Consider the following 139897-nt stretch of genomic DNA (forward strand, 5'->3'; position numbering starts at 1 on the left):
GACTCAATGCTTACGTAATGTGATGCATACCCTGGTATGCCTCTAGATACTGCTGTAACATACTGGTTGTTTAACTGATGAAGTAAATGATGTCGATGGAACATATAAAGAATAGGAATGCTTACTAGAGTAATATTACATATAGAATACATTAATGCTGTTTCTAAGATATCAATGCACAATTGCATGATGTCAGAATTAGATGATCAATTTTCTGGATGCCAACCACTGAGTGCTGTTCCAATACTAGGACACTGAAGAAGAATGTCTGGGATGATTCATACTTCCAAGCCCCCATTATCTTCTAAAAGATCCTTTTGTTTCTCAAATAAGCAAAAAGAATAAAATTGGATGAAATGAAAGGTAAAACACTGGGACAGATTAAATTAGTAGTATTCGCAGATATACCCTGGTAATCAGCAAAAAAGCAACACATATTTAAGTTATCATATAAGCATACTAGCATGAAAGGCTTCATCTTCAACAAGAAAATACAAATAATTGCACAACTATGAACCAGAACCCATAACACTGTCACTGCTCCATTTCCAACTGAAGTCTACAGTTGAGTTTCTTCATCCTTAAAATCTATCAATAAAAAAAATGTAGAAGTGCAATATTGAAATACATAACCATCCAGGATATACTGGAAAAGCCATCTCTGAAGTTATCCTCAGGAAAAGACTAAAATAGTTTTATTCTCCTGACCTAACTAATAAGCGTAAGACTCACCGGGCTGCAAACTCCTGAAGATCGAAACAGCAATTGGAAGAATACCAACTAGAGCAATCTGAAGCTGTTCTGAGGTGCTTGTCCTGACTGTGATCTGCCCGCTCAGCTTGTTGTTCAACCCAACACGAACCGCCATCTTTGAATTCCTTCCAACGGAGAACTGAGACTGCAAGTTTGCTCCCAAAGCCAAGTCACCGCGCCATCTCATCAGGGATAATCCCAAGGTCGAAAGTGCTTGGCCGATTGGATGATCCTTATCCCGGAGGTGTGCCTCCAAATTGGCTCCGTATGCTGGTTCACCTTGTGCCCGAATACCACCAGTGCTTGCAACAAGACTCACCCTCTTCCCAAGAGAAAGATGATCCTCAATCTTCACTCCAGTTGCTACAGTTTCCCCCAAGAAAGTAACAGACATTCCTGCAGCAGTCTTATTCTTCTTCAAGTTCCTGAATTTGGTCTCACCACGAAGGACGTAAGCAAGCTGCTTCCCAACAGTCTGGATGTCAAAGCCAGCAAGTGTGGAACCATTCTCCCCATGCTTGGCTGAAATTGAGGAATCCAAATGGATGCTAAATTCCTTCTTATCCTTGGTAACTTGAACAGATATTGCAGCAGGAAATTTGCCAGTAAGTGCAAGGCTCTCTTCAAGGCTGACACCATCATAGCCAGAGTCATGATCCCAACCATGTGTATCCAAAACAGGTCTAGCCAAAAGTTGTGATGTTGGCTCCAAGAAGCGGTATCGGTAAGTAGGACTATCACAGTCAAATGAAGGTGGCAATACCATATCAGGTAACGGGACCGGCACAGCTGCAGGAACATTATCCTGATCATAATCTTCAGGCAAATCACCATAACCAAAAGCATCCTGACCACCCTTCCCTCTCTTCTTCAATTCCTTTAATCTTCTAAGCTCCTCCTTCCACTGTTTCTTTTGCAGAAGCTTGACTCGGTAATCATACTCGTCAAAATAGGCCCTCTTTTGTTCCTTAGTGAGCTTTGCAATCTGAGATTTCCTCAGAGGTTTAAAGGGTGGAAGCTGATCATATTCATCTTCTTCTTCATCATGATCAGCATCTGACAAGTCATTCAAGTCAATATCAGAATCTCCGTTCTCACCACCCAGATCAGTGGGTAGCTTTGGGTGTGCTCTAGACTGCAAGAGCGAAGATAACAAGTAGGGAAGTGGTGGTGAACGAAACCGAAATCCAAATAGCTTTCCTGGAGAAGGATCTTGAAGCTTCAAAAGAGAATTAGCTTCAGAGAGTATCTTTGAAGAGTAACACAGCAGCAGCATCTGAGATCTCCAACTTACGCCATTGGGTAGCACCCTTTGCCCATCCCTGTTAGTTCTACAAGATGGGTGGTTCTCGACAAGGGCCACTGGATTCATTAGACGCATATCCCCTGCTGCTTGCCGGATGGACTGCTGAACAACATGCGACCTCTGAGCTATGAACACCTCGTAGCTCAAGGGAGAACCGTTGGGCCCTTCTGGTGGAGCAGAAGCTGCATGTGTGAGAGCAACGATGGCATTAAACCATATGGACGAGCCAAAAGTACTAGTAATGGTTCTCAACAAGGGCAAATCATTAAGATCTCGTGTTTGGGCATCCACACGGTCTACATATAAAACAATATCAGGTGGACATTTCTTTGTATACTTTTTTAAGGATGAAAGGATCCTCCTGTTTGATGACTGGTCCATGACAGAAGCTCTGAGACCGGGAGTGTCTATAACACGAATTTTAACCCCATCAACAATTCCAACAATCTCCTTGACAAAAGATGTTGCTGGCTCAAACGCATTGGTTTGGGATTTTTTTTCACCAAATATAGAATTTATGGTTGCACTCTTGCCAACTCCAGTCTTCCCGAGGACCAGAATGTTACAAGAGAAGTCCAGACCCTCCTTTCCCTCAGCTTCAAGCTGCGAGGCCTTCTTTCTTGCATTCTCAAAGCTAAAGGCTCGATTGGTTTGCCTTCCATGTTTGATACCCTCAGCAAGGTTTAGACGGTAAAGCACTTGGGCAGCCACCGTGTCCTCTGGAGAATGTCCCAGCCTCTGCACGAGGCGGAGGAATTTCACCTTTATCAGCTCAACCCTCTCATGCAACTTCTTCTCTTCTTCAGTTATGACATTGTCAGGCTCTGGTGCTACTGCCAGTTCAGAAGGATTGGAAAGATTTGGTCCAGAAGAGCGGGGAGGAGCAGGTCTGAGAGATGCAGCCGAGGGCCCCAAACCTGCTGGTCTGCTAACGGAGAAGATCCTACCACCATCTTGAGAAGTAATAGTGATGCTCCCATCTGGTGAAGAACCAGTAGCTGCTTTACTAAGTGCAGCTAAGGCAGCAGAGTCGAAAATTTCCTTCCCATCACCCTCCTCATCACTATCCACCTCATCAGAATCCGAAGCAACTGGCCCATCAATGTTACCTGGATAATTCCTTGAAGTGCCAAAACCAGAGCGGGCATTATTGCTTGAAGAACCTTCCTCCAACTCTTTTATGATTTGTTTGGCAGTTTCGGAGCTTTCCAGGAGTGCAACCCTTGCAGGTCCATCAGAAACCATGCCTTCCTCTTCTTCCTCGGCTTCATTCTGTTCCATGTCTTCATTGTCATCCGCTGCTTGAGATCCATCAATACTAGGTTTCAATTCTTCGTCCAAAACAGAACTTGGCAATATACTTTCACCAGTTATTTTATGGTCATTCCCATCTGCCACCACACCTAAAGCTTTCAAGATTTGTCCATCTGCCTCCCTGCTTATAGAACCCTCAGCAAGGATAGGCAATGATTTCACCAGCTGAGATGATACAGAATCACCACCATCTGTAGTCAACTCTGCCCCAAGCTCATTGGGCTTTGACTCCAGATTATTTGCAGCTTGTTTTATTTCAGCAATCGCCTTCTCCTCTCCAGTTTGCTGGTTCAGATAAGAATTTCTATCAATAAGCCCAACATCATTCTCATCATTGAGCTTAGCATCAGAGTCCTCAGCTACCTTGGACTCCACAAGTTCAGAGCTTTCATCCAAGACCTCACCTTTCCTAATCTCTCCAACAGCAGAAATAGCATCACTACCATGCCCATCATCAAGAATCTCTACAAAACAATTAGCTATCTTTGAATTCACAGCAACAGAGCCCCCAATGAAATTCTCAGTCTTCTCTTCCCCACCAACACTAACATTGGATTCAGATGACTCATTCTCTACGGGTTTAGTAGGAGCTACACTTACCGATTGAAGATTCTGATCAGGATCAATACTACCAACAGTGCCAGCTTTTACCTCCTTGAGAGCATCCGGTTCGGCTGCTTTGTGCTTCGATTTTTCGTTCATACCGGCACTATCGACCGCTCCATCTTTCTCAACCTCAGCAGCATCAGGCTCCGCCTCCGCAGACTTTGAGTCCACTACTTCCTTGATAGAAGCTATCAAGTTATCTCTTTCATCTTGGGTAACATGAAATCCGTTCTCCTCGATTCCATCCACAGTGGATTCAGCTGCAACGTCTTCATCCCTGATTGAATTCTCCTCCACACCCAAAATTCCGTCTCCAGAACCCTCCTCCGGATTAGAGTTTTCACCAGAAACCTCTTTCACGATCTCGGACTGAATTCCACCTTCCCTGGCCTCAGAAACCCGAGTCTTCTGCAATTGCTCGCCCCCGTCTCCATCCAAAGCCACGCCTTTATCCACCAAGCTAGAATTTTGATCCGAACCAAGAACTCTAGCGGCGCCGGAGGATCCATCCCCATCTCGTTCACCCCCGAACCCTTCCTCGAACGCCTCGCCCTCGTTGCTCGTCAAAGGCGCTCCTTTTTCCGTGCCCAGGGACGAATCCGAGCGCACCTCGTCGGTGTCGGAGGCGGTCTCGAAGTCCTCATCCTCGACGGCGTCTCCGGCGAGCGAGGGCTTGTTCTCTTTCTGCTTCTGGTTCTCCTCGGAGGAGAAGGAAGCACCAGCGCCGATTGGAAGGGAATCCGTGAGAGAGCTCGGCGCCGAAGGCAGCGACGATGGGGTCCCCTGGGCCTGTGCGGTAGAAAGAGAGGGAGAGGCCGCGGAGGCCATGGTAGATAAGGAAGGGGGTGAGAACCACGCAAGAGGAGTGCAAGGGAAGGTGATGAGGCACAGAGCTGGATTTATTCTACGTTGTGGGTTTTGTTTAGGGTTTTATTTATCAATTTATATAAATAACCTCAGAGAGGCAGATGTTTTCGAGGTAGATTTGGTTTTTATCTCCAGAGAAATGATAGGAACTCTTGTGGGCTCTAAATTTAATAATAAAATATTTAAATTTAAAATCTATATTATTAATTATGGTATATCTTAACTAAGAAAGTTAAAAGTTAAAAAATTACATATTTGCTAATTTCTAATATACCCGTAACATTGGTGGAAAAATAAACAGTAAATATGATATGATATCATGTTTTATTATATCAAAGCATTAAAATCTAGTAATTTCAATATATATATACATATACATATATATATATATATATATATATATATATATATATATATATATATATATACATATACATATATATATATATATATATATATACATATATATATATAGATAGATACATACATACATACATACATATATATACACACACACACGCACGCACATCATGATCAATAAATTAGATTCTTAAAATTTAAATGATTTCTCATATATTTTAGTATAACACAATGGAAACTATTTATTTTTTATCCACATGATGCATGAATTAGAAGACATTAAACATTCGATATTTAGTTTTTATATATTTTTTGTGATATAAGTTATGATCAACAATGCTGATTTTTAGTTTAAATACTATATCATTGATTTTTAGACTTGAGAGGAGTATCCTCGCCTCTTGAGAGAACGTTAGTCCATTTCTATTAACAGATTTTATTAGTCTTTGGGTTTATAATTATGTATTTTTCTCTTTCTAAGACTCCAAAATCTTAGAGCGCAAATGTACTACTATATATTTTAAAAGTTTTTTGAAATTCCTTTATATATATATATATATATATATATATATATATATATATATATATATATATATATATATATATATATATATATATATATATATATATATATATATATATATATATCTAGCATATTGTTTTTAATTCATAGTATAACGTGTTTTAACTTTTTTAAAAGAAAAATCTAAAGAGTGTTGTTTTTAGAATTAAAAATTAGAAAATTATATTAATTTTATATAATTTAATGATTGTTGTTGTTGTCATCCTTGTTATCATTGTTGTTATAGTTTTCGTTGTTGTCATCATTGTCATCGTCATTGCTATCGTTGCTATTAAAGGAGTGGGATGCTAGAGATGTTAATGTTAGTTTAGGACTATAGACAACGAAATAAGCATTATGTGCAACAAAAAGGTAATTATTGTGATCTATCAATCAAAATACAAAAGTCAATATAAAGTGGGCTCTTGATTTTCTATACCTTACTCTTATTACATCTCTTTTCTTGACAATAGTTGTATACTTTAGTTACTAAAAGTTAACTAATATTTCATTTTTCTTATTTTCTAATTTGTTAAATTAAAGTTAGGAGATGTTTGTTGATTTAAGTTGACTCATCTTACTTAACTTGAATTTTAGTTGTTGCTATATATATAATGATTGACTAGTATGGATTTATAGTGTAAAGTATGATTCTCTCCACATCGTATGCCTCACTATTAATAAGTTTAATAATGTATTGAATTTAAATATAAACTTCATGGTCTGTCTATATCTATTTAAGGAAAGTGAATTTTGTGCAACCTAGGTTTTAGCATGATACTACAATCCATAAATAAATTTGTCAACAACTTGTTAGTTTTTTGAAAATATTCATCTTTTTTTATGAAGAGTTACTAGCTCTTAGTAACTTTTTTTTTTTTTTGATACAATAGCGACTCACACTAGATGCATGTGAGTACATCCAGAAAAATTAGAAAGAAGAAGTTGACGGAGAGGGGAAGGAACAGACTCGAGACTCTCCCAGAGGAACTCTCCTGAATGGGGCGAAGTATAGGAAGCAACCCAATCCATAGCACTGTTTGCCTTCCACGAGCCTGTAGATATCTCGAAGCAGTGAGTGCCGGTCCACATGGTTGTGCTAGCCCTCAATCCAGTCAATCACCGTAGTTGAGTCACCTTCAAGATAGATATTGTCTGCACCGAAAACTAATCTAGCATGGGTGATGCCCTCTCACATAGCTCTCAAGTCTGCACTGATGACAGACTCGTCGAAAATATGCCAACCTCCAGCTGCAACAAGTCTGGAGTCATGATCTCTAACCACAAAGTCCACTTTTTCTCTACCTCCATCCTTAGAAATACTGCCATAAAAATTTGCCTTAAGAAAGTTAAGGGTTGGGGGCTCCCTAGAGACAAGAACGGTCCTGCTTGCTACACAAGCTGAGTGAAAATTCCAGATATCCCTGACCGACCTAGGTAAAGCCACAGCAGTAGTACTTGTGACCTCAGCAACATGAAGTAAAGCTCTGTCCACCTCTATCCTTATGTGCACTCTTTATCCTCGAAGATCCAAGCATTTCTGTCTAGCTATATGTGATAGGCCACAAGGTGCATCTGATACCGTACTCTGCCTTCATTGGGACTCCTTCAGCTGGCCTAGGAAGTTCTCAATTGAGGTCACAACCTGCGGTGAAGCCATAATAGGTTAGATGTTGGTAACCTTTAAAGCTATGTTTGGATGTTGGTTAAAAGATAGATAATATAAAATTATGCGAACTCACTGGCAAAACACCACTCAAAAAGTGGTTGATAAATTTACTCTGTCAAATAGGAAAATAACTTTAACCATCCAAAGCATGCTCTCTTTCTCTCTCTCAATTGTTCTTTTTTTCTCCAACTCTATCCCACTATCCCACGAACCATGTAAGCACCAATCAAATAATGGACGAAGTTAGTTGATCAAGGGAATACCAATGGATAATTTTATTTAAGTGGTGATTAGCTATTCAGTATCCAAACATAGCATAAGGTTGCATTTGGTTCCTAGATATGTAACCGATGATGGTTAAAGTTAAGCAATAGTTGTTACTACTTAACCATGTAAAACAATAATGGTTAAAGTGTTGTTTGGCTGCCGCTCAATTAAGCACACCTTCCTATTAAAATAGCAAAAAAAAGTGTTTAGTTGCAAAAAAACATCATTAAGACTCATTTTTACGCTATATAGGCAATGCTCTTATGCATTGTTTTTGCTTGTTTGAAAATGGCTAAGGATTCACCCATTACATGAATTTCAGGTACATTGTTGCCCAACACAATTGGATATAGCTATAGCTCAATCATGGAGGTCATCATTAGGATTGCGTGGCATATAGATGCAAGATGATTTCAAACATTGGTCCCTACTAAAAATTCTAGCATTATCTCAACTCTGATCCATGAATACATGATGCCCATAAATAAAAAATATGAAACATGAGATACGAAATACAACGCAAATATGGGGAGCTTAGAACAGAACAGGGTGCATCGGCTACTTGACAAGCAGTGTGCCAAGATGTAGCCATCGGATGTCGACATATCATTATAACGAAACCCTGAAGTTAAAATGGGTGCCCAAAGGCCATCCAAGTTGCAACTCAAACCTAGGTAAAGTATTAAAAAGATTTCACAGACCTATACTAATCAACTTAAATTTCATGCATGCCATCAAAAAAATTGGATATTATAACAACAACAAAAAAATTAGTCAATATATTTATTAAAATTGCCATAGCATCAAACAGATCACCACTGCAGATTACCCAAACTCCACATGAGATGATCACTTGGTTTCACAAGACCATGACATCAAGCTAACCACCACATGAAAGAGAGAACAGGGCCAAAAGAAAATCAAGGTTGATATTGAGCAATATCGGTGAGGGATGGACAAGGGTGAAGCCAGAATAGGCTACTAGCCACCACCAACAATGTTCAATCTAGAGATCATAGCAAGTAATTAGATGGAGACCCAAGCCAAGCCTTAAGGTACAGTCCCTAAGGACCCATCAACTTCCAATGAAACATAGAGGATATGATAGCTACAGATGATGATGGACATGGAACTGGCGAGAGAAAAAGGAGAAGAGGAAGCATCAATGACACAAAAAAAGGAAAGCAAACAAAGCTAGATCCTACCAACTAGCATGACCTATGGCATTGTGCTAATTGCGAGAGCAGGTTAGGACAATGGAGACTACACACCACCTCTCGGATTGAGCACTAGGAAGGGAAGAAGGGGCTCATAGGGAGGGGAACTCTAGTCGAGGTAAAAAAGAGGCATGAGAACCGGGGTTTAAAAACACTAGGTGTATTTTAGAAATAAAATTGGAGGACTAGGGAGCTTCATTTGCTGATTGAAGTTACTCCTGCCCCTTAAGTTAACTTTAACCACTACTAAATGGTTAAAATATTTTGACTGACTAAAATTAATTAGCAAAAAGTGAGGTTGTTTTGCTGATTAAGTGGATAATCAAGTTCATTTTCTATAAGAAATATTATACAACATTATTTTTCATTTTTTTGACTTGTCTCATATATTGCAATCAATCTTGGTGAAAAAAGAATGACGACTTTTCTCTTGGTCAATAAAAAGAATAAAAACTTCTTATTTCTTAAAATTATCTAATTAAAATTATTTATCATTTTTATTTTCCTTGGGAATTTTCCAACACATATGAACCTCAATACTGAGATCTTTCAATCCCTAAAATCCAAGAAAAAGAAAACAAGAGATTCATCTTTTTCGTCTATTTGGAATGCACTACCAGAAAACACGCGTATAGTGACGGAGATTCCCGTCACTATACCGTGTTTCCGGTTACTAATATGGAATTTGTGACCGGAGCTCCCGTCACTGACTTCGTTACAAAAACACGCGTCGCTAAATTCTCCGTGACGGCGGCGATTCCCGTCACTAACCTCCGTGACAGAACCGCCGTCACTAAGCCGTTACAAATTCAAGAATTAAATATTTAAGAAATTATGTATTTCCCGTCACTATCCAGTTGCGGAGTTAGTGACGAAGGCAACTTGGTCACTGATTTTGTCACAGAATGCGGTCACAAGTTTGGTCACTAATCTGTCACGACCTTTAGTGACAAATTTAGTCGTCACAGACATGGTCACACATTTTGTCACTACATTTGTCATTAATCCCGTCACTGACCTAGTGATAAGTTTACGGTCACTAATTGGTTACAAACGCGCTGAGCAAAATCAATTTTTATTGACCAAAATCCTGTCACTAAGTTTATGACTGCTCGTCACAATAGTTGGTAAACAATTTAGTAACCAAAATTTGGTCACCGATCACAATCTAATAACCTGGTACATTTGGTACATTGATTGGCACATAATAATAATAACAATAATATCATTAATAGCAAAGGCATTCAACATTACGCAAAAGTCATTTTAAATGTCATTCAAAATTGGCATCAACATGTCCTGAATCCATCAAAATCAAAGTCTAAAAATATGTCATAAAGATCAACAGAGATTTCATTCCTCCTAGGAATGCAAAGACCTATCATCTAAGGCAAAAACAATTATAATGAAGCATGATCAGCAGAACCAGAATCACCATTACTCCCCCGATCTGCATGCCTTGGTCCAAAGCCAATCTCTTCTCTCATCTTTTGAAGAACCTCCTCTTGCCATTTTTTCTTTTCCTGCTCAAGAATACGTAGAAGGTCTTCATGAGTGTACAGCTCTGGAGCTTGACTTGTAGAGGTGGAAGCAGATGATGATTGCCCAATAATTCCAGTGAGATCCTCTAGGGGACTAAAGCTATAGACATGGCCATGAGTTGGGACACCAGTTGCCTCAAACCACAAGTCATAATCACGTGGAGGAGCATCTGAGGTGGAGGCATCACCATATTTTTTGGAGTATTCAGCTGAATACTTTGCCTGCCAGTTGATTTAAAAGAAGAGAAAAACATTATGGTGGATCAAACAAGAGATAAACATGAGCAAGCTCAATAATATTTATGAATCATAAAAAAATTATACTTACCATGACAGCTTCACTTCTCTTATCTACATATCCTCCCATGCCTTGCTTTGTCTTATGCGTCCGATTAAAAGATTCAACTATTGTTGGCTCCCTGCCTAACTTTAATTTCTACAAAAGAGAAAAGAAAAAATTCATTAACATATAATGGGCTAATTTAAGATGACTGAACAATAATATAAAAATTATTATAGAAATCTAATTGAATAAAGATATGTACCAATCGTTCGTCATGATTGACAAATGTGATTGATCCTCCACAGTGTTTAGAGATGCTACCGTTCTTCATGGTGTTTCTATTATTTTTGTTGGCTTCTGATTTCTTCTTCCATTTTGGGGAGATCCAAATATCAATTAGCTTATTCCAATTTTCTCTAGAGATCCAATTAGGGGGTTTATCACGGGCTTTGTTTAAATCTCCTTTTGCTTCCAGAAGCTTTTGGCTTCTGACCTTCCCTAATGAGGTTGTCAATCGTCGCTGACAATGCTTGTTCCAAACTTCATGCACATGATGCAATTGTCCTGGAAGAATTGTGTGTATCTCCTAACAATATATAGATCGCAAGTAATCAGACTTACTATTTGTTAAGGGCAAAAGTTAATGATAAGAAATATAAATTAATTACATCACCTCAAATTTGTTCCACATTCCAACTTTAGCATGTGTAGGGACCTCCCTCCATGACAACCACGGACCATTAAAAAATTGGCGCATGATAGCAACAGCTTTGTGACTGACCTCATAATCAAGAAACCTGCAATTTAAAAAATATTCATTAGAAAATAAATTAAATACTTTAAATGCAACAAACACATAAATTCAAATTAGTGATATAAGAAAGTGATATTTTCATACATTCCTCTTTTGCACCTAACAATCACTTTTCCATTTGCATCAACAGGGGCTTTAAGGGTTGGTTCTGGGCCATTGCTCTGTCTTGGATCAATTCCAAGTTCATCATTCATCTGATCCTCATTCATTATATCCTCATGATTTTGCACTGCACCATTCATTTCTTCATCATTTATTTCTTCATTTGCATCCAACTCTTCAATCATGTCCCCATCAGGAATGTAATCATCATCATCATGACATTCCTCGACACGCTCAGGCAACCTAGGAGGTTGAGGAGGAACTTGAGTAGCAGCCAGTATTAAAGCTGCTTTTCCATTACCTATTGCTTTCCCTTTTTTCTTGGCCATAACTGCACAACAATAAAAAGTTATAGTTATTTCACAATGTAAATGTCAACAAATTCAATCAAAGTAAAGAACAATCAGTAGACCTGTTGCTTTCCCTTTGCTCTTTCTCATGTCTGCACAACTATAATTTATAAGTCTAAAATTAGTTATATTAGCATTCATAAATATGCATGTTGTATTTTAATCTTCCTCAGCCTCATGCTCCTCTTCCTCAGTTTGTTCATCTTCAAAATCTTCTTCTTCATCCTCAAGATCCTCTTCCATTTGGTTAGTTGTCAACTCAATTTCTGCTGCATCAATATCTTCTGCATCTCTATTAACACCAACCAAAATGTCTGGGTCATCAAGCTCATCTGTCATCGAGATTGGGGTAGGAATCCTGTAGTTTTCTTCTTGATAAAAATCAGAAAAATTTTCTTCTGTCCCACTAGGAAGGAACCTACCTCTAGCTTTTGTCTTAATTACTGCCCACCACAATCTTCGATTCTTCTTCTTACCTGGGTAACCAGTATAGAACACCTGATGTGCTTGTTGAGCTAATACAAACGGATCATTGGTTGGAAGTCTTAGTTTGTAATTGATCTCAACGAGGCCATGTTGAGGATGCACTTTCATACCCTTATCTCTGTCATACCAGTCACATTTGAATAACACTACTTTATTACCAATCCCAAAATAGTCTAACTCGATAATGTCAACCAACATCCCATAATAGTCACTCTCAAAGTCATTGTAACTGCTTCCCTTAATGCACACACCACTGTTGAAGGTTCTTTTATCCTTTCCATATTCTTTGGTGTGAAATCTGTACCCATTCACAAAGTAGCCTTTATAACATTTAACTTTATTCCCAGGGCCATATGATAGGTCCTTTAAGCGCCCATCAACATGATTTTTACTGTCATTAACCTAGCATGATAAAAATAATATCGTAAGAATAAATCAAGTGAAAGTCTAATTTATTATTATATTTATGAATTTACAGCTCACATATGATCTAAACCAAGCCGGAAACTCCATTTCGCGTCGTCTTTCCAAATCAATTTGGCTTATATTTGGACAAGATTGCCGGATATAATCATCAAAATACCTACAAGACAAAAGCTATAATCACATATATTGTACTCCATATGCATTTTTAAGCATGATTATAATTAAGTACTTGTGTAACTTACTTTCCAAAAGGTTGAACCTCCACACAATTAAGAAGAACATATAACTCAGCAGCATTAAACTCCTGAGTAGGCAAATGCCTTGCAGAAGGTTTTCCAAAAGGTCGACCTTGATGAGTAAAAATGGATAGACAATCCACGAGATCAAACTCCCCTTCATCTTCATTACGGGGAACTTGATTTAACCTCGTTTGTATAGAAGGCTCAAAATAATGCGAACAGAAAGTTGATATTTCTTCTATGATGTAAGCCTCGACAATAGAACCTTCAATCGATGCTCGATTCTTTACCTTCTGCTTTATATCATGCATAAGCCTATAAATAAGATTAATATGTTAATTTCTCAAATTTAATGGATACAAAGAAACTATATTAATGGATTTACAGAAATTGTTACCTTTCAAAGGGGTACATCCATCTGTACTGCACGGGCCCCCCAACCTTAGCTTCATAAGCTAGATGAACAGGTAAGTGCTCCATTGAGTCAAAAAATGCAGGAGGGAATATCTTCTCAAGTTTGCAGAGAGTTACCACAATATTTTTCTCAAGAACCTCCATATCTTGGACACGCAAAGTTGTGCTGCATAAATCTCTAAAGTAACAGCTTAAAATCCATGAACTTTACATAATCCCAACCCATCAACCCTCAAAATTACAACAATAATCAGTGAAGCAGTCTAAATATATGCAAACCATTGGTAGGGCTAACAAATGTGTCAGAATAAAAATGCATAATATTAAGGAGCTCCTCAAGTACAACATTATTTTTGTCTATTTTAGCAACAGTAAATTCGACACAGTGCCCATATCATGATTTACCCAACCAAGTGATGTGTCCAAGTATCATAATAAAAGCAGCTACTCAGATATATCAAAGTTTCTTTCGTCTATTTTAGCAAAAAAAAAAAAATCCCTCCTCTCTTTCTCTGTCTCCCGTCTCCACCCAAAACAAAACCACTGTCCCCACTCCCCACTCTCCCACTGTTCCGAGCTGTCTCGCTGCCCCACCACCTCTCTCTCTCTCTCTCTCTTTCTCTCTCCGGGCTTGGGCAAAATCTACCGGGATCGAGCTTGAAGAGGAGGAGGAGGAGGAGAAAACTCTTACCGGTGACTGTGAGTCGGTGACCGGAGCCGCGGAGGTTGCCGTCCGGGGGAGAAGGACGCGAAGAGCCGCCGGCCGGTCGTTGAAGAGGCGACGACACCGAGAGGAGGCGGCTATCAGGCTCTCAGCGAGGGAAAAGGGGGGGCGGGGGCGGCGGCGGCGGCGGCTCTCAGCGAGGGAGGGGAGGCCGCGGCGGCGGCTCTCAGCGAGGGGGTGCGGCGGCGGCTCTCAGCGAGGGAGGGCGGCGACGGCTCTCAGCGAGGGAGGGGGGCCGGCGGCGGCGGCTCTCAGCGAGGGAGGGGAGGCAGCGGCGGCTCTCAGCGAGGGAGGGGGGGTGCGGCGGCGGCTCTCAGCGAGGGGGTGCGGCGACGGCTCTCAGCGAGGGAGGGCGGCGACGGCTCTCAGCGAGGGAGGGGGGGCGAGGGAGTGGGGGGGGGGGGGCGGCTGCTCTCAGCGAGGGACGGGAAGGGAAGGGAAGGGAAAGGTTAGGGTTTTGGTATTTAAGTCGGTTTGCAAGCCAAATTGTATATAGGCTGATTTGGGCTAAATCGTGATTTGGGCTAAATCGGTTTGCAAGCCAAATTTCATATCAAATTTTTTTATTATTTATAAGGCTGATTGGATGGGACTTGCAAGGCAAAAATATTTTTGAACTATAAAGTATGGTAAAAAAATTCTATAAAGCAGGAAACTTGCAATAGGGGTGCAAATGGGTCATGGCCGACACCATGAGATTTTAAAATGAGAAGAAGAAATTTGAGTTTTATAGAGAGCGATTGGAATTTGGATTATCGAAGAAATTTGGGCGGAACGGCGGGCACACTTAGTTTCATTTTGGATATTCCTCCTTTTATTTTTTCTTTTAATTTAGGTTTACTCAAAAATAATATTTTTAATATTTTTGGAATTAAAAATTAAATTTGGTGACAGAAATTTTTGTCAATAATCTGTTACTGCCAAAAATAATCTTTTAAAAATTTATAAATACTAGGGTTACTATATTTGTGACGGCTGCATTTGTCACTGTCTGGTTGCAATTTTGGTTATCATATTGCTGACAGATACCCCGTCACTATGATGGTCACTAAGGTTTGGCGCCCATCCTACCCGCGCATTCTATGACCGGTCTGTCACTAAACGGTCACTAAGTTTACACCACGGTGACCAAATTTCTGTCGGTCACTAATCCGTCACAAATAGTAACTGATAACGGTCCGTCACTAATTTTCCGTCACTATACGCGTGTTTTCTGGTAGTGATGGGAGAGAGGAAGTGTGACATACAAGAGGTCATGCAATATGAAGAAGATGATCTATAATGACAGGAGGTCAAACAAAGGTCTTTTTTTTAAAAAAATTTTCAAAAGTAGGAAAGGATAGCTAGCACACCAATTAGTTTGGTAAGCTAAACTAGTCTCCACCTTGAAATGCCCACTGTCCAACTAATATCTTTTGCAGCAAAGATAAGAGATATGATAATTCAAGAATATCCTATAGAAAGATGATGAATATATATATGTACACTAGCCTCTTATAAAACTAATCAAAGTTGACCATCATATCCCCTTTAATCCTAAGCTACATAGATGTAAAGTCTTGACAAGGGTCAGGTAAAGTAGTCCTTAGTTCCTCCTAATACTCCAAAGAAGATGATGATCAATAAAAATGACTGAATTAGTGTCAACATCATGATGGCAGCAAAATATAGTCTTAGCAATCATAAGCAAAATCACCAAGGAAGCAATTTCTAACCTAGATATGTCAACCCTCTAAATTTTCCAAGATGAATAGATTTTGATGAGAAATTTTTTTTTTCAGGATGGAACCTTCTTGCCTCAACTAATATTAATTTGATCATAATTGAGTCAAGTCTCGTTTCAACCCTCCCTAACATATGAGTTACCATGTGATAGATAGATCATTCATGCGACTCAAAGATAAAGTTGTGCATGTTCGAGTTGGGTTAGTTTGAGAAATACTTGAAACCAAACTGATTTAAATTAGTTTCCTAAAATTAAAATCGGAACCGAAACGACCATCTTCAAAAATCCCTTAGAACTAACTCAAAAAATCTGGTTTGGTTTGGTTCGGTTCGATTTATTGGATTGATGTTCAATGAGCTGGGCTAAATAATTAACTAAATCTAAACATAAAAAAATTTATTATATATATAATAAAAAAATAATTTTTTTATTATGTATACATTTGTCAGGTCGGGTAGGTTTAAATCGATTTTCTAAAAACTCAAATCGAAACCAAACCGAATTTTTTCGGTCTAAAACTTTCTCAAATTGAAACCAAACTGAATTAAAAGAGAAAAAAAGGTATAAACCAAATCAAAGAAACCAATTCGATTTAGGTTCGCAATTTCAATTGGTTTTCCGCACACCCCTACTCAAAGAAGATCATAAGATGATTTCACCACAAGACCCCTAACCTTATGGCAACCCACCCTTGACACAATGTCGGCAAATGTTTGCCGACTTCACATAAGAAGTCATGTCTTATTTTGGCATCTTAGTGCAGACTTTAGGGATGTGCAAAAGATCGGCTGAATCGCGAACCTAATTCAAACTAATTTTTTCAGTTGGGTTTATATCATTTTTTTTAAATTTGGTTTGGTTTTAGTTTGAGTAAGTCTTGAACCAAAAAAACTTGATTTGGTTTCGATTTGAGTTTTAATAAAATCGATTCAAACCGATCTGATCCGACCGAATCCGCCCTATGTGTATATATATAAATATATATTATATTCAAATCAATCCAACCCTATCTGACCCATATATGTCTACATGTATACATTTTAATTTTTTATATTTTTATATATAATATAGAATATCAATCCGGTAAATTGAATTAAATCAAACTGAATTTTTTGGATTAGCTTCAAATAATTTTGTAGGTGGTCGGTTCAATTTTTATTTTAATTTAAAAAAATATTTAAAACAATTTGATTTTAGGGTTAGCTCCAAACCGATCCGAATCGGATTCATTGCTCCCCCGTCGGGGACTCCGCGTTGGTATTATTTACAACTTGATTTCTCTCCTATTCAGAAACTAGAAGGGAGAAAAAAAAAAAAGAACAAAAAAATTGAAACGAGATTAAAGCAGCGGTCTTTTCGATCTGAGGAGGAACGAAGAGAGCGAGAGCCCGAACCATGTGGAAATGGCTCAGTATCGGCAAGCAGGAGCGGAGAGGTTCTTGGTCCGGATCCACCACGACCCCGCTGCCGACCTCCGCCTACCCCACCACAAGCCCGCCCGGATCCGCCGCTCCGGCAAGCCCCACCGCCGCCCCTCCGCCGTCACCATCCTCGCCCTGACCCTCGCCCTCGCCCTCTTCGTCGCCCTTCTATCTTCCCGCATCTTCTCCCGTCGAAAAGGTCCCCCCTTTTACCCCAAATCTTCCTCCTCTCTTTGATCTAGTCTCATTGTTTGTTTGAATCTGAGCAGAAACTGGAGGGAAATTGGACGCTGTTGATGATGGTGCTGGCGGGAATGATGTGAAGAGCGATTTGGAATTCCGACCCCGATCCAATCGTTCTTCAGGGTACTCTAAGGAGCTCAAGTTCGGCCACGGCTCCGGCACGAGCGGCCGGGATTCGAGGTATTGGGACCGGGACGACAGGCGCCGGGACCAGGACTACAGTGAGGAGAAGGGCAGTAGTGTTAAAAAAGATCATATCTTGGAGGGGAAAAGGGGTGCAAAAGGGCAGATTTTTGCCAAATATCGTCAGGATAAGCTTGATGAGAAGCGAGATGGAGGAAGATTGTATAATAAGGCAAGGCTGGCCGAGCTGAATTCTTATAAGCAGGAGTATGAGGCCTCCCTGAAGAATAATGGGGATAATGGAGTGAAAGATGTTGATCCTGATGATGAGTATGATGATGGTTTAGATGTGTTGGATGATCATGATGATGTGGAACATGATAACGGGGTTCATCGCGATGATAGTCGTGATGGTCAAATGGTTGGAATCAAGAAAGTTGCATTCTTGGATGCAGGTGAGAAAGGTTCTGCTGAGGTTTTGGGAAGCATTGGTCGTGGGAGTAAGTTGGAACAGGGCCATACATCTAGTTCTGGGAAGAAGTCGGGCTCGAAGAAAAAGCCGAAGCACCGCAAATCTTCTAGTGAGTTTTTATTTTCTTCACTTATGTTTGAGCTCTAATTTCTCATTGTGCCTTGAACTTTAAGTTTTAAGGAAAATGAATTCTTTTAGAACAAAGAAAGAGGGGAAAGGCCAAATCTGCATTCATGCTTTACGAAATACAACTAAGACAATATATGGTAACTTATATTGTTGGCTATACTTCTGTTAACTAGAGGTCCCAGACTAGAGAAAAGGATATCAATGACCAATGGATTGAGCCTGTCACTTTTGCTGACTTGATCTGTTGGAAGCCTGTGTTTTGGAGGGGGTTCACGACATAGTCCTTTTTGCTCTACGCAACAGTCTGTGTAGAGTTCGCATTAATAAGATTACAAGAGGCAATCTTCCTTATGTATTGGGCTGTTAAACTGGTTTCTCACTTCTGATCTGCTTAAATAAGGGTTCTTTTAGGTATCTTGGTTGCAACATGACTCCCATCATGGCAATTAGGTTAACTAAAATAGTAAGCAATCTCATGATTCAACCTGCAACTTATAAGAGATCCTGTATCTGGTTAATCTGTCTCTAAAACAGCTTAATCTATAACTGGAAGCTATGCTGAAGAAAGGATCTAAGATGTAGAGAGAATAGTATACAGCCATCATGTGGGCGTATCATAGAAATGTATCAGTATGTAGGTCCATGCTCCCATTAATAGTCAGTGAGTAATTGGAAATAACCTTGGACCAAATTATCAAAATAAAAAAGAAACAATAATTTCTGATAGAATTGAAAGCATGGAAATCTGTTGTTGCAGATATTTATTGCTATTTCAGATCTTTGAGAAGCTTGTCACTAGGTGATGGAACAATTAAAATAAGGTCACACGGACAACAGAAGCATGCACATGTGAACTAAATTAGTATGTAGGTCACACACAGAAGGGGCGGGAAGAGAGAGAGAGAGAAATCTACCAGTAGTCTCTTGGCCAAAATTTTATCATTTTAAATATACGATGAGCAATCTAAATGAATAATAAACACCATATGTCATGATGATAGCAGAATGAAGATGTTTTAGATTTTGCATCATGGGAAGTTGAAATGGATGGTTCAATTGAAGGATTAAGGTGATTTATTCTAATTTATTTTTTAGAGCTCTCCAATCCCACTGAATTTTGAACCATGTACTTTAAGATGCGTATATCTAGATCGATGGAAGGAGTGGAGTAATATTTAGTTAGACAAATGGCGAGACCTTTAAAAAACCATATCAGAATATATAGGAAATCATATACGGGAAGAAAAGAAAATAAATGAAAAATAATGTGACCAACAAATATCATCCAACTTGTTGCCAAGGAAGAATGGACAACAACATAGATTTCCAATATCTTGATAAATTAGAAAGGGAACATCTGGAAAACATACTCTTTCAAAATCTAATAAGGAAACCTAGTTTTAGTTCCAGTATGTTTTAGTGGTGGACTAGGCATGTGAAGGGTTTAGACCACATATTTGGGCAGTGAAGGGGCTTATTCTGTCAACCTTTTTTATTTTTATAAACTGACATGACCCAAGTGTAGCATTGGGTAATATCTGGGGTTTTTCAAGATCTTTGTTCATCAGACTACTTGTTACATAGTTGACTCTCTTATGGATACTCAATATAGTTCTTAATGAATACTTTATACCTACCTCATTTTTCCTTATTTTGTGAGGCTTTTGTTTCACAGTTATCTTTTGCTATGGGGCCGTCCTATTTTCTATAGCTAAAGCCACAAATTTCTATAATTTTCTTTAACTACCAAGACACACTGTCTATGTAGAAATTGTTACATTAAATGTTTCCTTCTGCATTCTCATCTAGAAACTTTTGGTTATATTTTTATGTTTTATATGCATTGGGGATTATTCTTCTTTTCATAATTTTTTGATGTATCCTTCATCTAAATTTATTTTTGTTCCAGTGACTGAAACTCCATTGCAAAAAATGTCATAACTAATAATATTAATCTCATAATCCACTGGATTGACCCTCTTTCAACAACATTATTTTTCTTTAACTAGAGTTTCCATCTGGGAAATCTTATGATAGTAAACTATTAGCACCATAATGTGTTAAGATTATTAGAAAGAAATCCATATGGTTTTCATGAGTTATTTCTGACTGAACAAGAGAGTGTCATCAAGTAATGTACTTCAAATGTCTATAATTGCCATGTAATAATACAATTTTGAAGCTTCCAATATTGCCCTTTATCTCTGCCTCCTCAATAAATCTTATGAATATTATCTGTGCATCTTCTTATTCTTCTTCTTCCACATGAACTTTATGAAGAAATAAAAGCAGCCCATGCATACATAACCCAATCAAAAAACTAAATCCTATGGATAGCCCATTTAAATATTATCTTCCTCAGTTACTCAACTTGAGTCTTTTCTACTACATGTTTAATGCATATGCAATAATTCCAATGACTAAATAGCATCTGCATTAAATTGTATGAGAGAGAATCAAGCCAACCTCCCTTCTGTAAATTACTTAAAAGAGATGCATCATTTTATAAATGGTGTGAAGCTGCTTAATAATAATACCTCAAAACTGCAAAGCATCCACTAAGCCTGCTATAGAATCCTTTTGGCTACATGCATGTCAATGTATTTATTGTGGGGCTTTGCTAATGTAGAATTTTCACAGTAGAATCTGCTTACAGTGCTTATAGTCTTGCATTTTGTTTTTGTTCCTTTATCAAGGTCTCTGCTTTATTGTGTTTATAGCCTTTAATCTATGGGTGCAAACTTTTGGCACCTTATATAGGTCTGTCTGCAATGAATATTCACTGTTGTTCTTTGTTACTTGGTCCTGTTTTCCTGAAACTTTTTTTCTTGAAATGTCCATCAGGTTCATCTTGTGAGATAAAATTTTTGAATTCTACAGCTCTACTTGTAGAGCCTGTCGAAAACAAGAAATTTGCTAGGTTTTCCTTGCAGTATACTGATGTTGAAGACAGGCCTACTGGATCCGAGAACTGGGAGCCAAGATTTGCTGGCCACCAGACTCTCCAAGAAAGAGAGGAGTCATATTATGCCCATGACCAGAAAATTAACTGTGGCTTTATTAAAGGCCCTGATGGATCACCAAGCACTGGATTTGACCTTGCAGAAGATGATGTGAGATACATGAGCAGTTGTCACATAGCTGTATCTTCTTGCATCTTTGGTAACTCAGATCGTTTAAGAACTCCTTTTGGAAAGATGGTAATTTTTTTAAAAAAAAGATTATAAATTTAAGAGGCATGAAATATCCCATTTATTTATAATTGCCCCCTGCAGTTCTTGTGGCTAGTTCTCTTCTCTTATGTCTATCTGAGTCAGTATAGTCTTTATGAACTTTAGCTTATTTATTGGAGGTATATTTGTTCAGATATTGATTGGATTATTTTTTCCTTTTGAATCATCTACTTTTATGGAACTCTATCGGCAGTCAGTCGATTTGAAATTGGAAAGAAATCATTTTCTTGCCAAATATTATATTTAGTTTCATATATCTTTTGATATTCTGAATGATGCATTTTTTTTCAAATTTTTACACATGAGACTCATTATTTTAGCTTTCACTGTAAAATTAATTCTTTGTTTAATCTGTATGACCTTATTGCTAAATGCTAGTGGTTGGTATAGATTTCTTATTTTTGATAGTGGGCTTTACTACATGAGGTTGAAATATTTTTTCTGGCTGAGGACGGACAACCATAGATTGCAATGATCTGGCCTATATATTATTGGTGGGAACTATCATTAGCACCTGTTTTGCACTTGATAAAACTATACAAGAGTTAGACATTGGATTTCAGACATTGGATTTCTTTTCTAAAATAGCTTTCAGTGCTTAGACCAATCTTCGTGGGATAAGTATGCAGGAACTGGTTTTCTCGTCATATGTGGCACTTGTCTGGGATCTTTCTTCAACGGTCTCCACATTTAAAGTTAACTCGCAAAAATATCTTGTATGCTTTTCTCCTCAAGTGGTTGACTAAAATTTAAACAAATATGTGACATCTTCCCATTATAACGTATGCGGTTTAACCATGTCAAAACCCTAAATACAGATTCTGGGTAAAGTGTCAATTTTTCATTGCTTCAACTCTAAGAGTTAAACTATAATTACATAGAACTTTCTTGTTCAAATTGATGAGTCAGTCAACAAATCCTTGACAATGCACCAATATGATCATTACTGTATTGAACATGACTCACATGTTACCTTTATGATCTGCAATATGTCCTGCACAATCATTTGAATTATTATTCCTAATATTTACATACACTTTCAACTGCAGTTGCAGAAGCTGAGATGTGATCTGCTTAAAACAAATCAGATAAAGCTCAACTGTACTGAAAACTGTTTGAATATCAACATCTGCATGTCTGTATCAGATATGGATATGTATTCATTTTTTGTAAATCTCTTTCCTGTTATGGATATGGATTCAGATGTTGATATGTTATCCAAATACGAACATGCAAATTTGGAAACTGATAAAACAGATATTCAGATGCAGATAGGATATCAACATATATAAAGATGGTTCTTTGAAAAACAAATTAAGTAGTTTATCCTGAAGTCCAGATGAAGCCATCTCCTCTCTCTCTCTCTCTCTTTTAAAAAAAACTTTGCTTCTCTATGTTAGTTTTCTCTTATCTAAGAACAACAGGTGTTATTCTCAAGTATATTACTTTGTTCATATGAAGTTGATGATACTTCAAAGCTGAGTACCATGGATTGTCGTACCACTCGGTATAGGGCGCATCGTACCGTATCGAGCAACAACTGGTACCAAACTCCAGTTTGGATCAGTATAGACCCTATACTGCCATATATCGTCCTGTATTCCATACCGAGGTGTGTACCAACCCGTACCAAGACATATTGACCAGTACTGAGATGTCCCAAAATAAAAAGTGAGAAAAATGATTGGTGAGTTGTTTTAGTATGGATGCATACTTGACCATAACGTACTGAATCAGGAAGGTACCGATATGGTATATGGTACTGAGATTGCATACCTTAGTGGGTACTAGTTAAAGTTTCAAGATGCAATATTCCTATATTAGGTGCAGATTCCTATGCCTTCTTGCCTTTACTCCTATTAATGGCATCTTCATCTTTGATTGTGTAAATGTGGTACCTGCCGACTTGAACAAATTAGGAACTTGATATCTACAATTGAAACAATGATCAAGTTGCAATCATGAAGATTGGCTGCTGCATGTTGAGAACTCTTGTTCTGTCCCTGACTAAAGTAGCTAGATGTACAGCTGATATGAGGCCTGAAAGAAAACATAATATGCTCATATTCGAAGGTTCCAGTAGAGTTGTAATGTAGCAAATGTATATGAAAATTTAGGAGTCTTATGAGTTATAACAGTTTGATTTTCCCCTTTTCTTCATTTTTTTTTTCTTGATAGCATATCACAGTGACTACTTCATATCAAAATTAGGACCAACAATCTTTCATGCGACCTAAGTGAGTCTTGGCACAATGGTAAGGTTGCTCTACTGTGACCTTTGTCTCATGGGTTTACAAAATGGAAACAACCTTTCTTGCACGAGTGGTAAGGCTATGTACAACTGACCCTCCCCAGACCTTGGTGGCAGGAGCCTTGTGCACTAGGCTGCCTTTTGATTCCTTCATATTCACTTAGTCATTCATTCCATTCTCATGTTTTAAAGAAATTACTTGCTTTACCCTAATTACTTCATCCATTTATATAAAAATTTTGTCCACTGTTTTGTCGAGTGATTTATATGATTTCTTTTTGTGATTATATGCATATGCCCCTTCAATAAATCCCTCCTTTAAACAAGCATAAGCAAGGTGCTTGTCGTGCTCATTGTTTAAATGATAGCTGCTATATTTATGCATCAAGTATTAGAGATATGCAGGATTCTTCTTGGAACAAACTTCTTTTACCTTTCTCATGAGTGGCACGTGCAGATGACAACTCTTTGCATGGTCAATCATCATATGAAACACAGGCTTACTTCCTTTTGTTGCTGAATTGAAATTATTAAACTCCTTGCAGATTACGCGTCTATCAAGGAAAAATGTCTGCTTCGTTATGTTTGTGGATGAAGATACAGTGCAGACTTTATTGTCAGAAGGCCAAAATATGGATAATATGGGGTTTATTGGTATGTGGAAGATTATAGTGGTTAAAAACCTACCTTTTGCTGACATGCGGAGAGTTGGGAAGATACCAAAGTTTTTGTCACATCGTCTCTTCCCTTCTGCCAGGTGAGAATGAAGCTATACGACTAGCATGACAAATAATGAAGACTAATGCTTAAGCAAAGTGTGCTTGCATGAGTCTTGGTTTCAAGTTTCTTTTTCAAGTTTTTCTCTCTTTTCTTTCTTTTTTTTTTGGTTGGGGGGGATACTATGTGCTTTAGATGGTTAGTAAATTTGGTTATTGAAATAAAATCCTTTTTTTAGTGTTGAATAAGTCATAATATCTCATATTACTTTTTGGACCTTTAATCTATTTGTGTCTGTTGACCTTTCTATTTCATCTGTGTTTCCATGTTCTGTTAAGATGTTCATATGCGTATTTGTTTGATCGTGATTTAGGTAAAAGCTTTGCTCTTCATTTTACTATCCATATACAACTTCCATTTTCTAATTTTAGGACTTGCAATATCTAAATTCAGGTATTCAATCTGGCTGGACAGCAAATTGCGACTGCAGAGCGATCCTTATCTCATCCTAGAGTATTTCCTTTGGCGGCGAGGTTACGAATATGCCATTTCCAATCACTATGATCGGCATTGCGTTTGGGAGGAGGTGATGCAAAATAAGAAGCTGAACAAGTACAACCATACCATCATTGATCAACAGTTCGAATTCTACCAGTCTGATGGACTGAAAAGATTCGATCCCTCAGATTCCAACAAACTGCTTCCTAGCTGTACAAAATCTTATCTAAACTTCTTTCCATGAATATAATATATGCATGTCGGCATCAATCTGACCATTTCTGCTGTTAATTATGGGCAGATGTCCCAGAAGGATCTTTCATCGTGAGAGCGCACACACCAATGTCAAATTTGTTCTCCTGCCTGTGGTTCAACGAGGTCGACCGCTTTACTCCACGTGACCAGCTGAGTTTTGCTTACACATATCTGAAGCTTAGCAGAATGAATCCTGGGAAACCTTTTCACCTTAATATGTTCAAGGTGCATGGCAAACACTACACCAGCTCAGAAAATATCCAGCTTGTTTATTTTCACTTGTCTTCTTCCGATTCTTCTAATTCTATTACTTACCCGTTAACATATAAAAAGTCAAGCATATCTATTCTCACTAGGCTTGTCTTGTCCTAATTTTTCTAATTCTAAAACTTGCATGCAGGACTGTGAAAGACGATCTATAGCTAAACTTTTCCATCACAGAGCAGAAGAGAAGCGAAATAACCCGGCACAGTCAACGAGATGAGATAGGATTTCCTGAACATTGGTGAAAGAAGAGGAAAGAGTTCGTATGCAAGTTATGTTCACATTCATGCATGTCGCTATGGTTCAGCCAATGCCTGAAGATAATATGGTCATTATCATGGATATGCTGCATGTTGAAGAGTGAAGCTGAGGCTGAAATTCTGCATTTGTTCATTCATCCTTTTCTCCCTTCTCATAATGTCATCCCCTCTTTAGTTAAAGCTCTCTTGCTTTGGGAGGTCGGAAGATCCCGGTTCCTGTGTCATATTTCATTTGATCAAGTAAAATTTTGGCTTGGCCCCATATTTATACCAGTCCTATTCTTGTGGATTTTTGTTTGCATTTTGTGGCAGTTTGTATATTTCCACCTGATATCATTAGCCAGATCATAATGATTTCCATGATCCTGTGGACTTGACTGCTAATCTTGTATCAGTTTAGTGATATTTTTTAAACAGCATTCCTGTTGCTTCTGAAGGCTTTCAATCTGGTCTGGTTTATGGTAGTCTACAATTTTCACTGGAATCCTATGTGCGGATCATTGGCTGTAATATGAACTTTATGTCCTTTTCAGTATCAAATTCCTTCCCTTCCAAGCTAAGAAGGTGCTTTTTACCCATGATGCTTTATTATTGTTGACAAGTCATCCCTCAAATACCTCATACTTTGCTTTCATGGAGTCTCAGAAAAATATATCATATGCTTTGTTGGAACTTCTGCTCTCCATTCATGCCCTAATGAGTTGTCTTAATGGCTGTTTTCCCTATGTTTGCATGCAAAGAAATAATCTCATCATTTCATGATCTTCAATGAAATGGTGGTGCTGTTGCACCGTTTTTCCTCGAAAAATACACAAAAAAACCGATCAAAGCATCATGCCGGTCGTGTTTCAGGAGCTTGGTTCATTGAAAAACCATAAGATGGATAGGTGGTTAAACGTAATTTGGATCCCATTGTGGAGTTTGTGGGAGGGCAAGTATAGAGGCTTTATCAGCCGAGCGGCAGCTAGCAAAGGTTACTGGACTAATATCTACTATCAAATAATACCTTGATCTCTCATTTGGATCATCTTCATCTTGGCCCACTTTCTCCGTGAAATATAGTGGCTTGGCTATTTATTTTTGCATCTAACAATGGACAGCAATTGTTTCAGATTCCAATAGAAGACAGAAGACAAATAAGTTTATAGTAACTACATGAGTTTACATTAGATACATTCGGATCATAATAGGATGGCGACTTTAGATTGTATCGTTTAAACATAAGATTACAGGCAGGAATATTGCTTTCTTTATGCTGAACAACATTTTCATTTTTAGAATAAAACATAAAACCTATAAATATAAATTTGACAATAATGGCTCCAGCTTGTTTAGATATTCATAACTGAGCCAAACCTTTTTCTGCTTTTTTTTTTTTCAGGATAAACATCATACACCCCACTAGAATTAGCTTTCAACACTTTTAGCATCATCACATTACATCAAAACAAACTAACAAGATAAAAAACTATTTGCAAATTTTCGTATGTTTGAGATTTGCAAGTATCTGCTGGTGCAGCAAGAATTAATTCATCCCCCAGACACTGCTCCATCCCTGAAAATCCCCAACATCTCATTTCTCCCTCTGATCACCTCCTCAAACACCTCATCCACCGCAGCATCAAACCTCTCCACTTCCTCACTCAGCCCAGCTGACCTTGTCCTCAGCAGCTCAACACCACCCAAGAACCTCTCTTTGTCCTCAACCCTTCCTGCCACCACCTGGGCTTTCAGACGTCCCACCACCTCATCCACCATCTCATGCTCGACCAAAGCCAATCCAGAGCCACTCCCAGGCCTTGAAGTTCTCTCATGAAATCGCCCGACCAATTGCGTGAGCAACTCCACGCATGGCTTCAGCTGAGGTACCTCATGACTGATGGCTCCATTTCCCATGTCGATGGAAACAGGAGAAACCATGGCTGATACGAGGAGCAATGATAAAACTATCATTGTCGTCTTAGCGGCGAGCATCACAACAGCCATACTCTTCGCCTGTCTATGGTTGCCTCCTGATGAGATTCCACTGCCTAGTCTTAATGTTTCTCTCATTACTCCAACATCCAAAAGATTCCCATGGACTCTCTTGAATCTCTCGAATTCCATGTTGTTGACATCAACCATATTAGATGAATTGTCTTCACCAAGCTTATGGATTGCAAGTTCTACTACCATGCGATACCGATTGATTCCAGAGGCCGCGGACTTCAGTGAGTTGCAGAAATCTAGAAGAGTTGCAGTTTCTTTCATGTATTGATCAAACCAATCCTCCTCAGCCCCATAAGAGATTGGCAGCTTGGATTTCTTAAACAAGACGAGGAGTTCGACCTGCATCTTCTTCAAAAGGCTCATGGCTTCGACGGACCACTTGAGAGACACCGAGTCCCTTGCCAACGACTGCTCCAGCCTTCCGAGATCTCTAGCGAGAGAAGAACAGAAGTCAGAGGCATCCTCGGTCAAAAGAAGATGCTGGCTTCGAGATAGGAAGCATGGAAGAACTGACCTTCCCATGCCTTAAGCTTGGAAGAATACCCTATTCGTATAAGGAGAGGGAGAAGCTTTGGCAATGTCTTGAGACCTACCTTGGCTTCTGAGTACTGGTCATGCTTGGTTTAGGGGCGGTGGAATCTGATACCTTCTATCGTGAAGGACTTCTTATCCTTTACATGGCTGGGGTACTTTTCTTTAGATTTTTCTTTTTTTTCCTTCTCTTTCTACAGATGAAGGGGAAAAGGAAGGGCAGATGGGAAAAGGATGAAGGGAGTACCAACATAATATCACAAAGAATACGTGATGCTTAAGAGTTTGATTGTGAAGTAAGCAGGATGGAAAGAGGAGTCACGCAACAGGCAACCTACTATTTTGTTTCTTGGCTTGACTTGGCTTTCTTGGGCAGCAACAGTATCAAGAACAAGTTGCTGTTAAACTTTTAGACACCATAATTAAGCAACCTCCAATCTATTGAGTATAGACTACCTTCTAAGCATTGACTGACCACACTTGGCAGGTCTAGAAGGAAAACTTATGAGGGGATCAAGGAAACAGAGTTCTAAGTAATCTCAAATGCGATGGTTGACAGACTGACAGTCAGAAAAATCAAAGTCACTTAGCAATGTTTCCCTTGTTAGAAAATAAGTTCCGGTCTAAGGGACCTTCTATGGTTCATGGTTCTAGGAGCACGCCTTTGTCAACGTAAATATGAGTGGAAATCTAGCATCTAAGCACTAGAATTTAGATTAAACAGCAGATGCTTCTACTTGAACAAGATTGCATTGTAGAACTTGCAGATATGGATTCCAAAGCCGTCAAATATGCAAGGTTGGATGGCATGTACTTTGTTTACAGCCTAGGCTTCACCTAAAGCTTCTCTTTGTTTGCTGAGACTTCATAATAACTAGTCTGAAGTTCTCCTTCAGATTGAAAACTAAGACGAGAGCTTCTAAAGAAATGGCATGCACGTCCGCCTCTTCCATGTAGAAGGAACCAATAGAATAGAGCTAATACGTTGGTCAACAAAACAGGCACCTTGAACTTAAAAGGTAAGGGAAAGGAAGTAAGATAACAAGAAAGCCATTAATTAGGCAGAAGGCTGCAGTCTGTTGGCCCTATCTTATGAGAGTTAGTAATGAAGTCTAACAGGCCTTCAGATGACCACAATGATGGTCCAAACACAAGCGAATACGGATCCCATGCACGCATGAGGGCTAAAGCACCGAACCTATCATGCATCTCAATGGATACTCAGTGGCTGGGGTTGCATCAGACCACTAAACGAGCATCAAACCTACTTCAATCCTCTCTGGGTTCAAAACTTGTTCACGGACGCATTTTGCCCAAGAATTATACCGCCTCCTCCAGTTAAAAGAGTAACGTCCAACACCAGGTACAGGTATAAAGAACTCATTTGTTTACCTCATACAAAGCCTCAAATAACGCGTGCAACAACATAGTTGCATAAAAGTTCAGCCATACGACATTTGCCGACTTCACAAAAGAAGCCATATAAGTCAATAACTCAGAGACAAAATATATGCGTGCAACAATACTAGAAGAAACTGTTCGGATGGAGTATAAGAAAACTTTTCTTTTCACAAACATAAAAACAGGAAGTCAAGGTTGGGAATAGGTAGCAGCAGATGCATTAACTCTAAACTGATACAGGAAAATGTCGTTTTTTTCCTTTTCAGAAGTGATGTCTTAGTACTTTGGTTTCATATTGTGATGCCTGTCAGCTAAAAACGTAATTCGAAAACAGAGGATATATGTATCGGAATTTCAGGTATTTGTTCTAGAGAGCGGATCAGAATTCTGTCAGAAGAGATATCACCCCGAAGTTGAACTGGAAAATGACTTCGCCGCCGGTAATAAAAACCCGCTAAGAATGAGTCATCAACTGGCTCATGCATGGTTTATAGCTGCCCAATAAATTTAATCATAATCTATTTTCACCTAAATTACTCATGGATACAAGTTCGCATACATCATATTTCCAGAGTTTTCAGTATTCAAGTCAAGTATTTTTCAGTAACCATACTGCCGCATGCAATTGATTTTCTCCTTCTGCGCAAGGGAGAAAGTAAACAATTACGCAAAATAAATGTCTGCCTGACCATTTATTTAAATTTGCCCCTGGGGGGCCAAACGCACAGCAGGAAGGTAGATGGCCTAATCAACATCATAAGCATGTACTATGTTATAGAAAAGTTAAGCTCAGAGTATGTGAATGCCCAATGAAATTTGAGACAAGATGGAAAAACAAAACTAAGGTTTGCAACTATCAAATGACCGAGAAACTCAGTCGTCAAGATAAAACAAGAAGAACATGGATGGAATATCAAATACTAGTAAATCTTCCTCAGATTGATTTGATAGAAAGTTCTCTAAGATGATCCATGATGTTTGTCTGCCCTGTCACTCGGAGGGCACGCATGCTCTCTTCTGTCCACAGGTGATTGTCATATTTCTGCAGAAGAAAAATGACGGTCAAATATCTGGCAGATAGATATCAACAGCAACAGCGTGACTTGTACACCCAGCAAAAGACACCCGGCTGTGGAAATTCAGCATGGGAGGGAATTTTTAAGAAAAAGTTCTGTTAACTGATATTCACAAAGATTCATAGATTTTTAAAACAACAATGTCACATAGTTTCTAACAAAAGGCAGGTCAAAACTTCTGAAAATAGAAGGTTGTAAATAAAGGAACCAAGACAAAACAATAGAGCTATCACCCGATAAAATAATACAACTACTCAAGCTGTTTGCACAAATTTATGGAATCAGTGACAAGTAAAATCACCACAACATTGGACAAAATGCTTCATGACGTAGACGCAAACTCACAAATGCACAACAGAGCATATTGTCTTTTTTCTATATCTAAAGGATCATGACGTATATGATTGTTCCAGTTCCAATCAAGGACTACATTTTCACTACAATAGAACTTTATCAAGTCTTCCATTGGAACTAATGATCAAAGTAACTGTAACTATTATATGTTCTCCAAGCATTGCAGATTTGAGCCCCCTACATTGGTCTGTCCACCTTGCCCTTCTAAATTTGTTGAATGCATACCAGCATTCACATCAGTATTACAGTAGTCTTCAACCACTTTCGTGCTCTTTATTGCCCAACAATATAATCATCTAACAACATCATCAATTTTACTGGGTTGATTTTGCAGTCTGCTTTAGCAGAACCAACATTTTATTTTTCCCAAAACTACAGATTACTTGCCTAAAGCCACCAGTTTACATTCTACCCAATAAAGAGAAATGAGAGGCTTGAGAACTTTGGGTGACAAGTTACAAGCTGACTTTCTTGAACAAACAAAAGGTTCTTCTTGACATTACACAGTCATCTTAATTTCTTGCATACAGTATCTCCAGCATTTTGCCCCTTATAAAAGAAACCTCTAACACAAACCCTAGAACCTAGTAAAACACAATTTCTTTCTCATCCAACATCAGTGGTGGATAATTCTACATATTATTTGAAGCAATTTTTGGACATAAAGATGATGACAAGACAGGTTCAAGATACGTATCATTCGACATTTTCATTTTGCAGGAATGCATGGCTCGATGTTAAAAGGCAGTTTTTATGAGATAATATAGCCCACTGATTGTCATGTCCTCTATGAAACTGAATTGAATTAAACTTAGGAACATTATTCAGTCTCCTTGCACAAGTTACTACGCGAACCGCTCCCTCTAAAATGCTTAAACCACAACCTTCATCATGGAGAATCTACTCCCCAGTCTGCTTGATACATTATCCTCAAAAGGAGGACCATGGTAACAACACTTCATATAACCCCCTCATTTCAGGCTTATTGTTACTACAGTGACCACACTTGCATACAAGTAATCAAAAGTTAACTTCTGTGATTATTTCATGTAGCAAACAGTACAGGTTCTGACTCACTTATTCCTCATGATTTTCCAAACAACAGAAAGATTCACTAAATCATTTAATGAACCTCTAATGACGCATTCAGAATTTCTTCATCCAAAGTTACCAAGAGGTAGATGACCATGGAACGGCCCGAGTTTCCCTAAACCCAAGGAAAAAAAATCGTATGGGCAGGGCCAGAAATGGGCCTGGATGAGAATGAGGCCCATCAGGCTGGAAGAGGCTTTGGTGCGCACCTAATATAGGCTAGCATCAGGCCTGCCATAAAATTTAAGGCTCCTTTGACATTCAGGCTGTATTTGAGTAAACCCTTGTCCCAGCATTGCCCAAGCCCAAGGCTCAAGTATTTTTCAGATACACGCCCAAAGTTCAAGCATGTTTCAGATAATATATTTATGTATATTCTAATATTCTAAACATATATCAGATTTTGCTGGATGGTCAGGATCACCAATATACAAAAATAAAATAAAATAAATCCTATCAAGGCCCTATCCTCTTTCACATAACTTTAAGCAACTTCGTTTACTAGTTTTCCCTTCTAACTTCCTCCACTTCACCAAGCCCTGGCGTAATACGATCCTGTTCTTCCACAGATTAAGGACTTCGGACTCCTTTCCCTATCCTCCTTCACATAACTTTGACCAACTTTTCTCACTAGTTTTCTTTTATCTGACTTCTTTTCACCAAGCCATGCCCAAAATATTATTTCTGGACCTGGCCAAGGTCAAGCAAAACTTGGACCCAGCACTGCCGTGCACATTTCCAGACCTACAGGAAAATCAGTCTTCCTATAAGATCGTATCGGGAATGATTTTCTTACAGCATGTGGACTATATTGAATCTCATTCTATAGTTTTTAACTTAAACTTTTACTAAATTAATAACATACTGACAGAATTGTATAGCTATTGCGAAACTATCAGAGGAAATGTCCAGGAAGTATGCACCGATGATGTAATTACAGTTCCCAAATAATCTTATGAAATAATCCAAGAAAAAGCATAAAATGTAATTTGGAGTTTCATTAAATTCTAATCTCAACGAACACTAGCAGATACATAGTTCAGGCATTAATAACAACAATCCACAGATTAGAGGTACATTCAGGTTATGTTTCCCTTCATAACGAGGCAAATCAATTCAGAAAATTCAAATTAGATCTCCAAAAGGTACTAAACTGACCCTTCTATGTCATGTTTCTTGATTCTTTGCCTCTAGTGGAGATTTGCACCCAGCCACAACCCTCCATAAATGGAGTTGCCCCCCAGTAACAACAACATTATCATGTCACTCCCACATACTAAAACCATAGACCTATTTATCCGCATTGCAGGTTTCCAATCATTTTGAAGTTACAGGAAGAATCTAGTGGCTGCCTGCAGATATTACCAGTTAATGATACTAGTATAGCATCCACTGGCATATTAAAGAACAGGATTTTCACAAATTAGGAATGCCATTGACATTTTCATGGATGATAAGTTCGCAAAGGTATCATAGTAAACAATATTAAAGGGAGGAATATGAGATGCCACCAGTAACGGAGAGAAAGCTGGAAAGGTCAAGTCAAAAACAGTGGTATGCACATATAAGCAATTAGTACAAAATGTTGATATAAAACAAACCTTGATCATAGCTCATCTTTTAGAGACTCGGATTGGACAGTTGTATCTTTCTGAGTAGTCACATCCCTATTTTTCTGTATGAAATCAATGATGTCCTCTTTTGTCCTACCCCCATCGTATTGCACAAGCTTGCCACTTGCCGAAGAGAAATACATAGTTGGAAAACCCTGAACATTGAACTCCTTCGGGACATCATTTACAGTAGCATCCTAAAAAATAGAGATTAAGGAAAAAAGTCAGAATTTAGACAACAATAAAAGACCTCCATTGTCCACCATTAGAAATAAAAGTGAATGCAACATCATAAAAGGAAGAATTAAAAAGAAAAGGTCAGTCCTATTACAAATTGATGGCAGCATAAAATATACAAAAACAAGTGCAAACAGGTGAGTAAAGGAAGTAAAATAATGGAAAAAAAACTCCTATTATATGAGAGATAGCAAATGCACAACCAAATGAACCTATTAAAAGAAAAGGTCTAATAACACAATTTCAGACATTGGATGTTAGCTGCTCTCTGAAGTGTCAAGCTGGCATAAAGGAGTTGCACACATAAAGAAGTCTCAACAAGGGCCCTATCTTGTAACATGCTAGAGCCAACAGGTCTAGAAGCATGCTTCATTTGACCAAGTTGATTCAAACAAAATGAAACAAAGCTTGATACATGTCGTAGCATCATCATAAAAGTATGGAACTGAACCAGAGTTTCAAACTGGACCATAATCATATCACAATCATCAGATTGCACCTTTATATTAGATTTATATTAGATTTATGCATATTAATCTCTCTCTCTCTCTCTCTCTAACACAAACACTCTAACATTGAAAATATGTAAGGAAACAAGTGAATTATTAAAAAGGTAAAAAAAACCTCCAAAGTGATTAACAAAAAGAGATTATATTCATATACCAAAGGCACATAAGATGTCACCCTAAAGCACCATGTGCATCGAATGCTTCAAGGAGCATTAAGATTAGGGACATTGCATGCATGCGTAAGCTGTGAATAGAACAGCACATTTTTTTACAACTCACTTGCAAAAAGTTGTCATTAGCAATTCACCTAGCATATGTTAACAATCATGATCCTCTATCAACATTTAAATACCTAGCATATGCTAACAGAGATGATCCTCAAGGAACATTCAGATGCGTAATATAAATTGTTTTTTTCTTGCAGCAAGTTTAGTCAATCCAATATAACACCACTCCATACAACCTTTATATTGCTAAACTAAAACATAGGCATCAATGCATGCATGCATGAGCCTAGCTTGTCATAAATATTGCTAAACTAAAACAGAGTAACAAAAGAACAGGGGCAAAAGCCCTACTATTATAACAGTGTATCATGGATGAAAGGAAGCTTACCATCTTTGCAATAATAACCTCATCGTCATTTTGGAACGAGACAGCAACTTCTTCTAAAATAGGTGCTAGTTTCTTGCAATGTCCACACCAAGGTGCATAAAATTCAAGCAGAACTGCAGAACAGAAATGAAAATCAGATCAGCAGATTTAAAGAATATCAGCAAGGGGGTAAAGAAAAGGATGCAAGAAAACACAAAAGAAAAGCATGACTTTGACAAAAAAAATTCATATGACCAGAACACTGCATATTTTCTCTAGCCATCTTAAATGGAATAGAATGTCATGAACCTTAACTATTTATACCGTAACACTACATACAATGGATTGTCTCAATGAATACTATCTTTACTTGATATAAAAAGCTTACTCAACTCTCCTGCAAAAAAGCTACAACAGCACAGCACACAAACACACACACACATGCATGCATACATAAATATAAATATAAATATAATTATATTTACATAACAATTTTTTTTATTGCTAATTAACTAGAACTTTGAAAGCCTTTCCTAACAAAAATCATAGTTAAGGACTTGGATGGAAAGAACAGAAGGGCATTCAACTAAGAGGCTGGGGAACAGCACAGCTGAGGGTTCATCGTCTGGTTTCAGCATTGTAAGGGCTAGTGTAGTTTTTATTTCTTTCACCTCTTTAAGTTTTTTGCAAAATTAAGATTCTCTATTTAGTTGTTCTCTGCTTCGTGCTTCATCACAAACTTGATGACGATATGAGGCTGCCAATTTCTTCCATATACCACCTATGATGTATGCAAGCCCAAAAGAGGAGGGGGCGAGAATACTATGAAATACAAAATCAAGGAAAAAAGAAACCAGAAGAGAATGTTCAACAAAAAATCAGATGATTATAATACAACTAATCATACTTGCAACTATGGGATAAACGGGACAAAAGAACTGCTAATTCCAATTTAACTAATAACCAAGGGATGAATATTTTAAAAAAAGAAATCAATAAAATTACATTTTACTGCATTCAAAAGTTATTAAAATGATCGATTTCTTAAAAACTACAAAAGTACATTTTTAAACAGCTCCAGATCTACTAATGAAAAAGAAACAAGAAAAAGGATGTCTTTGGAAAAGGAAATGGATGCAATGAGCCAACCATGTTTCCCAGACTTGAAAACCACATCATGAAGGCTGTCAGCCACAACCACCTTTACAGGTTCATCATTGACCTCAGGAATTGGCTCTGACTTCGTAAATGGCGACAAGCTACCATCCTGCATGCACACGGTCAACTTAGTAAAGCCAGAAATTGATTGCATAATGTTAAATTCTATGAGTGTGTCCATACTACAGGCACAGTGCACAAATCCTTATAGACAAAATGAGTGTTAAGTATAAACTTCATGTTATCACAGTTACAGAATGATATGGACATTATTGCAACTTGTAAGACAAGCAATGAAACCATTACCAGGTAATCCTTCACCCATGTTGCAATTTGATCAGATTCTACATTTGGTTTGAGATATTTCTGGCCATCATTCTCTTGTACGATGATGAGGGGTGCTTGTTCTTCTTTGAGGCCAAAGAACTAAGTATCCAACCAATTGCACATAAAACTATCAGAAAACCACCAAATTATATGAGCGTAAGGGGAAAAAAAGAGGGGGGAGCGAATATAACCTGGAACGCAGATTGGCTGGCATCAAGATCACCAATCAGAAAGCTTATGTTCTTTCCTTTGTAGAGCTCAGCAACTTCATAGTACTTGGACTTAAAAGCTTCAAAATTCTCGCTGCTGAAATTCAAAAAGAGCATGGCCTATCCACCACCAGATTCCAACAGAAAGAACATGTCACATATGAGGGCTAAAATGGAAGCACGATGTAAGATTACAGCACTAAATTATATCAATTTGCAGGAAGGTAATTATCAAGCATTTGCAGATGGTAAGAGTCAAACATGCACCAGAGTGCATTGACTTAGAACTACCACAAAATCCTGAAATAGCAGGTTGAAAGATTCGATTGTAAATAAAGACTGGATATATTGAGTGCATTCATCACAACCAGTTCACTCGTGTCTGTTGATAAAAATTCAACTTTTGATGCACTGACTACAGTAGAGCTTTACAAAAAAAAAAAAAAAACTGCACAAAATTTGTTGCCACTTCAGCTTTCTATTAAACAAATTTACTTTAGAAAAGAAAATAAGTTCTTACTTTGGCATTAGGACTGTTGAAGAATTTTATGAGAAAGGGATGGTTGCTTGGATCTTTATCAAAAGTAACAACCTTAGGCACACTAGCAACTTCAATGAAATTCTCTAAAGCATCCACATGAAAATCCTGCACAAGATAACAATCAAATAGTTTATCAGAAAAACAGTGAGTCAAAGAAAGATGTTTTGCTCTTAGCAACGAGATAAATCAAAACATAAATATGCATGGTGTATATGCCTGTCAGCATATGCAAACAACTGAAAATTTAAAATTAACAAAGAATCAAAGATACCTGGGAATCAACATAAAGTTCATCAAATGGCTTGAATAGCCTAACTATAGGTCCACTGACTGTTAAATCCCCACGTGGAAGGAGCTTAGCATCCAAAGTATGACCAAAATCATAGTCTGATCGCAGTTTCTCAGCTACCACCATAAAATTTTTAAACTCCTCACGGGAATAATCAGGGAACACCCCCACCTATAATAATGTTTAATAAGATTGCAACTCAGCATGAAACACCACGAGAGATAAAAGAGGCAAGCGCAGGAAACTACAATGAGGATATGGATAACTTACAATAACAGTTTTCTTGTCCCCAATGAGAGTACCAGCATCCTCTGATGATTTTATCTCAGCTGAAGCAGGACCAACTTGTTTCTTCAGATATTCAACTATACCTTCAGCCTCCCTTGGACCTTTATATTCTTGGATGTTCTTTCCTTGATTCCTTACAATCTTAAGCGTGGGATAGCCCGTAACCTCATACTTAGAGGCAAGCTCTTTGTTCTTCTCATCATTGGCATCAACTTTAGCAAGAACAACCGGAGGGTCATGCTTACTCAGTATTGATGCAGCCTTCTCATACTGCAAGTACAATACCCCGCCAAAACATCATTAAGAAATTAGTATGCACAGTCTTAATAAACAACGCATGTGCACATAAATTCTTAGTTCACATGGGTGATTTTCAGATAAACCATTACCTCTGGAGCAAGACTTTTGCAATGTCCACACCTGTCACAATAGGGGTTCAGTATATCACAATCAGTAACAGACATATGTGGTATCTATAGAGAATATCACCTTATCTTCCGTACAAAAAGTACATAGCCTAACAAAATAGAATGTGATCTAAAACTTTGGAGAACCAGTTAAAGTTGTAATCGCATCAGTATTAAATTGTACTCATTGAAGATCAATTGCACTATATTTTTTGATTATTGCTTTGTTAATATTCTGAATTTGATGAAAACATCCCGTAAATAATCCTGCTCCTTGTTTGGGAAAAAAAATCCTAAGAAGGCACTAACATCTCGAGAGTCAAATAGAAGGGCAACTTTGACATAAACTTGAAAATAGTTGGTATTAGATTATAAAAACACTATAATACGTGGTGCCATGGTCTAACCATAAATGAGATGCATGTCAAGGATGCTTTTACCATGGAATATATGAAGTTTAGTCTCAATCTCCTTCTAACAAAGAGGTGAATTGAAAATAAACATATTAAAGGTGGAAGCAGAATAGTTGAACTGCAACACCTTTCAAGTTTGCAATGATGACATGGATAAGGGTTGTCATGCGTCACCTTAAACCAAAAATCCACCTTCTGGTGTAGCTCACAGTTTAGGTTCATGCAATCAAGGAGTGACCCTCCAAAATTTCCAATGAGAAAAGGATAGCTTGATGCGTTCATCTCTAACGCATATGTGAGCCAAAGAGTCCAATGAAGCATAATCCCAATTGAAAAATATTATCTCAAGAATGAATTGTATCATGCCAGTGCCCAAAAATGAAGAAAGGCCATTGGCGTGATAACATGATAACATTTATCTCAAGATCCTAAAGAAATCTACTTCCAAGTAATAATCCACAAAAAATAAAATAAAATAAAAACAGTGCTTCAACTACTCATGAATTGGTAACAAAAACCTTATCTCAATAAAATCATACCAGTTTGAGCATAATAAACCGTCATGGAGAAGGTGGATCTATAGATCATCTTAAAGTTCACTATGGAGCCATAGAACATCTTAAAGTTCACTATGGAGCCATAGAACATCTTAAAGTTCAGAACGAATATGCGCCCACAATAAAAGGCATATAAAGGTTTTTAAAGAAAGAAATATTAACAAAAAAGTTCGAAAATATGACCAAAAGAGACACAAATTCAAGAAAAATCATAATTTTGATATGAGAACTCACCAGAAATCAAAAACAAGAAACTTGGGGTGTAAAGATAGAAAAGGATGGATGAACTCCAACATTAAAACAAAGACATAGAAGCAAATATCGTAAAAACTATTAACAATTCTTTTAATAAAATTAAGTAAAAGAGGAACTTCCATCAAAATTGATAAGAGTCCAAAATCGTTAGCGACAAACCAAGATCCATTCCGATACTCCCTAGGAAAGATCCCTGTCTAATCTGAGGCCGATCCAGACAGGGATCTACCATCCAAACCACAAGAATCGGCTTTGCTAAGAGAAGCTTAGTAGATTAAGATAGAGAAAGAGGGGATTTGGTTACCATGGGGCGTAGAACTCGACGACGACGAAGGGGTATTTGGCGACGGTCTCGGAGAAGTTGGAGGCGTCAAGGGTGAGCACAGCCGACTCCTCGACGGCTTCGGCGCCGACCTCCTCCGATCGTGCCGGCGAGAGGGGCGAGAACACAAGTAACGCCAAAAAGGCAGCGCAGATCGAAACCCTAGAAATCGCCATGGGAGTGAGAGACAAGCACCCAAGAATAGTTCTTCCCAATTCTATCTCACAGGTCACAGGATCGAATTGGGGCTTTGAGAGCCCGACGTGAGAGAGACATTTATAGAACGCAGTGCCACCGGAGGAGGCGGAGAGCAAACGCGCCCGTGCCATGCGTCACGCATGTTGATGGAGGCCGCCATAACACGAAACACAAATTACAACAAATGGATAATCGATACGTGGTCATTTTATCTATATTATATGGTTTAGCCTTTGAGTTGACATACGCGTCCGTCGATTCTTTAGCGGACCCCGAGGATTTTCTTGAGATAGAGATGCGAATCGCTAGATTTTTGCATGTCGAGTTACAGGCACCTGTCAAAGAGCGACCGGCAGAGACCAGAGGGGAAACTACGGAAGCATCGTCCACGTGGAAGCATGAGAAGCGGATTTCTTCGATTGTGTACATCTATCTAGGTCTTCTTAGGATTTTAGTTTTTCCCCTTGACCTTTCCGGCGGGCGCAAGACGGTGGCGGCTCTTTGTTGTGAGATTTGCTACGCGGCCCAGGGAACTATTAAAGGAAGGATCACGTCCGACGTGGCACAATATAATTGGATGATCGACGTGGCCCTTGGATTCTAGGCGGCGTCAGGTTTGCATTGCCACGTCGGTTAAACATCTCGGCGACGGCCCTTGGGCTGTGTAGTTGGAGGAGTCGATGGAAGGAGTCAGAATGTTTGGTGCGCGGCGGATCGTATACAAAAAGTCCGTCTGTTTCCACCCCGTGTGCGAGAAAAGGTCGACTCCTCCGATTATTGTCTGTTTTGAGCTGAACGGCAAATCGAATGTTTGTGGTTTGCCGATTGAGGTGAAGATTGGTGCGTTTTCGTACGAATCGAGGAACTAATTCTCCAACTAGAGTATTGAAATGCAACCCGATATATGTATGTACGCATGTACATACGTAGTATTAGTTCGTATAAATCAATAAAATTAGCAATATCCATCGATATGACATAATTCTATCCAACAATATTATTTAATTTTATTTGTAAAATAAATTTTATAATAAATAAAATTCAAAATCAATATTTGAATCCATCATACGAACCAAGATTTCAATTTACATAATTCTGCTTTTCCCTCTTCTTAATATGGTGGATAGGAAGTGTTTAAATCTCCCTCCTTGATCCACGGTACGCATGCTCCCTATCTCTAGAAAATTTCTTGAAGTTTCAAAACCTTTATCATATTCCTTGATTTTCTTGATTAAGAACATGCACCACCGAGGATTCAGGACTTGGATTTGATGTTCTAGCCTTTCAACTTTCTGGAACAGGTGCCCCAAATAATCTCTGTTCCATTTCAAGAGGAAGTTTTAGTCTTCTCAGCAAATTCAACAGTTCTTTATAGTGCCATGCTCTGCACGCCATCTATCGAACACACAACTTCTCAAATGTGAAAGGGAAGTGTCCGTCGCCCAACTTAGAGCTGGCTGACAGGAGTGTGAAGTGATGGTCCGATCCAATTCCTGTAAGAAGACTGACTCTTGCTCCCGGAAATATGTCGACCCAGTCTACAGCGGTCATTGCCCTGTCATTTGTCAAGTATCTCCCAGAGTCTTGCTTCCCCCATCCTATTGTTACACCTGAGAAACCAAGAAAAATCAATCCAGTGCTCCTCATGAAATTTTTGAAACTCCCTACTTTCTTTCTACTATTTGCCCCCCTGTTTATCTGAACCGTCAGCAATCACATTAAAGTCTTCAATGATCATCATGGGCAGGCAGGCCTATGGCAAGTCTTCAAGAACCATATTTGGCATAGTTTCTCCCTCTTGGCCAAAAGTACTCACGTAGATCACCTTAATGATCCATTAATTTACTTCGAGTTATCAGTGGATATGCTACCAAAAGCCTCTTGCTTCTCGGCAGAGGTAAAGTCTATTGATTTTAGTTCCTTGTTCCATGTTACAAAAGTTCTGCCTAAGAGGCCATCCAAAGGTATAGAAAAGCAATTCCACCTGTCATCTATATATCTGTCTACTTTGCTTAAGGATTCGCCCGAGATTCTTCTCTCCAAATTACGGCATAAGTTTGGCTCATGCTTTCTAATGGGTCGTTTGCAATTGTTGATGATTTTAAGATAATATAATCATTGCAAGTGCGGTTGTTGGCTTCGATCGATGACTCTGTGAATTTGTTGGCTGGTTCTGCCACTTCCTCGGCTCTGCTTAGGCTTGGACAGTTCTCTTGGATTCCTCCCAAGGGATCCATACTTGATGGGCCGATCGTCGGTTCTCGCGCTGTTGGAATATTTTCCGGGTCCAAGCCAAGCAGCTGGATACTCCCTTCTTCATGTTACGGGATTTATGCCTTCCATGCACCATGCCGGTTCCAGCGCTGCTCCCCTCGACGATAAGCTCTTTGGGCTCCGGCCTCTATGGGCTGTGGCTTCATCTCGAGTTTGCTCATGGATGGTGGCCCTCTTTCTTTCGTCTCTTTTGGTTTCATGGCGTTCCTCCATGGTGGATTGCCACCATGCCTTCCATGTCTTAGTGGGCTGATTCATCACACTCCTACTCCATGCAAGGAGTACTGCAAAATGCGAGCACCCCATGCACACCTCCAGAAACTCTCTCTCAGTATACATCATCCATCACCTTTGGCGACAGCTGCTCGTTAATTTCCTGCACGCATGTTATGCAACCATTTGCCAGCACCCCTGCATGTCCTACTTCATCATCACCAGCTGCCCCTCTTGACCCGTTCCTTTGCCTAGGTCTGCTTTGCTGCTCCCCAACGGAGGGCTCCTTTGTTTTTTTCATCTCCCGCGGTGCTGTTGGGACTCTAGAAACTACCATCTAAGCTCTACAGCAAAGTTCGTTATTTCAGTATTCGACTCCGTACCGGTGCCACACTAGCACAGTGTCAGTACATAATTCTTTTGGTATATATACCGAGTGCTGGTACGCCATTTATATCAGATACCGGTACTGAACTGATATAGTACAGTATATCTCGTACCGTCCGATTTGAGCCGATACGACGTACCAAGATCCATAGAACTTTAATTGCTCGATACGACTGCAATTCTACCAAGGTCCTCAGTTGTTGGTTCAAACTTCTGGCTTGGATCATGCTGACATTTCTCCTCGATACGACCGCAATTCTACCATAGAGGAAGACATGTTCATATTGAAACACTTGCCACAATATGAAAATAAAAGCTATCTACTGCTTCCTTCCTTTTTCCACCGTATCAGTGGTCAGGTCAACCCAAATGTAGGCTTTAGCATTTTCCTCCCTTGATCGCCTCCTCCGTGCAGTTGTCAATGAACTATGACGCGCTAGTCGTCGCGGTCTGTCCCTCCCATGGTTTCATGGGGAGGTTTGGAAATTGGAGCCACAGGGTTTCCTTTGTACCGAATCAACTCTACCACTAAAAGTTGGGTCTCTAGTGCTCAATTGCCGGGACTTGCCCGGCAACAACCCACACACCTTTAGACTTGCACAATCTCTATCTTCTTCTTTTTCAAATTTGAATAATGTATGCCCAGCTGCAAGCGGAATGACCTTGGAATTCTTTGGATATGGCCATCTCGATTTGTACTCTTTAATGAGGAAGCTTGACCGAAGGCCTTTATACCCAGTAGCTTCCCGATGAGGGAGTTAACCCATCTCCTAGTTGGTCCATGTAATTTTGCATCGGAGAATACAACTGCTTCTGTGAACTTTTCCTAGAGTCGTGCAATCTCTGACTCGATGACCTTCTGTGATGCCTTTTCCCTTGTAATACACCGGCCCAGGACGCACCATGGTCCTCGTTTTATCCTCTTTCTCGGCTATAGGGTTGGGAATGGGCCCGGGCTGCCTCAATTGGGCTGGGCAGACTTCGGGCCAGACTTCAGGCTAGGCCTGAAAAAGTTTAGGCTCAACTAGGCTTGAATGTCAAGGCCATTTATTTTTCAGCCGAGCCTGGGTATGCCATCAGCCAAGCTCGGGCCCGGCCTAAATCCGAGCTCGAGCCCAAACAAAGCCCAAAATAGAGCCCAAATTCCGACCCAAATCAATTTATTTTTATATATTATTATTTAGAGAGAATAATGAGGAAATAAAGGACAAATAAATATGGGTTAGCTAAGAATAATATATCATGTATCATTTATATGTGTTATAGGAGAGAGCCCAATTTTTAACTAGCTCATTTACTTATAAACCAATATTATAAAATATAAATTTCAATCAGGTTCGGGTCGAATCAATTTTTGGCTTTTGGGAGGGGGGAGGGGGAGAGTGGGGTAAATCGGTAAAATTATACAATTGTACAAATAAGAAAATAAAATATTCAAAAATTAAGAATTCTATAATTGGCTATAACCTAGTTTTGGTATAATTGGCTATATAAGATGCAATCCAATCTACTGCACGGTTAGCTTCTCTATAGACATGTAATACTTCAAAAGAAACAAAGTATGTATCATCCACCAACAATCATATAAAAGAGGATGGAAGCGGGTATAGGTAGAAGGTGAATATGAAAACTATCTAATAACTATTACAGAGTCCCTTTTAAATAAATTTGTGAAGCTCTTAATATCTGCATTACATGAGACAATCCTTTCCATACAGCACACAGTTCTACCATTAGAACTATCGTATCAAAAATTCTGACTCCACCTGCAGCTAAAAGAATGCCGCCAAGACTCTTGACCAAGAAGCCTGCTCCACCAAAAATGCACACTACTATCAAAGTTGATCCTAAAGAAATAAGGAGTGGCAACTTCCAAAAGAAAAGAAATTGTATGAGAGGATGCGGAACCTACAATAAAAGAGCCAGAGATCATCCCTATTGTCGTTGAACCCTCTAAAGTAGGCCTGTAGATGAACTCTTAAGCATGAGTGGAAGCTCTAAAAAATATCATTACGGCACTCTGTCTCCTCATTTGAAAAATATATTCACCCCGGCTACCCAAGTATAATAAGCAATATAGCACATCAAAACAGCTTCATGTCTTTTACCACTACTGGAAGTTCACTCTCTAATAATGTGAAGGAATTCATCAATGGACAATGCAGGCATAGCATATGAACCCTAAAAAGGTGCTAGTCTCCATACATATGACACCATTCTGCATTGTAATAGAATATGAATGATTGATTTCTCAATATCTTGGCATAAATCATAATGGTTAGGAATACGAAATCTATAATAATATAAAATCTTTCCATATGAAAATCGATGTCAAACAATTTTCCTTATAAATAAAGCAATTATGTCGGTGACTCCAAATTTCGCATAACAACATCCTCCATCGTTGACTCTGTCATTACCGAAGAATCCATCTGGAGTTGACCGGCGAAGACCCAGCTCCCATTCTACCTCGCTGCTATGCTTTGGTTTTACTGCAGCTCATCTTTTGGAAATTATTATGAAACCCAGGCCCTCATAGGATTTAAAGCTAATAATTTTATGGGTATTTTGCATAGATACCCTTCTAAATATCAAATTTTACATTAATATCTTTCCAAAATTAATATTTGCATGTATACCCTTGTAAAATTTTGTTATTGTACAAATATCCGTAATATAACAGTTGTTCTAATGGTATTAAGAAAAATTATATTTATATTAATTAAAAATAAAATAAATTTTAAAATTATGCTATTGTCTCTATCTTTTTCTTCTATCAGGATCACGATCTATTTGCATGTCTACTTATTAAGAATATTTTAATTATTTTAATTTGAAACCATTAATTTTTTAACTTCGTTAAATAGCATGGGTATATATGCAAAAACAAAATAAAAAAAAAGTAGATGGCAAAATAAATTTGTACGGGGATATATATGTAAATATTAGTTTTTAAAAATATCTTCACACAAAATTTGATATTTAAAAGGGCATAGAAAAATTTAATTTTATTGGGCCGGATCGGCAGAACCCCTGATTGCTACCTTTGGGTTCTGTCATGATTTTTGGGTCAAAAAGGACTCTGAGCCGGCACTCTTAACGCGCCCGACCCACTGCAACGCTGTGGAAACGAGAACAAAACCCATTGAGCGAACTCGTCCCCAGAACACTCTCGCCTTCTTTAGGCCTGCCCTCTTCTCCTCTCCAAAAATACTCCCCAAAATTTTTTTAGGTCACCTCCGAGAACTTCCACTCTTCTTCGTCTTCTTCTCAGTAATTCTTGAACAAAGATTCGATTTTGATTTCCAGTGTCTCGTCGAGGGAGAGAAGAGGATGGTTTTTGGGCAGGTGGTCATCGGACCCCCGGGGTCCGGGAAGACCACTTACTGCAACGGCATGTCACAGTTCCTCAAACTCATCGGCAGGTATTCGATAGCGTAAAAATCTTATCTTGTTGATTAATTTCTGGGGATTGGCCAGTTAAACTACTACTTTATCTGCGGATTTGATTAGTTTCTTGAAATATTAGTTAAGGCTCGTTACTCTTCATGCATATAAAGTTTGGGGGCAATAATAGTAAATTCTTGTAAGGATAGCTGCTGACTTAGGATGCTCGATATTCATGGAGGGTACAAGGTTAGCATCAAATTTTAGTCGTTTGGTTTGGCAAACCATGATTTGCTGTGTATTTTTTTTTATCGTTTTTTCCTTTAAAAAAAAATAATAATTTTTATCCCTCAAGATGAAAGGTATTGCCATGCGAACTCAAATGTATATTGAATTCGGCCACTTTTTCATGCCCAGTGTTTTCTCTATTTGTTTCAGTGTATATGGCGAATGATATTGATGTAGTAATTTGGCATCCTGAAGACAGGCATCCTTATGTGGAATCACTTCTCCAGCTCTTATTTTGTAATGACATGTTTCATAGCAAATATAAGCCTCCATCATCCAAGTTTAGGAGAAGCTATCGATGTCTTTGTGAAGAACAATTGCACTTACAAAGTTGTAGAGCTAAAGAGGGGAGGGTACGAGGGAAGTTTTGACAAGAAATAGTTAGAAGGGATTAAAAACTATTTCCATCCCAGATGACTTAGCCTTGGATGAGATCCAAAGATTAATTGATTTCCATGACCCATAACAAATGACATATCATCATAACCGAATTGGTCACTGTCCATCGTGCTGCATTCTTTGATATGATAGAAGTTTTTTTTTTGGGTATTTGGTGCTCAATGTTCGCCATGTAATGTCAGTAGCCCTATCCCTGCAGGAAAGTTGCTGTTATCAATTTGGATCCAGCAAATGATGCATTGCCGTATCCTTTCCGCCTTTAAATTTTGTTGCATTCAACTTCTATCTAATATATGATGTTGCAAAAAGCAAGTCTTCGTTTAACGAATGCCTGGTGGCTTTTCTTAACAATATATTTAGATATGAATGCACTGTAAATATTGAAGATCTTATAAAACTTAGTGATGTTATGACAGAACATTCTCTTGGTCCAAATGGAGGTAAAAATCTGATGGATTGCTTTCTACTCTAACACAGATAACACAGTTACATCTTCTATACAAGCTATCTACTGATGCATGATTTGTCCATATCATGCTTGATATATAGATAACGTGTTCCTTATATGTTTAACGGTCTGTTTGATTAGGTCTTGTTTATTGCATGGACTACCTGGAGAAAAATATTGACTGGCTAGAGTCCAAATTGAAGCCTCTCCTTAATGGTGAGTATCATAAGGTCTTTTATCACAACCCATTGATTCTCTGTTCTTTCGCAGGATATTTTATGTGGTAAGGCTTTGATGGTTGGCAAGTTTCTCGTTTGGTATGATGAGTTGAGTGCTTATATTGTCATTCCTTTTCCTTTATTATTTCTCTGGTGAGAGTTAAATTTTTGAAAGTGTGTTGCATCATCAAGTACTTCTATCTATCAAATGTAAACATCAAAATTCGTCATCGTTTTTCGAATAAAAAAGTTGTTCCTAAAAATGTTATACAACATGAAATGTGTGCAACATGCAAATCCAGTGACCTAACACTGTCTAGCAAGACTGTTCTCCATGCTGTACATATTTGAAGGCCAACAACAGCAATCCTTAAAATTCGTTTGAAAACAAAGACAAGTTTCTGTGCTTCTATATCTGTAGTCCATGTAATGATGTATAAAACCTACCATCTGAATTTCTTACTGTCTTGGAAAATGCTTGTGGCGCTCTTGTCAAGGTCCCTTCAAGTACTTGTTAAATTTCTCCTTTTGATGTGAACATAGTAATGAGTCAAGAATTACAGTGCCTCTATCTTCTCTCACCATTTTTTCTGATTTCAAATACATACAACTTACCATGAAGCATTATCTGAAGTTTGATCTCCAATGCTCTCCATTTTAGAGGGAGTAAGATCTACAATTTTTGATTCAGGGATGAAAGACCACAGAGAAATTAAGGTGAATTTTGCCTTCCCCCATTCACCTTCCCAGTCTATGTTAATCAAATAAGCAACATAACTACAAAATGATGTTCTTTTCAGTCTATTTCGTGACCTTTATTTAAATGCAAAACTTCTTGCTGCCATGATTACAATAATTTTCTCCTCTTCTTCCCTCTTCTTCCCCCACTCTCCCTATGCCCCTACTTTGAATAAGTTACCTGTGTTTGATCCAAAAAACTGAGCAGCAGTATATCCTTCTTTAACACATAATACTTGGATAAAGACAAGAGAGAATTAAAGGTATATCTGTAATGGAAGATACAGCCCTCACAAGAATTGTTGGAACCTGGATTTCAAGAAGATACCAAATAAAAAGGGGATGGCACTTGTTTTCTGATAATTTAGATAAATTACAAAGAATATATTGGTATTTATAGTACTAAATATGGCCATAAGTTATAAAAATTTGTGCAAATTCTATAATATACAAGGAAAACATGTTTGAGAACTTGTTACAACCTCTAGGAATGGTGAAGGCATGCAGATTGATAGAAATCTGGATACAGTCTTGTGGTATGACCTGACAATTTTGATCTTTGGCATTATTTATTTCTTAGCTGTATCATCATGTTTGTTCTGTGAGACGTAGAAGGATCTAAATACCGTCATATAACATTACTGCACTGCACATTTGTCGGCATAGTATAGGATCCATTTATCATGCAATAGCCCATAAGTCTCTGTAAAGTATTCATGACAGCAATTTGCTATGGAAAAGTTGATAATACCTAGGCTTGGACTTTAAAAAATTCGATCAAACATATTAACTTAATTTCAGCTTGGATTCTGGGCTTCTCATTTTTTGCTCTTCTAAACTCTTCATTAAAATGGAAAAATAAATAATAAGTCATTCTTAAAGAGATGAACTTGTCAGTTAACTAGTGAAGCCAATTGCTTTCAAACTTTAGCATTTCTGACTGCCCTGCTTATTACTACAGATCACTATCTTCTATTTGATTTTCCTGGCCAAGTTGAACTTTTCTTCCTTCATTCAAATGCGAAAAACATTATCACTAAACTTGTCGAGAAGTTGAACCTTCGGGTATGTTATTTATAGCAATGTGGTGGTTCTTATTTGTTTGTGAATGTTCTTTCTGGGCTTATATAACTGAGCTTACATGACAACTTTCTAAGAATATCTATATTTTCGTTTTATGTTATCCAGTTAACTGCTGTTCACCTAGTTGATGCCCATTTATGTTGTGATCCTGGAAAATATGTGAGTGCTCTGCTTCTCTCGCTAACAACAATGTTACATATGGAACTTCCTCACATCAATGTCCTGTCTAAGATCGATCTTATTGAGAGCTATGGGAAACTAGGTATGGTCAAAATCGCAATTATCTTGCTGGTGAATTGTAAGGCACACAACTTTCATGCGAACGGATGTACAATCAGGAGTGGTTGATCTGCTAATACTTTTTTTACAGCTTACAACCTTGAATTCTACACAGATGTTCAAGATTTATCTTATATACAGCACCACCTTGATCAGGATCCTCGTTCAGCCAAATACAGGTGTTTCTTACAGTGAATATGCTGCAGATTTCTGGACACATGACTTCCTTCAGCTACTTTTGCACTAGTCATTATAAGCTTATATTCTCACCATTCTCTAGCATGTGTCAATTTTAAATTTCTCTAAATCTTGCTAGAATGTCCAGGCATCGGTTATGCATATTTTCATTAAATCTTGAAGTGTACAACACTCCATTGTAGATATATATCTGGAAAAATATTAATCAGGTGACTTTAATATATGTTCAGATTTATTTTATTTACTGAGCTGCTTGGTTAAACTGATTGCAGAAAGCTCACCAAAGAGCTCTGTGATGTCATCGAAGATTTCAGCCTGGTTAACTTCACGACCTTGGACATTCAGGCATGTCTGCCTATTCTAATTCCTTTAAAATTTAATTTGTTGATATATTATCCTCACAGTGGACACGTGTTTCACTTTCCAGGACAAGGAAAGTGTCGGGAATCTTGTGAAGCTGATTGATAAAAGCAATGGATATATATTTGCCAGCATACAAGGGAGTGTTGTGGAGTACAGCAAAATTGCAGCTGCACCTCTTGACTGGGACTACTACCGATATCCTTTTTTCTGATTTTCCTCTCTCTCTTTTTTCAATTGCTTAATTTATGCTGTCTTCCTATCAAACAATAAGCAATAAATATTTTTTTGATTTAGTTCTATGAAGCATGCAACAGCATTCTTGAAGACTTAAAAGTTTGATAGTTTTCCTTTATATATAGGCGAATCATCATGACTAAATTAAAACTTGTTTTGTTAGCATTCATTGGAACCTCCTTTTGCCTTTGCATCATCAGATTCACAAGTACCTGAGCGTACATGGTTAAATTCAAGCATGCAAGCACGGGCTACTGGTTGATGTTTTATGACATAGCCTCCTTTCCATTATCTGCCAAACAAGTCCCCTTAACAGGTGATTACGACAGCAGCAGTGCAGGAAAAATATATGAAGGATGATTAGTATTTTCAAAATTGATGGAGAGTGCGTTGTTGATGACCAGCTACCCTTTGCATGCTGCTCGAGGTAGTATAATGTATTATTTTTTTGGTTAATGATCCACAATAAAGCATGCTGTGTGATCGCCTTTTCTCCATTTGGTGGCTCTGATAATAGCATACATTTTCCTCCTTTAATATATAATGATTGAATCCTCTATTTGTCTGTCAAGGCTGGCAGACTTGGTGGCCTCATCATCTTGGTATTGAGCTAGCGTCGGTGCCTTCCTGCACTGTTTGAAGATCTGTAGTGTTGATGCTTTTACTTGTAACACAACACATATACATTATGGAAACTTGAAACACTCCTCGATATTCATATGCACAAAGATTGCTCCTCCATAACATTCTTTTTATTTTGAAAATGATGCAATGGTTATAGCAATGAGGAAATAATGAGTGATGATATTTCTTATCCACTGACAACTGAACTAATTTCAGATTAATTAGAGAATTCTTGCATCAAGAAGTATTCCTAGAGCCAGAGGAAACACGGGGCTCAGTCAGTATTTTTCTTGGAGTTAGGAATTCAATCTCTTGCACTTGCCGTATCATATCTTCTTTTTTCACACTCATATTGTCACAGTGAGACCTTAGTTTCTGGTGCTTGTGAAAATGGATTTATCATAGGAAACGACGTGCCCTCCCCGTTAATAATCACAATACCTGTCCTCGTTGCTGCTGTTTTAGTTTCTGTTTGCTTCACACATACACGTTCGCATAAAATTGTGATTGATTTGCCTAAATCTGTTGAGCGATGATGGTCGCACGTGTCTTGTTAAGATCTTTTTGTGCTGCGCTGGCTGTTATCTTTTTTAGCAGGAGATTGAAATGCATGCAGTAGCAGTTCAGACTTCAGCTCAACCATTCAAAAGTACAAGGGGATATTATGTATGGTACTACTTTCAGTTCGTTTATCTGTTCCCTTTCTTGCCTTCGAAACAATCATAAAGTCATGAAATGTTAACTTATTCCCTTCTTTCCCTCTCTTTATGACCAGCGAAACTTACTCGTGGGGACGGGAGCAGGGTTGGCTATGTACAGGCTGAGGGCATTAGCACTCGACTGATAGGGATAGGGACGGCTCAATCCGAGCTAATCTATCATTTGATAAATGTTCTTCCCAAAATAGATGGTTGGGGTAGCATTGGAAATTGGTTAACCCGAAAGACTGATTTTGGGAATGGAAATTGGAAAGCTGACATACGGTTCCGCGTAAGATCAAGTTGGTGAGCCGTGTGATGGGAAACCTTTTCGCACGGTTCAGAGAGCACTGAAGACGAGTGAGAGGTTCACCACCACATCATTGCAAGGGGAGATCACTTCGCGGATTGGTCTAAAGTTTAACTTTCATATCATCTGGGTTCACTTTTGAATAATTGTGAAGGTTCTGGCTAGGTGACTGCTACAAAACGAAGTGCTTGATTTGCATTCGGCTCATTAGAATTTAGAACGTCCAGCCACTAAGCGCTGCAAGCCTGACTTCTGAGCATTTATAATTTTGCTGCCTATATAGGCCACTGTGATGAAGCAGCTATTACAAATCTTGAAGCTTGTATGCTGGAATTTTGCCTCTTGAGCTTCTTGATATTATGTGTCCACTACCGGTTAAAATTCGTGCTTTTGTAGGACTGGGATATGGAAGAAAGGGTATGCTTTAATTGTTCGAGGGAAACAATATAGGTCATCTCTATATAGCAGATGGGCATGAAATTCAATTCCATGAACTGTATGCAGAACCTTCTGGAGAATATTGGGTCCAAAAATTTATATAAAAGAACCAAATCTGCCATACTGCAATCATGGAGAACAACAGATTTAAAAAAATAAAAAATAAATAAAAAAATCCATTGCTCTAATGCCTATTCGTGCCTGCCAACCCAATCCTTAATTGAGTTCCATGCTATATGCTTGCAGAATCATACATTTGTAAGCTAGGTCAGCTTTGAGTGGTAAAAATTGAGGTCTGCAACGCAGCTTTGATTTACTTTTCAGGTGACATAAAATTGCATGTGGCCTCATGGAGGCTCCACCTCTTTTAAGTATGGGAACATGAAACAGTATTTTCGGTTAAGCATTTATCTAATTGTTCACAAAATTATTGATCAAAGAGGATCTACAAAAGGCGATATTCTGCTTTTTCTGAAATGGGATTGGGATGCAAGAATCTTCAACTATGATTATGAAATTTAGAGCAAGACAGAAACCACACTTCTCAGCAAGTTATAACAGAAGAGACAAGGGTATACAGACTAAGGGCATTCGCCGGCCACGCATGAGCTCTTACAAGTGATACTGCACCACGGGTATCCTTATTTACGATTTATTACCAGCCATCTGATCAATTATCCAGCAATGGAACTAACCCCAGCAGCCTAAAAAATCTGCAAAGCATGACTGAGATCCAAGACCATTCTGCTGGGGGTCTAAACAAAATTCCTTTTCAGCTTGCTATACAACATTAACTGTGAATGTATCAAAAGCAGCCTACGTTCCCTGTTTAGTTAGTAGTATAATGCTGTTAGCAGCCTACAAACCTCTAGAGGAAGAATGCAGTCACTACCTTTCTATTGATTAATCAGCCAGTTGCGAAGCTTGAATATACCTCATCATCAACCACAACCAACAGCAACCATCATGACCTCTAGAAACCCTACCAACCGATCAATAAACCAATAAATGAATGCTGTACGCCTCTCTAACTGTCCTGAAGATGCTTCCTGTTGAATCAGCAACCCTAAGGTTTCTGAAGGAACCCACACTTAGAATGGCTTTCTAAAAGGGGTCCCAAACCACTCTGGCGATCTCACCTTACAGTAAGCTCCACAAGCAACGGTGAGAAGTGCTATCTTAATTTGATCCAGAGTGATTTGCTTGAACATATTTCTTTTGCTGGACCAGAAGAGGTTTGCTTGGTTGAAACCCAACATAAATTGGCTATAATTGTTTATACGTTTGTGTGCTTATGGCCCACTTTTGTTTGGCAATCTAAGCCCCTCATAAGCCTTGAGTGTCTCTGAGCTAAAAGTTTTCAAGGCTTCAAATATAGGAATTAAACCAGTCTGCAAAATACTGGAAGCTGCATCTTGGACTTGCTTAACAATTTCCTCATGTTTGGTTTTCACTTCTTCCAATCTTTTCTTCATCGAGTCCAATTCAGTCATGCGATCATCACGGTGTTCCCCACCATTCTCAGTAACTGACACTATATCCATGCGCTCATTCATCCCACTGACCTGCTGCAGAGATTTCTGCTTTCTGTCATAATCTCTGGACAGATACTCTGCCTTTAGTCTTAGGTGCTGTTCCCTGTTTTGACTCTCCCATAATTTATGTGCTACCACAGAAAAATCATGCATTGCTTCAGTAGCTTTGTCTTCAGAAATACTTTTAGCTGCATGGAACCAATCATTAGAGATGATATATACAGCAGGAGCTCCAATCCGGCCCGGGGAGAAAGGTGCAACCCCATCAGGTGTTTGTTCCAGTTCTTCTGGGAGCCATTTCATTAACCATCCATTCAATGCTTCAATATAAGCTTTCTGAGTGCTGATCCATTCCTTAAAACAACGGCACCAGTGCAAGAGATCCACCTCCAGTTCCTTGGTAGCCTTTGCATTTGATTGGCTTTGGCTTCCGGTCTTTGCCATGAGACTGTGGCTTTTGCTATCAACTATGGCTTGTAACTGCTTCCGATGACAATCCAGCAAAGATTTCCACATTTTAACCAATCTGCACACACAAAGGATGATAATGTAAGCTCGGTGTCCTATTTCAAATATCTCATCCACATAGTACGAGATAAAGTTATGTAAAAGTAGAATTAATAAAAAAAGATCACCTAGAGAAGCACTAAATGTCCAATCAACTTGATGATTTATCATGCATATTTTACCATTTTTTTCTTTTATTGAAAGTGCTAGTCATGTTTGGATGCAAAAGTTATCAAAGGCTCAAAAGATTCATTGCATAATTTGGTTTGTTGATAAATTTATCATATCAAAATGCAAAATGAATGCTGGCCTCCCTTGATTTTTCAGAAGCCTGGCCATATTTTAATTTTCGCCACTTTCTTTTTTGATCTATAAATCTTGTCACAGTTGATTGACAGAGTTGATTCAAATAAGGTAGAAAATAATTTCACCACCTGAGCATGAATTTGAAGAAGAAGAGCAAGAGGAAGAGAGAAAAAGCAATTCTAGTTCTACAAAGAATATTAAATCTCTCCGCAGAAAGCAGTACAAAACCTGCTCCTTTTACCCAGGTCCAGCAAGTGTGTTTGAATAATTATCATGTTTCACTTCCCAAATTTTCCAACACAAAGCGTGACATCCACAAACTGGTGACAGTAGAACCTAAAGAGAGTAACATTCAAGCAAGGAGGAGCATTAAAACACTCTCAGCCAACTGGCAGGATAAGCAGACAGTCTGTGAAAATGGTAAATGTAAGGCCTCATAAAATTGTTACGAAGTCAAAGATATGCACAGTCTCATCCATTTTTTTTTAAATAAGGAAACAAAATGATGAGACCATGGATATCTTTGACTAGGATACCACCTTATGAAAGACTATTCACTATGAAAAAAAATCCATTGTAAATATTTTTGAAAAGAGATCCTACCATGAAAGGAATTCATAAACAAGGTTATGCTGGTAAACGAAAAGGAATCTTGCAGTAGGAGACTTCAATCTCCCACAAATTACTATTTAAAATATCTCTAATGGCTCACTCTTTCAAATCTGATGTCAGCCTTAACTTTCCCTCTCCCATATAAGTTCTTCTCAGTTTAATGAAAATTCATCTTTTCAGATCTTTCTCCATCAATTCCAACCCTCTTAAATTCTTAATACTATCACACTCTAATTCCATAAGTCATCTTTACAGAAAACGTATGAGTCTCATCGATCTACTAAAGCAAAACTAAATTGCATAAGCTGGAGAAACTTTTAATTTCTGATGCCAACAAACTACTGAATTCTAATATCAGCAACATAATGCTAGTTTGAAATTTGAAAGTAATAGGGTTGTATGAACCATTCTAGACTTGAACGTTTTTAAACTACACATTAACTTTAAGTGACATGGGAAAGTAATTACATAACGAGCACTCCTACATGAAATTTTAAATGCCTTAGTTTCTGTTGAGGCGACTGATAATATATAAATTTCAAAAATACAAGGGCATGATTATCTTCAGGTTTCAACCCATAGCTTGGATGATTAAAAAGTATATTTGCAGCATGGGGTTTGGAACTTCAAACCCAGCTTACCCATGAAAATGCAAGCTGTCTGGAAGTCCAACACTCTTTAGCTCAACGAACCATTTTTTGTAATGCTATCTCTATCAAGAAAATACATTTGGTATATCCAATAGCTTAATGAAAATTAAGGAACAATTTAGTGATAATGAATAGTTAGACATTCGGAAGATTAAGACAGTTGAATCAATTTTCATACCCTTGAATCAATTCAGTAAGTTGGGGCTGCAACTCTTCATCTCTTATCTTGTGCATTCTGTTTGAAATGGCATCCACTGATTTAATTAGAATGCTTATTTTGGTACGTAACTTTCTTACTGATGTTCGAGTGGAGTCGATTTTATAGAACTCTGCTCCTTCACGATCCAAAGCTTTCAGGCGTTTGTACTTCTTGTCATAAATGCTCTGCAATTTTTCTTCATCCTAGCACAGCCACTTAAGCAATGTTAACAAATATTTTGACATCAAAATAGATTGAAAGACTATGAGCCATCCATGGTTTTCTTCCATTACCTGTCCTAAGAATTGCAATTGAGAACGTTTAAACATTGTTATGTTCCCATTTGTTATTCTCCTTAACATTTGTGCAATGACTGCTCAAAGTTTCAAAATTTACTTTCTTAAGTAGTTTGCACATATGCGTTCAAATTAGTAAGTTCACAAACTTAAAGGAATTCTTATCAAAACCTACAGAATCATTCAAATTCTCAGTACTATGCATATAGAAAAACACATCAGTATAGGGACACACTTAAGGTCACCATCTTGCTCAAGAAAGTGAATTATGCTGATTTCAGCATGTATTTAACTTAGTTCTTCAGCCGAGTAGACCAAAAAAATGGATATGTCAGATTAGCATCACATCTCAAAACCACAGTCATGCAACAAATATCTGCTTTAAAAGTTTATGGTGACTTGACTGCAGAAGTAATAAAACATGCTCCAAGTCAGTTTCATAATTTTTCTAGCATGACTATGAGCTGAATTAATTGCAGAAATTTAAGCACCTGTTTGGATCCTTGGATACATTATCTATGAATATAATTTTCTGTTGTGTGAAAGTTTCAAGAATATTGAGAAAGATCACTTGGAAAAGAAGTTCCCACAGATCTGGAGTGGCAACTGATCTACCAAGTCCTGAGAATTTGGATAAAACCAAAACTTGCAAAATGGTGATTTATCGTATCCCTGAAGAACAAATGAAACCTGCAGCTCATCCGAAAGTTTAACTTGTTAGTTATTGTAATCTTTTTCTTGGAACCTCTCTGGCTGTCCCGCCTGGCAGATAATATTCTCACATTATGAATTCTAACATCAAAGCAGGCCCTTGGCAGATATGCTGCCGAAGGCATCTTCTCTCTTATATAACAAGAGCCTTTGTGCCTGGCCTTGTGTTGTGTCCAACATTGTCTTATTATTTAATATAATCCAATCTTTAAGGGACATCAAATGTCTGCACATTCCCACCTCTAGAGCTATTCTTATCTTTAAAAAAGAACACCTTGCTTAGTTCAACAGTCGTTCTAAGCTAGAGAAACAAGAGAAGTGCACCACCCAAAAGTTGAGTACATTTTAAAATTACATAAATAATTTAATTATATCAGGATTCATAGTCATAAAAATAGCATCCATGGTATGCCGTACCGGCTCGAACTAGGCGGTATGGAGCATACCATACCGTATCGGTTCGGTACTGGTACGGGTGGCTTACCGAGTGCAAAAAAATTTCATACTGTACCGACACTGTGCTAGTGTGGCACCGGTACGAGGCTTGGTACCGAAACGGCGAATCTTCATAGCACCTTTACTCAATTAACTAAACCCCTATTTTCTGGCCAGAAATCACAATTAACCCCCCATGACTTCTATTATTCAATGTCCTTTTTGATTGCATATGTTTAATGCATGATAAATAGTTACGGCCAATGGGCTAGCAGATGTTAAAAAACATAATTACCTAATGTAAAACTGCACAAACGCATTCAAACTGATATATGAAACGATAAACTATACCTTAACTTCCTTATACAATTTCTTCTCCCATACATACAACTTCTCCAAAGTTGATGAAAGGTTGCCAGACTTCATATCCATGTGCTTGTCAGAAATGCCATTACTGGCTCTGCTCCTGATTGTGCTTGCAGCTGAATGTCGTGAACGCTTGAAAGAAGGACGTGAAGATGCCAACATAGTAAAAGCCATAGGACGCCATATCCTGGAAGAGATAACTGCGACAAGACTTCTAAGATTCACTAATACTATAATAGTACATTAATTTGACAGTGTTTCTAAAGGAGATAATATAGTCAAATCTATTGTTGTTCAATAAGCTAACGTAACAGACATTCAAATACACATTTTAATTTGTACATTTATAATTTGACTATATAATAGTACATGAATGTATGGAAAAACAAGAAAAAAATTATCCTGGCTGTTGCACACATACCATATGACTAATGATTGGGCTATGAACACATCACAATAAGACAAATGAACAAGCTGGTTTTGTCATAGCACGCTTAACTTATCAAATCATTTAATTTTTAGGATGATTTCTCATATTCTTTAATTAAAGCACTATTTGAGATGAAAATACCATGAATATTCATAGCACTATCATAGATTAGAAAGCATCCGATCATTTATTACTTTATTTTCAACTAACTTAGGGCCATCATGTAGTCAACTCTAAGTGGTCAGTGCATGAAGAACAGTGTACCTCTCTCAACCCAAAGGTTCAGCAGAAGATGTTATAAAGTGCTTCTACATGGAGAATAAGGATATTGGGGTAAGAAAGTGGTATTTGAATAGTTAATGGATGGTTGGAAAACAATAGTTTTGCTCCATGAAGGTCTTTGTGTTACATTGGGATTGAAGGCACCCAATCAAGTGGAAGCTAGAGCTCTAAAAGGAGCGGTGTCAGAAACCTGAAGAATGTAAGCATTGAACAAAGAGAACAGAACTTGGAAGCTTGTATCTTTATAAAAACAGATATTACCAGATTTGCATTGTCATCTCTTTTGTACTATTATGAAATAACTGTGTTTACAACGAAGAAGTAGAAACAGATAAAGAGGAATTGTAGTTGCAATTACCAAATTGAGTTGTGTAAAGCAATTTACACTGCTCTCCAAGAAAATCATTCTGTAGAGGAAAACCAACGAAACTTTTTGCCAACATGTTCAGAAGGATGGAGTTTAGTGTCCAAAGAAAACAAATCTTTCCCATGTCAGAGACAACAACAACAACTAATATGTCACAACAATCAAGAAAAAGAGAAAAACACCATATCTGGACCCCTACTCCCCCTGTTGAGAATTTCATTTATTAGATTTTAAGAGTAACTTTCAGCACAATGAAATCAAGCCTAATAGACAAATATCCTTCCCTCCCTCAGCAATTGGCTGCAAGGTTCTTGCAGATAACAATCAGATCATTCCAAATAGAGTATAAAAATGATAAATGAATGCAATACCGACCTCTAAACATTCTACTTCTTGATCGGTACGGCAACTTGCCAACCTCAAGCATCCTTGAAACCACTTCCCCATAATTAGCAGCTGAGTTGAAATGCTCCTTAATTTCCTTCATAACTTCTGCCACATCTCTCGTACCATGAGCAGATAATGCATTTCCACTGCTTGGATCAGACATCGATTTCCCATTGCTAGGAGTGGATGACGATTTCCCACCACTAGGAGTGGACGATGCTTTCCCACTGCTTGGCCCGCTCTCCTCCGTAACAAATGATGTTTCTTCCTCAAATTTCACTCCCTTTTTCTTCCCACCGGATCCGTCATCCTCCCCGCTGCTCCTTAGTCTGCTTGACACTGAACTACTCTTACTCTCTTTATCCCCTGACCCAATTTTACCATTCTTCTCATCCTTCTCTCCCTTTTCTTGCGTTGATTCGGTCTTATAGCTGCCAATACTAGATTCCTTCCCTCCTGAATCTTCTCTCACAACCTTCTTCTCTTTCCCCACCTCCTTCATGGCTTTGACCTCTGTCTCATCCTCGAGATCAGGAATCCCTTCCCGCTCCCTCACCTCGTTCGAATCAGGACTGCTCACATAAGAGGTCCCCCCATACCTTTCACCACCATACTCTGGTAAAAGTCTCTCATAAGTATTGAAAGGATCAAAAAATTCCCAAGCAGAGCCTTCAGGGGGGGGCGGCGGTGGAGGACTTGAAGGAGCTGCTGCCACCGACCCTGGAGGACTCATTGGCCGGTCATAATAATAGGAATTCTCTTTACCCGGCAGCGGAGATCCAATTGGTACACCATATGGTGGATACCCAAATCCATACCCATACTCATATCCGTATCCATATCCACTGTTAGAAGGATGCTGCCATTGTTGGGTATTGGGGTCCTCATACGACATGGTGGGGATCGCCGTCGATGACCTCATGAATGAATAATTAGGGCTCGAAGCGGCCGAGGCCGTCCCGGGAGGGGAAGACGACGACTCTACTCCGCCGCCGCCGCCTCCTCCTCCTCCTCCTCCTCCTTTGCTCTCCGGGCTCGCGCCGGCCTCCGAGCCGGAGGATAGATGCAAGGGGGAGCCGTCATCGGAGAGCGAGTGGGAGAGCGGCGTCACGGAGGATGACCCGCCACCACTACCGCCGCCGGAAGCGGAGCTCACAGATTTGCTTTTGCCCTTGCCGTCGGATGGCAGGGTGAGCACCGGCGACCCGGGGGGTGACGGCGCCACCGCGAGCTCCTCCCGGACGAACCGCTCGAGCGAGTCGCCGACGGCGGCGAGCGCCCGGAAATAGGCGGCGTGGGCAGTCGCGAGGGCGTACCGGCGGTCCGCCGCCGCCCGGATCAGCTTCCTCCTCTCCCGGCACAGCGACACCACCCTGGACTCCGCCCTGGAGCTCCCGCATCCCATATCCCGCCGCCGCCGCCCTCAATCCCTCTCCCCATCTCTCCTCCTCTCAATCATCGATTGACGACCAAAACCCCAACTCCGACCCTAAATTCCTCTCCTCTCCGACTCTCGCGCTTGGAATTGGAAATAATTCTCTTCATTGCCGTCCATGGTGACTTGGTAACGTTTCGGTTCTTCTAACAACGGTGCGTTACGAACGGTTTCGGGCAGGACACCGGAGGGCGTTAGCTGGAATGGGAACGGAAACGGGGAGGGAGAAGAATGGCGGCAAATATGAACGAATAGAGGGAAGGGGGCGCGGGAACGGAGACGGAGAAGGTAAGTCCGAAGAGGAGCTCGTCTTCGCGCACGCGGCTTTCGCTGGGACTGGGATCCACGTGTCCGCTTGCATGGACTAAAGGGCGCCACCGCAAATGTAAAGAATTACGTGAGTGCCACGCTTGCTCGTAGTGGGAGTTCGATGGGGCTGGGCTAACGTTTGTTCACCAAACCGCTGCGGGCCGGTGGTGACCCACCAAAGGGTTTGTTTTATTAACTTTTAATTGATTGGCTGGGCCATGGTTTGATGGTTCGGAAGAGGGTTAGATTCTTCTTAGATTTGGTTTTCGACTGGTTTTGAATGGGGGGACAGGTGGGGCGCTTTTAACGTTGGCTCGAGAACAGTTCAAGGCTTTTTGTGGGTTAGACGAATCATTAATTTAGTGCGAGAGGAGGGGGGGGAATGGTTCCCACAAGAGGAGGAGAAGCCGGACGTGTGAACCAACCGCATGCAACCGCTCGGGAGTCGTCGATCAACGGCCGTCAGCAGTTGGGCCGCCGTTGGCTTGTAGAAATTTTCTATTTCTACTCGTCTGCATGCTGAAAACGAAGGGCTAAGAACCGTTGACAAGAGGTAGGGCCCAATTGGACGGCCATGGAAAGGACTATTATTATAACAGTGTCCAAAAAGTGTTCCAAGGGCAGGACTCAAGACCGGTCCAACACCGTTTATAAGAACCGGGGGTCGTGTTTGGTAGGGAGCAAGGAGTCGTTCTAATCTTTTAATTGACAACTCTTGGGAAATTTGGACGGTCTCTCTTTCACTTTCGGCGACTAATTGTGTTTGATCATTCTCAACACGGCTTTAGACTTGTTCCATTATTTAGAATTTATCTCCACCATGGAAGTTGAAACATGATGTGATAACTGGCTAATATGATGGGTACACCCGTAGCATTCTAAGTAGGGATGGCACCGTATTGGATATCGATTGAGTCAGATCGAACCCACCTTATAGGTAAAAATTCTATACCCATATCGGCCTCGTACCCATCTCGGGTCAGATTAGATTGGATCGGATAATTATAGATTATAGCTATAATTAATCATATTATAACTGCTATATAAATAGGAAAAGCTTATAACATTTTTTTATGTTCTAATTTTTTGATTCAGATGGAGAAAACTTAGTGTACATCAATAAGTATAATATATTTGACTAAAAAATAGTTCATACATAAGTCAAATTAATTGCAAATCCAGAAACAAAACAAATAAAAATAATTAATAATTATAATTTTTATAAAATATATATGCTTTCTAAGTTTCAACAATAATAATTTTTCTAATTAATAGAGGGAGAAATGGTTGAGGCGAATGGTATTGTGATAGCTATTATTTATCGAGTGGATCGGGAGGATGGATTAAGGTTAAGTTTTGGATGGAGACATATTATTCTCCGTATTTGATCTGGACTTATTTTGAATATTATATCTAAAATTCAAAAATAGGACCAATAAAAATATGTTCTATTCGGATTGTATCGGTTCGAATCGGATATTTGATGGGCGAGCTTAAATTGCCATCCAAAACTATATTTGGTAGGGAGCAAGCAGTGGTTCTAATCTATAAAGAGCTCGTTTGGTTTGCAGGAAGTATTTTTTCACCTAAAAATATGATTTCTAAAAAGCAGATTTCTAAGAAGAGGATGCCTGAAAAAGTATTTTTGGCATGGTTGACAATGGAAAAGTGATAGATTTACAAAGTGCTTATGTTTGGTTGACCACCTACTTTTCTGGAAAAGTTATTTGTAATTTTTATTATACCCTTAATAAAAATTAAATCTTTAATGCCTCTTTAATGCTCAAGGAATTTTTTGAGAAAAAATAAAAATTGAGTGATTTCCGGCTCATAATTTTTCATGTTTCTCATGAAAAAGATTTTTCCATGAAACGTTGGAATCATATTTTCATTGAAATACAACTTTTTCGTCTTTTTTTTTTGAAAACTTCAACCAAACAAAAGGTATCTCATTATTTTTTCCTCCTCCTCTCCGTTCTCTTCTTCTTCTTTTTCGAGAACCTGAAGAGCCCAAAGCGGCAGCTCTTGAGAAATTTCAGCTGAGAAAGATATGATGGTACTGCCATTTAAGATTCGTATGCAATTATTTGAATGGTCTCCCTTTCACCTTTTTGTGACTAATTGTCTTCGATCATTCACAACACGGTTTTAGACTGGTCGTATTAGAATTATTTCCACCTTGGAAGTTGAAACATGATGCTACAACTGGCTAATATGATGGGAACGCTCTGAGCGTCCAACCTGTTTCCCTATTTCATCAGGCAGCAGCCTGCCTCCCTTCCGAAAGGTACCGTCAAATATAGCCATGCTTGGAGATTACGGCAACAGGCGCCCTGCGATCCAAGTGGTAGGAGTGCTACGGTAATGATACCGCCAAGTACCGACCGTGCCGACGGATGGAGATGTTTCGCTTCATGCAGGGGCTAGGTATCAAACAGCTGTGTGCCAGGTAAAAGAGGGACAAATGAGGCACAATTTTCTGTGTTACGGAGGATGGATCAGCACGAAAGAAATATGACAGCCAGAAATTGCCGCTGAGTGATGCTTAGATAAAGACGGAGACCCATCAGAAATAATCTTGCTAATTGTTATGGCATGTAATGACCTAACATGATATAGCATGATGAGATTCATCTAGCTGAAAACATACATGATGGTTTAGATATATCTAGAAACTCTCCAAGATATTCTAGTCGGAACTTCTCTGCCGGAACGACCAGATCTAAGATGGCCGACATCTTTCGACTCAGCTCGGCCCCTATCCAAGTCGAACAAGATCTTTCTATAAAAAAAAAATGGCTGAGTCCTACCGCAAATCTACACATCGCCTCGTCAATCTCATCACATGCCAAATTGTTACAGCACGTTCCCAAGATAGTTACATCACATCGACAGTATGTTATAGCACGATCTTGAGTTTGTTGAAATACGATTCACTAGATATGCGGGTTTCGACTATAAATAAACCTAGAGGTCATCTGTAAAAGAGGTAATGCAAAAATCACCATAGCCAGGAGAGATTATGTTTTTATATTCTTATCCTTTTTTTGTTCCTCTCTATAACCCTCTCTTGCTAAGCATTGGAGGGTCCGACTGGAGCCAATCCAATAAGCTCGCCCTTATCCGTTATCTTATTGGTCTATGGAGGCGCTCCACATTGGCGTCCCAAAAATCGACGGCAACAGATTGGTGCTATATGTGGGAACGAAGGAGAAGAGCCATGAAACTTAAAAGGAATAACCACCTAGGAGCCATCCAGCCAGAGTCCAAAAGCTACCCAAGGTCTTCACCACCCCCCCCCCCCCCCCCCCCCCCCCGCGACCAGGTGCAGAGACTACCAACATCGAACAGCTTAGCTTGCTAGTTCGGTAAGTAAAAGCTCTCATGGCGATGATATAAGACCTGGTCATTACCTTGAGAAATGCGTGCTAGATGGTGGTTGTTGATGATGGGTGCCAGATCTTTGACATTTCTGTTCCGGAAACGAAGTTGAAGGCAGCATGGCCTGGTCTATGTTAAGCCCGGCATATTTTGCGGGCCAACGTAATCTTGCTCGAGGGTGACTCAGCAACGATAATCGGCTGGATTCAGGGGTGCACCGACGGCATGGGTGGCTTCCATCCTTTGCTCCGGGATATTCATGCCATGATAGGTGGAGACGTTGCCTTTCAGGCCAAGCACGTCTACAAAGAGGCCAATGGAGCTGCGGATTAGATGGACTCGTATGTGGCTGATCACTCTAGGGTAGCTCTCTAAGTTGGCGAGAGGGAGCGGCCTAAAGTACTCTGAGACTTGTTAGTTTTGACTTTTTTGGATGTATTCACACTAGAAGTGTATGAGTTATCTGTTGTAGCAAAAAAAAAAATGATATAAGACCTGCAACAACATGTCGCCCCTCCTTCAACAGACCAGAAGTGTCATTGTAATGATCTAGCCCAAGGCAGTAGTCACCTCTATCTCGAAAGTCATGGAAGAGGTCAAAAGCAAGGTTAGTCCTGCTTCCCTTTTGAAGCCATCTCCTATATCGGCAATCACTATCTGCATCAACTAAGGACAGTCGCTAGGCGGAGGCGGACCTCAATCGTAGAATCAAGGAGATGGGCAATCAAATCAGAGCATTGCAGGAGCGGAAGGCCAAAACTAGACATGATCTCAAGACAATGAACAAACCTCCTTTTATCAAAGAAATTATAGAGGAGCTCTTGTCAAAGGAGTCCAAAGTGCCCCAATTTGAGCTTTATGATGGCACCACAGATCTGATGGATCATCTAAAGAGCTTCAATGTTCTCATATTGTTGCAAGGAGCATTGAAAGCCATAATGTAGTGGGCTTTCTCGACTTTGCTTAGGAAGGTGGCTCAACTCTCGTACTTAGACCTCCAACCAAGCTCCATCTGTTCCTTCAACTAGCTCAGTCACCAATTCATCAACCACTTTATCGGTAGCAGAAGATGGGGAAAATTCTCGACAAGCTTGTTCTCTATCAGATAAGGGGAAGACGAGTCCCACCGAAATTACATCGGCCTGTTCAACACCGAGACGTTAGAAGTATGCGAGGCAATAGCCATGGTGATGAATTGGCTAAGAAACTCACGTTTTAGCTTCTCTTTACAAAAGAGGCCTTCTAAGGATTTGGCTAAACTTCTAACTCGGAAGGACAAGTACATCAATACTGAGCAAACAATTATTGCCTAAAAGGAAGCAACGAGAAAAGAGACCATTAGCCAAAGACTACAAAAAGGACAATCCGAGGAAAAAATGCAGCCGTGAAGAGCAAAGTGTTGTACCACCTTAAAGCCGGTGACATAGGTCTAAGATGTATACTCATATCAATGCCTTAAGAACTCAAATTTTAATGGAGATCCAAAACCGAGACTATTTAAGTTGACCTTGGAAGCTGCAAACCCTGCCAAGAAGAGGAACATGGGCAAATACTGCCAATTCCCCAAAGATTTGCCTTAAGAACTCAAATTTTAATGGAGATCCAAGACCGAGACTATTTAAGTTGACCTTGGAAGCTGCAAACCCTGCCAAGAAGAGGAACATGGGCAAATACTGCCAATTCCCCAAAGATTTTGGGCATAACACAAAGGGATGCCTTCAACTTAAAGATAAGATTGAAGTCCTTGTCCAACAAGGATACCTCATACGGTACGTAAGCGATCACTGGAGCTCTAGTCAACACAAGTGAACTCCTGAGAAGCAAGACGGTAATCAACCACTCACAGGATGATAGCTGCTATCTTCCGAAGACCTCCAGCGAGGAGCTTGAGCTCTTCAGCCTAAGTGAAATGATGGTAGAACCCAGCCGAGCTGGGAGCATCCATGCCAAGCGGCCGAACTCAAAAAGTTCTTATCTAGCAATGGTAGGATGTAAAAACCACGAAAAATTCTCTCTCTGAATATTTGTATTTTTTACTGCTAATAGAGAGTGGAATTGTATTTCAGTGGAATAGCATGACTGCTGAATGAACACTGGACATAGACCGGGAGTGAGACCAGCACTCTCTTTCTTGCAAACTCACACCTAGGACCTAAAAGCACAAACAGTCCTTTGTAACATTCTCCTGTCTCTACACTTTAACTTTGCTTCTATCTATCAAATCCAAACTATTCTCTCACTTGCCTTTAAGAATAACAATATACATTTGCATGCAAATCTGCTAGACCAATTGATTTTCTCTCTCTTATGTGATGATTAAGAATAAACTTTACAAAACAAGCTTCTCATGCACATCATCACTATGATATGGCTGGGATAGTAAGTTCACAATGAGGCAGGTGAAGACTGAAACCAATTCTAATGAATTGGAGAAAATATAAGCACATAATCCTTGAGGCACACAAAGCGAACAACAATTTTCTCAAAAAAAGACAAAGCAAATAACAAATTAAAATGCTGCGCAAATAATCAGGACAAAAACTACATGCACATATCACATGTTGATCATAATTTATAAGAATGGCTTTATTTCAAAAATGAAGTCGTTATAAGGTAAATTCAGGGCCAAAACTCTTATGGTTCATTGGTTAATCATTGGATAAACCAGAAGCTTAGTAGGTCTGGGCATGAAACATGAACCAGGAGAATGTGTGTGTGTATGTCTCTCTCTCTCTCTCTCTCTCTCTCTCTCTCTCTCTCTGTGTTTGTGTGTGTGTGCGTGAGTGAGAGAGAGGTTCAAGGAGGACAGTTTAAAAGAATACTCTTAGTTCTTGGTATACAGCATGATATTGGGGATATCTTCCTCCTGCTCCTCCAAAAGCATCTTGCCATGTATCCATTGGAATCAATATCTTCTCCCTCACATTCAAGTTTGGCTGCATAAATAAGTTGCAGAAGCTGGCATATCACAATCACATTTCAAAATACATGCAACAATGTAAAGCATAACCATATAAGGTGTGCAATAAGGAGAAATACTTACTTTTTTCTTCACCACTTTCACCATTTCATTCAAGATATCCTGCTCAACAATTTGTTGGCGAACATAGTCCCTACAATTTTTGTTTGGAGTTTCTAACACCTGAATTAACAATTCTGAGAACAAATATTCCAATTGTCAGAGAATATAGCAATATGTGAAAATTCTGCTGAAGAAAATTTGTCAAGTTGCAAAGCTAGTGGAAAAATATTAGTATACTAAATCAATTGTTTGTACAATAGTTCAGCCTGAGTTCATAACCAGCAAGACTTGTCTATATGGATCACTTTTTTGGATCACTTTTTCCATTTGTTTAGAAAAGGATGCAATTGTTAATTTTTTTATTAGCTGCTTGATAAGATTTGGGCATGATCCAGAAGAATCACCAGACTCGATGTGGACCACTTTGGCCACTATAAATATTCAAGAGGATCACCAAACTCGATGTGGATCACTTTGGCCACTACGATGATCCAAAGAGATCACCAAACTCGATGTGGAATACTTTGGCCACTATGAGTATTCAGGAGAATCACCAAACTCGATGTGAATCACTTTGGCCACTACGAGCAAGACTGGACAAAGTTCAAGAGTGAGATCCGCCATATCGGAAAGCCGAGTCGCAAGCCAAATTTTAGGAGGCTATAATTTGGTCATACGATGCCCTATTGAGATTTTTTTTTTTTTGAAATTGGGTATCTTTTTGAGATCTACAACTTTGGGCTAACTTAATTGAATTGGGCCGAAATTTCATCATTTAGGCTCCGAAATAAGCTGGTCAAATCAAAAGTTTTTTTTCGGATAAAACTTTGACCTGGTGTTCTATCCGATAAGAATTAGGCAGAGCGATAGAAAGCAGAATTGATATATAAGTCGATATCTATCTCCTCGAAAGTTTTAGCCTTTTTTTAAACTAAAGATGTCTATTTTAAAAAAAAGAGTCCTAATAGAATTAGAAAGAGGAATTCGACCCAAATTATGATGGGGCGGACCTCACATTATAAATAGAGATTATGTACCTCATTTTTTAAAGGATCAATAAAAAAAAGGGACTTCAAGCCCTACTTTTAAGATTCCTCCATCTTCTTCTAGTTTTCTTTTGAGAGACTCGAGTTGAGCGAGTTGAAGAAAATCTTCCTTCTCCCCAATCGGATCAAGTTGATATCAGAGCTTCGGTCCGCTATATATATGGGAGCTTTAGTGCATGGTCTCGATGCACGAGCGGTACAAACAGTCCGGAGAAGGGCTATCCATGCTTGAAGTACATTGAAGAATAAAGACGAGTATGGCTGCTACTTCTACCTTGATGGATGATGAAATAATAGAACGTCTCACACAACTAAAAAAGAAGATAGCCCAACTCACCAAGATTATGTCTCGGTTGGTGATACTTTCAACACGAGTACCGGCAACTCTATCTTCGGGCAAAACCAAGTAGTTCAGCTACGAGGCAGGAGCAGGCATTTTCTCATCTTCAATTCTAATTTAGCAGGAGCTAAATATCTTAAACAAGGGAAGCTCTAATCCAGGAGGATCACCGGACTTGATGTGGACCACTTTGGCCACTATGAGTATCCAAGAGGATCACCAAACTCGATGTGGAACTCTTTGACCACTATGAGTATTTAGGAGGATCTTCAGACTCGATGTGGACCATTTTGACCATTACGAGCAAGGTTGGATATGGTTCAAGAGCAAGATCCACCATATTGGAAAGTTGAGTCATGGGTTAAAATTTTGGAGGCTATAATTTAGTCATACGATGCCTAATTGAGATAATCTTTTTTTGTGAAATTGGGTATCTTTCCGAGGTCTACAACTTTAGACCAACTTCAGAAGGTTGAATCCAGCCAAAATTTCATCTTTCAGACCCCGAAACAAGCCGGTCAAATCAAAAATTTTCTTTTTGGTTAAGACTTTGACCGGGTGTAGCTCTCTATCCGATAAGAATCCAGCAAAGCAACAGAAGACAGAGTTGATGTAAAAATTGAGATCTATTTTTTCAAGATTTTTAGCTTTTTTTTTTACTAAAGATGTCTATTTAAGGCAAAAGAGTCATATTAGGATTAAAAAGAGAAATCCAACCCAAATTGTGTTAGAATGGATCTTACATTATAAATAGAGGCTATGAACCTCGTTTTTTTGAAGGATTAATAAAAAAAAGGGGACTTAAAGCCGCCTTACTTTCGAGATTCCTCTATCTTCTTCTAGTTTTCTTTTGAGAGATTCGAATTGAGCGGGTTGAAGAAAATCTTTCTTCTTCCTGATTGGATCAAGTCATAAGACATAAATTTATAACAATGGCTAAAATTCTTTGCTGACAAAGAATCTTCATAACACTATTTGCTAATCCCAACTTCCATTTTTCAATAAAAAAGGATGCAATGCATAAGTCATATATGGATGTACGGCTCTTGCATAAGGAAAATAAAAATAGCTGGATGCAGTCTATTAGAAAATTGTGTTTCCCAGCAATAGTATCCCTGGAAACAAAACTCAAAGAAATGTAATAGAAAACTATGACAAGAAATTATAAAAATATAAATATCTTACAGAATCAAATTGCAAAATAAAAAATTCTTAATTGCAGGAAAAAAAAGTTTCATGTGCTCAAAAAAAGTGCCAGAAGTTGTATTTTGGAGTTCTTGCTTCCTAGGCACTTCTTAAGTATCATAAGGGTATCCGTTGCCTGCCTGTACTTCACTAAAAAGATAAAAATAAATAAAAGTTAAGAGATCCAACAATAGATTGAAAGTGGTCTTAAACTAGTATGATTCAATGACAAGCTACAAGAACAAGCAGCATGAAACACAACTGCAATTAAATCAAAGTACCGAAATAAAATTTCTCTAGAAGGTTGATTTAGCAATAATGGCACCACCTGTCCAATGCAGAGGACCAACTTCAAAGTTCAGTTTGAAAAAAAAAATAACCGTGGAATACTACATAAAGAATCAGATATGGGTGTTTATAAGCTAGACGCATAGTGGAATGCATGGACAGCAGTCTTGTTGAAGCACTCACCTTGATGTCAGGTTGTAGTCCAACCTAAAAACTAGTGTGCAGGCACATGAACCTCCCCTATTGACATTTAATATACTATACTCTAAATGAAGTCATGACAACAATGGTGCCTCGTGGAACTGATTCAAGATAATTGCTGCAGCATCTTAATAACCTCCATTAGAGAAAAAAACCCAGTTATGTTTCCTGCAGCATTAAATAGTGAAAACCGACATTCTTGACAACAAATGGATGAGAAGTAAATAGAAGACATACTTGTCGTTTTTTGTGACATGATAAAGATATAAGCTGACAGAATCCAGTTTTTTTAAATACTTCGAAAAGATTGCTACAGAACAACAGAAATGGCCGTATCAACTGGAGAAGTGTTACAACTAGTAACAGAATATGGAACTACCATGTCAAAAGGCTTCTCACGGTCTTTATTGCAGCCTAAGGCATTCTATAGTAATAGAATCACAGATTATAGCAAGTAGAAAATAGCAGATTCTATACTAGGATGGCCTTATCTCGCAATGTCAAAAGATTTGGAAGCAAGCCTAGCAAGGAAAGCACACATCTATATTTTTAAAATGTCACCAGTTCACCACAAAAAAAAAAAAAAAGAAAGAAAAAGACTCCTAGCAATACAAGAGAATTCACCTAATCCTTCAATAACAAACTACACAGGAAGAGAAATCAAAGATTAAATGATGATGTATTGAGGTAGCATAACCAAGAAAAAGGATGCATGTTATTTCTTCAACATATTGCTGAGTTATCCATTCATATTCATTACATGAGTTCTGGGCCAAAAATCAGAATAATACAGAAACAATTTGGTACGAAATCAAGTATCGATTTTCTAAAAGATCAGTTGTTTATAGTTTCACTAAGATGCAATGCTTACCTATCATAATCAATTACATAGGCAGACAGCTCCATCGGAACAAGGTAGTACCTGGCTAGCATCATCTATGAGATAATCCAGTGAAGGTGACGAAGAGCTTTCGTCAAATAAATTACATAAAACACATAGACGATGGCCGAACAGAATCACAAACATAAGAAAAGGGCAAGAAGAGGAGAAGAACCAGTACCAAGCCTCCATATTGATAATGCCGCACAATTCAATGTCGATTGCCCAATCTGGACTGATCAACATGTCGCTTGTGGCCCTCTCGGCGCAAAGCCGCCGCGTTCGCCACGGGAACCCTCCTGCGCACCAAACTCTCCATGAATTTCCCACCCAAGAATCCCAAGCCCCACACACAGACACCAAACCCTAAAAATCTCAATTCTTGCATTTCCTTGCAGCATCTCATTCAACCAAGAATCCAAATAACAGAACGAAAGCTCTTGTTTTTTATTATTATTTTCCGGAAAATAGAAAAGAAAGATCACCAACCGAAGTCGCCGCAAAAACCGCAGCATCAAAAGCATTCAGAACCAGAGGGGAAACAACCAGAAACCCAATCGTCTTGAGACGAAATTAAAAGGGTTTCAAGATTTCCTAATTCCGAGGTCAAAATGAAGATTAGAAAAGAATTTCTCGAGAATTTTTTGGTACGAGATTCACGAGGAGCCTACCTGTCCGAGAGAAAGGCGAAGAATTCGAGATTCTTGGCGGGTCTTGAATCGGGGGCAGAGCACAGAGAGAGAGAGAGAGAGAGAGAGAGAGAGAGAGAGAGAGAGGCGGGGGGGCAGCTGTTGCGCGCGGACTTTATATTGAAAGAAGTTGCTTTTTACCAAAAAAAAAGAAGTTGCCCGGCTTTAACACAGTTTTTTGGTCCGGACGAACCAACTATAGAGGGGTATTTGGTGACCTTGGGCCTCATCAAGGCTTCCCTTCTCCTCAAAGTTATTCTTTAGTAGATCAGAACATAGATGGATAGGACTTGTAATGGAGTCCCGAAAAACAAATAATTTTTTTCTGAGCCTGTATCATTTTTTTAGGTTCTTTTTAGTATTGTATAAGTACGTAAGATTTTTTTAGTAAATAACTGATGTGAGACTAAATATATGCCCATACAGATCTTCATGAATAACCGTATAACTATTTAAATATATAAATCTTCTACTTATGATAGTGCAGGATAATTGTCGATATATAATTCATTTGTTTCTATTGAAAATTGTGGCAGATTTTGGTAGATTTATACAAATATTGCATTAGGTATTTGAGATTCGTGGACAAGATGTAGATGCATCTCACCAAAAGTGTTTTGCTAGAATATAATAAGTTTGGAGTTTGAGATAATCTTCATATGCAATTAATGATCTCATCAATGGAACACCATAATGATTTTCATTAGTGTTTTATTACTCTACAAATTCTGCTGAAGTTGTAACTCAAAATTTTGAGTGTCCTTAAATATTACAACAGAGCAAACTACTAATGCTAAGACACCATTCGCTAGAGATCCTCATTTTCTGAAAGTTGGACAACATGCTGTCCTGTTTACCAAGGTATTATCCTCTTTCTTGCTACAGCCTTGTTAACATCTATAACTTTTATCATGTTTCGAATATTTTGTACAGGGTGATAGTTAGGATCATAATCTTTTATGTGATGGTTTAGATAGCACATGACTATATCAAATTAACCACTCAAAGGAAAGGAATTCATCTATAAAATAAAATTTCTTTAGCCTCCTCAAAGATCCATGACGCAATTATTCTCATATCAGAGCAATACACCCAGAACATGAATGTGCATGTACATGCTAGTACCCGTCAAAACATGAAATTTCTTTTATTATGTCAGCATCCAACTCTTTTACATATATGACTGGGTTTTCTAGTGAGCCTGGTAAATCTTTGAATCCATCCTAACATTTCAAATTGTTTTTGCAGTCTTATTATTGATGGTGTCTTGCCAAAAAGCAATGCAGGAGTCCATGATCCATGGGCAATGGGTCTCTCGACCACTTATTTCTCATGACAGATATGAACATGTACATATCCATGTTGGATGTGAAGTTTAAATCTGAATCTTCTACATAGGCTCTTAAGCATCTCCTGAAAATTCGATTTATTTTTGATGATTGGATATATAAACACAAACTAATCTGGTGGCTATTCTGTTATTAGCTTAAATTTCTCAAAATTTGGGAATCAAAGGCTGGTTAAAAGAGGAGTCTAAATTTCCGAATAAACAGCCATATTAGTTTAAAGTTCTTAACATGTTGGGATTAGATTCCAAAATTCCATTGAAAATTCTACTAGATAGCCTTATTAGTTTAAATTTCTCGATATGCAGGGATTAAAATCTGAAATTCTGCTAAAATTTCTTTTAAATAACCTTATTAATTTGAATGTCTTAATATGTGGACATTAGGGCGTGAAATCTTGTTGAAATTTCTAACACAGAGTCAATGCATGTTGACTTTCTCGTGGTATCCTATGACATATTGAAAAGCAGGGAATTGGATCGGTACATATGTTAAGTTAGGCACCAAAATTAAAGAATGGCACGGTTCGCCTATGAAATTCTAGGACTTTTGGTGAATTCTAAGAATTTCTAGGAACCTTTTCAGAAGATATATATACATACAATTATTTATGGCCCATGTCCAAAACCGTAAGTGAGGGCATAACTTTGGATGGTCCTCATCTACTTTTACCTTTAGTTTCGTGAGACTTTTATTGAAGATCTGAGCTTTCTTTTCTCTATTCTCCAAAACTCTCTTCTATCCGAGTTCTAGATGAATGCTGTAATGAAGTTCGGTTTTGAATACCACCTACCGCATGCACAGTTCATGGAAGGATCGTTATATTTTAGGAAAAAGCCGCCAAGCAACCCATGCATCTTATGTTGGCAAATCTTTTTCTAAAGATAACCTTATATGGCATGCAATCTATCGATAATCTTTCTTCTTTCTTTATTTACTACTATTTTTACGTGCTATTCTGAGAATAATTCTCGATTTTTTGTTTTTCAGGAACTCAAAAGGTAAGCCATGGTTATTGTTTCTTTTCTTTTCTAGTTTCCTCCCCTCTTTTCAATTTCTTTCACTGCCATCTCATTTTTTTCTAATATATCTCTCTCTGAACCAGTCTGGAATGATGTGAGAACTATTACTCATTCTTAACAACTTCCTTTGCCTGGTTTTGCACATCGTAGATCCATCAAAGTGAAAGGAGAATTTAGACTAAACTTCATCTGTTCCTGCTTCTGCCATGATGTGAGATCTCAATCTTGATCCATCCATAGCGGTAAGATATATTTGCCTTTCTACATGATATCATGGCCTGCCAAAATAAGACAGCAATTTGGTGGGGTTTGGGTTCTGGTTTCCTGTCAGGGGACCATCAAATACCTATTTGTAACTAAAAAATTTACTCCATCAATTCATGGTTGTATACATAAATCTATTTTGACAGCTTCTTTTTGTCAACCACTTCCTCTTTAATATGACAAGTTTTTACATATCCTTTCTCACTATGAAGGGGGACACAATCATCCAAACTCCAAGTTATAATTCTTCAATTGTAGGAGATTCTTTTCCCCCCTCTCTTGATCTTTTATCCTTTTCTTGCATCTCCAATTGCCAAGGATGATAAATTGATCAAACTTTATACAAGACCAGATGCATTGGGAGAGCAACTCAGAATTGAATAACTTGAAGTCTAGAATAAGGCTCTACTGGATATTTTGCATGCGAATATGGCATCATCATACATTTCTTACCTCTAACAATTCGATTCAGATGTTCAAGAAACAACATCAACTGAACATTGATGTTTGTGCTAACATTCCAACCACAATGAACAACATCCTATGGATGCATCCTGATTAAATTTTGAAAGGATCATCAGGTAAAGAAATAGCTTCAGTTTTCCTCCAAAATCTTCTGTTGATCTATGGAAAGTACAATGCTTGTGATTCCAAACAGTGACACTTGATCAACATAGTTTAATTATCGAACCTCGGTTCATATAACATAGCAAAAGAACGAAGATAAGTACCTATACAGGCCATGCTGGTACACTTCAACTGATCATATTATCAAACAATCCCAGAACTAAAACAGGGGTTGCTACAGGATAGTTGTATGGTTTCCCTTCACAACAGAGTCGCCCTCAATTTTCCCTGGCTTTGTTTTTCTTCGCGCGCGAAAGAAGCAATAGCAGCCACTTATTTTCCTGGAACAACAAAGGAATATGTTAATGAATTATGCAGCAAGTGAAATTATTTATCGATCAGTTAATCAATTTTCTCCTGCTACCTAAATTATCTTATCCAGCATATTCAGCTTGCAATCTTGCTTCGAATCATTTTGCATATTGCTGCAATATAATTTAAAACTTCCTCAGATTTTAGTTTTGTTGTATCTATTTCACTTATTGACATACATATTGTTCTGTCATATTTCAGGCAGTAGCAAATCTATGCATTTAACAATCAAGAGGAAAAGGGACAAAAGGGGAGAAAGTATATGAAGTTGGATTCTGAGAATGCAGAATCTATACATCTCCTGTATTTGATCAATGATTTCCACAAAAGACAAAAAAAGTATGCATGCTCTTAAACAAAAATTAAGTTCCTCTGAGAAATTCAATTATCCAACCATATATTATTTTATATCAGAACTGGTTATATATGTTCAAAGGACTTTAATACTTCCAAAGAGTCTTTTAAAAATCCAGTTTCAGATTACTTTTCAAGGGAAACATTATGTTTCAACTGTTTTGAAAGAAATGGTTTATTGATTGCAATTTTTTTCTCAAAAAACAAAAATGATCGCAAAATTTTCATTCTAGGAAAGGCTTACCTGCTTCTGCTGCTGCTGTCGGAGCTGCTGCCGCTGCTGCTTCCCTTTTCTTCTAATGCGTTCTTTCTCCACCAGTCTCGATCTGTACTCTTCTCGAGCCCACCTTTCTCCCCTTCTACCAACATGGGCTTTGGCGAGACCTTCGCACACGTACCAGAGCCTCCAATGCTCTTCCTTTTCGTAGTCAGAGAACTTGGAAGGAACATCTTTAGAAGGAAACCTCCGGTGTCCATACTGTCACTCCTCGACATCCTTCTCATTCCTTTCTTCGTCTTCTCCTTCCTATCCTTCTCCTTCTTAGTCTTATCCTTCGGCAATTCTCTACCTCTCACCAACGTTTCATGCGCAGCTCTTGCCATCCTTGGTGGCTCCACAAGATCTCTCAGAGAGAGCTCGTAAGCCGTCTCCGGCATATCTCGGACCATATTCAACATCTCTTGCCGGTATCCGGCAATGACCTGCGCTTGTGGGGTGGGATAAAGAAACCGGTCTTTAACATCATGGTGGTGGCAGCGGCTGTGATCATGGATTGGAGAAGACTCGGCTGATCGAGTCATGGGTGATCCTGGCTTCGTCCACAGCGGTGGCGATGCAACATCTGAGTCATCGTCATCTTCTTTTGCCACCCATCTGAACTCCTCCTCATCATCTTGGTCGCCATGAAGATTCGGCGGAGTTCTTCGTTGCCATGCGCCAAACTTACGATCATCCGATTTGCCGAAGTATCCATAACTGCCTTTAATTCTCTCAGCCCATGTCCCGTACTCGATTCCATCCGAAGAATTCAGCTCACCGCTCGCCCTGTGGATCGGATTGTGGAAAGTGAACTGGTTTCCGGCCTGGAATTCTCGCCGTCGGTGAGGGATCATGGTGTAGAGAGAGAGAGAGAGAGAGGGAGAGAGAGAAGATTGGTGGTGATGGTGTGGAGAGGGAGGGCCAAAGTCTGTGCTTAATTACTTTCCTTTTCCCCTCTAAAATTAATTGTTTGCTTCGGGTGGGGTTGGAAGGTGGGAAAAAAGTCTTTGTTTTCTAGATGAGTGCTCACGTAAGTGGTGTTGACGTCTTTATTGCCTTCTTTCTCTGAAAGAGACCTCCTTAAATCCCACATCTCCCTTTTCTTTGGCGTACTCATATGTGGCGTAATTCTCATTTCAAGAAAGAGAGCGAGAGAGAGAAGGCAAGCTTGGCTAAAATTAAATGACCATCCTATCTCCAATTAATCAATCTAATACAGCCTTCATCTCCACCATTTTTCTAAAGGTAAACTCTTTTTACTTGAATAATTTTTTTATAGGTCAGATTTCACCGCCTAATCAATGGGTTCATGGACTTTTGCTTCCAAGACTTGGGTGATGAACAGATGGTCACGCTAGATCGACCCAAACTTGCGGGATGGGTCATGTTAGCATTCAGGCTCCAGTTTAGGTCTTCGGCTCGCAGATTTCGACCTAGCCCCCTAGCTAGACCCAAACCAATTGAAATTGGACCAAATATAGATTTCGACCTTCATTGGGTCAGGCCGAGGTTTCGTGTCAAGCTAGACACACTCATCTAATGGACCCACTTCACTTTTAGGCCGTTTAGAATGGGCTGATAGTTTATTTGTTGATGACTCCAAAGGAAAGGATAAGGAAGTTATGACATCAGCTCAGATCTTAGAATTAAAAAGAAATAGATGCTTCGGATCTAAATTCGCAACACAGACTTGAGACACACGGTAATCATAGTTCCATTTCAACACGTCATTATTATTGTATATATTAGAGAAGGTTAAGTTTGGATACTTGGGAACCCAGCATTAGACCCGGGTCCGGTCCTCACGGTCCCACCACTCCTTGTCATGAATTATTGCAATGAAGAAATGACACCTAAGTTTAGGTGAAAATTGACCTGCTCACTTTGCCAGCCAAATCCATAGTAATATTAATCGAATTCCATAGTTATATTATGGTTCATGATGGCAAACCTAACTATTTTGATGGAATTCGACCCAAAATTGCTTCATCGAGCAACTGCTGCTCGCGTCTCATGTCTTGCATGCTTGTAGGAATCGGTGATATAAGCCAAAGATGGATGAATTGTTTTCTTCTATTTTTTTCTCCTAAGAAATAGGGTGAAAATGCAGCCATGAAGGTCATAATCTCGATTTTTGCAAGTAGAAAGACATGTCCATCATCCGAGCTAAAACCAGTTAGTCTAGTAAATTCAATTGCATGAAATTATATAACAGCTTATTGGATCTACTCAGACCACTTGTTTCACCTTTTTGATCAAGAGGCTACCATGCCGACCAATTACGTACAAAGCCTAGCGTAATCCTAAGAGATTGCTTGGGTTATAAATAATGGTTCTATCTTATCCCTAGTTCCCCTTCTTGTTTTTTTTCTCATTTTTGTTTTTATCTGTTCTATTATATAATTTAATTTTCTTTTAATAACGTATGCAAGGTCGCTAGCTTATCCCCCAAGACTCTCCAATCTCTTAATGATTCACCACCCCAGGTGTCCATGTCATTTGCATCACACCACAAATGCCTCAACATTGCAGAACACTACAATAGTTCAAAAATCTTGGAACATATTGACCGCAGTTGAACACGAGGTTTGGAAAAAACACACCACCAAGTGATCGGGACACGCCCACGTATCGTCCAATTCCAATGAACTAATGCATGACTTCATATCCAGACGAGCAATAGCTGTCTTCCCCGGACATCACACGCGTGTTAACAGTAGTCAACATTGTTGTCTCTTTCTAGAAAGCCGTATACAACCCCAATTGTGCATGAAATGCAACAACTCAGGAGCTCACTGCACACGTACTTCCATCGAATCGGTCCGTAGTCAGTCCCAATAAATTTATACTGCAGTGCCTTCTAGTCCATATAGATCCATCCAGAACTTCATCCAAAATAGCTACCCGAAAGATATTAATTGGATTTCTTGATCCTGTATAAGTATCCAAAATCTATCCAGCGAATAACCGATGTAGGACTAAACATACGTCCGTACGAGTACTCACATGAAACTGTGCATAGATGTACGTGATTCTATCATGATGCTACTTGATGCGTATTAAGATATGTATTTGGTTGGTAGGCCATGAGTTTGGCTTTGGAAAGCAAGAATCTTGTTAAGCCGTCCCTTGAGATTTTATTCCCATATCAACAAAATTATAATAGGTTTTGAAGAGCAAATGGCTTGCGCCCACGAGCAACGCCGCAAAGGAGATAGTACAAGTCTTCTTTGATGATAAATCTGACTCCACCACTCCACTTAATAAAGTCCATAAAAAAGGCTTCATTAGTTTAATATGGTATCACTATCTTCCCTTGCACCATGTCTTTGCTAAGCAATGGCTAATCGTGGGATTCTTGAGATTATAGAATGAGATCTTAGAGTAGACTCGGCAGTTGGATTAGATTCTTGTTTTGAACTGGGCTCCACACTTTAGATTACAGGAGCATATGTGAGTGTGAAAGCAAAGATAGGACCAATTCTAGATAGAATATTTTGGTACAAGATTATCACACTTGAAAAGTTACATCAAGTATTGGTTTACTGGTTCCTCTGACAAGATTTAAAAGGCTATAAAGTTTTAAAATAATTAGGCGAGCACAAGTGGCATTGTTATGATAGCATTGTCAAAGCTTAAAGCACCCGAAAGCAAGGGCAGGAGAAGAGTAACTTTCTTGAACTAGATTGGCAACAAAGGACAGATTCTTCAGCATTAAATTTTATGCAATTCACATTGATATGAATGGCATCAATAATATTTAGCTAGTGGCAGATTTTGAAATCCTAAATTTGACATCTTTCCCCCATTTAAAATGATTGAAGATGACTTCACTAATCTTGAGAAAGTTACAGCAGATGCATCTGCCAAATAAAAAAAAACTATCACTGATATGGTAGCACGGTTGGAACGGGGCTAAGATTTCACCGGAGTGGCTCAGATTCGAAATGCACGAACATCGATTAAATGCGAGGACCGGATGCCTCCCGCTTGATTTGCTCGGTGGAATCGTCATCTGATCTAGCAGTACTTAGATGATGCTATTGTGACGTAGTCACACGTGGAAGGGGCTGCCACGTTGGTGAAGCTCCTCCGCAGATGGGAAGATTATGAGTAAAACTTGTCTGTTCGTATCGAATATTTTCTAGCAGAAAGGGGGCAGTGAGAGTTGCTACCCTCTTTTTTTTTCCAAGAAAAAAAATAAAATAAAATAAAAGAAGAAAGAACTAGGTTCCAGACAAAATCCAGTGTTGTACATGGCACAGTTTAACTTCTTTTTGATGCATTAAAAAATAAAAGAAAGAAAAGTAACTGTACCATGTACATAAGGGCAGATTGGACCAACACTGTTTTGTCATTTGTAGTTTACTTGTTTGCTGAAATGCACTTAAATAGAGAATAATAACCACGGAAGATACCAAGGCTAATCACGATAGATGAAAACTTCCAAAAATCCAATCCTAGCACAATTTCCAAGGGTTTTACTGTCTAACAATTAATGTAGATATGCACAGTATAGCCAATGTTTCGTTCTCATCAGTCACAATCATCATTACTGATAGAGTGATAGTGTTTCAGTGTTTCAGACATAAGTTGGAGAGAGAAGAGTAGGCCATACTTATTTTGAAATTAGACGGTGTGCATGAGTTCCTACTATGTGGTGTCCATAGGTGGCAAAATTAGTCACAGCATGCATACAAGAACCAGATGAGATATGAGATTCTTCTTTCGGACTTTGAAAAGTAATGGAGTCCAGCATTTACCTAACTTCAAATAAAAGGCTGAAGCTAAGAGCACAGTCCTTTTCCATCAACAGCGGTCTTTTTCTCATATTAATATCAGGAGTTGGACGAAGTATGGAAACGGGAAGGGTTATAGAAGAGAAATAGGCTTTATCTAGGAAACGGAAATTTTATATTAGTAGGAAAATCCCAATATATACCGATAATCTAGTGCAATAAAAGGATTTAGGGCTTGTTTGGTTCACGAGAAAAGAGAAAAAAAATGTGGTCAAAGGAAAGTAATGAGATGCCTCTTATTTGGTTAGAGTTTTCAAATGAGAGAGATGGAAAAGTTGTATTCCCATAGAAATATGATTCATACATTTCATGGAAAAGTCTTTTCCATGAGAAACATAGGAATGTTACTTTCCTATGAGACGGAAATCACTCCATTTTTATTTTTTTCCAAAAAGAACCTTCAGCATTAAAAAAACATTAATGAAGCATTAAAGACCTAATTTTTATTAAGGGCATAATAGGAATTATACATAACTTTTCTAGAAAAGTGGATGGCCAACCAAACATAAGCACTTTGAAAATTTATCACTTTCCCATGGTCAACCAAACATGCCAAAAGTACTTTCCTCTTCTTATGAATTTATTTCCCAGGAATTATATTCCTAGGAGGGAAAATGCTTTCCGCAAACCAAACGAACCCTTAGTTCTCAGGTCTCTCATTCTTTTGATCAAATCTGGATCATAACAAAGACAAGAGAAATTAAAACACATAAAAAAAGGCGAGCAACCACATAGAAAGAGACAGAGTATAATTAGTAAGGATAACATCTCATTAAATGGAATATACCTCCTGATTATCAGCATAAATAGATGTTTTTCCCCTTTTCTTGAAGTTCCAGGTTCATTTCAATGCTTGATAAACAGTTAATATGGCCCAACTTCATTGATGTTCCAGCTCATCCAATTATTATTTTGGACCAAGATGTTTCTCAACCTGGCACAAGTAATTAGTTGTGTCAATAATTTGGTGTCGTTTTCAGGTTTTGTCATCATCAGGAATCCTGTGAAAAGAACAGATGGGCATGGCATCCTTGGAACCCAAGCTACAGTTACGGAATTAACCTATGAGAACTCAGCCGTGCCATATGTTCAGAAGTAGGATGAGAACCTGATGATAATAATTGGAACAAGATAAAGTGTAGTTCATTAGTTAATGCATAAATTAAAGGTGATATCTACTCAAGGAAGTTGAAACTAAGGCCTGCCACGAAGTCTTTTGCATAATAAATGCATGTGAAATTATGAAATAGTTGAATGCTTTGATTGTTTAGAGGCTGATAAATAATAACACAAAGGTCACTTTAACAACAATACAGCCGTACTATGGTTATGTATTATATTATGCATGGCCCATAAGTGGCAAGAAGCAAGTAAGAAACAAGCAAAAAATTAAAGAAAGATACGGAAAAGGAGCCCTCAGATGTTCGGATCCAAATATATTTTTCTGTCCTCCCAGGTTGCAATGGAAGTTCAAGAGCGGGAGGATTAGAGAAGTGGTAACATCACCATGGCAACATCTCATCCTAGAATTTCAAAGCAGGTGTTATAAGGCTAAAAAAATTTGTGGTTGCTGCCTCTGTTTCCCTTCTCATTACCCTTAAAGATCGGTAGATATAATTAGTAGAACATGCCTTGATCATTAAATTTCTTCAAATTAACCTTGGTCTCGACAGATCCCTTCAAGTTTTTCGCTTGCTCATGAAATACTAATATAACAAATTTCGACAATATTTGTATCAGTAACATATCATTGCATTCATATCTCTGCAGTATTATACAGCAGCCTCATTTGATTTCAAGCAATCTGAGAATAAATCAAATTGAAGTATTTACATAAAAGGAAAAAATGTAAACATTAAAAAACAACAACTTACCCATTGCTTGTAGCTTCCAAGATAATAAACCTCAAATTCTACTACTTGCTAGGCATAAGAATCTCCATCTATGGGAAACCAGCAATGACGTACAATGAGTATATGAAGTTCAAATCTTCCTAGGAGTTTTGTTTTGTGATTTATCCAGTCTATCAGTTCCCTTTTTTTAAAACTATTGAAAACTTCCCATGCTGTAAGCTCTCTCTCAATTTCCTTGAGAAGGTAAGTTAGAGAGCCACCCAAATCAAGCTCCTGAATGCTCAACATTGGCACCCAACTTTTGACAGCAAGCAAATACCTTGGTTGTGTTGATAGCTTGACTAACCTGGCCTCCGACATGACAAAAGCATCACATATCCAATATTTAGGACTTGCCAATTGTCATGTGTCTGACAATTTCTGGAAACAATGATGTTCAACTAATGCACAAACCAGATGCCTGAGAAGTTGAGACTCGGAAAATAATCTGAACCAAATCCATCAAGATCACTAGTTCAACAACCTAAATTGGAACCTCTCCAAAGTATCCCAATCCCTTCTTTCACCCTGCCATCATGGTACATGATACTGGAAAACAAAGTAACCTGAATTTGCTTTCTTAAGTAGCTCTCTAGGAGTCTTCTTCATGCACTTATGAATCGAAAAATCAAAAGCTGACCTCAAGACTTATTTGAAAGGCCCTGGAAGTGTTGGGTTAAGATGTGCCCACTGAAGGATCATGTTGCCCAGATAGACAACCCAAGAGGGGAGGGGGGGGGGGGTGAATTGGGTTTTAAATTAATTTGAATAATTAAAACGTTATGGATGATTAATTAAAAACTATTGCAAGTTATTTAATTAATGCTAAGTGCTGTGAGTGATGTGAGAGGAAGAAGAGAAGAGACAATCCAATGCAAACACAGAGTTTTATAGTGGTTCGGAGCTACCCCTTGCTCCTACGTCCACTCCCCAAGTCTCTCTTGGGAATTCACTATAACCCCCTTGGATTACAGCCGGTTGTTTTGCAAGCTCACAACCAAACTTGTTGTTTTACGAGCTCACAACGAACTCGGTCGGTTTTCCCAGGCTCACCGACTAGAACCAACCCCGATTGTTTTCCCGGGCTCACAATCAAACCCTTACACACGTTGGTTTTAACTTGGCTCACCAACCAACCTTAATCCCCTTGATTCAATCCCCCGATTGAACCAAGTAAATACAGTGTGTAAAAGAAAACAGAAAACAGCTTCTCAAAAAGCAGATAAAAACAATATGAACAATAAATGAAGTTAAGAAGCCTCAAACGCTTTTAGATCGGAGATGAGGAATGGCTTCTTGAACTTCTGGTCTCCTCTTGAAAGAGTGGTCGACTTGAATGCAGGAGGAGGAAGCTTTTAATGTTGAGAAGATGTAGTTGGATGCAGTTATTGCAGATCTTCCCTCTTTTTCGTTGAAGAACAAGTTGCAGAGTTGAAAGCTTGAATGCTTGGAGTGGAATGGTTGTTTTCTGCCTTGCTACAGTCTTCTGTGGCTATTTAAGCCAACCCCCACGGAAACTAGCCGTTACACTGCTTTTTCTGTCCGTTCTGCACACTCTGCGCAGCCTGACAATATGACCGTTGGTGGGTTGGAGTCGACTCGCGCGATCAGGAGTCGACTCGGCTGTAGCGGGAGTCGACTCAAGCTTTTCCGGAGTCGACTCGGCAACTGTTCCAAATTTGAATTAAAGTTGCCGTCACGACTGGGAGTCGACTCGTCTTGACCCGGAGTCGACTCGCCAACTTCTGGAGCTGACCTGGCAATTTTGGAGTCGGCTCATCCACAGAAGTCCGTGGATCCAATTTTGAATTTTGTCCACTCGAGTCGACTCGACTGTCCTCGGAGTCGACTCGAATCTCAGAGCCCGAACTCCCGATTCTCTGTCTTTTGGCTCATCCAGTCTTGGAGTCGACTCGAACTTCCTTGGAGTCGACTCGGCTCTCAGTTTCCGAAAGTTGGTCTTCTGCCTTTTGACGTGAAGCTTGTCTTGGAGTCGACTCGAGCTGTCTGGGAGTCGACTCGAATCTCAGAGGCAGTAACATGGTTTTCTGTCTGTCGATGGTCGCACAGTCTCGGAGTCGACTCGCGTATTGCGGGAGTCGACTCAAATCTCAGAGTCCATAAAATGCTCTCTGACCTTTTCTTTGTGTACCTCTTGGAGTCGACTCTTACTACCCTGGAGTCGACTCGTTGAACATTGGAGTCGACTCGCGCACTTCAGGAGTCGACTCGTTGACAGGTTCTGAGATGAGGCTTTCTGTTCTTCTTTCTGTTCTCAGTCGGAGTCGACTCGTACTAGTCTGGAGTCGACTCGAGCTCGTGCCAGTGAACTTGATACGCTTGGAGTCAACTCGTGATACTCGGGAGTCGACTCGAGTCTCAGACTTTGGTTCAGCAGACTTCTTAACTTATCCAAAATACTATGAACCAAATCTAGAGACACTTGGACAGGATTTTCACTGAAACACTCAATTGAATTCATTAGTAATCACAAGATATACTCAAATGCTTTGAGCTCATCAAAATCAAATGGGGTTTTAATCAATCACTCCACAATCTCCCCCTTTTTGATGATGACAAAACTTTGAGTATATGTAAAATGACTTGCTCAATAAATAATGAAATAAAATCCATAAATGAATTCAAATGTCTGATAATTTAATTTATCCAAGTTTGAAAGGAGTGAAACAACAAATTTCGGAGTTAAAGCTCCCCCTTTCATTTGGAATTATATAAGCCTTCATATTATGCAATCAATTGTTTGGCTTATATGTCATTAATGATTTAGCTTGATTAAAATTCAGATTCTCCCCCTCAACATATGCATTCAACTATGTTTTGATTCTCTGAATTTCCTTTTAATGCTTTGAAGTTTTTGAACTGAATTTTTTGTTTTTAGAGGAAAAATCTGTCAATTTGTTCTTGAGTAGGATTCAGCTAATCTCCGAATATCCCTTGAATAGATTCTGGAGATTACTCCATTAGGAGCCCCAAAAGAGAGATAATGAGCCTCGAGGTACCGAATCCACTTAGAACAAATTTGTGTGTGTTTTTAAGAGTTTATCTTTTTATTTATTTCCATTGATTTCTTTTACATATTTTTTCATATTTCTCCCTTTTTACACATTTTATACATATTTCTCTCCCTTTTTGTCATCATACCAAAAAGGAGGTAATCAACCACAATCAATGGCACAACCAATCATCAAATGGCACATAATTGAAGATAAGATGTCTACTCATTGTATTGATATGAATTGAAGTAGATTTGAGCATACAATAAGTAAAGTAAAACAATACAAAACAGAACTCAAACACATCTATGTCCTCCTCGAGGATGAAGCTCCCCCTCTCGAGGATGCATCTCCTCCTCTGGAGGATGTGGCTCCTCCTCTCGAGGATGTGGCTCCTCCTCTCGAGGATGGTGCTCCTCCTCTCAATCGGCTCTGCTCCATGAGGAGGGTGACTGCATCTGTGACATGGCCAAACTGTGTGATGATAGACGTGGTGGCTCTGCTATGTGTAGTGGAGAGCTCTGTCACCGACGCCTGAAGCCCAGTCACCGATGTCTGAAGTGCGTCCAGCTTGTCGATGAGTACATTCGACAAGCGCTCGGCCCCCTCGGTGGTGGTGTGCATGTCACGACCTATCTCCTCTCGCATCTGTCGAGTGGAGCTCGTGACCTCACTCATGCTGTGGAACTGGGCCTGGACCAAACTCCGGACATTGTAGATCTCTTCCCGTACATGAGCCGTCATGTCAGTCACGGCTGTCAAGGAAGGGACTAACTGAGAAGATACGGGTGCAGGAGTGGGAGCAGGCACCGCACCTCGGAGCTCCCGAAGCAGCTCATCCCTCACCTCTCTGACTATCTCCTGTCGCAGCTCCCGGAGCTGCTCAGGATCAATCCGGACCGCCATAGAGGGTGGTGCCGAGGAGGAAGGTCCGGCGGAGGTGGTAGGAGCAGGAGGAGTGGATGGAAGGTCTGGATGGTCTGGAAGGTCTGGGTAGTCTGAATCGGGCTCAGGACTGGGTGAAGGTCTGGTGGTCTGAGCGGTGAGGGTAGACTTCCTAACCCATACCCCCTCTCTCTTCCGAAACCCCATCCTGTGCATGGTCCCCGTACACAAGCGATCTGTCCATCGCAATGCACGAGAGGGTTCCCTCTCAGGAATGAGAATCTCGTACTCCCTAAAGAGAAGAGTAAAAATCATGCCGTATGGGAGGGTGAGCCTAGGTCTATCTAGGGGCTCACACATATACCTATAGATGAGTTTGGGGAAGTTGACCGGGGTGTCCTGAAGAATGTAAGACATAATAGCTAGGTCTCTCTCATTTACAAAATCAAATCTTCCTGTCTTAGGGAAGATGGACCTGGACAGAATACTCAAAAGGATTCTCACTTCAATAGGAAGTGAGCTAGCAGATACCTCGTCTAAGGGGGACTGAGGTGGATGCCCTAAGACGACCGTAAGGGCCTCAACTCTATCCTCAGGGTGTGCGGGAGCCACCCCTACTAATGGAAGGTGGAGGATGTGGGCAATGAGATCCTCCGTGACACGCACAGGGACACCTACTACTGTGCCCTCAATACCTCCATCTCCCCGATGGACGGTACTATAAAACTCTTGAACAAGGCCAGGGTAAGTGGGAAGGTCCAAAGTGAGGAAGTACTCTAGGCCCTGGGCTCTAAGCCTATCACCTATGGTGAACCCTTCCCGGGAGAGATAGTCAAAGTCGACATACCTCCCGGTGGTGACGGCCTTCCCGGCCAACGGCCTTGCGGGAACCGCCCTAGGCGGGGAACGAGCCGGAGGTGGTTCCCTCGCGGGATCGTGCCGCCCCTTGGAGCGCCGCTCGGGACCGGCCTCGGGACGGGACCTCTTCCTAACCACGGTCTTATGAGGCATCTTGACCTAAACGGGAAGAAACATCTAAAGGACGGAGAAAGGTCGACAGAGGAGACTCGGGACGGACAGGAGACGACCTAGGAACGGACGAAAACCCTAAGAACCGGTGAAAAATCGTCCGAACAGAGGTTGGAGACGATCGGGGACGACCTAGGAGTCGGCTCTAGGGCTTTTTGAACAGTGGCGGCTTGAAAGAAAAGTGTTTGCGAAACGACAAACCTAGGGTTAAAAAGTCGGATCCCGACTGCGAGTCGACTCCCCTGAGTCGCGAGTCGACTCGACCTCGAGTCGACTCCAGAATATGCGCGAGTCGACTCTCCTTATGCGCCTGTAGACTTCGAGTCGACTCCCGACAATGTGCGAGTCGACTCCCCCTCAGCTGCCATCTTTGCGAGTCGACTCCCGCAAATGCGCGAGTCGACTCCCCCTTAGGAGCCGGCTCTGAAACTTACTCGAGTCGTCTCTAACTTTGGCACGCACCTAAAACTCATGCTATAATCGTGCCAAATGAGGGAAAATCACCTAATTATGATCTGATTTGATGATCATTGAAAAGAAACTCTATTTTAACCACATTGTAATCATCAAAATCAATTATTCTAGTAAAAACCACCACTAGGATGGATCAATCACTCCTAATCCCCTCCTAAGCACACTAAACCTCTCTTCACTTAGGGATTTTGTAAAAATATCTGCTAATTGATTATCAGTACAAACAAATTGGAGTGTCACATCACCATTCAATACATGATCTCTTATGAAGTGATGTCTTATCTCAATGTGTTTAGTTCTTGAATGTTGAATTGGATTTTTAGTTAGATTTATGGCACTTGTATTATCACAATTAATGGAAATTTTATCTTGTTTAATGCCATAATCTTCTAATTGTTGTTTAATCTACAAGATTTGAGCACAACAACTCCCGGCTGCCACATATTCAGCTTCAGCAGTGGATAATGCAACCGAGTTTTGTTTCTTGCTAAACCATGAGATAAGGTTTTCTCCTAGAAATTGACAAGACCCGCTGGTACTTTTTCTATCAAGCTTACATCCAGCGAAGTCTGAATCTGTGTATCCTATTAAGTTTAGGCTAGATTCTTTAGAGTACCATAGCCCTATGTTCTTAGTTCCTATTAAGTATTTAAAAATTCTCTTAACTGCAGCTAGGTGTGATTCTTTAGGATTAGCCTGATATCTAGCACACATGCACACACTAAACATAATATCAGGTCTACTTGCAGTAAGATACAGTAAAGATCCTATCATACCTCTATAAAGTTTTTGATCTACAGATTTACCTGATTCATCTTGATCTAATTTGCATGATGAGCTCATGGGGGTGCTGATTGACTTGTTTCCCTCCATATCAAACTTCTTGAGCATCTCCTTGATATATTTTGCTTGATTGATGAAGATTCCTCCTTCAAATTATTTGATTTGAAGCCCTAGGAAGTAGTTCAGCTCTCCCATCATGCTCATCTCAAACTCACTCTGCATCAAATCAGCAAACTCTTCGCAGAGGCGATTGTTAGTAGCACCGAAAATGATATCATCAACATAAATCTGTACTAATAACATATCTTTGTTTTGCTTTTTCAGAAATAATGTTGTGTCTACATTTCCCCTAGAGAATTCATGTTCTAATAGGAATTTACTAAGTCTCTCATACCATGCTCTAGGTGCTTGTTTTAATCCATAAAGTGCTTTGTTCAGTTTATACACATGATTAGGGTATTGATGATTTTCAAAACCAGGAGGTTGTTCTACATACACTTCCTCATTAATATACCCATTTAAAAATGCACTTTTTACATCCATTTGAAATAGTCTGAAATCCTTAGAGCATGCATATGCTAATAATAGTCTAATAGCCTCAAGTCTAGCTACGGGAGCAAAGATTTCATCAAAATCTATGCCTTCTTCTTGATTATAACCCTTTGCCACTAGTTTAGCCTTATTCCTTATAACAATTCCATTTTCATCTAGCTTATTTTTATATATCCATTTTGTACCTATAATTGGATATTCAGAAGGCCTCTCTACTAGATCCCACACTTTGTTTCTAGTAAATTGGTTTAGTTCTTCTTGCATTGCATTTATCCAATTTACATCATTTTCGGCTTCTTCTATATGTTTTGGCTCAAAGTGTGAAACAAAAGCTAGATGGTTATTCAAATTTCTAAGTGAAGCTCTAGTCCTAACCGGTTGAGATGGATCATCTAGGATGAGTTCCTTAGGATGCCCGTGAGCATACCTCCAAGCTTTTGTTAGCCCATGATCCACAATAGGCTCTTGGCTTGATGATGCTTCTTCAATCAATTTTTGATTATCCTCTTGTAATCCCATCTCATCTATCTTTTCTTCAAGTATTTCAACATCATCATCAAAATTAACCTTCTTACTAGATGAGATGTCACTAGAGTCATCAAAAACAACATGTATAGATTCTTCTATAACTAGGGTTCTTTTATTAAAGACTCTAAAGGCTTTACTAGTTGTAGAATAACCTAAGAATATTCCTTCATCAGATTTAGGATCAAATTTTCCTAGATTATCTTTCCCATTATTATGTACAAAACACCTACATCCAAAGGCATGAAAGTAATTAACTTTTGGTTTTCTGTTTTTCCAAAGTTCATAAGGTGTTTTCTTTATAATGGGTCTTAATAAAACTCTATTTAATATGTGACAAGAGGTATTAATGGCTTCTCCCCAAAAGTACTTAGGGAGGTTACTTTCACATAACATAGTCCTAGCCATTTTCTCTAGTGTTCTATTCTTCCTTTCCACAACTCCATTTTGTTGTGGTGTCCTAGGTGCAGAAAAATTATGGGTTATCCCCTTTTTACTACAAAATTCGTCAAATAATTGATTTTCGAATTCGGTACCATGGTCACTTCTAATGGCTATGACTGAAGACTCTCTAGCATTTGTTACTTCCTTATGGAACTTCTTAAACATAGAAAATGCTTGATCCTTATGTGCTAGAAACATGACCCATGTGTACCTAGAGTAATCATCTACTATAACTAGACCATATTTATTTCCACCTAGGCTTGTTGTTCTAGTTGGACCAAATAGGTCCATGTGTAGTAATTCTAGAGGCCTAGAAGTAGAGACACATTTTATGGATTTAAAAGAGTTCCTAGATTGTTTGCCAAATTGACATGCTTCACATATTTTGTTCTTTTCAAATTTTAATTTTGGCAAACCTATCACGGAGTCTCTTTTAACTAGTTTAGTTATTGTGTCCATGCTTGCATGACCTAACTTACGGTGCCATAACCAACTAGCATCATTATCTTTAGTTTCATTTACAACTAGACATTGGTTATGTTTTGCAAGATCTTCTAGGTCTACAACATATACATTTCCACGTCTAATTCCTTTAAAAACTAAACTATTATCATTAGGATTTGTTATAATGCATAGTGATGGTTTAAACATAACATCATATCCTTTATCACATAATTGACTAATGCTTAACAAGTTATGCTTAAGACCATCAACATATCTAACATTATCTATAAAAGTAGAAGGGGTGATTTGAACTTTACCAACACCAATGATGTGACCTTGGTTGTTGTCTCCAAACATCACAGCACCTCCCTTCTTAGCTTCAAGGGTGAAAAATTGATCTTTATCACCCGTCATGTGCCTTGAGCAGCCACTATCCAAATATCAGCAGTTTTTGTTGACTTTGGCTGCAAGACACTCCTACACAAGCAAATCATGTCATCTTAGGTACCCAAGTTTTTTTGGGTCCTTCATGGTTAGTCAAGTTGGTTCCTTTTGGAACCCATACCTTTTTAATTTTTCTTTTAGTTTTACTTTTCCTAAAATTACACACATTTGCTTTATGACCTACTGTACCACAACAAAAGCAAGTTATTTTCTTAATTTTAGTTTCCCCAGCTTTAACAAAGAAGTTACTGAGAAGTTTTTGTTTATTTCTTGGTTTATATCCTAAACCCGCTTTATTAAATACGGCTCGTTGATTATTAAGTATCATATTTAACTTTTCAGAACTATACGTAAACCTTTCAACTAAAGGTTTGTATTTTCCAAGTTCTTTAGTTAATGTTTGATTTTCTGCTTTTAAATCATTTAGTTCTTTTGTGAGATCCTTGTTTAAGATTTGTTTATGGTTTTTAAGTTCTGAAAGTTCCTTAGTTAGTTTTTCATTATCTTTCGTTAAGTTGTTAGTCTTCTTAATTAAGAGTTGGTTGCTTGTCTTAAGTTCTAGATTTTTTTTGGTAAGATTATCTTTATCCTTAATTAATGAATCATGCTTATGAATGTAAGTTTGGTTAGTTACTTTTAGTTCTCTGTTTTTAACATTTATATTCTTATATTCAATCATTAATTCATTAAACGCATCATAAAGTTCATCAAATGTAAAATCAAAATGCGTATCGGAAGTTACCTCGTTTTCGTTGGCCATGAAGCAGAAATTGGCCTTCTCTTCTTGTTCTTCATCCGATGATGAAGATGATGCGTCGGAGTCCGATAGGGTGGTGACAAGGGCTTTCTTCTTCTTCTTGTACTTGCTGCCCTTCTTTAGTAAGGGACACTCAGCTCTGATGTGTCCCGGCTTTTTGCACTCATAGCACCCAATCCCCTCATTTTCTCTTTCCTTACCTTTGTCCTTGCGGTAGGAATTTGAGGGGCCTCTCCTTTGATGATAGGACTTCTTGTGGTTGATGAATTTCTTGAACTTGCGCACAAGAAGTGCCTCACCACCATCTTCCTCATCTTCTTCTTCGTCACTACTGCTACTGCAAGATAAGTCTTTGTTAGATGAAGTAGATTTTAAAGCCATTACCTTTTTCTTATGGGAGGACTCTTCCTCGTTGTGTTGTTTCATGGTGAGCTCGTGCGTCATAAGGGATCCAAGAAGCTCCTCAAGTGGTAGCTTGTTCAAGTCCTTGGCTTCTTGGATTGCCGTCACTTTAGCTTCCCACGACCTTGGTAGACACCGAAGGATTTTCCTGACAAGCTCACTGTTAGTATAGTTCTTGCCAAGGCTTTTTAGGCCATTGACAATATCAGTAAACCTAGTGAACATGCATGTGATTGTTTCATTTGAATCCATTTTAAATAGTTCATATTTATGAACCAAGATGTTTATTTTGGATTCCTTGACTTGATTCGTGCCCTCATGGGTCACTTCAAGTCTGTCCCAAATTTCTTTTGCAGAATTACAAGTTGAAACCCTATTGAATTCATTACGGTCTAAGGCACAATAAAACACATTCATAGCTTTAGAGTTTAATTGTGCCTTCCTCATGTCATGTTCATCCCAATCCTTTTCTAATTTGGGTACCTTAACACCCTCTACATATGTGGATGGGATGTATGGGCCATTCACTACAATGGTCCACATCTCATAGTCTTGGGCTTGGATGAATATTCTCATCCTAGCCTTCCAGTATGAGTAGTCGGATCCATTGAAGAAAGGGGATCTTTGGGTGGACTGACCCTCAATGTGAGAAGATCCAAATGGGGTTGTCATTTTGATCTTTTAACTCTTGAGTGGAAGAGTTTTTGGCTCTGATACCACTTGTTGCCCAGATAGACAACCCAAGAGGGGGGGGTGAATTGGGTTTTAAATTAATTTGAATAATTAAAACGTTATGGATGATTAATTAAAAAATATTGCAAGTTATTTAATTAATGCTAAGTGCTGTGAGTGATGTGAGAGGAAGAAGAGAAGAGACAATCCAATGCAAACACAGAGTTTTATAGTGGTTCGGAGCTACCCCTTGCTCCTACGTCCACTCTCCAAGTCTCTCTTGGGAATTCACTATAATCCCCTTGGATTACAGCCGGTTGTTTTGCAAGCTCACAACCAAACTTGTTGTTTTACGAGCTCACAACGAACTCGGTCGGTTTTCCCAGGCTCACCGACTAGAACCAACCCCGATTGTTTTCCCGGGCTCACAATCAAACCCTTACACACGTTGGTTTTAACTTGGCTCACCAACCAACCTTAATCCCCTTGATTCAATCTCCCGATTGAACCAAGTAAATACAGTGTGTAAAAGAAAACAGAAAACAGCTTCTCAAAAAGCAGATAAAAACAATATGAACAATAAATGAAGTTAAGAAGCCTCAAACGCTTTTAGATCGGAGATGAGGAATGGCTTCTTGAACTTCTGGTCTCCTCTTGAAAGAGTGGTCGACTTGAATGCAGGAGGAGGAAGCTTTTAATGTTGAGAAGATGTAGTTGGATGCAGTTATTGCAGATCTTCCCTCTTTTTCGTTGAAGAACAAGTTGCAGAGTTGAAAGCTTGAATGCTTGGAGTGGAATGGTTGTTTTCTGCCTTGCTACAGTCTTCTGTGGCTATTTAAGCCAACCCCCACGGAAACTAGCCGTTACACTGCTTTTTCTGTCCGTTCTGCACACTCTACGCAGCCTGACAATATGACCGTTGGTGGGTTGGAGTCGACTCACGCGATCAGGAGTCGACTCGGCTGTAGCGGGAGTCGACTCAAGCTTTTCCGGAGTCGACTCGGCAACTGTTCCAAATTTGAATTAAAGTTGCCGTCACGACTGGGAGTCGACTCGTCTTGACCCGGAGTCGACTCGCCAACTTCTGGAGCTGACCTGGCAATTTTGGAGTCGGCTCATCCACAGAAGTCCGTGGATCCAATTTTGAATTTTGTCCACTCGAGTCGACTCGACTGTCCTCGGAGTCGACTCGAATCTCAGAGCCCGAACTCCCGATTCTCTGTCTTTTGGCTCATCCAGTCTTGGAGTCGACTCGAACTTCCTTGGAGTCGACTCGGCTCTCAGTTTCCGAAAGTTGGTCTTCTGCCTTTTGACGTGAAGCTTGTCTTGGAGTCGACTCGAGCTGTCTGGGAGTCGACTCGAATCTCAGAGGCAGTAACATGGTTTTCTGTCTGTCGATGGTCGCACAGTCTCGGAGTCGACTCGCGTATTGCGGGAGTCGACTCGAATCTCAGAGTCCATAAAATGCTCTCTGACCTTTTCTTTGTGTACCTCTTGGAGTCGACTCTTACTACCCTGGAGTCGACTCGTTGAACATTGGAGTCGACTCGCGCACTTCAGGAGTCGACTCGTTGACAGGTTCTGAGATGAGGCTTTCTGTTCTTCTTTCTGTTCTCAGTCGGAGTCGACTCGTACTAGTCTGGAGTCGACTCGAGCTCGTGCCAGTGAACTTGATACGCTTGGAGTCGACTCGTGATACTCGGGAGTCGACTCGAGTCTCAGACTTTGGTTCAGCAGACTTCTTAACTTATCCAAAATACTATGAACCAAATCTAGAGACACTTGGACAGGATTTTCACTGAAACACTCAATTGAATTCATTAGTAATCACAAGATATACTCAAATGCTTTGAGCTCATCAAAATCAAATGGGGTTTTAATCAATCACTCCACAGATCATATTAGCCACACTATGGTTTTGAATCTTGCTCTAAGTCTCTTGTTATAGTAGCTTTAAGAGATGTGGTTAAGAAAATCTAAACCCCAAATACCTGGGTTTGCTTAGAATGAAGCATGAGTCACATTGAACCAGGATAATACAAATTGCCTTTTATTACTTGAAAAACTAAGTATAGACTATTTTTTGTACGCTTTAGGCGACCATCCATCCATTACCCATTTTGTTTCAGAGCTCACTGATCATCAGCTTCAAGCTAATGAGAAAACCATTTTCTCAGGCACCGCAACACCAACATCTGTACCAATTCTATGCATTTCTATTTTGAGAATTCTCAAGATTTTATAAATCTCCTTCTTACATGGGTGATTTTTATCTCTTACCATAAATACATGCACCTTCCTTCCTATCTCAATCCAGCTGCATCCTGGCTGCTTAACCACACCTCTCTCCTTCATTAGACTCCTCATTCTCACAACATCTGCCCATCTTCCCAATTCAGCATACATGTTTGAGAGAAGTACATATGGCCCAGAATTCTCAGAATCAAGCTCAAAGAGCCTCTCTGCTGCCCATTCCCCCATCTCCACATTACGATGCAACCTACATGCAGCAAGCAAAGAACCCCAAAGAATAGAATCAGCTACTATTGGCATCTCCTTTATCAATTTCTCTACTTCATTAAAATAACCAGCACGGCCAAGAAGATCAACCATGCACGTATAGTGATCTCTGGACGGAACTAAACCATGCTCCTCGGTCATGGATCGGAAATACTGACGACCCTCTTCCACCAGTCCTCCATGACTGCAAGCAGACAGGACTCCGATCATCGTTACATGATCAGGAGTCTCCCCAGACAACAGCATTCTCCTGAAGAGATTTAGGGCTTCTTCACCACGCCCATTCTGTGCATACCCAACAATCATGGCATTCCAAGACACCCTATCCCTTCCAGCCATCTTTTCAAATACTTTACCCCCATCATCAATGGAACCACATTTAAGGTACATGTCAACAAGTGAGTTTCCTACAAAAATATCAGACTCCGGCCCTGCCTCAAACCGGAACCCATGTTTCAAAACATGTGCTTGCGCTTGTTGACCAAGACTAAGATCTGCAAGGTTGGCACATGCATTAAGGAGGTTTCCAAATGTGTAGTGGGTTGGCCAAACAGATTCTCTCTTTAGCTGGAGAAACAGTCTAAGCGCCTCCTCATCTTCCCCATTTTGTGTGTACCCTGCAACGAGTGCATTCCAAGCTACAATATTCTTTTCAGTCATCCTCAAAAACATTAGTCTAGCATCTTTGACACTTGCAGATTTTGCATAACCACTAATCATAGATGTCTCTGAGACTATGCTTCTGATAGGCATGCGATCAAAAATGATCCTTGCCTCTCGAATTCTTCTACATTTTGCATACATATCCACCAAAGCATTGCCCAACACCAGATCATCTCTGAATTTATCAAACTTGATTGCTCGTGCATGGATTTGCATGCCTTCTCTGAGAGCCATCATGCTTGCACATGCGCTAACCACACTTGCAAGCGTCACCTCGTCGGGCTCCACTCCAGTGTCCATCATTTCCACAAACAGCAACAAAGCTTCATTCACCGGACCATTCTGCTCATAACACGTGATCAGGCTGTTCCACGAAACCACATTTCTCTCCGGCATCCCCTCGAAAACTCTGTGTGCATCCAAGGGTCTCCTACACTTTGAGTACATATCCACGAGAGCACTGCCCATATATACATCATAAGCAAGTCGGGATTTTGAGATCAGAGCATGAATTTGGACGCCAATTCTCGAGTCCATAAGCCCCGCACAAGCACTGAGAGCGCTAGAGAATGAGTGTGCATTAAGCACAAAGTCCTCAGCATGCATGGCAACAAAAAAATCCAGGGCCTCTTCGAACCGACCATGCTGGGCAAAGCCCGAAACCATTGAGCTCCAAGAGCACTGGTCAGACTCAGGAATCGACAAGAAGAGCTGCTTCGCTTCATCAGAATAGCCTGATTTCATGAATGCACCAATTAAGCTATTGAAAGTGAATGTATTTCTGTGGGTCATCCTGTCGAACAACTTCCGCGCATCGGCCAAGCAGCCACATTTAGCATAGGCATCGATTAGCCGATTCTGGATGAAGGTCTCGGAGGAGAAGCGCGTCTTCAGGAGGCGGGCATGGACGCGGCGAGCGCCTCTGAGGGATTTGGAATGGATGGAGGATTGCAGGAGTTCGGAAAAGAATGTGGAGTTGGAGAGGGAGAGGTCGCAGACGAGCGGGAGGTGTTTGGAAACGCAGGCATGCCTCGCCATCCCATCGTCAGGAATGGCTATAGCCTTTTGAATTTGTTGCAGTGGTGGCAATCGGGTCGTACATGCGGTGGGATAAAAAATTCATCAACTCAACTCCAATTTAATTATTAAACAGATCAGAAATTAAGACCTAAATTTGATCTATTTATTAAATAGATAATTCAAACCGATCCGTACGATCTATTTATTAAATAGATCAAATAAGAATAAACGGATTCAACGGTTTTTTAACGAATTAAATAAATTTAAACAGATTAAGTGAGTTGGATTAAATAAATCAAAAACAATTTAAGTAGGTTTCAAACCGATTAAATAAATTTTAAATAAAATAAATAGGTTAGGTTATAATCTAATCTAATTATTAAATATATCGAAATGGGTTTGATGGAACAAAAGTCTAAATTAGAATCCAATCTATTTAATAAACAGTTCTAAATGGATTAACTTGTTTACAATTCAAACTCATTTATATCACATCTAAACCTACCGCTCAAAATGGATTCATGGTTGGATTGATGGATCGGACCATAAATTAGGAAAAATTAAATATGTGAAAGATTATATATATGATGCTTAGTTTTTTTTAGTTGATTGTATTTTTTAATTTAAAAACTATTTTTTAAAAAAATAATATTTTTGTTTTGATGAGTTATATCCTATATCTTCAATTTTATTTTATTTAATACTATATAAAATATTAAAATTTACTTTAATATTTTTAGTTACTTAATTTATATGAAAAATAATTTTTACAGTTTTGTCCGGTTTAATCCATCCTAGCCGGCCGGTCTAATTCTATACATCCCGCCCGTCCCATACCTGCCGTCCGCTCGTCTATATGAAGCGGTCCGAAGGCTGGATGAACGTTACTCGCATATCAGCTAATTAACTCATAGACACCCTGCGGAAGATTTTTTGATGGTGATAACAAAACAATAAGAGGTATCAGAAAATTAAAAGACAAAAAAAAATCGTGTGGATTCCAAGAACGATGGCCGCCTGGCTGTTGGAGCTCCGGACGATGTCTTCCCCAGTCCTCGCAGGTAGCTCGAGAACCCCTCCCATCTCATCTTAAGAATAATAGAAGAAGTTTCCTCTCCTCTCAATACTGTGGGGTTGTGCTTCTTTGAGTTCTCCGGTCGTCTACTGATTTCTTGGTGATTTTAGAACGTGTTGTAAACTTGGCCGGTATTCGAGATCGTGGAATCTCCAATTTTTTAATATAAAATCTAGGATCGAGTTGTTTGGTTTTCTTGCTTGTTGGGTGATCTTGCGGGGATCTAATTCTTCCTCCCGTTTGTGGAAATTCTCCTTTAAGTGGCCGTCAGTCAGTTTGCTGCTGAAACTAGTGGGTACGAACATGATAATTTGGGGATGATGGGTACTTGGCATTGCGGAAGGTTTGGTCCTTGCCTGTTTCAGTTTTTGATTTGTTTGATCTTGGACTCGCATTGTGTCCTGAGAGCACGGGTAGTTTTTATACTTACCTCTATTCAAAAGAAATTTGATGGCATAATGGGTTTTGATCTTGGGAAAAATACAGGAAGTTAGTCCTAATGAACTGACGCTGTCCTGCATAAAAAAAAAAAATATTTTGCCTAATGATTAAAAAACAGAAACATTATTCAGTTACTAATTCTTAAAAAGAAACTCATTTGCATCAGAATGGCTGAATTAACTAGTACCAGCATATTGCCTAGGATGCTCAGAAAATTATGACATTTGCTGTCATGCAGGGCATACGTTTCCAGGAATCAGGCAACAGCACTACAAGTTCAAGAGTAGTTGTGCGTTCAAATTACAAAACAATTTAACAACTGTAGGAAGAAGATTCTATCACTGTATGAATTCAAATGTGAGATGCTCTGCGGAAGATGTTGGGGTTTCTATTTCTTATTCTGGTGGCCTTGAAAAGGATTCAAACTTGGCTTCTTCTAATATTTCACTTTATGATGCTCGAGTCCTTTATTGTGTAGCTCCAGCCATGGGCCATAATAAGGTATGCTATCCATTTTGCTTTCTCATGTTATGTTTATTTCATATTGCTATTCTGTTGATCTCTCCTAACTTGGATGTGTGCTTGACTGTAAATTTCTTCACATTGTCTTCAAGATTCATGCAGAATGTTATGGAGCTAGTGATTATATTTCGGACTAACTTCGGATATTATCAAATTCAGCTAATGACCTATATCTTCTGCATATTCTGTCACTTGCTAGTATTTTTTGATAGCATTATGATGATTTATTTACAATGAGAAAAATTATTTACTGAGTTGGAAAAGAACTAACGTACCATCACAACAAGATTATGGGAAGTCAAGGAATTTTAGTTCATGCTTATTAGTTCTCTCCACATATCTTGTCATATTAACTTGTACCTTTTCTTTTATTTTTTCTTGAAAAGAAAACTTGTACCTTTCCTTTGTAATTTCTATTTGATCTTATAACCAGGAATCACACCCAGAGTCCAACAAAAGGGTGCCTGCAATCATTGATGCTCTTGAAAGGCTGGAGCTCACACCAAAAGTACAAAGGCTGAGCTATCTTTATACATTACCAGCCTCTTATGCAATCCCATTGTTCCTTCTTTCCCTTACTTTTGACAGGCTTTTTGTCTTTCTTATGACATCTCGTTCATTCTCTATTTCAGTACCGTAACTCAGAGGTGTTTGAAGCTCAAAATTTCAAGCCTGCATCCCTTGATGATATTGCAACTGTTCATGCAAGAGCTTATGTAGCTGGGCTTGAGAAGGTAGTTTTTATCGTTTGGGTACTTTTCTTTCCATGGGAGATAGTTTAGAACTTAATTTTTGTACCCTTGTTACTTCTCTTCTTTACTTAATTTACTCCATATAATGTAAAACTTAACTCGTGTAGATTTATTACTTCTCTTCCTTACCTGATTTACTCCTTTATGATATATGCTCCATATGAGGCATTAACATAAGAGTTTTGTTAGCTAACAACTCAGTTGCTGGAGATTGTGAATTTTGAACAAAACAACAAACTTGAGGAGATAACTGCTAAGTTCAACTTCATATTTTATTGTGCATATGGGTTGATGCTTGTTCTATTTGCTGATTGACTTGATCTCTTTTTCCATTTATTCCGATATTGGATGCTTACAACATCTGTCAAACCGATGGGCATTTAAAACTAAGTATATATTTCATTTGGTTAGGATCACCCCAAGTCATGCAATTGCATATTGATTTGCCCTTCTTTTGTCTAAACATTGAACAATTGACTTGTTTCACCATATCGACACTATGTGAAACTAATTCATAATGCAGACTTTATCTTCTGTAATGTGTTTTGCAAACTATGAGGTTGGAGCTACATTTTTTGCTTTAAGCTCCATACACGAAGCGGGCCATGTACTTTATACAAGATACTTTATGTATGTTGAGTGCTGATGCTTAGTCACCTAATGATGGATTGCCATTTTACCCATCACAACCTAGGGGGCCACTTTTTCCTTTCCTTATGCATCCAATAGGAATATATAGTGACCTTATTATTGGTCATATGTAATGATGATGCTGTAAGATCAAATTTTGCCTGCATGGTAAATTGAAAAATAATAGACCAAAAAAACATTAAAAACTTAAATATGTTAGTATTAGAAGGAGATACTGTCAAATGCCAATGTCAAGTCATTGATAAGAAGAATATAAATATTTGGAGTTTTAAACTAATGTGAACCCTTTCATTTCTACAATCCAAGGACTTTCCAGCTCTCTCACATGAGGATGGGTCTTAGACCAGTTTATGCTATTGTGGATAAGGAGACCTCAGCTCCCCATTTTGCACTTTCATATCTTTCATCAATTTTAAATTCTATTAACAATATTATCTACAGGCTTATGGTTTCCTTTTATTTATGTTTTTTATCAATTTACCCATTTCCTTGTTTGCCTATTGAGGACCGGAATGCCTTTTTGCATATTTTAAGTGTATCTTCTAGCATGACAATACATCATATTGTGAACATTCTTCAATCATAGTATGACATCATCCATTTCATCTTTAATTGGTGTTGAAATTGCATAGCCTTAGTGCTTTTGAGTTGTTATACAATGCTTTCATGTACACATGGGTTCAGCAATTCTCTTGTTCAGTTAAAGCAGTTGGATATCATGTAATGCTGTGTTTGAACTACTTATTAGGTCTTTGCTTAGTTTTGGTTTAGTTCATAATATCAGAACTGCTGATCTTGATATTATAGTTGAATATGCTGACTGTGTACTCAAGAAATCAGGTTGCTCTTTGTGCAATTAATCTTGCAAAACTTTTCTGTAGGCTGTGTCTAGGGCTTCAGATGAAGGTGTTATTTTCATCGATGGATCTGGACCAACATATGCTACTGAAACTGTAATCATCAGTCCTCATATCTTCTTTATCTTCATTTTTTTTAATAAAAAAATGCTTTAAATCGATGGTGGATCTGCATATGCAGTCACACTAAATTTCATTTGATCAGACAATAGTGGGCTCTTGTCATTTATAAGTACTTTGTTCTACTACACAAAAATGCTGGGGATTTTTCCTCTGAAATTGGAAAAGCAGGTATATGTGTGGTGTATTTGCAAACGCATGTCGTTATTTATGACCATATATGGGTCCATAGAGGCTTGCTATTGAGTATTAATATGAAAGTATCTATGCTGACAAAAACTGTTAAATTCTGTCATCTTCACTTATATATCATGTTACTTCTTATGCAGACTTTTCAAGAGTCCCTCATGGCAGCTGGTGCAGGAATTACCTTGGTTGATTCAGTGGTAATAGAGTTATTTAAGACGCTTCGCTCTCATTTTCATTCTCAAATGCATTTTATTTTTATTGTAAACTCACTATACTGCAAATGCATCTAAACATTTATTGCTACTCTTAATTAGTGTAACTTTATAATAGGCTTATCTTGTGCTCTTTTGCCAAGACATATGTATATTTGTCTCTTAGGTTGCAGCATCAAGATTGAGACCAGATCCACCTGTAGGATTTGCCTTAATAAGGCCACCAGGTCATCATGCAATTCCTGAAGGTCCTATGGGTTTTTGTGTCTTTGGAAACATTGCAGTTGCTGCTCGATATGCTCAACGCGCACATGGATTAAAGCGGGTTCTTATCATTGATTTTGATGTTCACCATGGTAATGGAACATGTGATGCATTTTATGATGACCCAGATATATTCTTCATCTCGACTCATCAGGTAAGTTGATATTTTTTGTGTAATTATTGGTCATGATGTAGGATATACCTTGTGCTTATTTCATCGTACGACTAATGCCCTTTTAAATGGCATAATGTTTTTTGGGGTTTATTTTGTAAATGGAAATTCTTAGTTGTTTGCCATCAGTTGGGGCTGAGTATATGGATTCCTTATTTTGGAGTGTGTATGAGGTGGTTATTTTATATCAGTCAGTGCTAAAAATACACTTGTGGATTTATCTGTTGAAAATTTTGAACTATCAGTGTGAAAAATGTTACCTATCAATTTTGCTAGGCCAAATCAGTAATTTGGAACTCCATACTATATTGAGTAAAGTTTCCTTTTTTGGGTGGGTGAGGAAGCTTGACCCAAAGAGGGAAAGGAAAACTGGCATCAATAAGAGTATTTTAACTGAACTTTAGCATGCTCTCGACTTCCCATTATATTCTTAAAATATGCAGACCTTGTTTGATTGTTATGTTGATTTTTTGCAAAATAAGCTCTATCTATTGTATATATACCGGTCCCACTTCATCAACTATATTTAGAATTTGTTTGGCATTGTAATGTATCATCGACAGCCAAACCAATTTATTGCTTTCAGGAATACTAAATCACTAATATACTTAGCGCAGAACTTGGTGACAAATCTATTGTTATTACTTATCCATATAATATCAAAAATTTCAACATAATCATGGTGCCAATTAAGCTTGATTGACATCCAAAATTAAATATAAATGTGCTTATCATGTGCCATCAAGATTGTTTGTATCTTGACTGCAAAATGTTGAGGAAAAGGATTATCTGTAGCTTGTCAAGGTGGGTGTTTGGTTAGATGTATTTTTTCTAGTTAATTTTAGTAAATGCATAGAGAATAAGATAAATAGATAGCAGATAAATTTTTTCTTTTAGATAAATGATCTTTTTTCTTTAAACTTGTTTTTTGTAGAATGGAAGCTATCCTGGGACGGGTAAGATCGAACAGGTTGGTCAAGGAAGTGGTGAAGGAACAACTCTGAACCTGCCTCTACCAGGAGGTTCAGGTGACAATTCTATGAGATCTGTATTTGATGAGGTCATTGTGCCATGTGCTCAAAGGTTTAAGCCTGAGATCATTCTTGTTTCAGCTGGGTGAGTTGCTCATTCTTCATTACTTTAAGGTTGTCATTGGATTTGGAAAGTTGTGAGTCCAATGACCAGCCTATTCTGGGTCATATTACCCATGTTTGAGAAGTTGAAACCTAAGTTCTGAAAGCACCTGACCTAGAGCTCTTAGAGCAACAAACTTTAGGCTGGTAAGGATTTTTGCTGATTTGGCATCTTCATGAGTTGAAGCTAAGTGGGACCTGCTTTTTATAGATTCAGGCCTTTTTAGGTTTCATTTTATGCAAAAATTTGGACCATATATAGCCCATTGTTCACAGATTTGGCCCTGTGGAGCCCATGGTTGGATATGTGATTGGGTGGGCTGTGGGTTTCACATAATTAAAAATAATGCCCTTTTAGGCTCTGCTTGGCTCTAGTTGGGTTCATGGATGCCGAAGCTCATAGGCAGGGCCTGACTGGCCTTGATTTAAACTGTAGCACGGTTTATTGACATAGAGCCTGGAAATGGACCCATTTATAGCACAAAGCTCAAATTGGTCTCTCTTTTGCCAGCTGCTCAGGATCCACCATTTGTTGACAAAGGATCTCTGAGATATATATCTTGTTACTTCTGCTGCTGCCCATGTACTTTCACCCTCATGTTTTGGTATGTACATTTACAGATATCGACTGTATAACAAGAAAATATTAGTCACCCTACAAAATGGATCGAATTATTTCATGCTCATTTACATTTAGAAATGTTCTATGACTATTATAAATGATTATGTTGTAAGGGTGCTGTGCCCACTTTTTCTTGTCTTCAGAAATCTATGCTTGCTTTGATTGAAGGTGACAAGGAAAAAGAAATCCCTTTGAAACCAAATAAATAATGCTCCCATAGCAGTCAATACTGATCTTTGTTTTGAACAATTGTCAATTGTCAACCTAAAAGTCTATATGCATTGACATTCTGTTTCCAGTTATGATGCTCATGCACTGGACCCACTGGCTGGTCTGCAATTCACAACAGGCACATACTACATGCTTGCATCAAATATCAAACAACTTGCAAAGGAGTTATGCGGGGGGCGCTGTGTGTTCTTCTTGGAAGGTGGATACAATCTGAAGTCCCTCTCAAATTCCGTTGTTGACACCTTTCGTGCATTCCTTGGGGAGCCAACCTTGGCTTCTCAATTTGATGATCCAGCAATGTTGTATGAAGAACCATTGTCTAAAGTAAAGCAGGCCATTCAGAAGGTCAAACACATACACTCCCTGTAGACTCAACAGGAGTATTACTCTTTGTACTCATGTGGACCTTGTTGTTTGGCTCAACTTCCATATTCATCACCAGTTCTGCATGAGCATTTATGTACATATACTGCACACTAGTTACTTGAAAAGAGGTGTGATTAATTATCAGTTTATCACTTACCTTTCATTGTTGTGACTTGAAATGTATGCCCACATCTAGTGCAGAAATACTTGTACATCGAACACTAACCTTATCAGGTTTTAGTTGGTACTATGAGCCCATCAAACTGTTCATGACTGCATGACTTCCGGTGGTCTTTATGTGAAGGACCATATGTGATATCTGTCAACCTTTTTATTTTTATTTTTTTTATTTTTATTTTTTTTTGTGATGGAGAGGCATTTACGTTCTGTAGTATTGCTACAGTTGCTTGTGTCCCATTCGAAGTTCTGTATCACGCTTCAATTTTGTAGACTGCAGCCTGAGGAGTACATAGCTGCAGGTTATACTGACAGTTGATCTAGTTGATTGGAGGCTGTTAAGGTGAGATCACTGCAGCTTTTTCCCATCTGGACAATTATTCACTAGTTTCTGTCCAGCCTTGTGTAATTTTTCCTCTTGTTTACTGCATCCATATTCTGCTAATTAGTTTAATAATTTTGATCCAAAAATAAATTGATATTATGATCAACTTAAATAAAACAAGTAGACCAAACCATTTGAAGGTTGCTTATTTTAGTTTGTTGACAGGTGTAATGATAATGACATTTAAACAAAACATTCGCATCGCATGACTTTTAGCTGATAAGTTTTGATAAACATGCCGTTAGCAATCAATCAACCTGCACATAAACATGCCCATGCCAACGATCAAATAGCTTTCCCCCATCTAATCATTTATAGCTGATTTGGTAAATCCCTGGAGCATTATTCACTAACCTAGTTTTTCATATTTTATTATTGAATTCCAGCCGCCTTGTATTATGTCTTATCCCCTTTCTTCAACAGAAACTGTAATCATTGCTTATTAGATCAGCCTCAAGTATATATTTGTTCATGTGGATATCACATCAATTAATTCTTACCCAGATTTTCTCAACTGGTGTAATGCCTACTTTCCAATAACGTACTCATTGCTAATCCTTCTCTTCATCATTTTATAATAAATCCACCTAAATATTGTTTGTCCACCGCATTCCAGTGTATACTAATTTGAAGATTATATAAAATTTATGAATGCCTTCAGATGTTTTCAGTCTAGAACTCTGATCTTGTGTGCTTGAAATTTTCTCTACAGTCATTAGCGACTGCATTACAGCCCAAAAGCACCTCTCCTAGTTTTCTATCCCTCCTTAGAAGCTCTGTTCATTGAATCTTTGCTGACCTGTCCTTGTTTGCAGGGAAGGCAGCAGCGACAAATTAGCAGCATAAGTGGGCTACATGCTACCACAATTTAGCTCAGAAGAAGCTCAACTAGTGCTCAGAGTAGTGCAGCACCCCTAACCAAGCCTCCACCATCCAGTCCTAATGGAATGGCAGTTCCACCCATAGCCTCTTACCATGCTTTGATGTGATACAATGCCTGAATAGCATCCCAAGGGAGCCTGAGCTCAGGAAAGTGGATGTCTCACAGCCCCCTCAATTGGGTGCAGAACAACAGTACTACTGTCTGCACCGCAGCCTCTATCTCATCCCCTGCTCCCAGAAAGCAGTGTCTGGAAGCCCACAGCAGAGCACAATACTCTCGAGGACTTTGACGCCATCCCACCACAGAGGCTCATGTACATTAAAGGTAGGAATTTGGGATAACAAAATTGCATCACTTGTACGTCATCAGAGAGCAGAAAAGCTCATGGAACTTCTCCCCAAGGGGTGGGGCGGGGGGCCCTGGGTTGGGATCTTGGTGCCCCACGTTTATTGGCACCAGGCATCCATAGTGGTGGACTTAGCCTTTTCTCGTAGGGGAATCCTTGCTGCTTGGTGTCTAGTTTTAATGAAGCAGTGCATCTCCTATGGGAGTGGAGCAGGGGAATGTGGGTGCGTGGGCTTGGCAATGATTGCTGGTTTTCAGACACTCAGCAATGGTAGACGCATACGGGGTATGGATATAATATTAATGTCTTCTTCTCCAAGTGATGCTCTTGTACTTCGTCACCACGTCAACCGTGCTATTGGGAGCCCAGTATCATTGTTTGTTTTAGTGAAGAGAGCAGGGGGAAGGTGTGGTGGAAAAGAGTGACGTACTTATTGGCATGGCATGACATGAGCATGGATGCTCCAAGGTGCTGTCCTAACTCCGCACGGTTCCAGAGGAATGTTGGTTTAGGTCCGGGTTGGCTTGACCCAATTTGTCTGACTTTATGTGATGCATCTTTGGTGGGGAGCAGTGTTTCTGCGATCTCCATCTTGTTTGTAGCATGTTTTCTGTATTGGAATTGTTTTGGATTCCCATGCCAATCTAAATGCCCAGGAGCTTACCTGTACAAACAGCCTGAGAGAGATTTTGATGGTCTCTGATTCAGTTTTCTATGTTTGTTATATATCATGATGCTTTAATTTGGATTGTTCTCACAAATTTAAAATCTAGCCCTTGATATTACTAACGGCTTAATTTAGATTTTCTTATTATAATTGTTTTTGAGGCTTGCTTCTAAGCAATAATGACTAAGGACAATTTATCAAAACTAGCACAAGAGGGTAGTTGGATCCTTTAATGTTATTGTTTAACTAATTATATCAACTCGAGATCTCGCCCAAAAAAATTAGTCGGAAGAACTCCCGTCAGGCTAAGGGTCCCAATCTATTTATATCTAATCACAAACACCACGGTCGGCCTATGGTCAGCCTTAAAGAACTCACGTCGCAACGTCTCATAATCTACATAGTCATAGGTCAAGTTCGTTCTGATACCATTTATAACAACTCAAGATCTCATTCGAAAATACTAGCCAAAAGGTATTTTTTAGATTCCTTAGTCCTGTATAAGTATCCAAGATCTATTTAGTGAATAACCGATGTGGGACTAAACATACGCCCATATCGGTCCTCACACCAATTCTCCTCATCTAACATGAGAGAAAACTAACAACATCATAAATTGTAAAACTTTTTAACATTCTTTTTGCTATGAAAAAGCATGCAAAAGAATACTTTGATCCTACATAGCTCTCCAAATAATCTAGACTGATTACCCAAAAAAGAATCTAGAGAGAGAGAGAGAGAGAGAGAGAGAGAGAGAGAGAGAGAGAGGCTATGAAAAAAAAAAGTGGAGGGTATCAATCAATAACCTATTTGAAAGCTTCTTCTTGGTAGTCCTCTGAGAGTATTAATCATAGGATGGGGTGGTTCGTAACGAGCAGGCCGAACTTGATGAGCCGCATGCTAAGCTGTCATCCCTCTTTTCTTTACAATCATTCCCACACTCGAATAATATGTGACATCAGGTGATAAATTCAACTTGGTCAGCCAAGAGTAGACCTACGATCCTTTTTTTTTTTTTTTTTTTTTTTTTTTTTTTTTGCTAAAGAAAAGGGGTAGGGGGGGAGGAAGGGACAAGCCCACCCCCGCGTAGCAGCCCCCACTGGGCCCCCGCCCCGCCAGGAGAATGTTCGATGCGGGCAGAAATGGCCGTGTGTTGGGCACCCCGACCGGTTTTACTCATACCCTCCCCACCCGTAGGCCCGGCTCAGCTACTTCTCTGAGCTCTGGCTCGAGTCCCACGTGTGAGTACGTCACACCCGGCACCACCCCGGCTACTAGCGGTTCAAGAGCGGTCCTACACCACAAGTCCAAGCAGTGGCCAAAGTAGTGAGCTCCGGTCCACAATTTAATCGTCGCCGCAGCGATTCGAACTTGGAACCTAATGGTTAGAATTGCTGCCCAGTACCACTAGGCTACCACCTTGGTGGCAGACCTACGATCCTTCCCAAAGGAAAACAAAGATATGATAAAGATTGACGAGACTCGTAACCAATTTCTTTCACCTTAGAGTAATGACTTAGGCGAAGCACCTTCCTGTTATTATCCTTGGACTAGACTATATAATGAAATTGAGTCCCACAAGAAAGAAATTATGTTAGACCGGCAAAGTTGGGCCCCACAGCCAATTCTATCCTCGTCTGCATTACTCTGAACTTCGGATTAGATTGGAGGGACTCTTTGTGTCATCAGCTTAATAATAATTCCCCTTATTAGTTATCACCAACAAGATTCATAAAACGTGGCCAAGAAAGGAAATCATAGCATCCAGGACTTATATAATTAACTCTTAGATAAACTGTGAGGACCCGTGCGGGCGTGTGTTTAGTCCCACATCGGTTATTCGCTGGGTAGATCTTGGGTACTTATACAGGATCAAGGAACCCAAATAATAACTTCCGGCTAGCCATTTTGGGTGAGATTCTGGGTTGTTACATAAACCATGCATTATTATCACTACTTTCCATTGTATTCTTTGGTTTTTTTCTAGTTAGGGATTGGTGCAGTGCGTAAAGGATAGGTTGTGATAGTAAGGCCCTGCATATCATTCAACTAATCACTAACTTCCACATAACATTGGTGAATTCAGCAGTGAATAGATGGGTGACCTTAAGCAGTTTTCTGAACCACTAGAGTGTTTCTGAACTATTAATAAGGAAGTAACCTAGAAAATGTAATTATTTTTGGATGGTCACACCAGCTATCCTTTCAAAGAAAAAAAAGCAAGTCGCCTAGAAATAGCAAATAGCAAGTGATCTTAAATTTAGGAGGGAAAGGAATACTGAATTGCTATTACTAAGAATATCCTGCCTAATTTTTAGATATATCATTGGGGTCCAACTACCCCTTTGAATTATGTTTTGCAACATTTATTCTGAAATCACCAAGATTAAGGTTACTCATTTTGCATTAAATTTTCTATTCATATTACACACTTTTATGGTGAACAACATCCTCCAATACATTTGAATGATAAATTTGTAAATAGTGACCATCACATACCAACCAATTGCATAAGCAAGCATTATCTTGAGTAGGAATCACCCTATTCTCCGAGAGCCAAAAAGCTACACAATTTGGTAACTTGATAGTGATTTATCAATTTGGAAAGAAATGAACGGTTGATTGTAAGTTACCTCGAGGATGTAAACGAGAGATATGCATGGAATAATTACTTTAAGTTGAGTATTAAAGCAAACAGTGCTGCAAACTCGATGGTGACGTATGTTGCTAATCACATAGCATCTACTTTGCGGACAATTATGACAGATATCTCTTCTAAGTTGTTGGATATTTTATTTTCTAATGCCCATAGATGATTTATTCTTGATTAGTTTAATAAATCTGATTTTCTAAAAAGAAAACAACAGATACAACTATAGTGCCGGCCTTATTCACTGAAATTCTTATGTATTGATTTTACATTATATGAACACTATAGTCTTCTCTTACCCTACTCGCAAGCTGCAGATGAAAAGAGAATCTTTCTGTAGTACAAAAGGGAGCGTGTGTATCATCTCCTTGTATATTTGTTTGTGTGTATATATATATATATATATATATCATATCTGGTTCTTGTTATTAAAGCACTTCCACTTTCCCTACCAGCCGCCTCAAAATAGACTCTCTCTCTCTCTCTCTCCCCCCCTAACGCTATAAATATACCATTAAAACCAACAAAGCACCAATCACTCTATAATATCTGCAACCAGTCTTCCATCTCTTGTTTTAACTAGCTTTCTTCTTCGCCACTTCTTCTCGTCCGTTTGCAGTCTATATCAGTATGGGAGAAGGAACCACAAACCTCCCACCTGGTTTCCACTTCTTCCCTTCCGATGAAGAGCTTGTCATCCATTTCCTCTATCGCAAGGCGGCTCACCTTCCATGCCATCCCATCATCCCAACCATTGATCTCCTCTATTGTGATCCATGGGATCTTAATGGTTAGCATGCTGCCCTTCTCTAAAAAGTATACGTATCTGCTTCAGCTTCTTCTTCTCTCTTCTTCTTCTTCTTCCTCTCAAAAGCTAATGGGACTTCTATGTAATGCATGTATGAAGGTAAAGCTCTTCAAGGAGGTAACTACTGGTATTTCTTCACCCATAGGGCCCAAAATAGGGAGACTGCCAATGGTTACTGGAAACCTATCGGCGTCGAGGAGGCCATTACTGGCAGTGACCATAATGATGTTGGCTTGAAGAAGACTCTCATATTTTATGTTGGAGAGCCTTCCGAGGGAATGAAAACCAATTGGATAATGCATGAGTACCATCTATTTGATGGTGTTCTTGATAATGCCAGTAGTAGTGGTGGTAGCAGCAGGTCTCTGAAGAAGAGAAGCAGCCCGAGAACTGTAAGTCTAATCATCTTAGCCATTCATTCTCTCTTACTTTTTCATATTTACCAGTGCTCATCACTTCTTCCTCCATGGGTACGGTTGATTACTTCAATTCTTCTAATGTGCCTAATCACGACTTGATCCTCTTCATGATCATTAGGAATCCAACAAGTGGGTCATATGTCGAGTTTATGAATCGAGCTGCAGTTCGCAGGGCTTCCATGACGACGGGATGGAGCTTTCATGCTTGGATGAAGTTTTCTTATCACTGGATGATCTTGATGAAGTAAGCTTGCCAAATTAGATCGGAGTCCCCCCTACTTTGCCAAGGTCAAATAAGAACAAACCAACCTAACCAATGTAATTACACCGGCGTTAGCCCTCTTCGATGTTGTCTCCAATAACATCTGTATCAATTTCCAAGTACTTAGTTTCTTAAGCTCATTCGAGTGATTCAAGCGGCCCCTTCTCTCTCTTTTTTTAAGCTTTTGAGACTGTTTGTGGACTTTGGAGCACATGTTATAGGCCATTGGTTGGGGGAGGGTCCCTAATTACTTGGTGGGGTTTGGGCATTCCTTATGGCATCTTTTCCTCGAATTCTTCTCCAATTCATCTCTTTTCTGTGCATGTTCTGATGGTTGAATGGCTTTGTTGCGCCACAAAGCAATGGACCTGCTTTTGTCTAATTTTGTTTAAGTGGATGGGTGGAGCTTACGCAAGCCTGTCGTCAATGGGATAAGCTTATACGTGCACGAAGGCACGCCTGGGGAGGGAGGCTTTTTTGGGACCATGAGTGGAAGTGGAGCTTCGTTCGGGGCATCAAACTGCCAAACCGGTGCTTGGACCCACCAAGATTTTATAATAGCCAGGAGCGTCCTCGCACTGATAACAAAATCAACTCGTGGCAGCCCATAAACTGTAGCATTTGAGAATACAATAACCATTGGTGCTGTGACATTTTAAGGAATATAACTTGGAAGTATTAATTTGTACAATAGCTTTGTTGGGATCTAGTTTTAGATGTAGGACGAGGTCACCAAATTGGAGCATTTTCTGCCCAATATAACCCCCTTGTCGCATTTATAGACTTACTGCAATTCCAAGGTTGCTCCAAACCTTTGCATTATGCTGTGGTATAATATTTTTCTTTCATTCGAACTCTCAATTTTGCATGGAACTTTAACTAGATCTAGGCACTCGTCTTTTCTCGGTTGTTTGGATGTTCCTAGCTTTGATAAAATAACTTACAATAGAAAATAAGTTTTTCGTTATAGAAGAGGGAAGTTGTTTTTCATGGAAGTCGATTTTTTAGATTTTATGGCCCTATTGTTATCTACGAAACAAATTTTATATAAATCATCCGTGTAAAACTCAATTGTTTCATGCGTACGATATTTAGATGGTAGATATCAGGTTCTAAAGCTGGCTAGCTCAAAGAAACATTCTCAATTTGATGAATTATTTATTCATGTCGTAGAGTTAATCAAGAGATTGTTTCTAAGTATGTGGATTTAGTACTCTCTAGGAGAACAAGCTAGGGAACTTATTATTCCTGAATTTAGTCGGTGAGAAAAATTAGCATAAGCGCTGCTGAGACAAATATCAAACATATATATATATATATATATATATATATATATATATATATATATATATATATATGATTGATTAAAGAGAAAGTCCCCTAATAATAAGTGTTTAATTCATATCTCTGAATAATTATATTCATGGAAACCAAGAAAGTCCACATCATGAAGAAACTTAAGCACATGAAAGAAAGATGCGGGTTACTCCTGTCATTTCCAAAACCTCGGATCCTTTTCATGAACTGCCTACATAAAATAAATTAAGCCACTATCTTTGCTTGATGAGTTCGTGACCCCATTGAACTCCTAATCATCTCCACCTCCTGTAAACAAGGAATTAGTGCCAATAAACGAGCATAAATAAACTTCTTTTAAGTGCCATGTTCTCTCATGCTCCAAACCGATTAAAAGCATGCATGAAAAAGGAATGCCCATGTAGCCACGTAAAGTGTTTGGGGTGGGCGAGGGCTCTACGGACTTCCACCAACCAATTAGCTTTGCAGTGCCATTACCTCGGGTTCTCTGAGCTCTCTCACGAAAAAGCCCAAACAAGAGCTTTTTGGGTGTGGTTAGGCTCCTGTTTGTTTCGACCAAAACCGGATTTATGGCCGTGATGATTGCATGAGGACATGGCTTTGGGCCTAACTGCATAAGCTTGACATTGACACCAAAAGAAGCTTATTTGAATAGATTTAAGGATCCTACTCTCGTCTTGTGGCTAATCATGGTTATAATGTGGATTAAGCGAGAACAAAGTGAGGTATGTGGCCCATTATGTTGCCTATGTGCCAAGCTAATAATGTTAATGGCATCAGAGCAGCTCATGGTTTAGGTAGTTGCCTGTAGGAAGACTGCAGGCATACGTGGGTTGGGAAGACTTGGGCCTCATCCATACTCGTTTCAATTTGGATGTAGCCTGAGCCATGGCCCCGAGTTAACAACAAGCTACAGTTAGTCATGTTTCAAAACAAATACCTATTTAAGTTGATTAAACTAAACTGAGATTGTGAGGATCCTATGCGGACGTATGTTTAGTCCCACATCGATTATTTGCTGGATAGATCTTGGATACATATACAGAATCAAAAAACTCAAATAATACTTTTCGACTAATCTTTTTCGGTGAGATTCTGGATGTTGTTGATGAGTGAATGGGTTGTGAAGAACTATAGAAGTTCATGGTCCTCGCCATCAAAAAAAAATTAGATTGGATTTAGTTATAACCAACTAAAGGTCTATTTGGTTTGTTGTGAATGGATTGAGTGAGAGCCAGCAATCTCGATCTTCTGGACCGGAGTCAATTTAGACCATTTTTCTCATTCATGGTCATTTCGAGAATTAAATTCGATTCCACTTCAGACCAACCAAGCACCCGAAGAGAGTTGCATTGGGCTAGACTGACTTTGAATGCCTAATTACAAGCAAGCAAACAAACCCTAAACTTAATTAACATGCATCCTTCTCCATAACCATCCAAACCAATAAGCGTGACAGGAGCTTTGGAATCAGCCTATTAGCCCACCAATTTTTGCATGGATATGGCTTAGTATTTGAGATACCATATGAATGTATGAAGAGAGGGCTCCTCTTGTGAATTGATGCCATGTCCATCAATCTTGGCTCCTATAGCCAACAAGTGAATTTTGCAACTCAATAACATAAAAAGCAGGCTTGCACTAGATCTAGCATCCAGTTCATTTTTCTTGGTAAACTGGCTACACTTTATATCATGAGTATAAATAGAGTCTCTAAGATTACCACAATAAAATGTTGCTCGAAGTGCTGCTGTGTGAAAACGAGCAGTGCTTTGTAAATATGGAGGTTGTCTGTGCAAAAGAATAATTCACCATCTCTTTGCACGAATCTACCATTGGATTGCGTAATAGTCACTTCAAAATTTGTGCAAATATAAGTATAAAATAGTTTGGAGTGCTTTGAAAACTGTGCATATAATGATCCAACAATTGGCCTTACAAAATAAGATCAATCATTTTTTATGGGAAAGATAAAGTCAAACCCAAATATAGATTGTTTGGAACCACCAAAGTAACATGCTTTGTCTGCCAAGGATATGAAGAAGAAGCGGCTAGGCGCGCATCAGTCCTTTAGAAATCCAACGACAGCTTTCAAATATTCTTCCAGCCATATTTTGATTTTAGTTGCCTGAAGTTTGCTTGTTGGTTGCATAATCGGTGCCTGCCCAAGTTGTATGAAGTTTTGTTACGGAGATAATGAGGGTTAAAATGCTGCTAACCTTTGACAATTAGAAATTGACCATATCTCATGGCATAATCCAAATCAACTTATTTGCTAAGCTCTTTAATCGATAATGGATATTGTGTACTGGTGTATACCATATTTTAGAAGTCGATATAGCTAAATATGTGTATTGACTTGTTAAATAACTAATTTACTTGATATGTTTATTAAGCCATATAGTAATGTGCTATAATTTTTTAAAAATTTTTTAATTATGAAACTGACTCCGCGTTAGTTAAAAAAATAAATTGTGACTTTTGAATTTTTTATTTAAGATGTGCGCTAAAAAAATTGTGGCAAAATAAGTAGCTGTACTTTTTTTTTTTTCTCGATCTCTAATGTCTGCCCATATTATTTTTTTGTTCCCATAGATTCATTTTAAAGAGTAATTATTCCGTTTTTGCTGCCGTTCTCTCTTATTCCGTATAAATGAATTCAAGTATAAATATAATTTTTCTCATCGATATTCGCCATTCGTTTTCAGATAAACGGTTTGGATTAACCATTTTCCAACTGGTCGTTCCCGGATATTTTTATCCCCAACGATTCCTCTCTCGTTTGCTGGCAACCCGCGGCGACCTCCTCCGCCGGCGTTCCAGCGACGTCGTCGGCGTGGTTCTTGCCGGGATTAGCATTCCGGCGACAAAACGATCTGCTCACAACCTGGTGTGAGCCCCCTCTCTCTCTTGCTGATCTCTTCCTATTTCTACTTCAATCTCTGCAATAACTTGGAACCCTAGTTACCGGTTGGATTAGAATTTCATTTCTTTTTACTCTATCCGTATTTGATTGCTGTTTTAGTTCTTTTCTAATTTTTAATTGGAAAATGTTGGATAAATTGCGGAAGAATGCGAATGCTTTCTTCTTCAAGAAAAGTTGAAACTTTTCATGCGAGAATGAAGAATTTCCTTGAGGCTAAACAAAAGATAGATATTGGGATAACCTATAACGATAAGAACTCTTAGGAAATGTTAATAGAAGCTAACTGTATGATGCAATCCTGAAAAAAAAGAACCCGTGATTCCATCTCACTTGCGCTTGAACCTGCTTTTTGTCCAAATTCTTTGCTAACTTTGTTCTTTCTGGATCTTAAATTTTCTAAATTTGATGTGATGACTGCATTCTGACTTTCAATTATACTATGGCTTGTTCTCAGTATCTTATTTTAACACTGATACGGGAACGAGAAACTTTTTGGTGGAGCTGTCAAGTGGCATGCCAATTACCCTTATTACTTGGGCTGCAATGAACCGAGCTGCTCACTAAAAGGTTTGGATTTTGCTTCTGTATCGTTCTTGTTCAAACTCATTCAAATAAAAAAGTTCAAGCTTAAGCTGCATTTGTGCAAAGCATTTTCTTCTTTGGATGGGTCAAAAGCTAAGCTTGAACAAATATATCTGAGGTTAGCTCAAAGTTGAGTCAATCTTAAACATCATCTTATTATATTGTGTTATGATGAGCATATTAGAGGAGACAATATGCAGTACCCTCGAAGTAAATTTTCATTCATTTGATTTTGATTGTTCCAATATATGGTTCATGTTTCTTGTATGCATTACTTTCGATTTCCTCTTTCTTCAAAGTCATGGTTTTGTGAATTGCCTTATATAGTTGTATAATGTCTAACCAAATTATTTTTTTTTCATTCCAGCACTTACAGGTTCATTTGTGTATGGCATCAGAAGAGTTAAACAGAGATTTTTCAGCCCTGCATATTAGTACAGAGCCCAATGCAATGGGAAAGGCTCACTGGAAAATCAAGCAGTGGAAAGGGATGTACAGATCACATGTTTTACTGAGGATTTGCATGATCTCACACTTCACTTTCAGATCATAAGGCTCACAAAGCAGGTGATTCTCTGTTCTAGCACATTGCATGTATACTTGGTCATGTACCTCCATTATCATATACTCTACTGCTCGGCTTGTGGGTCATAATGTTGACTCTCTTGCTTTTGTCTTTTTGCTGGGTTTAGTGTTTAGTGTTGTTTTGCCGAATTTAGCTGTTACTAAGGTTCTTATATCATGATAGAATAAGCCATCTTCTTTTCTGAGAGTGTAAATGGTGCAGAGAGAGCACCAAAGAAACTTTATTAAAAATCATAAAGAGGAAATGTTGAAGAAGCCATCTTCTTATATGTCTGCCACTCATGAAACTCATTTTTTTTTTTGAATTTATTTCTAGCTATTCTATTGGTGATATTGATTGAATATACATTGGTTGAGAAACCAGCTTTTATCTTAGCAGTCTTATTTTCTTTAATGCTGAATAATACTATGTTTTATGGTATTTTTTATATTTACTATCAATTTACATGCGCCCATGACTACTGGTCTTTAGCTCTATACTTCTTTTGCTCATATGTCAATTGCAAACTCCTTAGATTTTTATTCACACATTCTCTCAAATTTTTAATTTATTTACATGTGATCATAAACTCTAGCATTCTGCCCGACGCCATCAAAACATACCCAAGAACCATCTATTGTTGGTTTCAGCTTACTGTTTCAGTTTGATGGAGAAAAACCAAAAGTGTCAGTCAAAAATAAAATATATTAGCTGAAAATGTTGAAACAAGATGTGCGAAGAAAGGAACAAGGAAATATACAAGCCTCTTGGCTTGAAGTGGACACCTTTGCATCTATGTTACAAAAAGCATTACATATTGATTGGAGAAAACTAAGCATCCAAATCAAGATTCGCCGTCTCGGTATCGGATCCCGTATTAGTATCATTTTATTACAGTATCGATATGTGGTACGGTATGAGACGGCAAGACGTACCAAGTATTGATACCGTACATGATTGCATACTAATTTAGTACCGATACTGCACGGTGTGCTCGGTATGGTACAGTATATCTAGTACAGTATGGTACTGACCGGTATAGAAACCTTGATCAAAATCTTCACCTCCATTGCCTATCAAAATATTGAACAAATAATAAATAAATTCTCCGGATAATCATAAACCTTGATTGTTATATGCTATGAGCCTACGCAACAAACTGGAATGTTATAAAAAAATTTCATCTCTATACTCAATATAAATTTATTGTCAAAGAAATGGACATAGATTCCTTATTCAACTTTCTTAATCTGGGTTGAATAAGTTATGTTTGGTTGTGTTTTGGAGAATTCTTAATCTTTAAGATTTTGGGAGTATCTTTCAAGGAGCTTAGAGCAGAAGAGGGTAATAGAAACTAAACCCAGATGTCAGTTTATGGTTGTCTGTTATTCTTATGCTGGAAATGTCTATTCAACCAATTGTAACTGTTCTCACATGCTTGCTTAGCAATTACTCCTTTCTTAGTGATCTAAATAGACTAAATGAACAAAAATTTTCTTCTCGAAGTAGAATGTTTTGATCTAAATGATTCAATCCTATCTTTGGTACCTATCCTATCCAATTACATTTGTGTAACTTTTTGGATTTTCATTTGTCATCTTGACTAGATAAATCCAAAATTATAGTGTAAGAATGAATTTAACTTCGAAAATTTCTAAGAACTAATCAGTGATGCAAGATAATCTTATCACTAGGTAGTGATTGAGAATGACTTAAATTTCTACTCGAGATCAAATCAGGCAAAATGTTACTAGCCTGAATTGAAATCGAGTGCCAGGTGAGTAGTGCTTTCAAAAACATAGGGAGCAAGATTGACGAAGAAACATAAGTATAAAATACAATAAAGTAATAGAAAATGAAAAGCATAATTCATTGCAAAGTTTCAAGAAAAAGAAAAAAAGCCTAACTACATCTCTCAAAATAAATAAATAATAGAAGTGTTTGAAAAGTTTCAACAAAATAAGATTGGATTTGGTACAAGGTTGTCAAAAGCAAAATCTGCCCTAAGGGCAATAGGACCCTTATATCGCTTGAGATGCTAAGCGCCAATAAGGGGCCCTCCTGAAGAAAGCAAGGTGCTATTTAAAAAGTTTGATAAATATATTTAAAAAAAATATTGTATATATCTGGAGATGATACAAGGGTTATAAGATTAGTTATTCAAGTTCTATTATCAAACATCATAATTATCTTGTACATCAGATGTCATGTTTCACATCTTTCAAAATATCATATTGAAATATCACTTTCTAGGTCATGTTTTTAAACAAAAGTTAGTAAAAATAAATGACCAGGCATCCTTTATTAGCATCAAAATTCAAACATGAGAGCAAAACACCACTTCCCAAAACATGTTTGAAGCTTCTAAACAAAACATAACACAAGAAGAATTATTTAACATCCTAGAGGAGCTCTTTATAAGGACTCCGGTAAACCTCAAAATAAAGCTAATAGAGCTCTAACAGAATGGGCAAGAAAAAGATAGGAAGAATACTGTTGGACATTGGAGAGACACTTGCCAAACACCTCCTGCTTTATCCCGCTTAGGGGTTACCTTAGTAAATTTTTCTCGCTTGGGGACTTTTGAAGCTCTCGAGGGCATTCTTGCTTCACTTGAGCACCTAGGTGAGAGTGCTCGAAGTGCCTTTGACAACACTGGTTTGATAGATATATTAGTAGAATGGGTGCTGATGGATAAAATATCGAAAACACAAAGAAGCAAGGTCAGGAGTTGGAACAAGATCCAGTGCAAGTGAGGCACCCAATGTTTTGGCTACTCTCTCTTCTCTCTCAAGAAAGGGAGGGACACGCACTGGCACTGTAATTAGCTAGGCTCAGATTTTTGGAAAGTGCACCACCAAAAAATCAAACCTAAAACCTTTGGTTGCTAAGCAAAGGGGTGTGACTGCTGGAGCAAGCTCCAATTCACCCAATGTTTTAGCTACTTCAATTAAGAAATTTTGAAGTTTATCTCGAAATCTGAGTTATACTCCATAACCTAGCCCATCCTGATGGGATAGGACTTGGTTGTTGTTGATGCCATAACCTCAAGTCTGAGTTTTGTTAATGTGAGTGAAATTGCATATGCAAGGGAGGTATACATAGCTCATTTTTTCTGTACTTTCGTACATCAATAGATTGCATGGAAACCAAAACAGCTCATTTTTAAGTTTATTCTTCTATTTGAACAAGACAAACTTGTATGCCTAGCATGTTTTGGACTTGGCTTTGGACTTTATTAGAAGGAGTTAGATCAAGAATACTTAGAAGTTCTGCCTCAATTCCATCGCCATTTTCTGCAATTGTTTAGCCTCTACGTATTGGATGGGCTGTTTATCATCGTTCCTCGTGGAGGTGCAACTGAATCGAGCCGAATCGAGTAGCTAGAGGCTCAAGCTCGACTCAATTCAAAATTCTTGGGCTTGAAACTCGACTCGAGGTCGATCGAACCTCAATATCCAAGCTTGAACTTGACTTAACCCGAAAAAAAGTAATACTCGAGATTGACTCGACTCGACTCGAATATCAATCGAGCCATACTCGAGCCCAAGTTTGAGCTCAAATTCAAGCCTTGATCATAATCAAAACATGCGGTTAAAAGAAAGTATAACATAATATTATATTTAAAATATTAAATTAATGATATTTATTATAAATAAAATATAATATCTTCAAAAATATATGTACTCGACTAGGCTTGTGAGCTATTAAGCTGAGTATTTTGCTACTCGAGCTCGATAATAGTCGAGTCTACGTGAGCTTGGATCTAAACCAAGCTCGAGTAGTTCGTGAGCTGCTCGGCTCATTCGCACCCCTAGTTCTCCGGTGCTTTCTTGACAAGCATCTCTATTTGCTTACTGCCGATATTATAGATGGAGATTCCTTGAGTGGAATCTTTAATCTCCACATTATATTAATTCAACAAACATTCTCTGACTTACATCATCATTTTTTCTCGGTGTTTGATGCTGTATTTTTCTGTTAAAATCCCTAAAAATCTTGTCACCTTGCATAAGTCGTGCAGATCTATATATGGATTGGATGCAACTCCGCAAGGTTTCGGCATTTATATGCTGCTGCAACTGCTAGACTGTCAGCTACGTACTCTTATGATACTATTGTAGTTGTTTTCTCTTCAAATATCCGGCGTTTATTCTGATAAATGAGATTTGGCAGAACAATGAAGTGGGTGTTCTTTGATTGGGGGCAGTTCTGACAACACTGGGTCCGGCATTGCTCATCATTTAAGTATAATTACAGCTATGTAATGTTGATTTAGATGTTCTTTTGTTGACATGGTGACTGATGATTTGATGCTTTCTGCCAGTACCGAGGACTGATCTTAGCATAGTTCTGGCATGCAATATACCAACAGACAGCCCCATGCTTGAGGTAATCTTTGATCCCGTTCTCTCACAACAATACATAGGCACTTGAGCATCCACTTTTTGTAATATTTGGAGATTTCACCTTTTCTCTTACTTTTATTGGGGTGATGACAATTGCTGAATGCGTCTGTCCTAATGTATGCGTTTGTTGACTATAGATGACTGTACGTATAAGCACTTCTTTGATGAGCGATACTAGTGATCCAGGCAACTGCAGAGAGGAAACTGGTGGAGAAATTGAGGAGTCTGGGTTACATATGACATCAACCTGAATAAATGCCTGTTACTTTGGCCTGACCTTGATAATTATAGTTTATGAAGTAAAAAAATATTTCTTGGTTTTCTTTACCATGTTTTTTCCTGTTTCTTCCATGAAACTTTAGGGCTACTAATAGGTTAGCTACAATATACTAAAACTAAGCACCTTGATTACATAAGATAGTTAAGGATTTTGTAAATTTGATAGCTGGTCTGAAGTCTGAACTGGTTCAGCCATCGGCAATTTTGCCATGACAACCTGATGGTAGTTACGTGGAAGAAAAGGTTTTGACTGGTAGAATGAGAATAGATATAGCTTCTGTTTTCTTCTTTCATGAATTGCTCTTGCAGAGCATCGAGTTTCAATGGCGTGCTCATCTTGTTATGGTAAACCTTTGGTGAACTGTTAAGGCTGCCAGAATGGTTATATCTATTATATATGCATCTATTATATATATATATATATATATATAGTGGAGGTTTAGCTTGTGCAGAGCTCTTCATCCCTTGTATGAACAATTCATCCCTTGCATGAACAAGGGTTTTAATATGCTCGATCATCATTATAATAATATAATAATAAAAATAAATAAGTATATACCTTATATAATAATATGATAATTATAATAAAATTAATAAGAATAACATATTATTCTAATAAAATTAGATTAGAATAAATTGAAATTTAATATAAAATATTAATTTATTTATAAATTGATATTTTATATATGTATTTTAAAATTTATTGCTTAAGAAGCAACAGATATAAATGACATTGGTATTGATGTGCCAGCGAGTATTAATAATGAGAGTTTCTTCAAGAAGGCTTTAAAGTACTCTATTCCCAATAATATTGGTCTTATAACATCAATATGTAGGATGGAAGTTTCTGAAAAATTATTGAAGCTTTCTTTTTTATTGGAATTTTGTATTTCAAGAATACTTGGAGAAAGGGGAAAAAATGATATTCTGTGTATCGCCCTGATGATATGCTAGTTGACTGCTATTTCTCAGAACTACACGGAATTGAGTTTGTCAGGAGTTTTACCAGAATGACCGCTATTTCTTATTATAGTGAAAAAGTTGTCCAAGTCACTATCGACTGAATATATAATCATTCTTTAAATGTTGATTAAATTTCCAGCTAGTGCAAATTTGAATTCAAAAAGTACGAGTTTATTCAGTAATCAGCATGAAAGCTAAATGACGGTATATATTCCATCATTATAAAGGAATAACAGCCAAGATAACAGCTGCTAAACAAATACCAGCTAGTAATACACATAACAGTGTTTATTGTTTGTTTTTTTTTCCAGATTAAGGGCCGTTACTATTGTTAAAACTACACCATGTCCATAAATGGTCCAAGATTAATGGTTCAAGATGCTAAAAATCAAAGTTTGGAATTTTCCGTATATGCGAAGAATTATATGCTGTTACCAATTAGTGCCGAATTATTGAACAAGGCAATGTCGAATCTTTTGGTGGCAAGCACAAAAGGCTACGCTTCATTAAAAAAGGCTAAACGTTTCGGCCCGCCCATGTCTTATCACTTCATACTCCGGAATCTGGATTGGTTCTAATCGCAATCCCAAATGCAATCCTCCAGAAACGCCGTGTCCTTTTCGCTTCCAACACCAGTGTAATCCTGTCTTTTTCTGACCATCAAACGCTTGTCCTCCAAACCCCAGGAGATGCCTCCAGCGTCCATTTTTTTTCCAGCATCAAATGGTCGGATGTCGTTGGATCTGCGCAGGATCCCGACCGTAGGCTTCCAATCCACTACTTCCCATTTAAGATTAGCCATGACGTGGTATCGCTATCAGAAGCCGACGCCGGTCTTCCCGTGTCTCCGATGGAATTCGGAACACGGTAGGTTCCTCCTGTCAGTTTCTAAAAAAGAACAGCACTGAAGTATCCTTCTCTCCTACCAAGCCTCTCTCTCTCACACACCTCCTCTTTCGTTTCTCTATAGGTGAGTTCTCGTAGCCACAATGGCTATCTGGTTCCTGAGGTCGAGGTTAGCCCATCATCTTGGACAAAGGATTGGTTCTTTGGATGCTCTGAAACTGAGCTCTTGGGCTTCATCTCTGCACCCATGGATTCCTCCTTCCCTGGATAGCAGCGATGATAGATACGCTTCGAAGTTTCTGAGGAATCCAATGGATCTTTATGCAGCTCGGCGTTTCAGGTCGGCGAAAGCTCAAGAGAGTGTGCCGGTGGTGACTGATGGCAGTAATCAGGTAGAACTCCTTGACTTCCTCCTATTGATTCTTTTGGGTATCGCATTTGCTGAAGATTCTTTTTGCTTTTAGTTGAAAGGAATTGTTGTTTATTTTCCTTGCATACGCATACGCAAACACTTTGATATGTTGAAGCCATCCGAATCCGGATCGGGTGTAGATTCCCTCTTTTTTTTTTTTATTTGAGACGATACCCAAATTTGGAATCAAGTTTAAGATAATTCTTATGTTTGAATTAAATAGTTGATATGAGAACAGCTTTAAGCAGTTGCTTGCTTTCTCGAATGCTTTACATTCATCTCATCTTTTGCAATTATTAGCATGCTTTGCTTGATTTCATACCTCTTTTTAGTTGTGACTCGTGATGGATTTTAATCAATATGTGATTAGGTACGTTCTTATATTTTAGTAGTTTAAGAAATACCAGAACCAAGATTTCCAATACCAATTTTGGTTCTTGACACCCATTCTCGATAGGCAGAGAGATTGATTCCCTATCGGTATGAATCAGCTGATACAGAAAACCAGGATGACTCACGAAAACGCAAGAAACATGCAAGCTCTGAGAAATCTTTGCTGAATGTCGTTTGTTCCAGGCCATTCTTGGCGTTTTCCTCTCTCTTTTTTTTTAATGATCGGAATGCGTGTGGAGTTCCATGCGAACTACCTGCAGGGTGCCTGTTAACACTGGGTACTCTTCTGTATGACAGCCTTGGATAGAGAGGATCTATCTTACCTTAGAATCCGTGAGCTCTGTTAGTTGTTACATTAAGTTTTTCTTTTACTTCATTTCGGTTTTTAAATCAGAGGTACCCAAGGTTTATCTCGGCTTCTATTCTAGTAAAAAGAAAGGATTTTTTTTTTCCAGAGATCTCGGGCGATATTTTATGACTAAAATATTAAATTTTTGATCAATTTTTAACAGAAAAGTCAGATAGGCAGTGAGACGTTTTTCCGGCATGGAAAAATTATTCGGACTCTGAAGGATGATGCAGCTAAGATGCTATTAAAAATTTTCCTAAATTTTCTTTGTTTTAAAGTTTTAAACTTCATCTTGAAAACGAACAAAAAAATACCAATGGCACACGTGCTGAAGTTTCCACCTACAAGCTTTTAATGACACCCACTTCTGGCGTGGAGCTCTATCAGAATCGTACGAGCGATTTTTTTAATGTTATTTATGTCCATCTCTATCCTTACGTACGCGAAGTCCCTTCCTTTCTCCCGCATGTCTATCACTCGTCGATATGTAACTATCGGCCACCAAACGAAAGCAATCAAAGAACAGCGCCAAAGCCAGAAGCCATCCTCTCCTCGTTTCTCCCTCGCCTCCTTGGTCTCTTCTCTCTTACACACTTCACAATGGCTTTGTCGCTCGCGAGATCAAGATTAGCCCATCATCTTGGGCAGAAGATGGCTTCTTTGGTTTCGTCTCTCCAACTCTGGAATCCGCTGCCTTTGGAACTGGTTGGTGGGTTTTCGAGCAATCCGATAAATGGTTGCTTGGATCGTCGTTTCGCATCGATCAAGGCCGAGAGTGCGGCGGCTGTGGATGATCACCGCTGCTATCAGGTTTTTTTTTTTCTTTTTTTATTTTTATGTTTAAAGACTCTGTTTTCGATTCAGTTGATTAGTTTAGTTTGGGAAGGAATAGAAGGTACGGAGAATCCATGAGAGATTCTGCCGTGATTTTGGTTAAGAGGAAGTCTTCTTTGTTTTTCTATAGTTGAGTGGATTATCGTATCCCCTGCTGTCTCTCTAAACACGAGTTTGATGGTACTAATTTCCTTGATGACACATTGGCTTCTATATTTGAAATTGTGCTTCTACATTTGAAATTGTGCTTCTTTTCTTTGTTTTTTCGGAAAATTTTCCTTTGTTTAAGGTAGATTAGTATGAGATCAGACTGTAACTGGAACGAGACTTTTGCTGACATAAGCCGACTGTTTGCTAGCTTTTTAGAAAGAGAGATATGTGGGACTTTTGAAGTCTGTGAAATGATAAATTATGTTGGAATTTAATTGTTGGCATCTTATTTATCTACATCTTTGAGCAACGAGACTTGCATTATTTGTGCCTGTTTAGTATTTTTTCTTCCCTTTGAATTGATCGTAGGGTAGAGCTGAAAACAGATCGAATATGGATTGGATATTGATATATTTATATTTATATCTATATTTTTCGACGAATACGGATATGGATAAGAATATTAAACGGATATAAAAATTAATTTCCATATTTGTCTTAACGGATACGGATACAAATCGGATATTAAGCATATCTATATCTGTTATAAACAAATATGGATACGAATCGGATATTAAACATATCCACATTTTTTATCCGAATACGATCGGATACTTTTTCAAACATTAATCAAATTTGAACAAAATTCAACGAAGAAAACTAGTAATAAAGAATGATCATAAAGATAAGATTCAATTTAAAAAATATATAATTGTAGCGACTATTTATCAATAATAAAAACCAACAATTTTATAAAGGATACCCCGCTCAAGGTTGCTCGTCACCGAAGTAGACAGGATCTATGGCCACTCTAAGGCATCTCGCAACTGTTATCGGTTGCAATCATCAAATGGAAACTAAAAAATAAATGGGACCTTTGAAACTCTAGTTGCCTGAAGACGACGAAGAAAAAAGATTAACGAAATCGATAAACGAGAGTGCAGGATAATTCAAAAAAAATTATTTGAATCAAGCATTCTGTATTCAGGTTACTGTCTTAAGTGATGATCATCCGATATTTGGGTTTCTTTTAGTTTAGATTTGGTTAATCACCTGGTCTTTTGATTTAACTTAAACTTTTGTTTTTCACTTACGAATATCCGGATTTGGGTCCAAATCCAGAAAAATTAGGTGTATCCGCATCCGTATCTATATCTGTATCTGGAAGATTTTTAAATTGACTATCTGAATCCGTATCCAGATCCGATCGGACTAAAAAAATAGTATCCAAATCCGACCTGAATCAGATACGAAAACGGATAGGGTCGGATATAATCCAATTTGCTTTAAGCCCTATTGTGGGGTGGGGGGCTCCCTTCAAACCCTTTAGAATTCTTTTCTAACATAATCCTGAAAATGGTATAATTAAAGACTAGGCATGACTTATGATTTTTTTTTACCATTGTTATCATGACAGGTCATGGATTTTCCTGGTGGAAAGGTTATGTTTGTTCCTGAACTTAGATTCCTAGCCGAGTCTCCAGGAGAGCGAATCAGCTGCTACCGTATTCTTGATGATGATGGAAAGACAATCTCTGGCAGCAGTTTCCAAGAGGTAGCCATTCTTAAATTAGATGAACAGTTTCTAAAATCTACTGCATTCTTTAGTTAAGCTTCCTTCTCACAAGGCCTAAGCTTTATATAGAATAGTTAAGTTTTCTGCAAGAAGATAAGTCTGTAAGATAAAGTTGTTTTCCTTTCGCTTTACCCATTATTAAATCCTTGCCAATAAATATTTATCTTGCTCATCAGGTCAGCAAGGAAATTGCTCTGAAAATGTACAGTGACATGGTCACCCTACAAATTATGGATACTATATTCTATGAAGCTCAGAGGCAAGGAAGAATCTCCTTCTATCTTACCACGATCGGAGAAGAAGCCATAAATATTGCATCAGCTGCTGCCCTCACGATCGATGATATTGTCTTTCCACAGGTATAAAGGCACAAGGAAAAAGAGTTGTATTCATCTATTGCTCCTGTCTATGCTTTGTTCTCCCACCTGATCTCCATGGATAAATTTGCACCTAATTTAGTACAGGGAACCTGGTGTCCTTCTATGGCGTGGCTTCACCTTGCAAGAATTTGCAAACCAGTGCTTTGGCAACAAGTTAGATTACGGTAAAGGGCGACAGATGCCAATACATTATGGATCTAACCGGCTGAATTACTTCACGGTGTCGTCACCAATAGCGTAGGGAGCCATTTCCTGACAACTTTAACAAATTCAGTAAACAAATGACATCAGTATTTTTATTCCCCACTGACGTCTATTTTTTCTCAGTACGCAGGTACCTCATGCTGTTGGAGCTGCTTATTCCCTTAAGATGGACAAGAAACATGCTTGTGCTGTCACTTATTTTGGAGATGGTGGCACTAGCGAGGTCTATAAGCAACTCGTTCTCACTTTAGCTTCAATCATTGATACCTCCTTATGCTATGGTTTGATTTTTTTGATTGCATCTAATGTGGCAGGGAGATTTCCATGCTGCATTAAATTTTGCTGCTGTAATGGAGGTCCCAGTCATCTTCTTCTGCCGTAACAATGGTTGGGCCATCAGTACTCCTACAGCAGAACAGTTTCGAAGTACTGAAGCTTTCATTTTGAACTTGCTTTGCACTTAGTGGAGTTCCACGTAGAATTACAGAGCTTTTGTTCCCTCTTCTTCATTGGACTGCAGGTGATGGTGCTGTGATTCGTGGTCAAGCATATGGTATTCGGAGTATCCGTGTAGATGGGAATGATGCTCTTGCTGTTTATAGTGCAGTCCATGCAGCCCGTGAGATGGCCATAAGGGAAAGCAGGCCTATTTTAGTTGAGGTGCAGATTTTTGTTATCTAAGCTATCATGTGAAGTAACAATATAAGTTAACCTTGCCATTCTGCTCATTTGAAATGCCTAGGCACTTACGTATAGAGTGGGACATCACTCCACATCAGATGACTCCACCAAGTACCGACCTGTCGATGAGATCGAACACTGGAGAACAGCACGAGATCCTGTCTCCAGGTATCGAAAATGGATTGAAAGAAATGGCTGGTGGTGTGATGATGCTGAATCTGAACTTAGAAGCAATGTCAGGAAGGAGGTAGGTTTTTGACAAGTTAATGCCCAAAGGCATTTTGGGCACCTCATTTCCTAGGCCTATTAGTATTTTGTGATATCTTCAGTATGTCGACAAATGCAACTTTTGTGCAGCTATTGCATGCGGTTCAGGTTGCAGAAAGAATGGATAAACCACCTCTTGCTGAGCTATTCACAGATGTTTATGATCAAGTTCCTTCCAACCTTCGTGAGCAAGAAAGGTTGCTTACAGAATTGATCAAGCAGCACCCTGGAGACTACCCACCTGAAGTACCTGTTTAGACAAGTTGCCGTTCAGCTGACAAACTCCGCCTGTTACAATTATGTATTGCATCATTATACCTTTTTCATGAAAATTGTAATAACCAAGCCCTGCATTTAGCTTGAGTGACATTGAGGAACCAAACTTCTGCATCTGAGGAGAGGATTGCATGGAAGCATAAATAAGAAGTCCATGTTCTTAATGCTTTGAAATGGTGGTGCAACCTTCCCAGTCCTTAATTTTTCCCTGTTACTTATGGGGATGATTGGTCAAGGTAATTAGATAACTCATGCTGGGTTCTTCCCAAGCCCTCACACTTCTTCCCTCCCCTGGATTTGGGCAGGGAGATGGTGTCATTTTTTCCACCAATATCTTTTTTTACCTCACCGATTCCTTCAAGGCCCTTTTTCAAGTAATGAGTGCCTATCGCTTTTTTAGCTTGATGTAACAATTGATGTAGCCGGTGTCTGGTCCTTGAGACCATTAGTGCAAGGCCTGTGATACAATGACTCACAAACAATCCATGGTGGCTTTTTGATGGTATGCATTCTGCTCATGGTCCAAGAAAGAAATAAAGAAAGACAGGAAGAAAAAACCCACCATCAGGAAGCAACCACTTCCCCGAGCTGAGCAACTTCTTTAGATCAACATACTAACAATGTTTCTGGTGGGCGATCTGTGTGCATCGTGGTGCTTCTGAAGATATTCATTACCTATTCGTGGCTTGCCAAACTAGCTATGGTTATTTGATGATAAGAAACTAATACACGATAACCTAACCCACCATTCACTTCGAGTTGGCATGCTCGGTTAGATCAGAGAAAAAAAATTGAATCAAGAATTTAACAAGTGTGCAGAGATCAAGGTAGTGGTTCTAATGTTTTTACAGCTAATTGATGGAATAGAATTTCACCCATGCGATGTAATCTCCGATTCAGTGATGCGATAATACATGCCAGAAAGCTTCTTCAACTAAGGATAGTAATGCTTCGCATCCTGAAAGTAGAAAATACATTTAAGAGCAGTTTTCAACTCTCAAGTTACAAACAAACAGTAGGCAAATTCAACTTCCGCTGAAATGAAATTATTGCCAGTACCGGAGATATCAGCGTAATTTATCGCCATACCACGTCTGACGGAAGAATTCAATCCAAATTTCAGAAAGCAATTAGAGGCATGAAGTGGCAGACATAACAGCCAGATGAAGCTACATATATTGGCTACAAGAGGGAAGCAGATTGAGATTTCTCTTTCACAGCATCTTGTACTGCTTTGAGCAGTGCTGGCATTAGCTTCTTATTTGTGACGATGATGCCTGTATCGAGATCAAGGTACCTCCCCTTGGAAAAATCCAAATTATTTCCTGCTGCATCAGTCGCCACACCACCAGCTTCTGTAAACCATTAGGAAACAGTGTCAGATCTGAAGAGATATTGAATAATTCGTTTTCAAATATCTATAATTCTGCAGCATAAGCAAGCCACCAGAACTCCATTTAAGTTGAAAAAGCATGCGAATAAAAGGTTTGATGGTTTGTACCCGTGACGACAATATAACCAGCTGCATGGTCCCATATCTTCTCACGATAGCCTTTATGTGGGAAACGTAAATATATGGCACCATCTCCTCGGGCTAGAGCACCATATTTTGCCTGGCTATCAATTCTAACTGGTGGTGCTCGGACACCAAGTTTCTAAAAGCAACATCATAATGAAATTATACTTGATCTCTAAGAATTTGTAGTTAGGAAAGAGTACTAGTATGTAATACCTCTGCTATTACACTAGATAAATCATGCATGGAATGTGCTGCTTCAAATGATTCAAAGAATGATGCATCCTCTGAATTTTCAATGGCACTCACATGTATCTGAAGGGAAGTCAATAAAAGTCATACGGTGATAAAATGTTTGCAGCAAGTTAAATAAAAAACGAAGGCAATAAAGAACATTAACCTTTGTTGGTGAAGAGCCATTCAGTGACTGCATGAAAGCACCATCACCAATTTTAGCAGAAAAAAGACAACCAACTTGCTTTTGCAAAGAGTGTTCATCTGGAATTGCAATTGAAGTTAGAGGAAGATTTGGACATGCCAAGACACCCAACACTACTCTTCCTCCATCAAGCAGTGCCAAAGCAATTGCATACTGATCTCCTCTGAGGAACCTGAATCAAAATTCATGTATGTGAAGGTGTGTTGGCATGAAAGAACTAGAAGTGAAAATTCCAAGTCATCCTATATATCCAAGATGCAGAAAAGTAAATAGCAGTCAACTCTGACAAGTATTAAGGTGGCCCTTCATTTACTGTTTTATTGAACAGAGAGATACTAACAGCAACTGGCATAGAATTTTGCATTTGGACAGTACGCCTAATGAACATGTTTCAACCGCATTTACAGCTTGGGTTAGTACCATGTTTTGTGGCTCGGGAATAAATTGTTGTAGAACTTATAACGTACCAGAACTTTCTCACCTACATACACCTATTCCATTATTGTTTGATCCTATCAGCATATTTTTCTTAGCAATTTCCTAGCATCTCTCAAGTCAGTCCGCCAGCATTTCTGGTAATCATTCAACATTGCTGTTTGTTGTATGTGTAGGTGTTCTTATGTTACTTGGAATGATGTTTGTTTCAAAAACAAAGAGAACATAGTATCAGTCAGATTAAATGATAATACGGTAAAACTCAGTATGCTGCTATATTCACAAAATTAATTGGAGCCTGGATAATTGGTTTCACTTGAGTTTTAAAAAGTAATCATTGTCAATGACAATTTCATTCCCATTAGATTAGGTTCTCACTAAAACATATCATATCTCAATGACAATTTCTGCAGTATATCATATTTATATCCTTCTTTCCTTGTGGGATAGATTTGGTCTTTAACTTTTTACCATTGCTGCTTGATTTTGGATATGAGAGAGAGAGAGAGAGAGAGAGAGAGAGAGAGGGAGGGGGAGAGAGGAGGTGATCTATCAAGTCTTCACATTAGCCAGTGGGGTCAGAGGGGAAAAGGATCAGGTGAATCAACTTACACTCAATCTCGTATGGAAATATTTTCTCATACTATTCACAATTCCTCTCTTAAATATATTTTACTTCTTGATCTATAAAAAATGATATTAATCATGGAATCACATTTTAACAATTAACCAATCCCAATGCAGAATAATGCCGAAGCTAAGGATAGACACACACACACACACACACATATATATATAAGGAGTACTCCAACAGCTTTACAGAAGAAGCATAGAACCCATGCATGTTAAACTGCTACTAGCCCCCTTAGGAGTGCATATATCAGTGTCAGCAAAAATAAACAATCAAATGAATATAGCATGCAGTTATTTGAACCTGTATTCATCAATTTCACCTAATATATAGAGATCATGATAATGCATGTGCCAATGTGTAGATTACTGATCCACAAATATAAACATGAATGCATCCAATATGTGCTCAGTCAAAAACCAACAAATCGTAAAGCCAAAGGAGAAAGAGAACATAAAAAAATCCTTGTTGTGTAGCAATATATGGAACAACCATAAATAGATGTATGCACAGAACCAGATCTAAACTCAACCCACAACAGAGCAATCATAAACATAAAAGATGGACATGCAAATATTTGAATGTTAATTAAAGTCATATTCTTAATTTCAGAATAATGTCACCATAGTTTTAGTTATTCATGGCAGCCAATCAACTTTATATTAATTTTTACAGAGGGATTATATTAATACTTATCAATCAATACATGAACTCAAAAAGGAAGAAAAAATTGCATCCTACTTACATAGTCAAATGCTATATATAATTAGAATCCTACATTTCAAGCTTAAATTACCATGCTCACCCTTTAGTGCCATCTATAGGGTCCAAAACCCAATGTCTGCCATTAGGGCCTCCTTCAGATTTGCCACTATCAATGGCAACAAGCACATCTTCCTCAGATAAAGTAATATTATATGTACCATCAATAGAAAGAGTGTTGTTAACAAGCTCAGTAATGCGTCTTAGTGTTTCTTGAGCACCATCCTTACGTAGATCGCCTGAATCCTACACGAGTATGTCATTATACCTCTCAGGTAATTTTCATAATTAATTCATGACAAACTTTGGAATCTAAAGTCAAGTTCATGCACCTCCTCAGCCACTAAAGAAAAGGATTCAGAGGGAAGTTCTGTCTTCAAAACAAGGCTGACTAGTGCTTGTGAACCTGCAAATTAAGAGAAGTATATTGCTAGATAATTGTAGTAAGCTGAACATTTCATGTGTTAAGAAGTTATAAAGGTATTAAAGCTAAACATCACCCCCTTCCTCTCTTCATCCTCCGGTTCCCAGCTCATCTGCCTAGTGGGCATACATATTTCTACAATATCGCGAAAAATACAAGACACGTGACAAAAGAGAAGAAACAAAAGAAAGGGAAAGGAGAAACGTAGAGGCTGTGAGTTGGATTATTATCATATGATCATTACAGGGCACAATAGGTTCTCTAATCTCTTAATTCTGACATATTATTACAAAACCAACTTCATCCTATTGTTTACTGAATTTACTAAGAATTGATAGCTTACTTTATGAGTAACAAATATGAATCCATCACAGATTCCCAGTTAGCATTCTCCAGACATCTCTCTATAATATTAGAATGTACTACATCAATGCTATATATCTAGAATTTCTTTGTTAGACACGCTTAAATCTTTGTCGTTTTGTTTAATTAAAAAGAGAGAACCATATTCTTGGAAGTTTCAAATGCAGCAAATCAGCTGAACTAAGTTTGTCCAACTTGTAAATGATCTATGAATGTAGAACAACTGTCCTACTATTTGACTTCATATGAAAGTAAACCTTACAAAACTAAGCATATTGAAGATCATTAATCAGAAACAACACATAGATTATGAAGTGTCAGCTATGAAGCATAAGCAAAAGAAATTATAAAAGTGTGGAAGTGTACCATAATCTGCTACTGTAACAGGACTCTTATCAGATTTTGATTGGACATCTGATTGCACAAGTGCCTTTTGTACTGTCTGGAAAAGAAACAAAAAGAAACATTAATAATTTTGACTGTGAGGGGAGAGGGGGGGTAAAAAAAAAGAAAAGGACACATGTTTACATGTATTAACCAAGAATAAACATTAAATGGATTCCTTTCATGCATAAAGTATCCATCCCTCTCTTGACTGGCACAAAACTAAATACTATAATTATAGCAAGCCTTCAGCATGTATTCAGGAAAATTATGACCAAAAGAAGCAGCCAAGGAAAAGGAATTAGAGGTCATCCCATTTTAAAAACAGTTATTCTGAAACAGCTTTGTTCATCTTAATATCTGAGATCTACCGCAATTTCAAATGATCTGAATTATAAATTGTACTGTTATGCAATCGGATGCAAGCATACAAACAAAACATGATTGGGTGAAACAGCATTCCATCAATCTTCAATTCCTGCTTTAATTAGTAAACCAAAAACTTAGCATATTCTGTATGCAAAAGTTGTTCGACACTGGTTTTCGATACTTACAATTTCAATGAAGTTATCCTGTACTCCAGTTTGGCAAAGAGTACTCCTACCAATCATCTGCTAATGATCACTTCAGTTCACCTGGGATGTGAAAGTCCGGGATTGGTACCGTATGCAGTGGGGTCGGTGGTGTCAGTCAGGCGCTGGCTGCACTCAGCCGGTAACTGACTTCAACAATCCCCAGTGAACTAAGTGGTGATCGGTAGAGGAAGATCTATAACTCTTCCTTTGCTAAAAAAAAATAAAGTAACATTTCAACTCTATAGCTAACTAAATCAAATGATCTCTAAGTTTGCATTTAAATTTTCTTAAAAAAAAACTACAAAGAATTTCATGAGCGTCATTTACATGCTTTAGTAGTCAAGCTCTAATCGGGTCAAAAAGAAGAGGGGCATCATCCCCATCAAAGTTCACATTGTGAATTGAAGGTGCCGCTGCACCTCTTGACACCATAACTTCCTCTCAGTCAGTAATCGAAGGAAACAAGGTATTAAAAATTCTCAAAGAGCAGTCTTGCTATACCTAAAGGCACCCAGTTACTTTCAAAAGGTCAGTTACAGTGTCTAAAATTAGGCATAAATCACGAAAGATAGATCAATAAAAATGGCACCACAGAAAAGTCACAGAAGACAAGTTAAAGAACAAATCAACATAAACCATATGCCATTTCAGAAAAAATTCTGAGTTTAACGGATCAAACAGCCCAAACAAGAGCAACTGAAAGATAAGGGGGAAAATGCACATTTGTATTCCAGATCTTGATCCTAGAATCAAAACAAGAGCTTTCCCACAGCACTCCTCTCCAAATCATCAACAAAAAAGGACCAGAAAAATCCCATCGGCAACGAATCCAAGCCTAAACATAGAAATAAAGGTTGGCCACAGTACCTGGCAGAGGCGAGCGGCGACAGAGGCGGCCTTCTTGGCGGCAGCGAGCTCCTTCTCGTAGGAGGCGGCGGAGGCCATGGAAGCCGCAGGAGATCGATGGAGGTTGTAGGAGAGAAGAGGAGAGAAGAGGCGACGAAGACGACAAGGAGGAGGAGAAGGGAAGAAGAGGAGGCGATGTGGGGGTTTCGGGAGCGAAGAGGAGAAGGCGGAGAGGCGAGGACAAGAGGGATTTTTTGTCGATAATAGAGCCGCCCTTGATGCCATCGGTCGGTGGTTGGTTTGAGAGCCTTAATTTTGCCACGGGCCACAACGATTGCCGCAGTTATGGCTCGTCGGAAAAGAAAAAAAAAATCTGAACTTATTCAAATTTCTTGTTTTTTTTTCTGAATTTTAATACGATGCAGTCAAATTTTCAAAATTTTACAATGGATATCCTAATTATTACTTAATATCATGTACGGTCAAAAAGCAGTTGCTAATGTAGCAAAAACTTTTAGAATTAACTATGTCAAAATTTTAGACCTGTGGGAATCTTCTATTTTTAATTTCAATTTAGTACAGCACATAATAGTATAAACCATTTTCGTCACGGTCATCATACAGAAGTTATATCCAGAGTATCAATCGTAAAAGTTTAAAAATTCGGTAACATGGTAGTACTAAATTAAAGTTTAAAATAAAAATAAAAATTTTAAAAAATTTAAAACCTTTAGCATGATTAACCTTTTTTTTTTTTTTCCGACAACTGCTAATTAAGATGTTGTGAGCGAAATTGAAGAATGTGAAGTCTAGGTTGTGGATTTCGAAGGATGAAGTCTGCATTTACCACGAAATTCGCAACATTTTGAATTAGAGAGGCATGTTTGTTGATCACCTATCTCCAGTTCAATCTTAACTTAGTAAGGATATTGATTTTGTTATCTTGCGTTCAGATACTTTCTAGCTTGGAGAGTTCATCTGCCCATCACTATAGCTTATGTTTTGAGTAATGTTGTATATGTCTAATTGATTAACGCATGGATTGTGAACAATAGGATTAGTTTAAAGGACATTTGGAAGAGAGCATGAGGGTGGGAGGGATGGTGTAGATATTTTTCTTAAAAAAAAATTCCCGCAGAGATTGAGCCTTGCGACCCCTACACTCTTCCTTTCCCATTGCTCCCTCCTCCACAATGGTGCTCTCTATTGGAATGATTCTGTTGTATCCTATAGAAACTTCTCAAATAAGCCTTGAAAAGGAAGTCCAAATTTTTATCCAGGATGGTGATTAGCCCCTTCACGATATCAAGCAGTTGTCCTTGCAACCATACCTGGGGCGAATTATTGAATTTTAGGAAAATTTAGCACCTAACTAGCTGAATGGCAGTAATTTCGGAACACAATTTACTCAGCTCCCAAGAATATGTTTTTCACGAGAAAGAATGATTGATTTTCTTTCGCCACATCGATCATTAGATCGCATCCTGCACAGCTCTTAAAGCACTCCGAACTTCTTCATTCATCCACTTGCATAGATCTATCTTGAAGCGATAATTTTGCGATCCAATGGTGGGTTCATGCAAAGAAAAGTAAATTTTCGCGAAAGATGCAACATTTTCGCGCTCGGCAAATGAATTGGATACATGCAAGCCTAAGAGCTGACCTATTGCAAGTGGGATACGTTATAGGTTAAAAATGAAACTTCTGTTTTTGTTCAAAAATGAATACTAAAATCTTCACTTGCTTGCTGCAAACATCATACAAACTAAAATCTTCACTTGCTTGCTGCAAACATCATGCAAACTCTTCACTGAGCTATTGCAAAATTTTCTATGCATCAGACCTGGATCAATATTTCGTGGACAAATTAAGCCCATGGACGGACCATATCCAGCCCTAGATTCATGAGCCCAGTAGATAATTGGGCTTACGATGGAAAGGACAATAAGATTTTTCTCAGGACTCGGCCCATTGAACCCATACCCCACGCCGAAAAGGCCTTGCATATGGCTTGATGGGGTCAGAGAAGGTGCAAGAATGAATCTCTAGTGCTGTATATGGAGACTAGTTGATACCAATTTATTTCACCTTATAAGAAAGCTGGAGGACTGACCTACCTAATTCCGGATTTTGTTTCTGAAATCGTAGATGCTTCCATGCTTTCATACTTCTCCTTGACGCTACAAAAACGCTGCTTTTTGGCTTGTCAATTTTGGTTCAGACTGGATTTGATTGATCCTGGAGGAATAGAATTTGTTATCGGCTGCTGCAACTCCAACTTTTGTTACTTTGACCGAATCACATAGCAGAACTTGGGGCCTTCCATTGTTATTTCGTACTCCAGTTTTAAAAAGGATTAATACTTTTGGGGCCCGTTTGGATACACAGATCCAAGAAACTACAGAATTAATAAAAGAAAATTGTGGTAAAAGGATGATGCCACGATAGAATCTCATGGGCAATATTTGCTTTGGTCTTTTCTCACATTTCTTGTTTCATTAATGTGCGAAAGTTTTCAGGAAAAATTGACACTTGCAATGGTCACCATCCTTTTTTTGGTTTTTTGAATTTAATAAAAAACATTCACTATCAGCCTCTTAAAACTTATTCCTCTAAACCAATTGAGGGTCTTTAGGTTCGCTTATTTGAAAAACTTGAGTTTATCTTGCTATACCCTCAATCTATTTTTTCTATTAATATCTACTCTTCAAGTTCAGATGGATCAAAAAGGAAGATTATCGAGTGGTATTTTGTGAATATGTTAGTAATCAATACGCATAGATAATCAAAGTTAGCTTTTTTAACTAAGATTCGAGCCAATTCAGGTTGTATTCATTTTCCAGTGGTGGTAAGGATTAGTTAAGCAGCCCCGAAAGCATTCCATTCCGTCCTAACTTTAGAGTCGGTGCTAGCTTCTTCCCTTGAGTTGTCTGCTTTGTCAGTCTTTTTGTATTCGTATGTGAGGCTAGCCTCTGCCCGGGAATCTTCGAATTATGCTCAACAGGGGTATCACTATCACGCAGCAGTATTGGCCGTAGTAAGCAGGTATACTTTCATAAAATATCTTCTTTTTTTTGTTTGAAAATGAAAAAAAAAAAAAAAAACTCTTTGCCCATGTAGGGAATTACCAAAAAAAAAAAAAGAATGTATGTAATAATGGTGGTAGTGTCTTACCATTCCATCAAATAGTAATGGCAATGAATAACATCACTGGATCTCCAAGTGTTTGCGTACTCTATTTTAGAACAAGATGTGGGATAACCTCGACTCAGTGATTGAGGAGTACTACTGAGAGCAATATTAGAAACAAGCCAATAAGGGAGGATACCTGATGTCTTGCAAGATCAAAAAAGTTTGATAAGCATTTCATTATGGTGGAAGAAGATGGAAATATATGGAGGATGAGGGGAAAAATAAAAATACTTGATTATCTTATCCATTGAATAGAGACAAGGCTAGGTTGACGAAGGGCAGATAGCTTGATTTATCTGTAAATGGAGCAGAAGCCAAACCTCTAAAAAGCAATGAGATACAAAAGGAAAGAGATTGGATAGCTATTGCAAGAACTCATCATGTTCGTGAGAATCTCTATCTATGTCTATATCATATCTTTCTCTACAGGGCTACAACTTATCTTCATGATTCAAAGTTTTGAACTCATAGGAATTGAGATTTTTTTCTCCTCATGAATTATTTGCTTTTTCGCCTGAGAAAGT

General features: G+C 38.7%; 12 protein-coding genes and 1 long non-coding RNA gene across 31 annotated transcripts; 5 read left to right on the forward strand and 8 right to left on the reverse strand.

The window, feature by feature from the left end:
- Positions 1-446: 446 nt before the first annotated feature.
- On the reverse strand, positions 447-4881 carry LOC103707491 (translocase of chloroplast 101, chloroplastic-like). The gene has a single exon (XM_008792000.4). It carries the CDS (start codon positions 4805-4807, stop codon positions 713-715), a length of 4095 nt encoding a protein of 1364 aa, XP_008790222.2. The 5' UTR covers positions 4808-4881; the 3' UTR covers positions 447-712.
- Positions 4882-17320: 12439 nt separating this feature from the next.
- LOC103707490 lies at positions 17321-26311 on the forward strand. Its single transcript, XM_008791999.4, has 7 exons — positions 17321-17646; positions 17717-18394; positions 21259-21614; positions 24444-24655; positions 25069-25325; positions 25415-25593; positions 25769-26311. The coding sequence occupies exons 1-7, from the start codon at positions 17430-17432 to the stop codon at positions 25850-25852; spliced, it is 1983 nt and encodes a 660-aa protein (XP_008790221.2). The 5' UTR covers positions 17321-17429; the 3' UTR covers positions 25853-26311.
- Positions 26312-26991: 680 nt separating this feature from the next.
- LOC103707489 (protein BPS1, chloroplastic-like) lies at positions 26992-30176 on the reverse strand. 2 transcript variants are annotated; one of them, XM_026804825.2, is made up of 2 exons: positions 28475-30176; positions 26992-28311 (listed from the first exon to the last, which is right to left on the reverse strand). In XM_026804825.2, the coding sequence occupies exons 1-2, from the start codon at positions 28495-28497 to the stop codon at positions 27423-27425; spliced, it is 912 nt and encodes a 303-aa protein (XP_026660626.1). In that variant the 5' UTR covers positions 28498-30176; the 3' UTR covers positions 26992-27422. The 2 variants fall into 2 exon arrangements, with proteins under 2 accessions (XP_026660626.1, XP_017698395.1); XM_017842906.3 differs by having other exon boundaries at positions 28396-30176.
- Positions 30177-30553: 377 nt separating this feature from the next.
- Positions 30554-40398, reverse strand: LOC103707488 (protein disulfide-isomerase-like). Its single transcript, XM_008791996.4, has 11 exons — positions 40037-40398; positions 38490-38520; positions 38083-38370; positions 37795-37983; positions 37503-37628; positions 36965-37102; positions 36753-36872; positions 36438-36555; positions 35310-35422; positions 33937-34145; positions 30554-30855 (listed from the first exon to the last, which is right to left on the reverse strand). The coding sequence occupies exons 1-10, from the start codon at positions 40381-40383 to the stop codon at positions 33942-33944; spliced, it is 1674 nt and encodes a 557-aa protein (XP_008790218.2). The 5' UTR covers positions 40384-40398; the 3' UTR covers positions 30554-30855; positions 33937-33941.
- Positions 40399-46259: 5861 nt separating this feature from the next.
- LOC103707485 (GPN-loop GTPase QQT1) lies at positions 46260-52774 on the forward strand. Of its 5 annotated transcripts, none has more exons than XR_005514795.1 (12): positions 46260-46551; positions 47400-47444; positions 47561-47640; positions 47790-47864; positions 49566-49669; positions 49793-49949; positions 50058-50145; positions 50437-50509; positions 50592-50722; positions 51086-51188; positions 51983-52056; positions 52161-52774. XR_005514795.1 is itself a non-coding variant. In XM_039133520.1 (10 exons), exons 1-10 carry the CDS (start codon positions 46460-46462, stop codon positions 51123-51125), a joined length of 885 nt encoding a protein of 294 aa, XP_038989448.1. In that variant the 5' UTR covers positions 46260-46459; the 3' UTR covers positions 51126-51568. The 5 variants fall into 5 exon arrangements, 1 of the variants encoding a protein (XP_038989448.1); XR_005514794.1 differs by having other exon boundaries at positions 51983-52051; XR_005514793.1 differs by lacking the exons at positions 51983-52056; positions 52161-52774 and adding an exon at positions 51342-51568.
- Positions 52775-53196: 422 nt separating this feature from the next.
- LOC103707487 (protein ALTERED PHOSPHATE STARVATION RESPONSE 1-like) lies at positions 53197-61690 on the reverse strand. The gene is made up of 4 exons (XM_008791994.4): positions 59903-61690; positions 58434-58648; positions 56620-56843; positions 53197-54892 (listed from the first exon to the last, which is right to left on the reverse strand). The coding sequence occupies exons 1-4, from the start codon at positions 61317-61319 to the stop codon at positions 54124-54126; spliced, it is 2625 nt and encodes an 874-aa protein (XP_008790216.2). The 5' UTR covers positions 61320-61690; the 3' UTR covers positions 53197-54123.
- A 1937-nt stretch (positions 61691-63627) lies between these two features.
- On the reverse strand, positions 63628-72760 carry LOC113462749. Of its 4 annotated transcripts, XR_005514799.1 has the most exons (5): positions 72673-72760; positions 72183-72300; positions 70264-72043; positions 68083-68195; positions 67569-67975 (listed from the first exon to the last, which is right to left on the reverse strand). It is a non-coding gene; the product is annotated as an uncharacterized LOC113462749 (long non-coding RNA). The 4 variants fall into 4 exon arrangements; XR_005514798.1 differs by lacking the exon at positions 67569-67975 and adding an exon at positions 63628-64096 and having other exon boundaries at positions 70264-72300; XR_005514796.1 differs by having other exon boundaries at positions 70264-72300.
- Positions 72761-75880: 3120 nt separating this feature from the next.
- LOC120113032 lies at positions 75881-77827 on the reverse strand. Its single transcript, XM_039133521.1, has 2 exons — positions 76860-77827; positions 75881-76230 (listed from the first exon to the last, which is right to left on the reverse strand). Exons 1-2 carry the CDS (start codon positions 77726-77728, stop codon positions 76125-76127), a joined length of 975 nt encoding a protein of 324 aa, XP_038989449.1. The 5' UTR covers positions 77729-77827; the 3' UTR covers positions 75881-76124.
- Positions 77828-83484: 5657 nt separating this feature from the next.
- LOC103720527 (pentatricopeptide repeat-containing protein At2g13600) lies at positions 83485-98275 on the reverse strand. Its single transcript, XM_039133522.1, has 2 exons — positions 95891-98275; positions 83485-84267 (listed from the first exon to the last, which is right to left on the reverse strand). The coding sequence occupies exon 1, from the start codon at positions 98209-98211 to the stop codon at positions 96139-96141; it is 2073 nt and encodes a 690-aa protein (XP_038989450.1). The 5' UTR covers positions 98212-98275; the 3' UTR covers positions 83485-84267; positions 95891-96138.
- Positions 98276-99084: 809 nt separating this feature from the next.
- LOC103720526 (histone deacetylase 14) lies at positions 99085-105963 on the forward strand. Its single transcript, XM_008810270.4, has 9 exons — positions 99085-99254; positions 99948-100210; positions 100665-100739; positions 100864-100965; positions 102516-102587; positions 102941-102997; positions 103179-103430; positions 104383-104564; positions 105503-105963. Exons 1-9 carry the CDS (start codon positions 99203-99205, stop codon positions 105801-105803), a joined length of 1356 nt encoding a protein of 451 aa, XP_008808492.1. The 5' UTR covers positions 99085-99202; the 3' UTR covers positions 105804-105963.
- A 5468-nt stretch (positions 105964-111431) lies between these two features.
- LOC103720524 (NAC domain-containing protein 104-like) lies at positions 111432-112699 on the forward strand. The gene is made up of 3 exons (XM_008810269.4): positions 111432-111698; positions 111816-112108; positions 112254-112699. The coding sequence occupies exons 1-3, from the start codon at positions 111539-111541 to the stop codon at positions 112395-112397; spliced, it is 597 nt and encodes a 198-aa protein (XP_008808491.1). The 5' UTR covers positions 111432-111538; the 3' UTR covers positions 112398-112699.
- A 3751-nt stretch (positions 112700-116450) lies between these two features.
- Positions 116451-130007, forward strand: LOC103720523 (2-oxoisovalerate dehydrogenase subunit alpha 2, mitochondrial). 10 transcript variants are annotated; one of them, XM_008810263.4, is made up of 15 exons: positions 116451-116604; positions 117095-117207; positions 117590-117789; positions 121804-122035; positions 122115-122179; positions 124125-124305; positions 124409-124676; positions 127840-127977; positions 128175-128357; positions 128458-128615; positions 128706-128805; positions 128897-129008; positions 129103-129242; positions 129325-129510; positions 129621-130007. In XM_008810263.4, the coding sequence occupies exons 7-15, from the start codon at positions 124428-124430 to the stop codon at positions 129786-129788; spliced, it is 1434 nt and encodes a 477-aa protein (XP_008808485.1). In that variant the 5' UTR covers positions 116451-116604; positions 117095-117207; positions 117590-117789; positions 121804-122035; positions 122115-122179; positions 124125-124305; positions 124409-124427; the 3' UTR covers positions 129789-130007. The 10 variants fall into 10 exon arrangements, with proteins under 10 accessions (XP_008808485.1, XP_008808486.1, XP_026665587.1 ...); XM_008810264.4 differs by having other exon boundaries at positions 121812-122035; XM_026809786.2 differs by having other exon boundaries at positions 121812-122012.
- A 576-nt stretch (positions 130008-130583) lies between these two features.
- Positions 130584-136530, reverse strand: LOC103720532 (SAL1 phosphatase-like). Of its 2 annotated transcripts, XR_005514800.1 has the most exons (9): positions 136203-136530; positions 134743-134818; positions 133922-133995; positions 133633-133835; positions 131723-131933; positions 131539-131637; positions 131308-131461; positions 130866-131161; positions 130584-130764 (listed from the first exon to the last, which is right to left on the reverse strand). XR_005514800.1 is itself a non-coding variant. In XM_039133525.1 (8 exons), exons 1-8 carry the CDS (start codon positions 136464-136466, stop codon positions 130989-130991), a joined length of 1254 nt encoding a protein of 417 aa, XP_038989453.1. In that variant the 5' UTR covers positions 136467-136530; the 3' UTR covers positions 130587-130988. The 2 variants fall into 2 exon arrangements, 1 of the variants encoding a protein (XP_038989453.1); XM_039133525.1 differs by having other exon boundaries at positions 130587-131161.
- Between the last annotated feature and the right edge of the window lie 3367 nt (positions 136531-139897).

This window comes from Phoenix dactylifera, chromosome 14 (assembly GCF_009389715.1).
Source record: "Phoenix dactylifera cultivar Barhee BC4 chromosome 14, palm_55x_up_171113_PBpolish2nd_filt_p, whole genome shotgun sequence".
NCBI lineage: Eukaryota > Viridiplantae > Streptophyta > Magnoliopsida > Arecales > Arecaceae > Phoenix > Phoenix dactylifera.

Coding starts and splice junctions, on each gene's coding strand:
- LOC103707491 (XM_008792000.4), bottom strand. CDS start 4,807: ATGGCCTCCGCGGCCTCTCCCTCTCTTTCTACCGCACAGGCCCAGGGG.
- LOC103707489 (XM_026804825.2), bottom strand. CDS start 28,497: ATGACCAGTACTCAGAAGCCAAG. Junction 28,312..28,474: donor ACCAGTACTCAGAAGCCAAG/GTAGGTCTCAAG, acceptor TTCTCTCGCTAG/AGATCTCGGAAGGCTGGAGC.
- LOC103720527 (XM_039133522.1), bottom strand. CDS start 98,211: ATGGCGAGGCATGCCTGCGTTTCCAAACACCTCCCGCTCGTCTGCGAC.
- LOC103720524 (XM_008810269.4), top strand. CDS start 111,539: ATGGGAGAAGGAACCACAAACCTCCCACCTGGTTTCCACTTCTTCCCT. Junction 111,699..111,815: donor TGATCCATGGGATCTTAATG/GTTAGCATGCTG, acceptor GCATGTATGAAG/GTAAAGCTCTTCAAGGAGGT. Junction 112,109..112,253: donor AGAGAAGCAGCCCGAGAACT/GTAAGTCTAATC, acceptor CATGATCATTAG/GAATCCAACAAGTGGGTCAT.
- LOC103707485 (XM_039133520.1), top strand. CDS start 46,460: ATGGTTTTTGGGCAGGTGGTCATCGGACCCCCGGGGTCCGGGAAGACC. Junction 47,445..47,560: donor CCAGCAAATGATGCATTGCC/GTATCCTTTCCG, acceptor CAATATATTTAG/ATATGAATGCACTGTAAATA. Junction 50,723..51,085: donor CTTGACTGGGACTACTACCG/ATATCCTTTTTT, acceptor ACAGGTGATTAC/GACAGCAGCAGTGCAGGAAA.
- LOC103720523 (XM_008810263.4), top strand. CDS start 124,428: ATGGCTATCTGGTTCCTGAGGTCGAGGTTAGCCCATCATCTTGGACAA. Junction 128,358..128,457: donor ATGATATTGTCTTTCCACAG/GTATAAAGGCAC, acceptor CACCTAATTTAG/TACAGGGAACCTGGTGTCCT. Junction 128,806..128,896: donor GAGATGGTGGCACTAGCGAG/GTCTATAAGCAA, acceptor CTAATGTGGCAG/GGAGATTTCCATGCTGCATT.
- LOC103707487 (XM_008791994.4), bottom strand. CDS start 61,319: ATGGGATGCGGGAGCTCCAGGGCGGAGTCCAGGGTGGTGTCGCTGTGC. Junction 56,844..58,433: donor AATTGTATAAGGAAGTTAAG/GTATAGTTTATC, acceptor TGGCTGTGCTAG/GATGAAGAAAAATTGCAGAG. Junction 54,893..56,619: donor CTTACTGAATTGATTCAAGG/GTATGAAAATTG, acceptor TTGTGTGTGCAG/ATTGGTTAAAATGTGGAAAT.
- LOC103720526 (XM_008810270.4), top strand. CDS start 99,203: ATGGCCGCCTGGCTGTTGGAGCTCCGGACGATGTCTTCCCCAGTCCTC. Junction 102,998..103,178: donor TTACCTTGGTTGATTCAGTG/GTAATAGAGTTA, acceptor TTTGTCTCTTAG/GTTGCAGCATCAAGATTGAG. Junction 103,431..104,382: donor TCTTCATCTCGACTCATCAG/GTAAGTTGATAT, acceptor TGTTTTTTGTAG/AATGGAAGCTATCCTGGGAC.
- LOC103720532 (XM_039133525.1), bottom strand. CDS start 136,466: ATGGCATCAAGGGCGGCTCTATTATCGACAAAAAATCCCTCTTGTCCT. Junction 134,819..136,202: donor TCGCCGCTCGCCTCTGCCAG/GTACTGTGGCCA, acceptor TTTCTTTTCCAG/ACAGTACAAAAGGCACTTGT. Junction 131,162..131,307: donor TGGTTATATTGTCGTCACGG/GTACAAACCATC, acceptor AATGGTTTACAG/AAGCTGGTGGTGTGGCGACT.
- LOC103707490 (XM_008791999.4), top strand. CDS start 17,430: ATGGCTCAGTATCGGCAAGCAGGAGCGGAGAGGTTCTTGGTCCGGATC. Junction 17,647..17,716: donor CATCTTCTCCCGTCGAAAAG/GTCCCCCCTTTT, acceptor GAATCTGAGCAG/AAACTGGAGGGAAATTGGAC. Junction 18,395..21,258: donor GAAGCACCGCAAATCTTCTA/GTGAGTTTTTAT, acceptor AATGTCCATCAG/GTTCATCTTGTGAGATAAAA.
- LOC103707488 (XM_008791996.4), bottom strand. CDS start 40,383: ATGGCACGGGCGCGTTTGCTCTCCGCCTCCTCCGGTGGCACTGCGTTC. Junction 37,984..38,082: donor GGGACAAGAAAACTGTTATT/GTAAGTTATCCA, acceptor ACATTATTATAG/GTGGGGGTGTTCCCTGATTA. Junction 36,873..36,964: donor CCAGCCAATCTGCGTTCCAG/GTTATATTCGCT, acceptor TTGGATACTTAG/TTCTTTGGCCTCAAAGAAGA.
- LOC120113032 (XM_039133521.1), bottom strand. CDS start 77,728: ATGATCCCTCACCGACGGCGAGAATTCCAGGCCGGAAACCAGTTCACT. Junction 76,231..76,859: donor GACAGCAGCAGCAGAAGCAG/GTAAGCCTTTCC, acceptor TTGTTGTTCCAG/GAAAATAAGTGGCTGCTATT.